We start from the raw sequence: 144,179 nt of genomic DNA on the forward strand, positions 1-144,179 counted from the left end.
GATTGAAGCAGTGGCCAAGGCCATGAAACGCTTCAGCAAAGACAGACACTGAAGCAGAACTGGTCTCTTCAGAAACAGGGAGAGAAAAGTAGTGAGTGGAAAGAGAGGATAAGAAAGCTCAAATATTAATGCCAAGCCCACCTCTCTTCACTGTGATACTGTGCTTCATTTTCAAAAACAGCGTCTCGCTCTCCCTCTCCCATGTTGCTTAAATAAAGTTTTCCATTACAAGAACTGGCACTTTTAGTTTTCCAGGTATCTATAATTTAGCAGTTTTGCCCTGTGGAGTTGGTTAAGCTACTTTAAAAGATTTGTGTGCCCCCTCCGGTCTCGTCTCTGGTACAACAAAGACTGGACCTGCCGAGCGCTGTTTACTTTGGTTTTGGATCAAGTGTTCTCCCGACTGCTCTGTGGTGGTGTGTTTAATTACAACAATTTGACCTTTGGGTGTTGCAGTCAGGTTTTAAATTGAGGAGGATTTAATTAATCTTTTGATTCAAACAGAAAATAAATACACAACTGACCAAAATCGCTCCTTTATTGATATAAAGTATATGTTTAACTGGATGAGATTGCTCTTGTTCTACATTAAATCAAATTCACATTGTACATGATGTTGATGGTAACTTTTAGCTAACATTCAGAGGTTAAATGCTCTCAGCTTTGGAAACCATTAACACAGCTTGTGTATGTAGAAGCTGTGAGGTTGTTTGGGCTCGTTTCAGCTGAATGACTGATCATATCCGCATTTTCTTCTCTGCCACGTTCCCTCCTATTTTCTATTCACAATGAACATGAATTTAAGAAAAAAAAGAAGAGCTTTGTTTCACAGTTGTCAGCTAACACTAGCACCAGTTAGCGATCTTGGTTATTAAGGTGCAGTTCACTGTTGGCTTCTAATTTTGGCCTCAGCCAAAAAATACCGTCCAGAAAAAAATTGAATGGTGGACTATTTTTAAGTGTTTTATCTGAAATCCCCATGTTGGTGTTGCTTCTACAGCATCATATGTTGCCATGAGGCTATCTTTGCAACTGACAAATAATGTTGTAATGTCACAACTTAGTAAAGGTGGAAAAAAGGTTGCTGAAGTGTTGCCAAAGAGTCTTGGCAACCAGGAAACATAAACAGGCATGAATCTGATTGAAGATTCTTTTCTCCATCTTTTGCATGTATCTCTGAATGCTGAACAAGACGAGACAATAACCACGTGTCGCACTAAGTGTCCGTGTCTCCAGTAAGGCATAACTTTAAGCATCATAGTTTAGAAAGGTGAATTATAAAAATTCACCTCTTTTAATAATTTCACAAAGGAGTAACTTGGCTGTAGAAACCAAAACCTTTATTTGTGCCATGCTGTAAACATGCCGTGTAATTTGTTATTTTAATACGAGCCTCTGTTGGGAAGGAACTGCAGCGAACTGCTTTTTCATGTTCAGCCCTGGTGGTTGGTTCTCTAACTGGATCAGTTATGCTTTCTGAGACAACCTACCTAACCCTAAGCACCAATCACAACACAGCACGAGTCCTGCTGTCTCCATCTGTTTTATCCTGTTTAAAATAAAGCAGGGTAACGACTGAAGAAAGAATAGAGTGCAGAAGACATGGTTAAAAAATACAATAAAATATGTATTCTGTACACAATCACCCTCACAGAGAGTAGTTGGCAGACTATCTAATATAGCTAGACACATAAGAACATTACATTTTTGCATCCAAAATATAATAACCATATTAGAGGTCATTTAGCAATGATGTGTAAGCAGTAACCAATCTAATATGACTTGCCAAACAGGCTTAAACCTGAGTTCATGGTCTCATTTTGTGAAAGGTTATGGACTGTAAGTAATCAGCATGCACAGAAAGCGAGCTCCAGATGCCCTGCCCTTGAGTAAGGACACAGGCACCTCAGTAGATCCTTTAAAGAACTGATGAAAGCCCTTGACCTTGTCATGTATTATTCATGTGCATTTAGTATGAGATATCAAAGGGCATTTCAAAAATTTAATGCCGTCTTAAAAAATAAAAAATAACAGCAAATTAGGTCAGAAAACACATCACTCAATGCAGCAGACATTTTGACGATTCCTCTGTGGCATTTCTTTAACTGGGTATCAGTGACTGATGTTAACGTTGACGCAGCTTGTGTAGACTTGACCAGATCAACGAATCTCAGCAGATACCTTAGCAACACAGGGATTATCTGGATTCCGGCATCACGGCATCTGTGTATGTGAGACATGAGTGTATTTTTTAATCTGTGCCCTCATTTATCTGTAAACCATACAACATAAATCCGTCTGAGAAAATCTCATTCCTCCTCACAGGACTCTCTGTTCAGTATACTATGCCACAGAGAATTTTATGAATAACAAAATATATGAAGCCAATACAGAGTAAACCACAGTGTGTGCTAGTTCATATGGCTCCCTTGAGATGGATGGGGCATTTAAAAAACAGAGATCAACTTTATGATTTCGGTTTGGCAGAAATATGACTCCAGAATACTTATATGCCAAGAGAAACACAAAGGAATAGGGGTGATCATCTGTAACATGATCTCAAAGCAGAAATGAGCAAAAACACATTATATGAACAAGGCCAGAAAAATAAGTCCCTGCAGGGAGCTTTAAAAGGCTGTGATATCGATTAGACTCTACAGTACAAATGTTTTGTACATAGTTAATGAACTGAGGGGGATCATTAAGTATAATCAACTGTGTGTTACACACACACACACACACACACACACACACACACACACACACACACACACACACACACACACACACACACACACAGCTGATCAAATGAACGTGTTACTTGGATACACAGCATGAGCGGGGCAGCAGAAACAACTGTAACCATTGTAACAATCTGTTTGAACAATTAAATCATTTCTCACGGCGATCAGACAGGTTTCTACATCTCACACGCCAACACTGAAGGCAATCAACTCGAACTCAGGTGGAGGATAATATCAGATAGGTTCAGTGAATGAGAGCAAAGTCGAATAAACAAGCTTTAAATATAAGACATTCATTAACTCTTAGCGGCAAAGGATAGCACAACAGTCACAAGATGTGTGAGATAATGAGGGACTCTTGGACTGTAGCACTAAAACCCTGCAGCAGGTGGATGAACTAGTACTGAAGTGTGGGATTGGCAGGTGACAGCAGTGATCAGTTTAACAAGGAAGCGAGTGGCTGCCCAGGTGAATTTAGGTGAAATGTGTGGTGTTGCATGCTGTCAGGAAATAGCTACACCTGAGTCAGCAAAGTGAGGGGATGGAGAGGCATGGCAGCAGTTAGTTCAGGTCAGTCATCTAATTGGTGACACGAGGTCATCTGGGATTCAGAAGTTTCAATAGTCGTGCTTAAGTTAAGAGCTTTTGTGTTCAGTTAAATAAAAATCCACTTATGTGTTGCAGTTACTAAAGGTAAGCTTGTCCTGAATAGGATTTGAAAGCAGGAGATAAAATATATAGCCAAGTCTGCTTCATCCAGCTGATGAAGTAGCTCCATGAAGTAGTGAGTATTGCTAGTTACAATGTATGGCAAAAAGGGCTTTTTAAGGTAGAAACAGCTCACCTGCCATAAGGAGGTTTGTGGAGTCTCAGAGCTGAAACCCAGAGCCAGGGCGGTGACTGCTCTTTCATCGTTAATCTCTTTTGTTTATTCTCTGGTGAGACATCATAATGGTCCTGGTGAATGCCAGCCTTTCGTTATCATCTGTTTAATGTCACCTAAATGGATCTTTAACCAGTTTACCGCTGTAGGAAAAGGAGACCATGAATGGCTTCTGACCATATAAATGCTGTCCAATCTAATTTTCGTTTCTGAATCAGTGGAAAACCATGCATGTGAACGTTTTTTTTATGAACTGAAGATTTCCAAAAATTTTCCATTTGTTCAATTCTACTGTACATTTCTCACAAGCTGTTAAGAGAAGCAGCATGTTAAGATGAACCAGAACAGTGTAAAAATTGAACTTTAGCTGTTTATTAGTAGTTCAAATCCTGGACCACTATTTATGGACTTTTGAGCTGCTGTGATGCAAAAATTATATCATCTGTAACTGCTTTTCTATATATTGCTGCGACTGAATGGACTGATTTTAAAAGCAGCCATAAAGCTCAGGAACTTACCAAAAAACTTACTATGCAAAAATTTCATATGTTTGACTGTTTCAGTTCTCTATATTGCTAAGTTTTTGCACAACTTTACAGTACCTGCAGTTTTTTTCCTCTTTTTACAGTGGATTACAGTGAAATTTACCTTGAAAGTTATAACAATAACAATACTGCATACCAAATCTACAGTACTCCAGATTGTATATGATTTCAGATCACAATGTTTGTTTGTGACTGTTCTTATCTAGATTAAAGATTAAATGGATTCAGTGTCAGAGTTTTGGGCTGAACATTTATTAACAAATGATTTTGTGTTTAACCTGAATTGAAAAATCACCTTTTTAAGGCAATACATCACACTAACATCAGGTGTAATTAATGTGCAGCAACCTAAATACTCAGTGATTCAAATCAGTCTTTAGTGTGATGCAACGGCTCTTGCAGCTGGTATTTGATTGCCCAACGTGGTAATACATATGTGAACTAATAAATAAATGATATCTTAAATTGGCTGCAAAGGTTTTTAGTTTTTCCCAGTTGTGATCTCAGCATTTTATTTAACAAGCAGAGATTTTTTTTTTTTTTTTTTTTAAAAGGTGCCTCTCAGCGCTGTGGCCAGCTGATCTAACGTTTCTGAATGTTTAATGATTTCATATATCATTAAAGTTAGCACCAAGCCTGGGGTTGCAGCTGCAGTTTGTGTGTGTTGGGTTGTGTCATTCAGAATCAGTTCTTGTGCATGAATATGCTAATAGAGGAGAAGGTGCCACTGGCTGTTTCACAGTCTTGTAACACCTCAGCTTTACTAGCACTGAGTCTGTCAGCAGTTTGTGCCCTGCCAGCACTGACAGTTATTCGTTTGAGGCCACGAGTGTCCTTAATGCATTTCGGCAGATCTTTGTTGTGACTCTTAAACTTTACTCTCTCCATTTCTATGTGATGAAACACGGGAAACTGCAATAGCCACCAGAAAAGGCATCTGTCAAGTTAAGAAACTTCCAGGGTAATTCTTCTCAAAGACAGTTGTATCCAAGTAAATCCTGAGATGTTAGAGAAAGAAAAAATTTTTCACACCATTTGCATTCTGCAGGTTTTTAAAATCCCAAAGCCAGCAGTCCTTATATGACCCTGTTGTCCCGGTATCTTTTCCATTCACCCACGGTCAAGCTGTTTTGTTTTTGTAAGCCTTTATTTGACAGTCGTAGTAAATAGATGCAGGAAGCAGTCTTACAAGCATAAGAGCCAGCTGCACTGGGGGACTCCCTGCAAAGGGCATGCACGCATGGGTTGTGTACTCTAACCACTCAGCTATCAGGTTACCCCAGTCCAACACTCTTAAAAAGGAGGTCTCGATCCCTGAGGACCCTCACCTTATTGTCACAAGTATTAGTGTCTTCAGAATTACGTAGACTGAGCCATGCGTAAAACATTTGAGTTGTTTGCTTTTCAAAGGCTCGGGTTAAAAGGATTTAGGGAAAATGAGCAGAAAATGCTCACTGGGTGATTTTTCAAAAGCAGTCTCATCTGTTTACCTCCAGTTCTCCATTCCACTGACAGCTAAAACTTCATGCTTGGCCTCACTGCGGTAAATAAGTGCGTCATGTGTCTCTAAGTCTACGTGAGTGACTTTATCTCCAAACAAATGTTCCCTTGAGTGAAAAACTCTAAAAGGCATTAGTTCCCACACTGAAATTTGTTGCCATAGGAACCAACATGGAGGGTGCTGGATGATGGAGGGTGCATATAACGTTGAATAAGAAATGCATTTGAAGCACTTAATCAAGACTGCTACATGCACTGTGAGGGTCAAAAAGCAATCAAAGTAAATATCACGTGAAAACACTGAAAGAAAAAAACCTGAACCTGGAGTCACATGTGTATTTGGATGCATGGAGGTGTGACTGAAGGTTGGTATATGAATGCAGAGTAAAGTGATAGGCTGTTGGGATGATGGACAGGAAGGCTAGATGGATGGGTCTGTGATGGATGAAAGCAGAGATAGAGGGTGGACTGGTAAACTGATGGATAAATACAATACAATCAGCATTGACTGCAGCATCAGTGTAAGTGTAAATAATAAAGGACACAATATTAGTTCCCTCAGCAATTTAAAAGTACAGCAACTTAATGAAACTTCAAATGAGCAATTTACAGTTTGAACGTGTAGGTAAGAGTGCACTGCATTGATGAATACCTTGATAATTTAATCATGATGATTCAAATGACAGATTAAAATGGTCCCTAATCATTTTTCTTCTCATGTTAATAATGCATTTGCACATTTCACTGGGATTTCACCCTCTCCTCGGTAGGGAATCTCTTTTTATTGCCTGGTGGTTTCTAGCACACAAGGAAGAATAATGCATTCCACATTGCTGTAATTATTTCCTGCGGCACCAATAGCCCTCTATTTGTGTAAACACACACACACACCTACACACACACACACACACACACACACACACACACACACACACCTACACACACACACACACACACACACACACACACACACACACACACACACACACACACACACACACACTTTCTTCACGTGCAATAGAGCTCTTGAAAAAGCAAGCGGCCATGGAGTGCGAGGATTTATCTTATTAATAAAATATCACGCTTCCTCTCAGACCTTGGATGGCATGAAAGTAACTTGAAGTGGCAAGCCCTTTGAAATTAATTTTCAGTTTCTTTTTTAGGGACTACAAATAGCATTGCTGTTCTGTGAAGAAGTGACAGTGTCTTCGAGTAAAACAATTTGCACAAATCTCACCCATCCTTCTGTCTGACTCAACTATTACAGATAGTGTTATTTTCATTCCCAGGGTTGTCATATTCTAATTGAGAGGCCAAAGAGAATATTGGTTTTTGAAGTGCCTACGATTCTGCTGAGGAATGATTGTTATTCATGGAGATTTTTCACAGCTTGAGGCAGTTAAGTTAAGAAAACCATGTCTTTCTCACAGTGTTTACTTCATGTTCTGGTTATTTCAAAAAGCTTCAGATGACCTGCGTGCATAACTCTCCATTACATATCAGCCTCTCCACATATCAGTCAAAGATTTGATTGAGAGGCGGTGAACAGGAAGAATGCTGCAGCGAGACACGCAGGCGTACATGCAATGTGAATGCAACGCAGTTAAGTGATGCAAAAGTAACCTGCCAGGTCATTTTTCCTCCAGTAGGCGGAGCGGATGTCAGCCTTAAGGTTGGTCCTTTATACCAACAAATCCCCATGGGTTGTTGGTGGTGGGGTTTGTTTTATGGAGACTGGCCAACACATTTTCTGTACGCACAGCTGCGAGGCAGATGCAGTGAAGAGCCATTACAGAGCATGCATACTTCCTGCACACAAACAAATAATGCAGAATTGCATTGGATCTTTGTTTATATGAATAAGGTTATAAACTTGTCTCAGTGTATTACAACACAAGCTGCAGCTTCCACACTGACCACATAAATTGAATCAACGTCTCTAAAACTAAATGGAAACATTATTACCTTTTTAAAGACAATAATGCTGCCTTGAGAGGTGCAAGATGTGCACGCTTACATCTGTGACATCCAATAAACTGAACAGTAAGTCAAGTGGTAACTTTCTATGAGATCTCAGTTGCTGTTGTGAAAAACTCAGTGGTTTCTAGAAGATGCATTAAAGCCGTGGCAGAATAACCCCTGCAATTCTGCTGTCAGTAGCTGATTGCTATCAGGTCAGCAGAAACCTAAACTATTTACAAGCCAAATCATTAGGTTTCTCCAGATTTTTCTGCAGAGTCTCACAGACATTATGTATCTAAAAAGTAGTAGTTAAAACAGTTTCATGACAGTTTGGCATAATTAAGCCACTAAACAAAGGTTGACAGGGCTGTCACAGGAAGTCATAGTATTGCCTGACAAATAGACCAAACAGACAAACAAAAAAAAAAACAGCTTGACCAAGACAACCACCTGATTTCATCACAACTGTCAATTTAATATGCAGCCGTGCCTGCCCTTGCAAACTGATGGACAGCAGTGAAATACAAGTACAGCTTTTTTTTCTTTGCAAAAACAGAGTCAGCAGTAAATTATGCATTACGTAAGCTATAGACAATAAGACAAACACTGAGGCACGAATAGGAATAAATTGATGAAACAAGATGAAATGCTTCTGCTGTCTAATCAACAGCATCTAGAATATTTTTGCATACTATTCCCCAGAGCGTATCATAGGCTGATTAGTGGCATCCAAACTGTTACGCGAGGACCAGTCGGTCCCAACACAATTTCTGTGTGTGGAACGGTGATGAGTGACGAGCAGTCGGAATTCAATCAGACAGCCTTTAATATTCAAATTGTGCATAGTGAATACTGGAGTGTTTTGATGTACCCTGCTATAGAATTAGGCTTGATTATTAAATCTTTCTATTACAACACTGGATCCTGACAGCCTCCAAAATCACTGAGCTGACATCAAAGAAGCCGAAGCCGGAGCACAACATCTTCTCCCACAGAGAGCTGAAACTACATGTTTGACCCAGTTTTCTTTAACTCATCAGGACCTGCTTTTCCAAAGTCTCTTTTCAAAGGAACATCGCAGCAAAATGGGCTGTGACTTAAAAGGCCCATCCAGAAGCGATAAATGCACAAGAGGCCACACCAAGTCCTTTGATATAGGATCGACCACTCCTCTTAAACAGATTAGATTCTGAGTTTTGTCATTAACCCACACATTTTTTCCCACCTCTCCTTCCATTTCCCTTTATTTTTTCTCTCGTCTGTGTAGTTGCTCCCTAACTGACGCATCTCTCCCATTTCTCTATTTAATTATATTATTTCCCTTTCAGTGATTCTCTACCAGTTTCCCCAGTGTTGCCTTTGTATGCCGAACTGAGGGAGTGTTCAGTGCTGCTGAGGTGAATGAGAACAAGAGCCTGATTTCAAAGGTAACTGCTGACTTGGGTTTTGAAAGCTGTAATTATTCAGGTCTCACTTTATTCTTCTCGCTTCCTCTGAATACGAGCTGAGTTAATTCTATAGTGGGAGCCTTGTTTATGCAGTAATAAGCATACCAAGCCATTCCACATTGTATTCTGCTAATTATCACCCTTGTAGACTAATTAGAAATTTGTATTGAACAGCTAATAAAATGTAAAGCATCAATATTTAATGTGGAAGCTGTGATCAAGCAGGGATGCTACTGTACAAGCTGCTGTCAAAGAGCTTCTCTATTACTGTTATCAAGCAACAAAAGGAGCACATATTGAGAAAAGGAAGCGGGGGAGTCTTCATTATTATCAAGAACTCCTTCAGTATCTCCACACCCACAAGCAGAAAAATAAGACTCATCAGAAATGTTTTTTCTTTTTCAAGAGCAGCATTAATTGCTACCAAAGTCTGTGGTGAAAAAAATTTGCACCTAACAGCAAACCCCACTCACCAACACTTAAGGCAACAGGATGTGGGTTCTTTACTTTTTCTTTTCTATGTATGTCTGCAAATGGAGCCGCTTATAATTCTGTGATGTTGCGCAGGCTGCTGGAATTTCTTTTTTTATTACTGCAAAACCATCTGTGGGAGGAGCTGAAAAGCTTTCACCCAAGTCAAGCACTGATCATGGAGCTGGGCGGGGATGTTAAGTGAATATTAAAAATGTCAACATGCCACTTGAATTACATTTCTAACCTTGAAATTTTGAGAGAGATTCAGAGAGGGGCACTCACTGCTGCCGCCTCTTTCATGTGGGGCGAAGAGCTGTGGGAAACACAGCAGAGAATTTGATAACCTCAGTATTTTCTGCACTGTAATCTTATTTGGGGCTGGTGTTGGATGACTGTGAGATCCTCTCCCCACAGAGCTGCATTACGGAGCCTGTAGTTTGGGTTTGGCATTTTTCTTTTTTTTTTGCTTAAGTAAAACTCCTGTTCACATTTTAGTAGACTTACAAACACACACACACACACACACACACACACACACACACACACACACACACACACACACACACACACACACACACACACACACACACACAGCCTACATTAAGAAATAAAATGACACAGGGGAATCCCCTATTAGGGTCAAACTAAAGGAGCATGACCAGAAATATATTTCAAAAATATACTTATGAAGCAATCTACATGAAGAGAATATGAGGACTGGGACCACCCTCCTGTCTCCATGGTAAATTTGAAGTAAGATTAACTGAGCTCAGCATAAAGACAGAAACAGATAATCTGTCTCAGTTTGGATATTTATTTCAGCACACTTCCATATAATACACTATAAGTACAGCGTACTTACTTGTGTAGTTCATGCACTGTTCATAGCAGTGTTGTCCCTAGTCAAAAAAGGCAGGATGTGCATTTACCAGAAGTGATCAACACAAGATTTAACCACGACATTTGCACTATCTGATGCATTTTGTTGAGCCTCTGGCCACACACATTACTGAATTCTTCTGCAGTGAGAATGATAACATGCATAAACATCAAACAATAAAATACCACACAGCTCCGTTATCACTCCTGCACTGATAACATATCCTCTTCCTGCTGGCTTGTGGCCACTCCCCTTTTCCAGTTCATAACAGATTGTAAAATTCAGACCTAAAACGTCTTGATGCATTCTCAATCATCCAGGGAAGTAAATCTCCAAAAGTTGATTCTGTTCATCTGGACGTAGTGTTTTGTGGGAGAAACGTTTCGTCACTCATCCAAGTGACTTCTTCAGTCTCAGCTGACTGCAGGTTTCCCCAATCTTATAAACAGTACATTTGCATAATGACAGAAACCAGCCCACTGAAGGAACAATGGGCTGGGAGGTCAGTTCCTTAATCATAATTATGCAAATTCCCATGACCATTGATCAACAATCACTGACCAAAACCCACTGATCAAAGACCACTGATCAATTGCCATGAGTACCATTCACAGAGAGTTGGGGAATGGCTGCAATCACAGCATTGTAAGATGGCGAAAGATGTACCCTTAGGCCCCCTCCTCGATTCAGAGATGGTCTTTCCCTCTTCACGTAAATGGCCTCCTTGACTCCGCGCTCAAACCAGCGTTCTTCCCTGTCCAGGATGTGTACATCCTCATCATTGAAAGAGTGTCCACTGACCTGTAGGTGTAAATAGACTGCAGAGTCCTGGCCTGACGAGGTAGCTCTTCTGTGTTGTGCCATCCGCTTCACCAGAGGTTGTTTGGTTTCCCCGATGTATAAATCCTGGCAGTCCTCCTGGCACTTAACAGCGTACACTATGTTACTCTGTTTGTGTCGGGGGACCCGATCCTTGGGGTGGACCAGTTTTTGGCGCAGCGTGTTTTGGGGTTTAAAAGCCACAGAGAACCGGTGTTTAGAAAAAATGCGTCTCAACTGTTCCGATACTCCTGACACATATGGGATCACTACAGGTTTTCGCTTGGGCTGCGGTTGTCCTTCTCTCCTGGATCGGCTGGAGCTTTCTTTAGGTGTCTTTCCAGCTTTGACAAAAGTCCAGCTGGGATAACCACATTTACTCAGGGCCTTCTTGATGTGCTGTTCTTCTGTCTCCCTGGCCGCTGTGTCAGTGGGGATGGTGTTCGCTCTGTGTTGTAGCGTCCTGATGACACCCAGTTTGTGCTCCAGTGGATGATGAGAGTCAAACCTTAGATACTGATCCGTATGTGTAGGTTTACGGTACACGTCAGCTTTTAGATGTCCCCCATTACTGATGGAAATTTCACAGTCTAAGAAGGCTAACCTGCCACTTTTCATATCCTCCCTGGTGAATTTGATGTGTCAGTCCACCGCGTTAATGTAAGGTTTGGGGAAACCTGCAGTCAGCTGAGACTGAAGAAGTCACTTGGATGAGTGACGAAACGTTTCTCCCACAAAACGCTACGTCCAGATGAACAGATTCAACTAAGTGTTCTGCATGTGAGACTTTGGAAGTGACACCAGGTTTGTGTAAACCAGTCAAACAACACGGTTCCATCTTTTTTTTTTTCTATTTAAACTAATATCACACAAATTACTGTTCTCATCCATAATGACCAGCTAATTCAAACAAACACAGTGGAGGCTGTTGGAAAACATAGTAGAGTTTGGAGTTACAAATGATGATTATGGAAAATATGTAGTACCACTGAGTGACGAAACGTTTCTCCCACAAAACGCTACGTCCAGATGAACAGATTCAACTTTTGGAGATTCAGACCTAAAGTACCAGCACCTATAATGCTTACTATTAAATGCACTTGTTTTTTTAACTAAGCAAAAAAGCAATGATGTTGTCAAGTCATCCTTAGATTATTGAAAATATGAAATATTATGTATCAGTTGTTGAGCTTTGGAGGTGCTTTATGGCATCTTTTGTCATATTATAACTAATATAAGTGTTCAGCTAAACCAACTGGCTACAGCGTTTGCAGACGTACAGCGTCTGCAAAAGCGTGAACTCTCAAAATATCTGTATTTACATGTAAACAAGGCCATTCTCTTGTTCAGTGGATACAGTAAATACTGCCATTTTTTCAAAGCCACAGGCTTCCAAAGATACACAAAAGGTGCCCTTTGACGTCAGTCTCTGGATGGTTGAGGGGATATTGGATTACCAGAGAAAACAAACTGTTTGAAATAATGATAAAGTCAATGGTATGTGAAGGGATGTTTGTAGAGTGTACCAGTGGATGACTGATTGGTGCCCTCCTGCTCCCAAAGTTCAGCCAAATCTGGTTTTGAAAAAAATAAAACAAAAAAAACTGTGATGAGAGATAACTCTTGTAGTGGCTAAAGCTCCCCTTATGCGGGATTGTCAGCGGTTAGTTTAAAAGGCTTTTTGGGAGTTTTTAGGTGAGGTGAGTCATGTCGGGCGCTTCTGATTTGCATAAAGAACTTAATGCAAAAGAGGAGAGGCCAACTTGACTGCTTACACAGAGAAGCACTTAAAAGGGAAGTGCTTAAATTACAGATCGTGTGGCCCAATAACAGATGTACGGTGGGATGCGGGTCCTGTAATATATAAGATAAAGTGCTGTAAATACAAGATAATTAAGCAGGAGACCATGGTTTTTGTGCCCTTTACAAGATTCATTTTGCACTTACTGGTTTTCACTCACTGTGACTGTGACTCACTGAGCACCCAGAGTATGCCGAAAGGTCCAGGGCAAACATCTGCATGTGAGACTTTGGAAGTGACACCAGGTTTGTGTAAACCAGTCAAACAACACGGTTCCATCTTTTTTTTTTTCTATTTAAACTAATATCACACAAATTACTGTTCTCATCCATAATGACCAGCTAATTCAAACAAACACAGTGGAGGCTGTTGGAAAACATAGTAGAGTTTGGAGTTACAAATGATGATTATGGAAAATATGTAGTACCACTGTGTCTCTTACCATCTTTGTTTATGACTACATATGCATAAATACCCAAATCATACCCAAATCATGACCCTCGCTTACACAGAACATGCTATCCATCACAGGGCATACATTATCAAGCCGCTCCTCTCGAAACACATGATCATCTTCCTTACATTTGCATGCCTGGACACGCAGCAACTGTTTATTAACAACTGTAAACCAGCACAATTATGAAAACGTGATCCCATACTAGAAACATGGTTGCAGCACCATCATAATTCGGGGGCCTTGATGGGGACTTGCCGCGATCGAGTGGAGGATGAAATTCCCACTTTTATTAAGACATCTCACGCAATAACGCAGGCGTGGCTCTTGCAACAGCCTGAAGCTTAGTGGAAGTTGAGTGATAGACCAGGATAATAACACTAAACATCAAAGTAATAAAATAAACTTTTGCATTGCCCAGTCAGACCTCTGAGTTCAGCCCAATCCTGCCGTATGACCTCAAGAGACACATTCAGAGCAGACACCCCAACATTATAGCTGAGGCAAAGAGTTCTGTCAGGAGGAATGGTACAAAATGGACCAATTAATGCAGAGGAGGTAGCTGCAAATGATGTCATTTTAAAGCAGACTCTTCAATATTTTGCCATTAAAAAGTTACAGTGCACAATCTCCGTAAAACTATTCTGCTGGTGTGCATGAAAGAGAATGAAATTTGGTGAAATGTGTTCTCTGCCTTGTTCTTGCTGTGCTATTAAAATAAAAAAAGGTCAGCATGTGACAGCAGCACCCACATAGCAGTTTCCCGTTATGTAATATAGATATTTGCAGTAGTTAAGAAACATTAATATTGGTGTTAAGTAGAAAATTAAACATAAATGAAGGAAGCTTACATTTTGCAGGCCATCACTAGGCAATCTACACCCACACTCTAACATTTAAGTAGACCTTTATTGGTTTACACACCAAACTACTTTGGATTGCAAAATGCCAGCGTATTTATAATGCATTGTGTACTGTTGAGTGATCACTACGAGTGATGACACTGAGGCCATGTCCTTGTGAGTGATTCAGCTAGTTTGGCTGTTTGAGTGACGTGCAGCTGCATACATTGCCTTTACAATGAGTATTTTTGAGGGTTATCTAATGTTTTTAAAATGCACGTCTTTCTCCCAAAAACTACAATTTAAATAAACAATAAATATATAATTAACATGAATTTTTGTAGCTATTATTTTTCATCAAAACATTCCATGTTTCATCGAATGAGGGCTTCTGTTTGATATCGCACAGCAAACTGCCATGTGAGCTGCTGAGATTTTTCATTTTCACCTTGTCAGCTCATTCTTCAAGTGTGAGTGGTGGTAAATTTCCTGGGCACATTCTGGGTCAGAAGCAGATGAGCTGCTGTGGAGTAGGCTGAATGGTGTGGAGCACCCAGCTGGCAGCTCTGAGAGGAGCTCTTACACCAAATTATAGTGCCCACAAAGTTGTTTTTCTTGAGTGTAAACAGGAAATCAAAACATATTAAAGCACTTCAATTCACAGTATATGATTATCTACAGGGGCTGAGCCATAGTGAGGCTGCTGTAGTTAGTGGTCAGGACTTAAAGCCAGCTTAACTCTATTTTTGTAACACGTAACCTAAAATCTGGATCACATGGATAATGTACAATTTAATAACAGCAAAATCTATTTCCTCTGCAATCAGATGTGCAGTATTTATTCCCACTAAATCATTGTTTTAATGCTATAAAGTATATTATTCAGGAAGTAATAAATGCTGTGGAACACTTCGTTCTCTGGTGCACAATAGTTTGCGATAATAACTTTAATTATATCATATTTATATTCATTTTAAAGAGCAATCAAGCTGATATGTTTGCATGGAAACTAAGAGCATCTATGGAACAGATTTTTTCAGGGAAAAATAATGAGATGCATGTGACTGTTCACTTCTCGCATATATTGTTTTCAGTGAAAGTCTTCTGATCAGCAGTAGCCCAGGCTCTCTATCTTGTTGTCTGCATTGTAACACAACATTTTTATTACTAATTTCAAGTCTTCCACTTTGCCTCAGTCCATTTTAAATGTGTTTTGGCCCAGAGATGACAGTGGCATTTCTGGATCATGGCTTCCTCTTTGCATGACAGAGCTGTAATCTGCATTTGTGGATGGCACAGTGAACTGTTGTCATAGACAATGATTTCTGAAAGTGTTCCCAACCCTTGATTTCCATGACAGAATCAAGCCTGTTTTTAATGCAGTGCCGCCTGAGGGCCTGAATATCACATGCATCCAATACTGATTTTCGGTCTTCGGTCACAATTTGCAGATTAATTTTTTTTTGTAGATTGGTTAACCTCTGCTCACCTTTACTTCTGAGAAACTCTGCCTCTCTAAGATGCTCTTTTCATACATACATACATGTATCTGAGCTGTTGCCAATGAACTCAATTAGATGCAAAATGGTCCTCCAGCTGTCTCTTTTTAATACCGCTTACTTTTCCAGCCTTTCCCAAGTTTCTGGTGATGTGTTTCTTTCATCAAATTCAATCTGAGTTAATATTTTATAACGAAATTGCAAAATGTCTCAGTTTAAACATCTAATCTGTTTTCTATGTTCTATAGTGAATAAAATTTGGGCTTCTGAGATGTGAAAATCATTACATTCTGTTTTTAATTCATATTTTACACAGCATCCCATCCCATGTTCTTAGAATTGGAATCAGCAGTTAAGATTTATTGACTTTTATGTCCCATACTGGTGAGGCACACTTCACTTCAATGGTCACACAACCCCAGGTGGCAAAATCTGCAAAATGTTTACTGAAGCATTTCCTCATTTACAACTGCGTGGATGCCGCAGTGAGGGTAACTGAACTGTTAGTATTTCCGGGTTGCTGAAAGTAATCCAGTAAAAGACTAGATAGCGGGAGATGCCATAAAAAGTTGAAGTGTTTCAGCACGTCATTTCGGTGAAGACGGGGTCAGTGAACATGATCAGACAGCATTTAAGGGTCTATGTATGTCATGTTAAGTGTGGGAGAAAAAGTCTGGAATGAGGGTGTCTCTTGAACTTGCTTTGCTCCTGCTTACCAGGGTTTGTCATAGCCATAACACTATTGATTGATAAGTAGCTGAAGATAATAGTACTGTGGGGTATGACCTTGATAACGAGACTTATTTCAAAGTGTAAACGTTCAGAATCTTGAATGTCAGCCATTTCCACCCAAGCGAATTAGTTCATGCCATTTGCTCTATAATGATTGATTTCCTCAACATTGCCACCACACATATGCTCATTAAAATGTCCCTAGTGAGTCGCAAGCCAATCGCTGCAACTGGGCCATACAGGTGCTTCCTTCGTTGCTTATATTGGCTGACCTCTGCACATCATGCTGACAGTTTTCACCATGCTGCTTCTCACAGATTGGAATCGTCTCCAGTGAAATCCTGCTGACTGTTGGTCCCCCTGTCATGTCTGTCTCTCAGTGTGGATCCTGGAGAGTAGTAACCCCCCCCCCCCCCACTTTGCCTTTTGTTTTTTCTGTGAATTTCAGCTGAAACAAGTACAGCAAGTGTCCCCACTGACACAGCGGCCAGGGAAGCAGAAGAACAGCACATCAAGAAGGCCCTGAGTAAATGTGGTTATCCCAGCTGGACTTTTGTCAAAGCTGGAAAGACACCTAAAGAAAGCTCCAGCCGATCCAGGAGAGAAGGACAACCGCTGCCCAAGCGAATACCTGTAGTGATCCCATATGTGTCAGGAGTATCGGAATAGTTGAGACGCATTTTTTCTAAACACCAGGTCTCTGTGGCTTTTAAACCCCAAAACAGGCTGCGCCAAAAACTGGTCCACCCCAAGGATCGGGTCCCCCGACACAAACAGAGTAACATAGTGTACGCTGTTAAGTGCCAGGAGGATTGCCAGGATTTATACATCGGAGAAACCAAACAACCTCTGGCGAAGCGGATGGCACAACACAGAAGAGCTACCTCGTCAGGCCAGGACTCTGCAGTCTATTTACACCTACAGGCCAGTGGACACTCTTTCAATGATGAGGATGTACACATCCTGGACAGGGAAGAATGCTAGTTTGAGCGTGGAGTCAAGGAGGCCATTTACGTGAAAAGGGAAAGACCATCTCTGAATCGAGAAGGGGGCCTGAGGGTACATCTTTCGCCATCTTACAATGCTGTGATTGCAGCCATTCCCCAACTCTCTGTGAATGGTACTCATGGCAATTGATCAGTGGTCTTTGATCAGTGGGTTTTGGTCAGTGATTGTTGATCAATGGTCATGAGAATTTGCATAATTATGATTAAGGAACTGACCTCCCAGCCCATTGTTCCTTCAGTGGGCTGGTTTCTGTCATTATGCAAATGTACTGTTTATAAGATTGGGGAAACCTGCAGTCAGCTGAGACTGAAGAAGTCACTTGGATGAGTGACGAAACGTTTCTCCCACAAAATGCTACGTCCAGATGAACAGATTCAACTTTTGGAGAAGTACAGCAAGTGTTTGCAGTTCTCCATCTGTGACACCTGCATATCCAAACTACACAGTCATTTGTGCCTGTCGTGGTCAGTACTCACACTGCTACCTGGTGCTGACCTTTGAACCTTGGGAAGGTAACACAAGATGCTTGTAGTTTTATGCAGTTCTTGGCTTCTCTAAGTTCTTTATGTCGCTGGAAGAAACAGGGCAGGTTATTGTGCCATGGGGATCCTTTTCCTGCTTCAGATTCTGAAGGAGGATATATCCATTTTCAGAAACCACTTATAAAGCTGCAAAGGGTTTTTTAAAAGGATGATCAATAGATCTAAATCAGTCACAAGGTTTCCAATTTTAAATCCCATTAGTTTTTCAGATGGGCTTGCCTCAAGCTGAGAGTGCAGGCCTTTGAAGTCTACAGCATAAAGATATATTTAGAATGACCTGAATATTTCTTTTTATTACAGATATATTCCTATCTGATGTGTTTTTAGTATGTGGCTGGAGGAGTAAAACCAAATAAGTGGCTTACTACTGTGTGCCTCCCTCCAGTAATACTGCAGTTTCAACAGCCTTTGTTACATGGCAGTTTCACTCCTTCACGCCTTATCAGAACAATGGGCGAGTGACCAAGGTCTATTAGTTTTCCAAAGGGCGTGGGAGAAATGCATGCACGGCGTTACAGAGAGTTCAAATCACCCTTCGCTCTACTTCTTTCGGACGGTCCTGCAGAAGGCTAGCACCATTTCATTTCTCCGTGGATAACGAAGCAGTCGCACGCACCGAAGGGAAAAAAGATTAATGAAACCAAGAAAGCAGCTCTCAATGTCACATGAAAGGCGAGAAAAACCGCACGGCTATTTTCAGTAAGAGCATTTCTGTTTTCACTGAAAGCGCCACGAGCGAGAGAGAAAGAAAGGCAGAGGTGAACGGAAATTACGCCGCGTCGGAGCTGCAACGGTGCGAGCCTTTCTGTAGCAGGTAGTTTCTCATTGGATGTGTGTTATTTTTTTTTTAACTGCTAGATTAAAGTGACAAAAGCTGGGTGATGAACACGAGGCGCCCTCTCGGATAAATCGCAAAGCATGGCAAGGATGCTCCTCTCAGAAGAAGCAGGTGTATTCCGCCAAGTGAAGGCGCAGGACGCAGAACGGCAGCGACGCACAGCCGCCTCTGGACCGTAATCACCTGCTCCAAAGGAAAACACCCCATTCTAAGACACTGTGGCTCTTAACCTGCGTATCATCGTCATAACAACTAGATTTTCTCTCAACTTAAATCTCGTTGGCTAACCAGAAGGATGAGAGTGCCGTGACACAGTGGGACGCATTTGGAAAATTCTGTACTGACAGGAAGAAAAAGTCAAGGATTGTTCTGTTGGCTTTTTTTTTTAAATTTATTTTTATTTTAAAGCTCACTCTTATTAAGGACAAAATTATCTGCAAGGATGGCCGGGACACTCTTCTCAGTGGACTCAGTCTACATAGGAATGGAGGTGGTAATTGCTGTGGCGTCTGTAATCGGGAATGTGATGGTGGTCTGGGCGGTGAAGATTAATAAATCGTTGCGAGATACCACGTTTTGTTTTATTGTCTCCCTGGCTCTGGCGGATATTGCAGTGGGAGCACTCGTCATCCCTTTGGCCATTACTATCAACATCGGACTCCAAACTCACTTTTACAGCTGCCTGCTTGTGGCGTGCACGGTGCTGGTGCTGACGCAAAGTTCGATCCTGGCCCTCTTGGCTATTGCAATTGACCGCTATCTCAGGGTCAAAATCCCGACCAGGTAACGACCTTTTTGCAACCCAAAGGATAAAATTAAGGACGGGATTGAGTCATGCGTTATTTGTGGAATGTCGGGAAGTGATGCGAATGAAAATGGCATAGATTTGTTGGCGGTGCTCACCAGAAATGATAGCAGAAGTCAGCACAGTTCCAGTGCTGTTTCATTGATTTCTGTATGGGTCTCGTTTCACTATACAGGAAGCTGCCAGTCTGCCAGTTTTTTTATATGCATATATATCCGCCTCCCCATGACAGCTTAACAGAGCAAGGCCAATCTACTAACTACTTTAGTTAGTCTTTCTGTCATCAGGATCTCTAATGTGCTGAAGAGGTGCACAGAAGTGCACAGAAGTGGTCAGCTTTGCTTCTCCCGCTTTGTATGTGGTGTACACATCATGCCATGCTGGGGTGAAGTAAAAGCACAAGCAGCGGTGTTGAAAAGCTAAAAGGACAAGCCCAGAGGGAAAGAGAAATTAATTATGTGAGAATATTGTCTATGAAAGCCTCAGACCCTTGTCCCCTGTTAAATCCCATTAAGTCTTCCAGGCTTACAGTAATATTCTGTCATCAGTTTTAACTTTTGACTTTTACATGTAAAGTTTGTCTGTCACTGCAGCATCTGGGTGTCCTTGCTCGGGTTATGCAAGTAGAAATTTTCTCAGGAATTGTCACTTGTTTCCAACACACATTACAGAGACTATATTTAACAATATGCAAATACAGTATTGTAACATTTTCATAAATTACATAATCTGCTGCATGCTCTACCACGCTCCCTGTTTTTAGATCAGAACCTGATCTTTTCCAATCTCTTTCAGGCTCAGTTTTTCAATTATTTATTTATTTATTTTTTCTGCACTTCTGACACAGACCTCACTTAAGGTCTGTGTCCCTAATCAATACTCATCCTACACATGGCACCTGCTACATTTGGGCTAAATTGAAGAATCTTGTTTTGCCTCAGGCTACACTTCAGCAAAGGTCAGCCTGTGGTAATATGAGTGTTTTCTTTACAGCCAAAACATCCTACGTGTTAAACATCAACCATTAGTGATCTGAAAATGACTAATCACTGGCTTACCATGATGAGCTGTATCAGATAACTACTTTCATCCCTGCCTCGGGGCAAGTATCAGGTTGTGGTCCCTGAAATTTTTTACTTACAAGACAAGACAGCCGTGATAAGATCTTTAAGCCTCTGTCTTTTTTTTTTTTAACCTCCCTCTGCCTCTGGCTACTTCTTCATAAAGCTTCTTAAATAATGAGAAAGCCTAGCCTGCAACATCTTTAATATCCAGTATGTAATAGCAGCTTTCTTTCTTTCTTTTCTTTAAAAAAAAACAACAATTTCTGGTTTTAAGAAATTCATTAAAAAGGCCAAGTATCAAAGATAAGAATTTCAGAAACATATTTTAAAAGGTAATATGTGCTGCAAGGACCTTTTCACAAAGTGTCTTGGGGGTTGTGTTTGTGAAGATGTGAATCACATCTTCTGTCAGCCCAAGGACACTGACAATATGAAAAATGAAGTACAAAGAATGAAAGCGTGCATGCCCTAACAATACTATGTGGGAAAGTGCTGACGTGTCGCTCTGCTGTTTACTCCTGTAGGTATAAGCGGGTGGTGACCCCTCGGCGAGCGGCACTGGCAGTCGTGATATGTTGGACGGTAGCGTTTATTGTGGGACTCACACCCATGTTAGGCTGGAACAACCTGAAGCGCTGCCAGGAGAACGGCTCCATCAGCTCTGACCTCATTACCACGTGCAAGTTTGAAAATGTCATCAGCATGGACTACATGGTCTATTTTAACTTTTTCGGCTGGGTGCTCCCACCTCTGCTGCTCATGCTGTTCATCTATGCAGAAATCTTCTACATGATCCACAAGCAGCTTAACAATAAGAAACTGAACACCAGTCACGCAGACCCCAACAGGTACTATGACAAAGAGCTGAATCTTGCTAAATCCCTTGCTCTTGTCCTCTTTCTCTTTGCTGTGAGTTGGCTCCCCCTCCACATCATCAACTGCATCACACTCTTTTGTCCTGAGCGTAACAAGCCCAAAGTCGTCCTCTACATTGCCATCCTGCTCACCCACGGCAACTCTGCGGTCAACCCAATTGTCTACGCTTTCCGCATTAAGAAGTTCCGCTTAGCCTTCCAGAAAATCTGGCAGCAGTACTTCTGCTGCAAGGACACATCGGCTCTGGAGACCCAGGCAAGTGACAGGAAAGAGATGCCAACGTTAGACCTACAGCAGGCAACACCGCCTCTTTCTCCTCAGACAGAAATCCCTAAACCTCAGCCTCTGTCTGAGCCGCAGCAAAACCAGAAGGCCGAATCACCTCAAAAACATAAAGGACAGTCATCCTTACTGGGGCAGAATGCAGCCTAAGCAAAGGATAGAGCTGACGCCTGGAGAAGTAATGATCAATGGGCAAAGCATATGCTCTCGCCTTGTCTAACGTGTAACATGCATTGTTACACAGGGCTACAATGCTTAGCGGAAGGGAGCCAGTTAAATCACTGGATGAGCAATTGTCTTCACTCAGGAGGAGTGTATATGCTAAAAGTTTGGTCAGAGAGAGGGAAAAAAAAGATTGCCATAAACTTGAAATAATGGAAGTCTTTTTCTGACAGTGACTGTTGGTTTATCTTAGTAACAAACTGAGAACACTGAGCTTTAACTGTTTTATTCAATTTGGTGGAACAGTTGGTGGAAACATTACAAGATGTGCAATATAAGTTATTGTGGTTGGTCAGTATGAGATAATCAGATATTACAACTTTCTTAAACGTTTATATATTCAATGGAGGCGGCAACTCTTACTACTCCATAACTGTGTGTAAGTTTAAAGTGACAGTGGCTAAAAATATATGAATGTAATAATGTAAATATGGGACTAAAAGCAGCACAGCTGTGAATGAGCATATCTTCTTCAGGGCCTTCACTGGGCAACAATGTGTAGTGTGTTATCATGGAAAGGTTTTTTGTAACCCCTTAACTCCTTTATGCAGGAGCTCAACACCCCCCCCCCCCCCCCCCCCCCCTTCCCGGTCATTCAGCAGTATCAATCTATAGCAGAAGGAGCGACGAATAGGGATAAAAAAGTAGCAGATGGACGCAACAAGAGCTTTTAGGTGTTGCATGCAAGAGACTTGAAGAAGGAAGACAGCAAGTCACCTGGGAAAAACCCAAGATGCACTTAAAGCTCCTCCTTGAGTGGATCTCTTCCTACCAACCTCTTTTATCTGGTAGTAAGAGTGGGGTTTCCCTTTTTACATTAATAACAACATTATCACATCTCAACACCAGAGTAGCAGCCATGGCCTTATTCATTATCTGAACTGGTGTGGGCTCCACTTTTAACTGACCCAGAAATGACAACCTGAAGATGGTGAGTATGTACTACTCTGTAAGATGAACTTTTTTCGCATTAGCCCAAACTGGGTCATGAGTAGCTTAGTAATGTAAGTATGGTAAATGCCACTGACTTAAAGACTGTGTGAGAATGTAAAGTAACTTTCTTTTGTCTCTGGAAAAGACTCAGAGGTGGGATAAGACACTGACATTCTCCTAAACTGGTGACAATCTCTTCTGTAAGGTTAAGGCATTTCTATCACTGTCTTAAACATCTGACAGGCAGGAGCAGACAGTGAAGCTGTTTGATTGACTGAAAAGACAGGGTCAACAGAAACAGTAAAGCACTCTACCCATGTGAAATGCTTACAAAGTAGAGGCTGGGTGGGCTGTAAATACATACATTTAAGGGAAAAGTGGATGAATAAATGTTTAAAGATGTGTCTTTTTTTAGTTAATGCAATTTACAACCTGGGTTTACAGCTCTGATTAGCACTGAATAGTGAAATATACATATTTGTCTTATGATTTTATGTTTTTTAATAAAATGTATAATTCCTAGTCCGAATGTTACTACTGAGCACAGTGCCTATGTGCTCTATGATATATGGTTATAAAGTTAAAAGCATTTTCAGCAGTAAATATGATTTTTTAAAAACTTAAATTGAACGTGGTTATGTTTTTTTTTTTATAAATTAAAGAGGAAACAATCATAAAGAATGCCATCATCAGTCATAGAACATCCATGCAGTGCACATCAGTAAAAACATCAAAATTCAGTCATGGTAAAAAAGAAAGTACATTTATAGGGTTTTACATAACAGGACATAATAAATCACCATCTAGTCCTAAGAAAATACAACCTGAGGTGAGCAACAACCCAAACATATTGCACCCTCTTCTTATTTATTTAAGAAAAATAAATCAAAAATGCAGAAGCAGTGCCTCAAAAATGAAATATAATTCAGCACACCCTTAGCTGCTCCTTAGACTCTAAATTCCACTGGAGGCAGTAAGTGCTGCTAATAAAATGCACTTGAGGAAGTGATCATCACCATGTGTGAGTACCTCTATGAAAGCAGAAGGTTTGGCAGTGTGCAGATCTGGGGCATTCAGGTGTGATACAATGCCAAGGAGGAAAGCAATAATCTCAGAGAAGCAATTGTTGATGCCCATCAATATGGGAAAGGTTTGTCATCAGTTTCCACCGACCAAGATTATTCACATGAGGAAAAGATTCAAAAGATATCCCCCCCACCCCCCCACCACCACCAAAAATAAATAAATAAATAAATAAATAAATAGAATAAAAAAAGATGCAGAAACCCCCCCAAAACCAAGAGCTACACCTCAGAATCTGCAGGCATGTAAGATGTTAAAGCTCTGTAACAGTGTATAGGACACAGATGAGGCCTGTATGGAGATGTTTCTCCATAATGCACAGCACCATGTTTGGTGAAAACTGACCACAGCATATTAGCAGTGCATAACAGCATGTTTTGTAGCCACAGGACCCAGGCACCTTGAAGTAAAAAAAACAAGGAACTTCTCTGTAAGTCAAAGTATTCTAGAGCCAAATGTGACACTGAAAGCTAAAGTTAGTCTGAAAATTGGGCCATTATACAGAATAAACATGCAAGCAAACCAGAAGATCTCCATCAGAATGGTTGAAAAAGAAAAGAGACGTCAGACCTCAGTCTGATTGAAATGCTGCAGTCACGCCTCACAATGATGTGAGAGACTGATGAATTCAAACAGAAGATGTAGCACTTGAACTTACTTCTCTAGGTGATTTAATAAGCTGGGTGTACTTAGTTTTCCATACATTGCTTATGTATTTTTGCTCAGTTTTTTAGTTGTGAAGTAATACAGAAACAACCAGCAGTGACTTTAAACCAGAGATAAAATGTATCAACCTTTGATTCGATCATTCTCAATGTGCTTTGGTTGAGACTGGATGTGTATGATGTCAAAAACATTTTGGTTGTAAACTTTGGTCAACTCTGTTTTTTTTACGTAAATGTAGTTCTTTTACTCAAATAAAGGGTTGTTTCACAGAGTGATTGTAATTGAGAAATATGCTGAATCCCAGGCCACTCATTTAATCAGTTACACAAATCAGAGTACAGCAGTGGGTCAAACACAGTACTGTATCTGCTGAGCGATATGTGAAAATGGTACACTGGCAGGTCATTTTTGAGTCTTTTGCTTTTTGTTTCAGTTTTCCGGAAGCCAACCTTCCTGGTTAGGTTCAGTCTCACGTCTTTCAAAAACACACCATTAATTCAGGGCTGGTAGTCTTAAAATAATTCCTCAGGAGTCACTGAAGACCATACCAGAGCTAAGGACAGGGAATATTGCACCAGGTGTTCAGGAACATTTAATTATATGGTGAAATTGATCTTTGGATGTGTTAATAAGTATCTGTTTTCAGTTTTGTGTTTACATTTTATTTCTGCTACTCTCAAGTGGCTGAAAGCACCAGTAAATGCATTTTTAAAAGAACTGGACTAGTAGGTCTTACACCTATGTTTCTTCCTTATATAAAGTCATGTTAACTAAGGATGCACTTTGTTAGGAGTTTTCCTGTAAATTCAACTCAGATTGGAATAAATGACACTCAGACAGGTTTTACAAATTAACGTGCACGGGAGAGAACTGGACAGGCGCTGTTCCTTCGCTTGACCTCAGTTGCTCTCGTCCGCTCTCCCGTAACACTGCTCTTTTATTGTGGTTACATGAATATGCATAGGGTCATTAACATATGACATCTTATAGGTATACATGTGAACAAAGAATACCTTGTGTGTGTGTGTGTGTGTGGTCATAAAATGACTTCCTAACCCTGCTGGCCTGGAAGTCCAGCAGTTCATCTAAACAAAATGCACTTAGAGTAAAACAGACATAGATACGTTTATCCTACCATAAAACAATAAGACAAGGTGCGACCTCTCCCATGCTCCCAGGATGTGGGTGTGAAAGTCAGGGAGCTCTGGAATGCACACAAAGCTTGCACAACGTAACTTCTCTAATGAAAAGAGCAAACACATCTATAAAACCTTAAACAAAATGTACTTCTAAACATAAACATAATAAAATCTTTCAACATTCCCTCCTGTTGTTTGATCTTTTCTCCTATATATATATATATATAGCAGCTCACTAACACTGTATCAGTCTATGGCCACTTGTAAAACAGTTTTAGCCAGGACATCATTAATTAGTGGGTTTTGTGAGTATGTTATATCCAAATGTCTATCTCATTATCATCTTCTTCATTCTGTGGCAGGGTGATGTAAGCATTAATTGAAGCAGTTACCATTTTTGACACCATGTTCTTCAAACAAGGTATGACGCATGAAGTAAAAAGACACAATAAGAATAGTAGAACACCAACTATAACAAGTCCTTTAAACAGCAGGGATTTCCAAGAGCCGTTTAACAACCACGTGAGCCAGTCTTCTGTGTTTGTGACGTAGTCTTGTTGTTGTGCATCCCTGAGTTGTCTAAGTATGTTTAGAGCATCAGTCATATTGGATGAGTGTACATTATCTGGAATGTATGTGCAGCATGTGTTGTTAAAGAGTATACAGAGTCCTCCTTTTTGGCAGTTATACTAGAAAAGTACCCAGTTATGGATACCTCACGTCTGACAGTGTCAATGCAAACATTTTTATACTCAGCGTATGTCAATCACTCTAAATTACTGTAACACGCACAGGTCAACAAATGTATTAGAAATTATCCAATTTCTCATTGATCTCATTCAATGGTAACTGCATCCTACAAGTGAACAAATGAATTGTTAATGGTCAAAAGAGAAATTAACAATTTCAAAAACACTCCAGCTTGTTGGTGCTCCTCTACAAGGCATGTAAAACACCCGTCTCTCTACAGGGTGGTTTTGTAGCGCGTCATAAATGTGTCTTCCAGTTGTTTCCATCACTGTCCATAGGACCAGAGTCCAAATGTATGTAGAATAAACATTCAAACATACCAGTTGAGTTTGTTGTTTGTCAACGTGGATCTCAGCTATCTTGAAAGCTGCAGACCTCTTCAGCACTCTAGTTTCATGGCCTCTGCCAACCCCCATCACCTCACTTCAGGCCTCCTTGTCCTGTGGGGGATATTTATGACTCCTCCATTGTCCATCCTCTGCAGGAGAAACCTCTGTAGAAAGGGTGCTGGATCCAGTTATCTTACTGCTGTTATGATCCCAGCAGTCTTCAGTGTGCCATCGTATGCACAGTACAGTGACACAGCATTAGGTGATGTTCATAGGAAACTGCTGTCATCACCACCATAGCTTCTGGTTCCGTGCTGTTCACAGAATCATGATGCCATCCTTGAAATCCGCCTGCGCTGTCGATTGGAGCTTGGCACGCTCCCCTCATCCTTCAGGTGCCCGTCTGTCGTCCACAATCTCCTCTGTTGGCCTCTGGAAAGACCCCCTTGGCACAGCTCTCATTCCAACGCAGCTTCGTGGTCCTTGCTGTGGCTCCAAAGTCTGATCTCATGATGGGCCCCAAACAGCTCGACCTTTGACCTCAACCACTGCCTTGGCTGTCAGCTATGCCTGGAATGGGTTCGCTTCTCACTGGGCCTCAGAAGATTTCTCAAGAGATTCCTTTCAGCAATACCCTGGACTGCTGCACCTGTATTTCCTTGCTAGGAGGAAAAAACTTCTATCTGGAAAGCATGTCAATCATCATCAAACCACATTCTTTAGTTCAGTGAACTCCATCTATGGACCATCAAAGCCTCATCTGAACATGGATGCACCAATTGCATAGGTTTAATACCTGTAAATGAACTGTTAATCACACAAAAATCACTGCAAAAATCATAAAAACATAGTTTAGAAAACATAAAAAAGATAGTTTCATGTAACTCTGTAATTCTGGACCCCTCCTCTTGACGCATGGACACTCCCATGAGTCAACTCATCAAACCTAGATTCCTGTCTGAAATAAAAAGTTAGCGAGATCATGTCCCAGGCAACATCAGGGTGTCTCCCCCTCTGGAGCAGCACCACCCCGGACCTATAACCCTGCAATAAAAGATGTTAGTGTGTTTTGCATATTAGGTTTGCTTAAAACCCCGCTCCGCCAGGAGCCTGCATACACACCTTCATGGCCTGGAAAACAAGATCTAGAAGTAAAATCAACCTTCACACTTATAAACAATTGTATAATACGAGTATGAAAGCATTCAGCGTCAAGAGGACAAGTATCATGTGCAGGTTTTCTCAAATCAGTAAACTGCAATTATTGGCATAATTTGCCTCAGACATGGATCAGCCCATGTACTCAGTTAACATTAATGTAATCGGTGACTTCCCTTAAGCAAAGTCACTCCACTTAGCTATCACTAGGAGCTCAGTAGTGGCCAGCTAATGAGCCCCATACTAAACTATTCCATAAACACTGTATCTCTCATTTGCTTTCTCATGTTACTTGTCCGTCTCTGCTGAATCTGCTACATGCACCCTTAGAAAAACAAACATTAGCAACACACATGGACAATCCTGGAGGTCAGGCACAAATTGACAGGGTCCAGAGGTGCTGTAAAAAGACCATAAAGTTAGCCATCCATATCTGTGGAAACAAGTGACACTAGTTTCGACACAGGAAATGTTTCACATGTTATTCACATCGTCAAAATAACCTTCACATTTCCCCAACAACACAGTGTAACAGCATCACCAACTCATAACCTGTAAACACAGTTTTCTTCACACATAAACCCAGAAATCCTGTAGTAGGAAAACATCAACCAGCTTTCCTGGTATAAACCACATGATCAAATCACATGAAGAACTGTAATGCTGTAGAAATGTTAGCGCTGCGCAGGTGTATACACACTTTCTCACAGTTACCTCTGTGAGCAACACAAGGTAGTGAATAACACCCCTGGTAGATGCAAACACAGAAAATGGCATTTAAAAGGCTAAATCGTCATGCAACCTCGGATGGTGCTATCATCTTCCTGCTCCTTATAAGAACAAAACACACACATAGATTTATCTGCACCTTTGTCAGGTGGGGGTTAACTTTGCACAGTCGTGTTACATCAGTAAAATCTTGTCAGCTTTTGTCAGCTGTTGTCAATCAGTCAGTTTTATTTCTCTTACTCATTTGTCATTCACTCATCCATGCATTCATTCATTCTTTGCTAAAAGTGGAACCCATCGACGCATTCAGTTTCCACACATAGCAAAATGACGTCATTGTAAAAAGAAAAAAAGAAATTTTCAAAAGAAGAATTTAGACTGGATTATCTCGCTGAATCCCTTTTGACAGGGACTTTCATTTTAATTATCCCAGATAAGTGACTTTCTCCTGAGCCCATTTCAATATTTTGGAGAAAGTCAACGGTATGCAACGGTTTTCTCGACATGTCGTATAGCGCTTTTGTTCCAATCATGCAGATCTGCTCAAACAGAGATTATCAAACAAAACTTTCAGTGCACTGTGAAAGTATCAAAAATAAAAAGGCCTTGTTAAGTCATGACACACGCTCCTCATCTCAGGAGGGTAAATCATACCATTAGCATGATTTATCAAACCATCATACTAATTGGCAGGCTCAACTTCACAACAAAAGAAAAATCATCAGCTAAATAAACTTCAAACCAACCATCAGCCACACAACACACAACATAAGCCTAATGTCTTATCAGCTATGAATTTAATCTGTACTTTTTTACTCATTTAGGCCAAAGATCTCATTTAGTTTTTTTTTTTTGTTTTTTTTTGTTTTTTTTCGTCATCATAAAACATGTGACATGTCATCAGATATTTCACAAAAGAAGTTCGTTCTTATGTATTCAGAGTTAGGTATCTGGGTGCAGGATTCACTCACACATCACAACAGGAAACTCAGTGTTTTAGAGTCTCCACACTAATAAACTCCAACACATCCCATTCACTCGTGCTAGAATTCAATCACCTTTCCTTAATCTAAGAACGATCAACTAATTTGCATATCAGCTATTAACCCACTAAGATGACAGGACAACAGAAATGCATGTTCAAAATATTATCACAAAAATAGAATTTCCCTCATACAGTAAATTACTTGTGCTGCATCAATCAGGCAGAAAGCATCTCCCAATTTACTATATTAACAACTAAATTTATTGTCCGATCACTGGTTGGTCAAACCAGAATCTTTTTTCCCACAAAAATTAAACTGTTGTCCTGCAACCTAGAGAGTTAACTGTCAGCATTGGATAAATTCAGCATTTAATAACAAGTCTCTGTTAAATTTACACTATTTTAGCACTGATGAGAGATAACAAGCTGATTTTCATTGCATATGTGTTTATGTTATTAGGCAGGTTTAATCAATGTGTCTGGAGCTGCATCTCCAGCAGGACATGTTCTTAAAGCTGCCTTTCCTACACACTTCTCTGCTATTAATTGATCATTTTTAACCAATGTGCTATGAGTCCACTGGTCTTTGCATCACACGAGGTTACTTGGACAAGATGATAAACAGACTCACATGCTCAAGATGCTGTCTAACCTTCATGAGCTCTCTTGTGTTTGTGTTAGTAGGGTTAATGCATATTCTGCTTGTGTGTGTGATTTTGTATATGTTTCTTTTTGCAGTGGTTCAGATTCCTTCACAATTTTCCTACTTAAGCAGTCAGTATTATTTTGCCCAGATTTGCTAGCCCAAAATTTTGATTTCCCACATTAAACAACAGCATTCCTCTGTGTTCTCACCTACTGCTCTCACTCTGTTGTCCTCTCCCACTTCAACAGTCCAATAGCCGGCAGTTCTTCTTCAGCTTTGTCCTGTGTTCCACTGTCTCTTCTTGCCATTTTCTCCAAAGGTGGCAAATGTCAAACTCCAACAGTCTCCTCAGTTCTCCTCAAACGTTCTTTTCACAAGCACAGTGAAGTTGCAGCTTGTTGGAAACACAGTGCCATTCATCAATCAGTCAGGATGATGGGTTTGCTTTTCTTCTCTGATGCTGTTTGTCCACACTGCTGCTGCTTGCTGGGTCTCTTTGCTCAGGACTTTGCTGTCTCTTTATCTGCCATGTTATTGCTCTTTGGAACTTCATTCCTTGTCTTCAGGGAGGAGTGAGAGCTCGTTTGTGAGGTTGAGGGACACATGGAGCTGTAAATAAGTTAGCCAGAAACCTGGCCTGAATGTTTCCAATGATCTTAAACTATAACTTTATTCCGACCGCTGCATGTGGAAAATTGGTCCAGGTCTGTTTTAATCTGAAAGTGACAAATCTAAGACATTTTCATTATTATCATCACTGCTTAACCAACACACAGAACTCTCTCTCTGTCTTTTGAACTCGTCTTCCTTAAAAGCAGAAATTAGATTGTAGTTGTTTCTTGGCTGATAGACACAAAACCCTTTTTCTATAATCATTTTTCATCTATAATGTAGATTCTGTCTCTTTTTTTTTTCTTTTTTTTATCTACATGCACTAATTTGTCCGGCGCCTGGACATTTTTTCTCTAACCACTGCTCGTCAGCAGTGAGTTTTGAAGCTTCGTTACCCATTTTAATCCTTTACAACTACACAGCTGCGGCACCTTCTCTGGCACGAGAATCGAGAGAGGTAGTTGACACGGCCTTCTACTTTCAAGCTATTCTTGAAAACGGTGTCATCTTTACGTGATAAAACGACCTTTTCTCTCTTCACCAGTACTTGGGTGACCAACAGTAAACAAATTAATGGAATAGTTCAGCCTCCTTATTGTGCTGTAAAATCAACTTATTCCATTAACACAAAAAATAAAACAAAAAATACCTTTATGCGCGCGCTAACTTTACCCACTACGGGGGAGCTACCAGTCCCAGACGAGCTCTATTTTTATTTTAATTTTTATTTTTTTTACCCACTACGGGGGAGCTACCAGTCCCAGACGAGCTCTATTTTATTTTTAAAATGCTTTACGCAACGTGTCTCAGAGTGTCAATATTCACCTGGTTGCTGATTCACTGCCGGTCTCTCAGGTCCGCCTCATCGACCCCCACCGTCGTGTACCACTTGTAATAACGCCAGCCAGAACCCGAATTCACGTCTCTGGTCTTTTATACTGTACCTAGACAGTAGCTGTCGACAGACTTCAGCGCGGGCTTCTCACGACGTCAGGACTCGATGAGGTTTTCCCGTAGGAGCACACAAAACGTTATGTCCTAAATCCGGCTCGAAGGACCAAATAAATGTTAGGAGTTTTCCTGTAAATTCAACTCAGATTGGAATAAATGACACTCAGACAGGTTTTACAAATTAACGTGCACGGGAGAGAACTGGACAGGCGCTGTTCCTTCGCTTGACCTCAGTTGCTCTCGTCCGCTCTCCCGTAACACTGCTCTTTTATTGTGGTTACATGAATATGCATAGGGTCATTAACATATGACATCTTATAGGTATACATGTGAACAAAGAATACCTTGTGTGTGTGTGTGTGTGTGGTCATAAAATGACTTCCTAACCCTGCTGGCCTGGAAGTCCAGCAGTTCATCTAAACAAAATGCACTTAGAGTAAAACAGACATAGATACGTTTATCCTACCATAAAACAATAAGACAAGGTGCGACCTCTCCCATGCTCCCAGGATGTGGGTGTGAAAGTCAGGGAGCTCTGGAATGCACACAAAGCTTGCACAACGTAACTTCTCTAATGAAAAGAGCAAACACATCTATAAAACCTTAAACAAAATGTACTTCTAAACATAAACATAATAAAATCTTTCAACACACTTGTACTATTAAAAGATCATAAACAAGTTCTTTTCTGTCTGTTCAGTCCTCTGGATCATTTGTCATCCTCTGACATGTAATTTTTTCCACAACAATCAGCACTCGAATCGGTGGATATCTCAGCTTCTTATGGGTACCTTGCTGCGACTTATCAGCGCTGTCAGAGTTCTCATTAATTTTGCAGAATAATGCCGTGAGTGGCTTTAAGATAACAGTTGACAGTTGTCACCATTCACACAGCATTTCTTCTCTCTTCTTTCTTCTCAGTCTGTGAGTTTCATTGATATTAAAAGACTTGTGAGGTTCTGAAAAAGACCAGGCAGCGCAAATAAGGACTACTCACACTGTGTCTGCAAGGGTTTATTCTTGAAAGCTGTCAACAGAAGTAACTTCACTCGCTTCTTTCTGATATGACATGTGTATAATCTCTACAGTGGATGTTGTGTGCGCAATTTTATATGACATGATGTTAAACAGAAAGCTTTTATAAATCAATAAAAGGTTCAATATAATGATTCATAATAGTTTGCTCTGTGGCCCTGTTCCTATCATATTGGCTCCAATGAAAAGATTAAATATTAAGTGAAAGGAGACTTCAGATAAGAATGCCAGAGACTGCAGGAGGAAAGGAATACTGGAGCTGTGTATTTCTATTAGAGCAGTGACCTTTCCCTGCAGTGACATACTGTCCTTGGACTGATGTTAGTGTTAACCACAAGGCCTGAGAAAGAAGAGAGAGACTTGTCTTCACACGGTTCATCATTCATAAGAAAGACTGATACTTAGAGCATAGCTATCATTGACTTTATGAAACCACAAGTGTTATAATACATTTTCACAGTTGTTACAGTACTCAAATTAATAGAGTACAGAGTACTCAAATTAATATAGTACAGAGTACCATAATAACAAGTGTGCTTTGACTCTTCTGGTGAAACATGTATACACGCACAGTGCTGTGCAAAAATCTTGGGCCACCACTCAAGGGCTTTTTTCTACAATTCTCATTCACTCAATCACACACACAATCATACTGTGTTGACATCTATGCCTAAGTGTTTTTTTTAATCTAACATTCACATGCAAACACGCACACACACACACACACACACACACACACACACACACACACACACACACACACACACACACACACAAAACACTCTTTTGCAAACAGAAAGCCTGGAGAACTATTTGCTCTTGAGCAATAGTTCTCCAGGCTTTCTCAAGGTCTCTCCCAGTATTTGTTTGGACATTGGCTGTGTATTCACTCATTTCCAGCCCAGTCTGACAATTTCAGGGAAATTTGTTTGTTTTTTTATTTGTTAAGTCACTTAACACTGACCTACTATGAATCGCTCAAGCATAAAAAAATGGTGATGCTGTACAGTATGTCCTAAAAATATTTAGGTAAGTGAACAAGTGGTGGAAAAACTCTAAAGAACTATCTGCAGCAGAAGAACACTATCTGAAAGTCATATCCTTAAAATCAGGGAAAACTGGTCTTAGGGAGTGATTAATCCAAGTTTGATTTTGGTTCAAATGACCATCAGTATGCTTGGACGAGTTCAGAGAGAGATAGAACAGTGAGTGTCTAAAACTATCCAACCTAATATCACGGCAAAATATGTAATAGACACCAAAGCATGAAAAGGGCACACATGCAGAAGTTGCAATAAGCTGCAGTAACAGCAAAGGGAAATATTTTATTTTAAACCAAAATTAAAATAATCTTGGGAAAGTGTTTAAACAGCCATCATTACACATTAGTTGCATTGCTTAAATGTTTCTGATGATTAAGGACCCTTGAATATATTTAGGGCCCGAGCACTAAAAGTGCGAAGGCCCTATTGTATCTGCTCTGTTTATTATTATTATTATTATTATTATTATTATTATTATTATTATTATTATTATTATTTTTCATTGAAATGAATTGCCTTTTTGAGGGCTTTAACATGCTCAAAAACTCATGAAATTTTGCACACATGTCAGGTCTGGTGAAAAATTTTGTATTTTAATGGTTACACATATGAGCAGTGGGAAATGGCTCTGTAGCGCCACCTATGCGTTGTTAAATGCAGCCCTACGAACACATCTTTTGAGCTACATGTATGAAATTTGGCTCACATGTGTATCATGCCAAGACGAACAAAAAAGTTATTGGGACCATTGACGCAAACCCAACAGGAAGTCCGCCATTTTGGATTGAACGTGACATTTTGGCTCTAATTTTGCCATTTCCATGCCTCGAACTTTTTCGAACTCCTCCTTGGGATTTGAATGTATAAGCTTCATATTTGGTCTGTGTCAACTACACACCTGGGCGATGTTAAATTGCGGAGCTTTTGAGTTTTCACAATACCGTGAGGCCGTGGCGCCATGGCGAATTTCGATGACTTGCCATGAAAATCTTATTGTCACTCATTCTGTCATACATGGTCCGACGTGGACCAAAGAGCACACATATGATAAGGCTCCACCCCTGAACATATTTCAACTGCCATATTTGACACCAGGGACAGCGCCACCTAGTGGCAACAGGAAATGTCATGTTTTACACTTTGGTGTACAGTATTGTGATGGGTGACATTTGCACCCTCAAATTTTTCCAGGAAAGCCTTAAGGAGTTGGTCTTGGGTTACAGTGAAAACTGTGACTTTTCGTCAGAGGGTGTGACCCCAGCAGCATGGCGAACATTGATGTCTCGCCATGAAGAAACAAATTAGTATAACTCAATCAAATCCAGTCTGATCAGAACCAGACTTTATAGGCATGATAACAGACCCGCCCTGAACAGATTGACGTGCCCATTGTCAAGAATACGAAGAGCGCCACCTAGTGGCAACAGGAAATGTCATGTCTTTCATTTTGTTGTACTGACTTTTACAGGTTCATCGTGGCCACTTCAAAAGCGGTGAATATCACCATCAGTCCCTCATGATGCTTCAGTGAGAAAATTGTGACTTTAAACTGAACGGCGCACCCTGGTGGCAACGCAGTTCACCATGAACAATGAAGTGCCTTTTGAGGGGCTTGGAAAGTTTAAAATGTCTTGAAATTTGGCGCACACCTCCAATGTGATGAGCGCTTTCTTGTTATTTTACCATTTTCATTGAATAGCCCAAAATGGCTCCACAGCGCCCCCTACAAAATTTCAAAACAACAGCCCCTGCTCTGTGTTTTATCTATGAGTCTGAAACCTGGTAGGCTTATGGAAGATATCAAGATGTACAAAAAAGTCTCTTGGAGCAATATCCCAAATCCAACAGGAAGTCAGCCATTTTGAAATTAATGTGTAATTTTGGCGACAATTTCGCTACTTTTCAGGCACCGTTCTTTGACGAACTCCTCCAAGGGATTTCATCATATTGACCCAATCTCCAGTGTGTTGAATCTAAAGACCTTTGTGATGTTAAATTGCGAAGCTTTTTACGTTCAGGGAAACGGGGTGGTCATGGCGGCACGTGGAGTTTCAATCCCTCGCCAAAAGCAGTAATCTGCTGTCACTCCAAAACAAAATGTCCAATCTCTCCCAAAGATGGCAGGTGTGATGAGACTCGAGCTCGGAAATGTTTATTATGCCATTTGTCAGTAATGGTTAGAGCGCCACCTAGTGGGATGACTATAATAATAGTTGAATGACATAAAATTTAAGCTGGTGGATAAATGCATGAATTCCATCAATGTGACATCAGATCTGAAGCGCTGGTTTTTAGATGTTGGGCTTGGCTCGACATGCTGGGGCGCGAGGGCCCTCATATCGCTGCTTGCAGCTTTAATTTATAGGTTGTTTTTTTTTTTGCTCACTATCAACTTCTTGGCTGTAAATATATTATTTCTCCCTGTTGGTAATCGTCTGGGTTGAGCCATCTTTAAAACATGGTGGAGCCTCTGTCTCTGATGGTTCCTGGTTTAATGACCCAGTGTTTTGAGTTTTTTGGGTTCATTTTTGGGTTTATGAAGTCATTTAGGCTCTAGTTCTATATTGTTTCATCCTTTGAGTATAGCTTCCCAGCACCTCTGAGTTTTGTTCTGTTCCTTGGTTTGTGTCACCTTTTTGTGTTCAGTCTGTCCTGGTCTTGTCTCTGTGTTTGCTTCCTAGCATCACTGTATGAAGTCTGTTTTGTCCTGTGTGTTTCCCTTTCTGTCTTTGTGTCAAATCTGCATTTCTGTTCCCGTGTTCTGTTATTTTATTTTGTGTTCTGTCTTATTTTGGTAGTCTTTCATCCTGTGTGCGTTTTGCTTCCCTTGATTCAGTAGTTGGATTCTGTTCAGCTCTGTTCCCAAGGCGTCTTTGCTTTGCCCTTACCTCATGTGTATGTTTTGAGTTCTCGGTTTGATTTTGTTCTTTGTGGCTCTGTCCCTCATTCTACTTTGCTGTGTGTTTCCCTGCTTCTTGTTCCTGTTTCCTCCAATAAGTGTATCCCCTGGTTTGTATTTTGTCTGGATCACAGTTGACTAGTTTAGTTCAGCCAGAATAAAGGTTTGGTTTCTGTTCAACTTCTGTTCGAAACCTGCCTGCCACATCACTTCACATGACACTGTCACAGTTTGGAGCAGCATTTCTGCCAATGTGGCTGTTGATTTTGTCAAAACTGATTGAATTGTGAACGCAGAAAAGTACTAAAGCCACACTGTCATACAGTAAAAGAATACTTGGACAGAGAAGACAGTGTTTCACGATCAGTCGTGGATTGACCTCCCCAGACCTCAACATTATTGAAGCAGTGTGGGATCACCTAAAGGAAGCTAACATCCAAACGTGAGTTTGAATATCCTTAAGGAAGCCTGGAAAACTATTCCTCAAAGATACGTTACATTATATACTATTGTAAGGTCTGTGCCTTAAAAAGTGAAGCAACTGGTTGATTTGACACTATATAAATAAAATTGAATTGAACTGAAAGAGCTTGTCTAAGAGAGTTCAGGCTGTGTAGAAGAATAAATTCTTTTGTTCTGTATTTTTATTCATGTTTGCACAATGCTGAACCTATTTCCCATTGTCTCAGAAAAATACAAGGTGTGGCTCAAGACTTTTGCACAATACTGTATGTGGATCAATATTTCTTCTGGGTGGTCTGTTCCAGCTGTGTTTTCAGTCAATAAATTGAGCTGAACCTCTAACCAACATGGCTATTCCACTTCTCCCTTAAACTCCAGCAAAAGAGGATGAAGTGATTGCATATTCGCTCCTGTAAGAAACATTTTCATTAAAAATGGAGGAGAGGTTTGATCTACCTGGGATCTCATCAGGCATCATAAATAAGCAAGTGTCTTTTGCCCCCAGTGCTGCTGCACAACAAGAAACACATCACCTCACCAAAACACTTATACATGATAGCAACATCTGTCTCAGGGAGCAGCTGAAACAGACCCCTGAAAAATGAAATGAGGATAACACCAACAAAGACAAACAGTTCTGTAAAGTCATGCCAGCACTCTACTATGTGTTATACAGTAAAGCACAGAATGATGCTCGTGTCTATTGTTGACTTTGTTATGCATGTGCGACTTCACAGAGAAGCAATCAGTCATAAAAACAAGGCCACCAATACCGCCTCTGCTGCAAGAACATCTGTGTCAGACTCCTCTGCGTTGTGATGCAGCAGTTTGGGAACATCAATTCCTGGTTGGCACTGCAGCTAATGAGAGGCTGCATTCACATCAATGAACATAAATGAGCAGATGAAAAAAAAAACACACCAAAAAAGCAAAATGTGTGGATGAAAATTTGCAGCAGATGGAAAATTTGCATTCAGTATCAGCCGAACATTGCCTATTAAGATGTAATGATATGCAGCATATTACTGGCAGTATGTCACAGAGCAATTACAGCACAGTGATTAAGTGGCATCCTGTTTAGCTGCAAAATAAACATAAAGGTGTTTTAACAGAAAACCAGGGCAATCTCAGAGCATTAATGAAACGACTTCGATAAATCGGTGCAAGGAAATCGATGCAGTTAAACAAGCTACTTTCCAGTAACAATCAATTATTCACCAAAAAAGGCCTACAAAATTAGAACAGCATCAATATTTTATCTCCTTTTGTTATGTTTTTTTTTAACGAAAGAAGAAAAAGCTAATCTCTGCACCAGGATGTTGACAAAACAGCCTTGAAGCAGGCTGTAAAATGTAGGGAGGGCATTGCCTGCTGTGTGAACCCAGACTAAAGAGAAGATGCACTAAATCATCCACTGGATTGATTTAAAATTATATTTTTATGGAGCAGGTTGAGGAAATGATGATTGTCTGCTTTGTTAGCTCTTCTTTGGGTAAATAAGAGATCAATGGATAGTATGGCTGTTAAAGCTTAGTGGTGCATTTTCTTTCTGACACTAATTCCCTATACCAGAGTGCTGTCCTTTGTCCTCACTGACTGCCCTTATGACAGAGTGCCACCTACTGGTGAAGATGCACTTAGTACTAAGTTTATTAAAATGTGGTGGTGCCAAGAGAAGCTGCTACTGATTTGGCTGACTTCCGGCTTCCTCATTAAGCATCTCCTGCAGGTTCTGAAGGACAGATCAGTGTTTTTTTTTAATCTAAAACAGTTTTGATGACAGCTCCAAAGACCTGCTTGGCTCCATTACAGGAAATAATTATAAAAAAAGGGTGGGAGGGGGGGCACGGGGAAAAGAAAACACAGCACTGCTACACATAATGACATGGTAAACTGTGCTGCTTATATGATGCAGATTTCTCTGCTATGAAAGAACATGCGTTTTTTTAACTTGGCAATGTTCTTTGTACAATTCAGCAAGGTTAAAAAAAAAAACTAAATCAAGATTTTGCACAATTTTAAGGCAGGATATCATCTCTCTTTTTGATCACAAACAAGATTTTTGTTTTCCTTTGGTTTCTGAGCACGAACCAGCTGTTTGAAGTTCTTGACTATCTGACCTTGATCCTACAGTATGTTCCAGAAAATCTTCCCACATCCACAGAAGCTCACCCACACACCGTCACTAGACCTAAAATTCTGTCCCCATTGTAAAGAGACAATATGTTTTTTATTGCTCCACTTCTCAGGCAACTTTAAACAAGTTCGTGATGGTAAAATGTTATGCTGAATGCAGCGCTGTCCACTTCAGTGACACAGGAAGAGTCATGAGCAGATGTATAACCACAACCAGGCAGGGTTCGAGTTGTTTACTGCAGTGCCGGAAAATGACACATATTGTGTGCAAATCTAGGTTTTTGCCCCGAAGGAAAATGCTGCATTTATCTTACTCTGTGTGAGTTCAAACCCCTGCAGCCCCACGTATGGTAACAGTAAGCGCAAACACCAGCAAACACACATCAGAGGGAGGGATAATTGCCTGCCTCGACAAGTCTAAAGTAAAATGTGCAGAGGCAGTTGAAGTGCTGTCTGACTCACTTCCCACCTGCTATCAGCTGCTTTTTTCTCAGGACTTTTTTTTTTTAATGAGGACAGGGAAATTCCCGACTCTTTTCCCATTTTTCTGAAATTGTGGTTTTTAAAAACCTGCTGAATAGATTTTACCGTGCTCAGCTTTGCATTCTGGGAGTGTAATGGTTAACTGTTTTTCCTTCCCTGTTCCTTGTGGCAGATTTGAAAAAAACAACTCTTTATAAGAGTTACGAAGGCGTTGCTCCATATGCAGTTAAACAATCCAAAATAATATTTAGGGCAATCAGAGCTCCCACCATAGCCCATGGTGTCACTCCTTGTGGCTGTGCTTTGGTTGGCACCCGCCCATAAAAGGCCACTGCTTATGACTGGGAGTAATTAGCTTTTAATGGTGGTGGTGGTGAAAGATGGCTGTCCTTAAAGTCAACATTACTCCGCCTGCCTTAACTTGTTCTGCGGTGGCAGCAGACACTGTCTGCCCCCACCAGTGGCTCTCAGCCAAACCCCTCTGTTGCTTTTAAGTGATATTATATAATGACAGTACTTCATACAAATTGCCTGCAGCATTATTTAAAATGATATCTCCCTGGGGTCGTATGGTGGCCTAGGGGTTAAGGTGTGAATGTCTACCACAACATACCCAGTTCACTTCCTGCTGTGGCCCTTTTCTCCTTTTCTGACTCCCAGTTTCATGTTTTAATCTAAAAGAAACATGAAGTAAAAGTATACATCTCTCTTCGTGACTTCTTTCATGATAGTTGAACAAAGCTACATGTTCTCAAAGACTTGAGCTGATTCTGCAAGTATTTACAAAGCATCAGTTTACATGTACTCATGTTGGTCTGAGATTTCTCTGTCACATCCTGTTTCATTAATCAGTGCCAGTGTGTCCCAATCCTGTAGAGTACCTGAGACGCAGAGGAAGGCTATGACTGTAGCAGTCATCATGGACTCTGTGCCAGGGAAATAACACAATAATTGGACCATGAACATGGCAAATTTGAACTGCATTGATCAGGTTTGCACTGCACCGTGTTTCAAAACTTATTTCCCCATGTCTGGGCTGAGTGTAGTCATCATCTCCTGTCATCATCAGAAGTCTGAAGAAAGATTCAGGATTAACTCAACCATAGTCTGCAATACATTACCCTATACAGTTTGGAGAAGTTAAAGAAGGAGTAGTTGAAGAAGAAGAACTTCAGTGTTTTGTGTTGTTTGTTTTAGAGTAAACATGATAATGGATGAATTGCTACTGTTTGGATTGTCAGCCTCACTATTATTGTTTTTTCAGCATATAAAATCCCTGATGTTGAAGATAGTAATAAGTATATTTTAATTGTATCCATTTTTCCCATCTCCTAATTTTTACAACATTTTATTAGATTTTTACAATAAAGCATGATATGAAAAAATATTGTGCCAATAAACAAGAAATACTCCCAAACGTGACTAATGGCCTGCATTCTGATTGTCATTGACGAAGTAGAATAATTACTCCTGTCTACTGATCCAGGGAGACATGAGTCAAACTTCCAGCCTTTTGTGCTCCTACACTCGTATTCATATGACTCTATTCAACTTTATGGCAACTGTGTAAAGTCTGTTCATGGAAATATTTCTGTCAAGTGTTTCACGCTGACTTATGACTCATTATAGACAAGCTGTTATATGAGTGACCCTTGAGGGCTTGGAGGGCACAACATGGTTTCCGCCCCTGGCATTGACTTGTTTTCATCAGTTTTTGTTTTGGTTGTGTCATTTGTTATGTGTGCTGTGCTACAATGATCTTAGTGTGACAGTTTCACCCACAAGCATGCATAGTATCTGGACAAATTATGAAGTGCTAAAGATATTCAGAGACAATACATTAGACATACAGGTTAAAACTGTTTTAATTTCACTGCTACTGTAGTAATAAACTGAAGAACATGGAGCGATCAAAAATAAAAGAAAGAAATACAGAGCCTGTCTTGGAAAACCAAAATAAACTTGCGTAAAAACAAAACCATTCCCAGAATAGCTGCAAGACTCAGCAGACTCAGCACAGGCGGTGTAAAGTACCTGGACGTGGTGACGGGGTTACATTTCCTCCACATCAAACCAAGTAATGCTCCTGATTGTTGCACAATCTCTGAATCCCACCACAATGTCAGCAAGCCAGTCGTCATAAAATACAACACAGCTGAAAAACGAAGCTAGCCAAGGAACCACATCAACTGTTGCAGACAGGAAGTGAACTGCCTGCTAGTAACATACCATAAGACATAAACAATTTGCTTTAACAAGGCAGTTTTAAAGTAAACAGGGCATGTTAACAATTAAGGGCAAAGTTGCAAAACTGCAAACATTGAATCCAGGCTGGCTGAAAAAATGAGGGTATAAATTACACTTTGGTGAAACACTCACACAGTTTTCTCCTCAAGCTGCTGCTGACCTTAAACTGCCACCGTTCAAAACATTTCTTGGCTATAAAATGGTGTTTTTATAGTATCTGCATGTGTGTGTGTTTTTTAGCAACCCCAGGGAAAATACACAGAGGCCACAAATGATGACTTTTTTGGTATTACATAAGTTAGTCATTTGCACAGTAAACCTAATCCAAAAAATCTAACCCACTTTAGCTTTGAGGGTCTAGCAACTCCACTCTGATATTATCCAGTTCAGTGCTGACGCAGTCGGCCACCTCATATGGTCACATGGTGTGTGCCAACAGACTGAGCTGTGAATGAGGGCGAATTTTGGAATGATGCCATGCAAAAATGTGTATTTTTCAAGGTTCTCGGCCAGACGTCTTTTTGGGAGCACAGTGGTGAAACCAAATGAAATGTGGCATTTGTTAAAATGCATGGAGCCATGTTCATTAAACCTTTGACGCCATGTGAAATCAGAGGCAGATGTTTTGAAACGAGATCTGGGAATCCTCTCCTGAGCTACAAATAAGCAGAAATAACCTTTAGATCATGTTAAATGAAGAAAAAAGGGAGGAAAGGGCATTACATTAAAGAGAGATTTACGTCAGCTGTTGCGTTGAGGCTGAATAGAACTGCTTTATTCTGCACTAAACAAAATCAGACCCAAAGATATAGCAAAATATCAGCGCATGCAGTGTGCTACAATGTAGCTGGCAAGATGAGACATTTTAGACGGGTACATTTTTCAGTTAATTTGCAATAACATGGTTTAGGTTTGTTAGTAGGAGTCAGTAAAGGCAACAAATGTCATAAAATTTGGAACACTGACATTTTTCATTCTTCTTAAATCAAATTGAGCATAATGTTAGTTCAAGAAGGCCAAAGAATTCAAGCTCACATACAGTCCCGGTAGATCAACTGCCAGCACATATAAGCTAATGGCTAATGGCTCAGCTGATACATTTCTACACATTCAACTTGCAAATGTTCCATATAATGTGCCTACAGTTGCTGACCACCTGCAAGCCACTTTGAAACCCAGCTTCCATCTCCTTTGTGACTAACTTAATATATCTGTTTTAACACTGTACTGGAGTCCTCCCTTTTTTTCATGTATGTACTTGGACGGTAGGGATGTGTGTCCAAGAAAAGAGCCATACTGCCAAATATAAGTGGCAGTATATTTATTTATTTACTTATTGCTATTGTGGTCCAGACAGCATTGTTAAAATATTTACAAGTATGAACTCTTTACACAACAATGTAAAATATACACATTAAAAACAGAGTACATCCCCTTTCAGTTCTGAGGTTTTACATATCAGGACATAATATAAAAATTGGTTCTGTGCAGGTACTAAAATTATTTAAATACTGAGATGAACAATAATGAATGGCATACTGTCTTGTGCCATATCATTATTTATTTAACAATAACCAAAACAAATGCAGAAACTGCACCATGTGACTCAATAGCTTGTAGAACCAGCTTTGCAGCAAAAGCAACTTTTCAGCTTGAAGTGATTGTTTTCAGTGATGTAAGAGGATTTATCAGTCTCTCACATCATTGTGGGGGAATTTTGGCTCTTTTTTCTTTCCAGCATTGCTTCAGTTCACTGAGATTTGTGGGCATCTGGTAACTGGCTCTCTTAAGGTCTTGCCACACCATTCTAGTCAGGTTGAAATCTAGACTTTGAGTGGGTCGTTTTAACACCTTGATTCTTTTCTTTGTCAGCCACACTGTTTTAGATTAGCTGGTGTGATTGGGACCATTGTCCTGTTGCATGACCCCGTGTGGGCCGACAGATGGTCTCATATTTGACTCTAGAATACTTTTTGTTTGTCATGAACTTAAACATTTAACATGCTAACTAAAGGCTGTAGAGTGTGAGATGTAGCTTCTGAGTTTCTCTGAGTGTTGCACTGTCTGACCTTGGGTTGATTTTGGTGGGATGTATGGAAGACTTAAATGCTTTCCACTTTTCACACGATGGACATTAATGGGAAATTGTCTTAAAACTCTTCTCACATTGATAGGCAGCAGCAGTTGCTTCTCAAAGATTTTTGCTGATGTCTTCCCTCTTTGGCTGCTATTTCTTAATTCCTATGAAAGCAGTACTTAGTTTCCACACACTGTTTCTGCATTTTAGCCTAATTTTTGTTTAAAACATTTTTCTCATGAGGTTGTATTTAATCATTCTAATGATTCTCATGATACTTAACCTTAGAAGTCAAAAAGTGTGCACTTTCTTTTTCATGTGACTTTAATGGCACAGGTAAATGACCTGGAAGTTTTACTGATATGTGAAAGATGTGGACCATTACTGCTGCTGTTCAAGGGAAAAACAAAGCGAATTGCAGACGTAGAATTAAAAATATGTTCTTAATGAGAAGATGACATCATTTCTGGTGTACGTCAACAATACATTACCAAATGGCAAACAAAGGATGTATGTGTCAAAATGTATGAAGCATCAACCACACCAGGAAACCATGAATTCAGAGATGCGGAATTACATCTTCCTCAATAAACCACAGGTCCAAAATGTCAACCCTCCTCTTCAGTAATACTGTATGCACACCATTTCCTTTACCAAAAAAGGTAACCCAACAGCTTTAAGTCAGAGGATGTGCATACAGTTCTTCGCATTTCCAAGTTTAAAACTCAGTCTAGTTCTATTTACAGCCAACTGATCTTATAGTCACTCACTTTACTTAGTAAAACATTATTCTCAAGTTCTTGGACAAGACATACCCTCTCTGCTTTTTACACAAGACATTTTGACTGTGCAAAATGAGTTGTTTATTTTCCTGCATCTGTGAAGGTACTAAGTAAACATGTTTGCACAGTAGAAAGGATGTGTTCACTGACAAAAAGCCCCATATCTGCAGTCTTGACCATTCATGTGGGAATGAGTGAGTCATGGCATGCTGGCTGAGACACATCCTCTCCCACCTTGATATCCACATCTCCCAAAATATCAACATTTCATGGTTCAGCATTCACACAGCAGTACACATAGTTGGCACTCTCTAAAGATTAAAGATTAAAAAACAAGTTTTCCTTAAGTCATATCTGTGTTTTGGTGTTTTTCAGTGATGTCTCAAATTGTTATGAAATCAATGCGTGCATGAGAACTAGAAAAGCAAGGTCCTCTTTATGGGAAAAATACAAAAACATTTGACGCAGTGCTTCTTGCCAAATAGGACATGTTAGTGATTGCTAATGAATTGAGTCATTCTGGGGATAAAGCAATTGAAGATGTTGCACCAGCAGTTGTGCATGGCAATGATGAAGCAGGTAGTTCCCAAAATTCTGAACCGCAAAAAAGCAAAACCAAAAAAGCATGTAAACTGCAAAGGAAGCAAATGTGAGTGTGTGCTGATTTCATTGTTACCATTTATGATGATACATACTAATGCTTAATGCAGCAAATACAAGAAATCGTTAGGTTACTGCCTTAACAAAGCAACATTTTCTTTCCAAGTTTTCAATGCGATCCTGCGTCTGGCTTGACCTAGTTTGATGTTTCCTTTGGTTTCAAAACTTAATAAAAAGAGGAAACAAGTTGTATTTATGAAAAAAGTGGAACCAGACATCTTTTTATATCAATAATTTGAGCAGAAATAACAGAAGTGTCTAGCTGAGTCCCATGATGACACGATGAGTGTGTTATGCTTTAAAAATACAAATTAAAAAAAAAAAAAAAACTTCACTGTTCATATTTAACCTTTTGTTTATTCTTTTTTAATGGTGTTAATCTCTTTTGTTATTTCCTGAATGGTTTTGTACAAATTGTTATGGTGTTTTTTGAATGGCTGAAAACACATAAAACTTTCAAAGTACTTCATCATTTCCTAATTATTTTTGTAGGTATCTGGCATCATACATTATTTTCTTTTTTTTTTCTTTTTTTTTTTAAATCAAAACACGAAACAAGCATTGCTGTTTACCAAAATTGGTCTTATCAGCCATTGCCAGGTAGTCAGTCAGTAACACTCATTTTCAGTCTGACAAATCTCCCCAAAACTGCATTAGGTCAGTCACTCATTAGCTGTTATATGTAAAGCTAAAAGTAGATATTTGGAAATTCCCCATGTTCATTCAACTAATGCAGTTTGCCAAGATGTATGTAGGAGGGTTGAGGTTTTTGTGTGGGAGGGGAATAAGGTCAGGTGACTAAGAGTTTTTTTGATGTATAAATACAAGGATCCCTAACCCTTAACCAGCAGCACATCACAGCAAGAGCCTCCAGTCAAAACGAAGAAGGGAGCCAAAGCTGCAGCAAAATCCAACATCAGAGGAGAATCATTCTGACTTTTTTTTAGTTTGTTTCTTTTGGTGTGAGTCCTTGCTGACTGCAAACTCTTACTAAATATTTTTGTTATATTTTGCGCCAGCCTACAGTAGATCTCACCATGAGATGCTGTACTTTACTTGTGTGTTTACTTTTGGGCATAAGCACACAAAACGGATGGAGCCTTCCCCTGAAGTCTGTCTTTGTCACCTTTCCAGGAGACATTCCCAAAAACTTGACTGATTCAGAGCTGGCAGAAGTAAGTATGAGGGCTATTTTATTCAGACAGAATAAAATTGAAGAAGTAGGATATTTAACCAAGCTATGCAGAAAGACAGTGTAAATACAGATAAAGTTCATTTCTGCAGAAGGATTGTAACAGTAACACAGTAATGTTGGTTTGTCGTGTTCTCCTTCCAGAAATACCTAAAGAACTTCGGCTACATGAATTCTGTGGAACGCAGTGGCTTCCAGTCTATGGTGTCCACCGCCAAGGCTCTGAAGAGGATGCAGAGGCAGCTGGGGCTGGAGGAGACTGGGGTGCTGGATAAAGAAACCCTGGATGCTATGAAAAAACCTCGCTGCGGAGTTCCTGATGTGGCCAACTATCAAACCTTTGAAGGAGACCTCAAGTGGGACCACAACGATGTTACTTACAGGTGAGCAAGAAAAAAAAAGTCACTGAGTTGACTATGTAAGGGGCTGTGCAATGAAGTTCTGACTGTGTATGTTATTTTATCTCCTCCACAGGATCCTTAACTATTCCCCAGACATGGATAGCGCTATCATTGACGATGCTTTTGCCAGAGCGTTTAAGGTGTGGAGTGATGTGACCCCTCTGACTTTTACCCGTCTCTATGACGGCACGGCTGACATCATGATATCGTTTGGGAAAAAGGGTAATGTGCTTTACGATGGTCGTTTGATTTGTTTTACGCGCGCTGACGCAACATAGTTGCATAGAAAACCAAACATTAATGTGAAGTGCACATTTCTATTCAGACCACGGAGACCCCTACCCATTTGATGGTAAGGATGGCCTTCTAGCCCATGCCTACCCCCCTGGTGAGGGTATTCAGGGAGACGCCCACTTCGATGATGATGAGTTCTGGACCCTGGGGAAAGGAGCAGGTAATCAGAAACACCGGCAACAAGCATTTGTCTCCCCCTAGTGTTCACTTTGATTGTAATTAAATGTCCGGTCTCTTCTGTCTATATAGTTGTGAAGACTCACTTTGGAAATGCGAATGGCGCCACGTGCCACTTTCCCTTCAGTTTTGAGGGCAAATCTTACTCCACCTGCACCACAGAGGGCCGCACAGACAATCTGCCATGGTGTTCCACCACAGCTGACTACGACAAGGACAAGAAATATGGCTTCTGCCCAAGTGAACGTAAGCTTGACACTGTATTCTCCAAGGCAAATCCCATGTCACAGGTCACCCAGATAAGCGGATTTGCTTTTGTGACATACTGACTTCTATTCTCTTTTCATCCTAACAGTTCTATACACTTTTGATGGAAATGCTGGTGGAGCTCCATGTGTTTTCCCTTTCATCTTTCTGGGGGAGGAGTATGACAGCTGTACCACAGAGGGCCGCAGTGATGGTTACCGCTGGTGTGCCACCACAGGCAACTTTGACCAGGATAAGAAATATGGATTCTGTCCCAGTCGTGGTGAGGGAACACATAAACCACAAAACATAAATGCAGTGCAGTGCTGCCACAGTGCCTTGTTATTTTTGTTTAACTGCTGCTGTTATGTCTCTGTTTATCCAGATATAGCTGTAATTGGTGGAAATTCTGAGGGAGATCCCTGCCACTTCCCCTTTGTGTTCCTGGGTAAGGAGTATCACTCATGCACAAGCGAGGGACGAGGAGATGGCAAGCTGTGGTGCAGCACCACTGACAGCTATGATGATGACCAGAAATGGGGCTTCTGTCCTGACCAGGGTGAGCAACAAACACAAGGCTGAAAAAAAGAGGAGGTTAAAATGAATCATTAGTCATTAATAATATTTAATATATTTGTTACAGGTTATAGTCTGTTCCTGGTGGCTGCCCACGAATTTGGACATGCTCTTGGCCTGGATCACTCCAACATTAGAGAAGCTCTCATGTACCCCATGTACAGCTATGCTGAAGACTTCTCCTTGCATAGCGATGACATTGCCGGCATTCAGTTTCTCTATGGTAAGCGTTTCCTCTTAGCATGCGGCATTAAAGTGTTAATGTACCTAACTTCACAGTAATTTCTCTCATGAAACTATATATTTTTTCAGGAAGTAGACCTGGCACTGACCCCACCCCACCTAACCCCAACCCCCCTACCGCTGAGCCCACTGAGCCCACTGATCCCACTGAACCCACCACCACCACTACTGCAGTACCTGTGGATCCAACCAAAGATGCCTGCAAGCAGGACACATTTGACACCATCACTGTGATTCAAGGAGAACTACATTTCTTCAAGGATGGGTGAGCAACTTACTCATCTTACTTTATCACATTCTTCTTTTCCAAACAAGTAAAAACAAGATTTCCAAGCACATGAAATGTTAACTTTTGTGTGTCAATTTTATAGACATTACTGGAAGATGTCCGGGAGCAGCAATGCAGAGCTCAAAGGGCCCTTTTCTATTTCTAACAAGTGGCCTGCTCTTCCAGCTGTCATCGACTCTGCCTTTGAGGACAGTCTGACCAAGAAATTGTACTTCTTCTCAGGTAATGAACCCTCATGAAATGTTTAACAGCCTGTATTAGCCAGCAGTGCTGACGGTCTAATAATGATCATTTTATTGTTTACAGGGAGCAGATTCTGGGTTTACACAGGACAGAATGTTCTGGGTCCCCGCAGCATTGAGAAACTAGGCCTGCCCAACAACATTCAGAAAGTGGAGGGAGCTCTGCAGAGGGGGAAAGGCAAAGTGCTGCTCTTCAGTGGGGAGAACTTCTGGAGGTAGGTTAAAACTCAGCCTTTACAATCCTGTATTTAACAGAAAACTGGTACTTTTTGCCATTTTAACGACATTTTATTGACATTTTCTCTCTTTGTTTTGTTTGATCTAAACAGGCTGGATGTGAAGGCCCAGACAATCGACAAGGGCTATCCAAAGTTTACCGATGTTGTCTTTGGTGGTGTCCCCAATGATGCTCATGATGTATTCCAGTACCAAGGTAAATAAACTACAAAATGTAAATTTTCTCTTAAGTTTAAGGGGGAAAAAAAACCCAAAACATCAGAAAAAACAGCAGTAGAGCACTTTAGGGTTTTTGCTTTAATTTTATTAACTTCATTATTTTCCTTATAGGTCACACTTACTTCTGCCGGGATCGCTTCTACTGGCGTATGAATTCCCGCAGACAGGTGGACCGTGTTGGCTATGTCAAATATGACCTGCTCAAGTGCTCATCAGACACCCGCTACTGAATACACACATACTGAGCTGGGAATTGTAATGTGGTAGTACCCATTTCTCCCAGCTGCTGTCTGGCAGAATGTGACACAGTGTTTTTGTGTAGCACCCTGCTGTGCTGATTTACGTGCTTTCTGGGATGTGAATAATTGTCTTTCAGTCATACTGGTTAGAAAAAACATGTAGAGCCGGCCTAAAAATGTGCCAAAGTCCCAGTACACTAGAGCAAATTGCAATGTTTGGCACTGCCTTCCCTCAGTCTGATTGTCTGTGAACTGATGGTTATGGTGGCCTATAACAGAAACTTAATTATTCTTAACAGCGCTCTGGCTCGGACCCCGGAGCTGCAAAATAATTACCATGTCTGACAGGCTCAGACTATTAACAGTATTAGATTATTTTGATATTTATAGCAATATCTAACATTAATATTATTTTTGTCTCAAACTTATTTGTTTTGTACGATTATTGTGTGTGTTTTTCTGAAAATGGCTTCAGAGCCAATTACTTGCACTGGAAGACAAGGTACGTCTCCTACACATAAATTATTTAAGAGGTTTAATACATTTTGTAGGGATGCACCAAATATTTTCTTCACTGATACTGATACGATCAAAATTTGAAGTTTGCCAATAGCCGATGTTTTTGTTTTGATTGTTTTGGTTTATTATTTATTCACCCTTTGTGCAAAGAAAACAAAGAACTGCTATTGTTAAAAATAACAGTTCATTACTTTATCTTTGAATATTAATCTGTTTAACCATCAAAATTGATGCGATACAAGAGATATCATGGACTAGTATCAGTGATTGCCATCTTGTTTGTGATAGGCCAGTGGAAGTCAATGAGGCCGATATCAATCGATATTAATATGTTGATGTATCCCTAAATGTTTCTATCAAAGTCTTGCCTATCAATGCAATAAACTTTCTGTGAAAACAATCTAACCCTGTGAGCAGTATTAATCATTCACTAAAAACACACTGAAATGCTTTGAAGACAATTCAAGACAGCTAAAACATACACGGTGAAAAGTGTACACACTTGTGTTAAAATGCCAGAAAAAATAAGAGCACAATAAATCATTTCAAAACCTTTCTTACCTTTAATGTGACATATAAACCAAACAATTCAATTTAAAAAACAAACAAATATGTTACAGGAAATAATATTTTTTAAAAAACTAAACGATACAATAAGCTTATTTGCATAAGTGTAGACACCCTTCAAGTAATGCTTTGTTGAAGCACCTTTTGATTCAATCACAGCATTCAGTCGTCTTGAGTAAACACGCCCCCCCATCAATTTAAGAGACTCCTTCCGATTAACCCCAATTAAAGTTCAGCTGCCCTGGGAAGATTTTCTTGGCATTTACTCAGTTGTAAGCAAAGTCATGTTTTGTAAAGAGCTTACAAAGCATCAAAGGGATCTCACTGGTGAAAACTATCAGTTACTACAAAAATAAAAATACAAAAATAAGGCGGAGAAAATATGGGACAACATTGACATTGCAAAGAACTGAATGTCCCCCCTAAAAATTAATTCAAAGATGAAAACTGGTCAGGGAGAATTTCAAGAGACCAACAGTAACACTGAAGAAGCTGCAAAAGTAGAAGTATTGACAGAAGTGGTCAATACTTGGTTTGGAGCATATCTGGTTTATGAATATGAAATTTTCCTAGAAGCAGCAAAAATTGAATGCAGTATGTTAAGTTTTTGCCCACATCTTTATCTTCAAAACAAAGGTAATTATTATTTCCTCAGTTTTTGTCCAATATATTGCTGTACATCATTCCAAAACATTTTGACACACACACACACACACACACACACACACACACACACACACACACACAACAGGAATAATTAATATCGAGGGTCAGTGTTTGTCCTTTATAGGAATATTACTTTTTAGTGACACTGACATCACCAATCAGTATTGGTAATTTATTCCATATGACTGGTTGGAGAGACATTATGCTTGCATACAGGATTCCACACTAGAAGAGCTTGTTTATGAAAACTAGAACATTTCACAGGTAGCTTCTCGATTTTGTAATCACATTTAAGCAAAAATGTAACCCCACCCATCAAACATGTTAAAACATGTTTTAGAAATGTGTTCAAAATCATATCTTTGACACTGAGAAAGTTGGTTAACCATTTCGCTTTAAATTAATTAGTTTGCATTTTGAAACTTAAAGGTTTAGTGTGCACGCATATTACTCCGCACCCAATTACGTAATACGTCTTCCTCTTAAAAACAATAGTCCACTCAGTGAGTAAAAACATAGTAATATCTAACGAATATTTGCAACAACCAAAAACGATCAAGTGATTATTAGAAATAAAATGTTGAGGTTAATAAAAAAAATGTTAAGACTGGTTAAAACAAAAAGCTCCGTTTTCAATAAAAACAATAAATAAGATCCGGTTGCACTGACAGGAAGCGGGGAGATACTCATGGTGCCCGACTAGAATGAAGCAACAATTATCGGTTAGTAACTTCTGTTCGAATTAGCGCCTCCACACCAAAGGATACCCTACTACTCGAAAATATACGGTAAGAAAAAAGAGCTGCGATTCTCCTGCCGAAGATGGAAATTGTTTTTATTTTCTTCAGGGAGAGAATTTGGGCGGTCTGCCGCAGCGGAGGCCCTCGAGGTCCCCAGTAGAGCTTTCAGAATGCCTGAATGGAAAAGTGGGTTAGTTGGTATAAAATGGCGACGCGGAGCAGGCAGGATGAAGGGCAGCTAGGCCCGTTTAAAAAGGCTAACGCATGCTACTTTGCACGACGTAACACCCGATATGGCGTCTTAGGAGCAGCATTTAGGTTATAACTCTGTACTGTGCTGCTCAAACACAAGTTATCTGATTTTAAGTGTCGGTTGTTAGCCCCACAAAAGCCCGACGTTAAGCGAACAGCAGTACTGGTTAGCTATATGGAAGCTAACCAGTTAGCTGTTTTGGTCGTGAGCAAGTTTATAAAAAACTTTGTTCCTGGGTTTTCAACAAATTATTATAGTGTGAAAATCACGAGCGTTTCTTCCCATGAATCAAGATACCTATGAGATTTACTAAAAATTAAGAATAGTGCCCCCGAGTCAAAAGATACGATGTTAACAGAAGCAAAAGGCTTTGAGGTAAATGCTCAGAAACAAACTCACTTGCACGTAATCCCTTTTAGTTAAACTGTGTAACAATATCAAGCACTGCAGTGGTTGCGGGGCGGAAAGCTACTACAGTACACATTATCTGAACATAGTCTGCTATAACAAATGAAGTCATATTTAACTCTAACCAGTAAAGAAGTATAAAGTTTATGAAAACTGACAATCTATCGGAACTACACCTAAGTAAACTATTAGTGTGCACTGCTCAGTTTGGTCTTTCCAACTAAATGCAAACTATAGAGTTCAATCTGACCTTGGAAACAGAGAAGTGACCACAGGAGTTGGGCAGTATACAAGTTATGATCCACTGCAACAGCCTTATTCAGCAAATACACTCTTACTTAAATACAGTTGATAAAGTTAGACAATTTATTTTTTTCAGCCCCTAATGTCCGCAGGTCTTACTGGTTTTAAAGTTATGAAATACGTTGCTGTTTAACTCCATATAACACATTAGAGTGTCTAAATTTTAAAAAGAAATAGTGATCTTCCTTCCTACTTAAACTATGTGCAAGTTGCATATATCTATATATACAGCACTTGTATGCATATTCAAGGTATGTTTAAGAGATGACACCTTAGATTTACAGTAGAGTAGTATAGTAGTGTAGATTTATTTTGTTTGGAAAATAGAAATAGGTGGAGTGGTTTGGTTCATTTTTTTTTTGTTTCATTCTTGTGGTTAGTTATGGATTTGGAGGAGAATGAGGTGGAGAGCAGCAGTGATGCAGGTCCCTCAGGGATGGAGGAGCCATCTGAAAGTGGCATGGGAATGGAGTCATCAGAGGCGATGTCTGCAGACAGCAGTGATGCTGCTGCTTCTCATGCACAGGCCCCAGAGTCTGACTGCCATGTTGGACAGAGCTCGGAGGGACTTGTGGTAAGTTAAAAATACAGTGTGGTTAAACAAAACAAAACAAAATAAAACAAAAAAACAACAGCGATGAATGTAGCTTTTTAATCTATAAGTTTCCAGATGTCATCCTTTCTTTCCCTCACTCTTAAGGTGTTCATCCCAGAAACAAGCTCTAGCACAGATGTCAGAGTTTCATCAGTCCATCTTCCAGACTCCTCTTCAGTGGCCCAGTCCACCAGTGTGTCCAGTGTCTCCACGGTGACTCAGTCGGTGCTTGTGTCTGAGTCAGCTCAAGTGCTGGTCCACTCGAGTGCTGTCTCTGAAGGGGCTATGATGGTTTCTGACTCAACTGCTTCTACCTCATCAGATCTGGGGTCTGCCATTGACAAGATCATAGAATCCACCATCGGCCCCGATATCATGAATGGTATATGTTTTTAATGACTCTTCGTTTTCCATCATGTCCTGACAAGAGAACTATGAACTTGTCTTAAATTGAAAACTTTATGACATGAGATTTTATATCTTTTTCTTTTAGGTTGTATAGCTGTGACCAGTGCAGAAGATGGGGGTGCAGAAACAACCCAGTATCTAATACTACAAGGTCCAGATGACGGTAAGTGGGGTGTTCCTGCTAACTTATCATCTTTCAATTGGCCATAATAATTTAAAATAATAATTCTGATAAATGAGTCTTATATGTTTTATATTTGTTTACAGTGCTTGTAAATGTCATGTATGTATGAATTTAATGCTTTAATTTTATCTTCATCCACTAGCAAAATAATTTTTACATTAGAAATGTGTTTATATTTTAAAGCAATATACATTTATATTGTTATACTTAAAATCTATTTAGGCTGATGACAACAAAGTTAAAGTTCAGGAATATTTTTTTAATCATTTCCTTGTTTATTGGTGCAGGTGCTCCTATGGTAGCTCAGATGTCATCTTCTGCCCTGTCCAATCGTATAGCAATAGAAGCTCTTGCCGAAGGTCCCACATCCACCTGTCTTGACCAGAGAGACCTGCAAGGCAATGTTGAGCCTGACCAGCCCGATGATCAGCCTGGACATTCAGGTTACTTAGAAGACAGCAGCAGCCAGCCTGACCAGCCACAGCACTCCCACCCCTCCCAGTACATGGACTGCAGTGCAGATGGTCCAGACCAGACAGAGGAATCTTCATCTTCCTATGTGGAGTGTTCAGGTGAGGAACCTGACCAGACACGCTCCCGTTCAGGCTTCCCTGACTATAGTGGGAATAACAGTGACCAGGATCTGCCTGGTTATGTGGGGTGCAGTGGAGCTGACTCAAATCCTACCAGCCGAAGTCACTATGTGGTGGAGTGCAGTGCTGGGTATCCTGGGCGTGCAGTGGATGAGGGGGAACGGCCACATCATTCACGCAGTTACATTGACAGTAGTGCAGACCACCGGACTCAGACAAGTCGTCAGTATGCGGCTGAGTATGGTGGGGAATGTGTTGTAGCTGCAGATTCTGAGCAGCCAGGTTGTTCTCGTTACCAAGCAGAAGACGATGATGAAGATGATGATCAGAACCAGGATCCAGATCAGCCACAGCACTCTCAACAGCAGCCCCAGCACTCCTGTTATATGGAGAGCAGCAATGGCCCAGAGGCTTCTCTCTATACTGACGACAGTTCCTCTTCAGACCATCCTCTGGCAGACACCGCAGGTTCAGGTGGACTTCCAGAGGCACTGGAAGGCAGCGAGAGCCAGCCGGGCCCATTCATCAGCAGCAGTGGGACCTATACCTCTAATGCAGAACCTGAGCTGGCCCAGCACTGCTCACCCAGCAAAGAGGAGCCCCAAGGCTCTCAGGATGAAGCTGGGCTGGGCAGGGACATGGAGACATCAACTGTAGCAGAAGGCTCTGGAGAACGACCACCAAACCTGGCTGAGTTAGAGGAAATGATGGAGGTAGTGATCGTGCAGCAGTTCAAGTGTAAAATGTGTCCATACAAGAGTGCCTCCAAAGATACTCTCATCAACCACATGAGAGACAAACACTTCAAACCTGCAGGTAAGCTAGCAGAATAATAGCCATGACATTGTTATCTCACCAAGCTTGGTAGTATATAGATAAAATGTCTTTTCTTTTTTTTTCTTTTTTACAATTTTAGGGGAAATGCCAAAGAAGCGTAAACGTGGACGACCTCCTAAAAGTGAGACCTTAGCCCGTAAAAAGGCAGAGAGGGAGGAGGCAGCAAAGATGAAGGCCGCAGAGTCCCAGCAAGCAGCAGCAGCAGAAGAAGAGGAGGATGACATTGTGGATGATGGTGCTATTGATGATCCTGAAAGTTAGTCAAAAAGACATAGATGTAATATGCAAATTTCTGTCTTTGAATAGATTATAACATTAATACTTTTCTTGTTAATGAGCATTTACTCAATCACATAGCTCTCACTGTCATTTCCACTTATCCCTCACACTGATTAAAAATAATCTGTCTCCAGAGGACAGCGACTACAACCCAGTTGATGAAGATTCCAAAGGAAGACCACCTGCCGTTCTGAAAAAGTCAGCAACTCCCACTTCCTCCTCCTCTTCCTCTCAAGGGCGTCCCCGACGTAAAGCTGGCCGTCCAAGGAAGTACTCAGTTGTAGATGAAGGCTACAGCAGCAAAGGTGAGTTTTCAGCCTATCACTGCGACCCTAGAGAGCCTACATGCAAAACTTTAGGCAAATATATTCTCCTTTTTCCACTTTTGTTGCAGAAGCAGAAAGTATTGCTAAGAAGCCTAGGGTTTGTTCGGATGCTAATGAGTCTGAAGAGGCAAGCTCTTCAGGCCTAGACAATAGTGCACCCACGGTGACTGATGGAGATGCACCTGAGGCAGCAATTAGCCAGTCAGACTCTGAGAACAAAGATCCTTCATCCAACCAACGGACTGAGGAGGAGTACTTCCCAAGAAAACGTGGCAGACCATCCCGGCGCTTCCTTCGCAAGAAATATAAGAAGTATATGAATCGGAAGTAAGTCTTTTTAACATTTTATTATAAATTCCATTAAAATATTTTAGAATGCACTAATTTCTTCTTTCTCTTTATCTCCCAGTCGGCACTATAAATCTCTCAAACCACTCCTGAGACCTCACAACTGCTACATCTGTGGGTCACGTTTCCTCACTCTAGAAGACCTGCGCTTCCACATCGACTCACATGAAGGCAATGATCCGGAGCTCTTCAAGTGCCTGCAGTGCAACTATCGCTGCAAGCGCTGGTCCTCGCTCAAGGTCAGTTGCAATAAAACAGATCACAACACACTCAGGTTAACCTCAGTTTATTTGCACGTTTCCACAGTTTCCTAAAACACTTTTTTTTTCTTTTTTTTTACAGGAGCACATGTTCAACCACGAGGGCACCAAGCCATTCAAATGTGAGGAGTGTGATTACACAAGCGTGTACAAGAAAGATGTTATTCGGCATTCGGCAGTCCACAACAAAGAGCGGTATGAACATCTCACCTGTGGTCAAACTCAGTTATTCCTGAAAAAGAACATGTTCATAAAGTTTTCAGATGTTGATGATATAACTGATTATTTCTCTTTCCTCTTGCAGGAAAAGGAAGACAGAGTCGGTAAGAATTTATATTTGAATGCCATCTACAATACTTATTGGCATACATGTGGTTTAAGAATAATTATACAAAATAATCTGACAAAATTTCAGTTTCTGTTGTTGCTGGTTGCTACTTACTGTAAGAGGTCAGCATTGTGATTTTTAGTCTGATTATTGCAGGTGCCGAAGGCGTCGGAGTTCCCCTGCCCTGTGTGTCACAGGGTGTATCCCATGCAAAAGAGACTTACTCAGCACTTAAAAACCCACAGCTCAGAGAAACCACACATGTGCGATAAGGTCAGAAAGAGGATTATGCAGTTCAAGAACTATTCTTTTCATATTCTTATCATTTTAAATTAAATATGGCAACACAAACAAACAAAAAACAGGGTAATCTCACTATCTCACAGAGGTGTGTCACCAGTACTAATGAATATTCTCTCCTGCTTTCTTCTTCCACTAGGAAGTTCGCTTACTTTCTTGTTTAAGATGCCTTTCTGTCTTTGCAGTGTGGAAAATCCTTCAAGAAGCGTTACACTTTCAAAATGCACCTCCTAACCCACATCCAGAGTCTTGAGGACAACAAGTCAGTACTCAGACTTCTATTCCTCGTCTTTTACTCTGTCATCTACCAGTCAGTCTTCTTTTAAAAACAAGGCTATCACAATAGTTAATAGTTTTTGGTAGAATAAATAATTTAGGTGTTGGTGTGATATCATAACTAATGCCCCTCTGGTGTTAATGTGACAGGTTCAAATGTGAGTTTTGTGACTACAATTGTGACAACAAGAAGCTGCTGCTCAACCATCAGCTGTCCCACACCAACGACAGGCCTTTTAAGTGCGACTACTGTAAATACTCTACTTCCAAAGAGGAGTTTCTCGTCTCCCATCTGGCGATCAAACACACAGGTCAGTGCAGCAGAAAGACAATAACGCTATATTTAAACAGCTTGAGTTTAAATTCACCTATTTAATTCACTTATTGATGTTGTGTGTTTTTAAATTTCTCCAGGCGAGAAGCCTTTCTCCTGTGATATGTGTCACTTCATGACTAAGCACAGGAAGAACCTGCGCCTTCATGTGCAGTGTCGCCACGCAGAGGCATTTGAAGAGTGGTCTTTGGCTCACCCTGAAGAGCCTGTAAAGACACGGCGCAGACCTTTCTTCACCCTGCAGCAAATAGAAGAGCTGAAACAGCAACATGAAGACACACAGAGCTTGCAGAACACTATTGTAAGTTTGATTTGTTGTTATCTTGTGTTACTTTTATGCCAATGGGGGGTGAGAAGGGAAAAGAACATGAAAATAACAAAATAATGAGATTGTATGTTTTTTTTTTTAATTTGTAAATGTCCATATGCATGAAAATTCAGCAATTTGCAAAATTTAGAAATATTATTTACTCTTAAAGAATAACCATAGTTTTTGTTTTATTTTTTCTTTCTGTCTTTCTTTCTTGTTTTTTAACATGATCTTATTAGGTCACTGTGGATTCTGCAACACTGCAAGCCATGCAGGGCATGGAAAACGCCTCAGTGTCCCAGGACGCTTTGGGAAACACCACGATTATCTATGAACAAGGTCAGTAAGGATTTCTCTGAAAACATATTAAATATTTATGGTGTTATATATAACCTGAATGACAAGCTCTGAACTTTTCTCCATGTGCTTCTCCTCAGCTGAATCCAGCGACCTATCTGCTCAGAATGCCCTGGACCTACTACTGAATATGAGCAATGCACGGGAGCTGGTTGGGAACTCCTTACAGGTCAGCTCATCAAAATTTCAGAACGGTTACATGAAAGATAGCATTGTATTCTATAAAATAAACGAACAAAAAAATAATAACGGTAAAATATATCTTGATTGTTTTTCTCAGGTAGCAGTGCTGAAGTCAGATGGAAAAGCTTTGGAGAAGGGAACATGGAGCACGGTGACAGCAGCGTCCGGTCAGGCCCAAAAGATCTTGACCTTCCATGTTTCTGAGAATGGTGAGACAGTGCTACAAGAGGCCTACGAGGCTGCCACCTCTGAAACAGGAGAGCTTACCCACATCGCCATTGAAGGCTATGAGGGGGGAGGGGACTTCAGTGTGGTGGAGCAGGCAGCTGAAGAAATCCGTAGTCCTGGATATAGGTAACGTAGCACACACAGTTCGATTTGTAGCTTATGTTCAAATATTTCATAAGCAAGAGATTACTTTCATATTAAGGACATTTTGGTGTCTCAGCAGTTTCTAATCTTATTAAACTGCTTTCTTTTCAGTAATGTGGAGTCTAGCCCTTCTCAAGCTTTAGAGGTTTCTGGGTCAGAGAGCTTGAAAAGTGACAAGTATTATCTTACATCAGCTCTGGCTGATGGTGTATTGCAACAAGTGGAGGTAACTAGCAACTGTAGTTTATACCATAAACAGATTTACTATCTCTGTCTTCCACTCCTTGACTGTGTTGTCTGTTCTCCGTTAGCTGAGCAGCGAAGCTCCAGGTTCTCCCTCTGCAGTGGGCTCTCCCAGTCTCACTACGAAGAGGTTTTCCTGTCGAATCTGCATGGAGTCTTTCCATGGACGCTCGGACATGGAGAACCACAAGAGGGCGCACGTGGATGCCAATACTTTTAAGTGTCCTGACTGTGACTTCACCTCCACCTCCTGGCCTGAGGTCAAGGTGAGCCCTTCCAAACCCCAGATTTATCAGTGAAAAGTTGGCAAACGTTAGCTAGATTTTTCCACTGGAGGCAGTGATGACAATTAAAATTGATGAACAGCTTCATATTAATATAAATGGGGGGAAAAAACAATAATTGAGAGGTATACACCCCCATATTCATTTAGTTTGACATTTATACTCTAAGCCATTTTAATGACATTTGAAAAACATCTCTCTCCCTCTAACTTTTGCTCCTTTGAATTGTGATTAATGTTCTGTTTTGTTTTAGACCCACATGGAACAGCACTCCTACCTGCGTCCTCACAAGTGTCCAAACTGCAGCTTTGCCTCCAAGAACAAGAAAGACCTACGCAGACACATGATGACGCACACCAATGAGAAACCATTTTCTTGCAAACTTTGTGGACAAAGGTGGGAGCATCTAACACATCTGTATTCATTAGGCATTAGAGGTACAGAACAGCTATTAATGTGAGTGTTTTTTGTTTTTTTACTCAGGTTTAACCGCAATGGCCATCTGAAGTTTCACATGGAGCGTCTTCACAATCAGGATAATCCTGCTCGCAAAAGTCGAACTACTGCGTCTCAGCAAACCATAATAGTTAACAGCGATGAGGAGGCATTAGCCACACTACAGTGTAAGAAACACAGGATCATACAAGCCAAGACTTACAGTTTGTGCTTAAAAGTAATAATAACAGTAAATGTAAAGGTGTCAGTGGTCAAAAGTCCATAAACAGAGGCCTCAGTGTAAAACAGATAAAAAATGAACACAAAGTTAATATATTTTGATGTGTGTATGTGTGTGTACATCAGCCCTGCAGGGACATCAGGCAGTGATCACTCCCGAGCGGCTGCAGGCTCTAGGACAGGAGCACATCATTGTAGCTCAGGAACAAGCACTGTCAGACCAGGTAACAGCTCTCACACAGTACAGCCTATGTGTATGTAATGTACTCTCCAAAATGGATTGATTTTGCACGTGTAACTAGTAAACATTTTATAAATAAGAACCCTTAAATGTGCATTAATCAGGAGGAAGGTGCATACATCCAGCAGATAACCACCATAGACGGTCAGACGGTCCAGCATCTGATGACGGGAGACAACCAGGTGACTGAGGTGAGTTCCATTTTAATCATTCTACCGCTGTGCATGTAAAATGCGTATGCATTAAAATTTTAAGAAACGTGATTTTAAAGAATTTTAATGTATATTTTTTGCTTAAACTTATTAAAGTAAAAAGGCAATAACTAGAAAAAACGTGTTTGTATGGCCACCCTTGCTTTTGACTCATGGGTGTCAGTTTATCTCACTTGGTTGAGGTTCAGGGTTTAATTTTGACCCAGGGCCCTTTGCCTTGTGTCTTCCTCCATTATCTCTCCCCACTTACCTGTCTGAAAAGCTTTGTTGTCCTATAAAATAAAGGCAAAAAAATAATGTTTGTAAAAAAAGAAGGTCTGATTCTGGCTCCATGCATCAAGATAAATTTGGGGCCTCAGAGGTGGTTTATAGTCTTGTGTGTGATAGAACACAATAATCATGAAAGTGCCTAAGGGTTCTTTGTGGTATTGTATAAATCAGTATCAATGTTAGATTTAATCTCACCTTATTTGTCCCATGTCCACTTTCAGGTCCAGTATATCATCTCACAGGATGGAGTTCAACACTTACTTCCTCAAGAGTATGTAGTAGTAGCTGATGGCAACCACATACAGGCAAGTGTTTAACTGCCTAAACGGTGCATATATATGCAGTATTTAATAGTGAGAATATCTGTCTCATTTGTAACTGGTTCTGTGACTGGCCCTCAGATGCCAGACGGACAGATAATCCAGTACGAACATGACAGAACCATTGTTCAGGAGCAACAGGTGAGACAGGTTTAAGATCTAAAACATGCTGAAAGGACCTCTGTGTAGGATGGAGTGGGAGCTGTTTGGAGAAATTCAATAAAGTATTCATGATCTTGTTATCAGCGTGTAATCATCTGTACATCCAAATTTAGAAGCTTTTGTATTTTTAAATTGAAGTGATGGGAAGGTATCTAACTGGTTACATTGAGCAACTTCACAACTAGTGCAACTGAATCAAACACAATCATATACATGGGATTCTCTATTAAGTTAAGTCAAACTTTATAGACAAATGAAATATCATTATGTCCAAACATAACTCAAATTTTAAAACAAATATAAAAGAGATTATTTAGTCATTTTGGTTTGTGAGCTTAAACTGTTTTGTGTGTATTGTATATGAGTGTAAACTTGTATATAGTTAAACATGTATATTATCTGATTACATGCCAAACTCTGAACATTGATTTGCAAATTGGGCGGGAACAAATAAGTGTAAACTTCATCCTACTCCTTTTCAAGCATAATAATTGTGTGGGATGCAGAGATATTCATTAACTTGATGTCTTTATCTTGGTTTTTTTTGTGTGTTTACAAGGTTTTTGTTCTTGTAACTCAGTTATTTTCACGTTTGAAATAAACTATTCTGTTCTATTTGTAGATTGCTGTAAGTCACGACGGTCAGATCCAGTACCTACCTGTCAGCTCTGATCAACAAATCGTGAATGCTGAAGATCTGGAGGCTGCTGCCCACTCTGCTGTCACAGGTTGGCTCTTATGAGAGTGCTCAGTTGATGTTCAGTACCAAGTTTTTGGATTTTATGAATTTCTTATAATTTTGCCCCAAATATATGATAAGGTTTCTTCAGGAAAGCCAGAGCATTTTAGATGTAGGCACGTCAGTTTTTATAATTTAAGTAATTCCTTAAATGCAGACATTTTTGAAAGTGATAAACAAACATCATCAGTAGGTTTAAAACTTGCCAAAATATCATTTATTTCTAATATTAGCTTCAGTATAAATAAAGCTGAAAAGTATGAACTCTGATCTTTGTTCCTGCAGCCGTAGCAGACGCAGCCATGACACAGACCCAGACAGTCTACACTGAGGCTACACCTGAGCAACTGGAAGAGCTGCAGCAACAGGGCATCCACTATGATGTCATTACTTTCTCCAATGAATAGAGATGCAAGTGCGCCAAGAGGAGGACCAATACAAACCACTATGAGCTAACCAGTGACCTCAACTTATTTATGCATCTAGCTGGCAGTGAAGTGGAAAAAAAGGCCTTATCTCCTGCCCAGCATCACCTGCTTGGGGCGGCTGCATCAGTCAAGATGAACAGCTTCTTGTAAATTTCAATTATTGTATGCAGTGCTTCTAATTTATTCATAGGTACTGAGCATTCACGAGTTAATTTAAGGAACGTTGGGCTCTTCTTTAATTATTCAAACCGAATTGTGTATATGTGCCTCAACAGCTCCCATTTGCAAGACAATGTTATTAAAAATGATAAAATGGCTTATTTCATGTTATTGAAAGTGTCCTAATGAACATTTTAGTTTTTGAATGGAATGAAATGAAAAGGCACGCTTTATTTTTGATGTGTAATAAGATAAGTTAATTAATAGAATGCCACAATATTGTGTTTACATAATATTATGTACATACATTTTGCATTTGTCTTCTGTTGTGCAATGGAAGACATGTTTTGATTTGATGAGTATAAAGTGTTTAATATGTTCAAAGCTGACACCAAATAAATCACTTTATACATGTATGTAATCCTTAATGTGTCTGCTCGTAATTATTTCATCTTGTCCGTATCTGCTTTAACATATCCTATCTATATAAATGCAATCGTCGGCCACGCTATTAGGTACACCTTGCTAGTACAGGGTTGGATCCCTTTACTGCTTTTATTCTTCATAGCATGGATTCAACAAGGTGCTGGAAAAATTTCTGAGATTTTCTCCTTGTTGACAGGATAGCATCGCATGGTTGTTGCACATCTGTGGTGTAAATCTGTTCCACCACATTCCAAAGGTGCTCTGTTGGATTGGGATCTGGTGACTGTAGAGGTCATCTGAGTGCAGTGAACATGTTGTCATGTTCAAGACCCCTGGGCATGATTTGAGCTTTGTGACAAGTCATGTAAGCTTCTTCCTGAGTGTATGTAATATGTTGTATAACAATGCTAACTTATCACATTGGACATATCTATATTGAAAACACCTCCTGTAGCTTAATGCTGGCCCCATCCTTGAACTGCATGAAAATCATATGTTTACACATTGATTTAAATTTCTGGATATTTGGACATTGCTCGTCCTTAGCCGCTAATCCACTCCACAATTTAACCCCGCACACAGACACACAAAAACTTTTCCTAGTAGTTCTCACCACATGCATCTCTCTGGTTGAAAATATTTTGAAATTTCACTGGCAATAGATTATTTCTAGCTCTAAGCATTATCTGTGCTGTATTGTAATTAAACAAGTCATGAAGTTTTAATCATTTTGACTGTAAAAATTTTAAATTTGTATGATGAAGATACTCATGTTTGTGTATAATACAAACTGCCCTTTTCTGTAATTTCTGAAAAGAGAATTTAGTGAATTTTTTAATTATTTCCCCATACCTCTATACAATAAGTTAAATGAGGAAGAATTAGAGAACAATTAAGCATACAGAGACAGTTATGATCTAGAACCTGTTTAATTTTGTTTATGATTGAGATGCTTTGGGACGCTTTGTTTGTGCATGCCTGATATGAGGTTTCCAACTGATATAAGTATCAATCCTAAGAATTGAGTCACCTTTACTATTTCAATTTTTCATTTTCTACCTGTATTTGCCTGTCATTATTCACTTTATAGTTATCAAATATCATTGCTTTTGTTTGACTAACATTTAGTGAGAATTTATTACTATTGATGCCTGTCTTAACTGATTATTTACATTATATCTATATATATCTATATATATCTATATATATATATATATATATATATCTATATATATATATATCTATATATATATATATATATATATATCTATATATATCTATATATATCTATATATATATATATATATATATATATATATATATATATATATATATATATATATATATATATATATATATATATATACATATAGTGTGTGTGTGTGTGTGTGTGTGTGTGTGTGTGTGTGTGTGTGTGTGTGTGTGTGTGTGTTAAATAGACTGGGGTACAATACTGACCTTTAAGGGACTCCACAAGCAATTTCCATGTACCAAGATGTAAATTCTCCCATCTTCCCAAACTGTTGTCTTTTAGTTGGAGATTATGTATTGGAATTTCAGGAGCAGGAACACGCCCCTTCCAGTTGTCATCTATAAAGGTTCCCCCAGTTCTACAAGCTGTTCATTCTTGTTTACGTGCCCCACCCTCCCTCCCTCCTTTTTCTCAATTCTTCAACTTCTTCATTTCTATTTAGTGCGTGGGGATCTGCCGGGCATGGGAGCCATCGCTAGTCCCTTTAGAGCAGGGCTCTAGACTAACTTTTTGACATGGGCGCACCGGTACGCCTAACTTAAAAAATTTAGGCGTACCGGCACAAAAGTTAGGCGCACTCAAATTTTTCAACCGCTTCGCTTAACACCGCAGTTTTACATGTGCACCTTCTTTGGGGGGAAGTCCATACAGACAATATTCATTTCTAAATTATTAACTAACAATGTTGTGCATAAAGTGCTTTGTCAATATTGTAGAAAATGTTAAACTTAATCATCATCTTGGCCTCCTCTGACGACCTGTTTGCTGTTGCATGCTGCTGAAAGGCAGTGGGGAGAGGGGACACTTGGGCAGTGCATTTATTGCAGCATGAAGTGTGTTTTCTGGATACACTGCTGCTTTTTCAGCATTCAAAGATTGATGGCACTGTGTCAGAGCTGGCTATGAATTTCAGACGGATCAGGCCTTAACTTAACACAAAAGTTATCAATAGTTCTTTTCATCTTTTCTTATTACCCACAGCTACATCCACTTCTGTCGGGCCTAGGCTGCTCACTAGGGCTGGGTATCATCACTGATTTCTATAATCCATTCGATTCCGGTTCTCAAAGTCCTGATTCGATTCAGTTTAGCCTCAGACAGTCAGAAATGTTATAATTCTGATCATTTATCAGTACTGATACATGTGAGACTTCATCGGAATTGTGAACATCACAGCAGATGCCTTTGTGTCAAAGTAACTGAGAATAAAACACAGAAAAACATGAAGGAGACTTTCCTGGTCTGGCTTTTTATAGCAGATAACCTTAAAAATATTCTGCAATATTCTGCAATTTTGCATAATTTTAAGAAGTTTAAATTTCTTCAGTATTGAACAGCAGAAATTAGGCTTTCTTGTCGGACATCATTTACATGAAAAAAGAAAAAGACAGCGCTGTAAACAACGGTAGACTGGTGGGTAATAAGCGAATGAATAATCCAGAAAACAGAGATTTGAGACGGGAAACTGTTCTTGAAGTACACACAGGGAGCTGTGTAGGAAGTGTAATTTTTATCGTGATGGAAGCAAAACAGCAAAAGTCAGAGGGAATTCATGACGACATTGATCAAATGTGAAGCGCAGTTTGCTGCTTCTTTTTGGCTCGGCGAATTTTGGTTGGAGAGACAAAACCTGCAGCTCAGAATCAGCGCAAAAAGACGTAAACACAGCGCGGACCAGACGCATCAGAATCGCTAAGCTCCGACAGCGTGTCCGTCTGCGGGCCGTCCGGTGAGAAAGCCGAGAAAGACAAAGCTGATTCTGATGCGTCGGGTCGCTCTGTGTTTACGTCTTTGTGTGGAATCCGTTAATGAATTGATATCGCCTTATTAAAGCTACTCACCTCCCTCTTCTACCTGCACTTTCCACTGGACCACGGCCAATCAGAGAGGTCCCGCCCCTGACTATCTCTGATTGGTTTAGTCCACGATAGGGGCATAATGTGTGTCTGTTGTTGACCACATGGAGAGTTGCAGAGATTTTTTTTTGTTACCCAAACAGGTGCGACCAAATGATTTTTTTAGTCGCACCACGGAAAAATTTGGTCGCATTTGCGACCAAATTGGTCGCACTCTAGAGCCCTGCTATAGCCTCCAAACACGCTAAACGTCACTAATGTCTCACATATGAAAACTCGCTCTCTCTTTCTTTCGCTCGCCCGCTTTCCGTCGCGGGTGTCACTCCTAAAAACTTCCCCTTCTCCCTAAACAACCAAATGTCACATGTTGCCATATCATTTTTTTGATTGGCTGACATAGTAAACTCTAACACCAATAGGGAAGGGGTGTTTTTTCTTTTTTCACTCGCAAAGGGAGAGTGTATGCTAGCGCTGTCCGTAGAAAACGCCGTTTTTACCGTTCTTCCCGCTGTAAACACCACTGTTTTGTTCAGAAAAAAACATCGCATGTATTTTTTATTATAACTCTGGTTTTACGTGGCCCATCGACACAATTCAAAAACTGGTATGTAGTTTGAAGTCCGCACTTTCGACCCAAGTTGAAATGGAGACTCTGACGTGCTGCATCTTGTAGCTGTGTCGTCTTAAATTGGTCATGTGATTTTGACGCGCCGGCGCGTCCAGCGACCCCAGAGGGTTAAGAAATATTCAGACAATATCAGACATTTGTTCAACTTTGGCATAGCAGTGACTGGACAGCCTTCATTTTATTCAGCCTTACTCAGTGCTTGTAAGTACAAGCAGGTAACTGCGCTCAGTGCTGGTTCAGTATGAGCTTCTGCAGGGTTAATTAGTCAAAAGCACGTCAGCTTATTAAAAACGGCTGCTAGCTAGTACTGCTGGAACGTATTTAGGCTAACACGAGCTTAAATAAGCGGAGCTACGTGCAGTGATGCTGGCGTTAGTCATGTTAGCATATTAACAGGTGATGATCACGCTGGGTCCACAGGTTGTACACTCGGAGATTAGAGCTCCGTTTCGCTGCAGTGTCCCTCCGTATACTTTATATATATGTGTGTTGTGCATTTTAAGAGGGTAAATAACGAGGCTAAATGTCCTTTCGCTTGCAGATACTATATTTTACACCAACACGCTGTGTATGTAAGAATTTATTATCGGTTTGTAGTGATGCGCGAATCATGAACGAATCGTTCAATACTCGAGAATCACTTTACTGACTCATGAATCATGATTCACAAGCCCAACTGACTCACTGACTCATCCCTGTTGCTGTTAGCAGCAATATATCTAGCTTATAATTAAAATTGTGGAGAAAAACACAACATCCAGTATCTTAACAAAAACATTTCTGCTCTGAACTGGAAGAAAAAACCCTGAGTAGAAGCTCACATCAAGACAATAGCTCCTCGGTTCACAGTAGCATCGCTCTGCTAACATGCTAACAGCACATTTGAGCTACTCACCCCCTCCTTTCCTGTGCTGAATCGTAGAGCCAGCGAGTCACTCAGGACTCGCTAACCCCCTCCCTCCTGTGCTGAATCATAGAGCCAGCGAGTCACTCAGGACTCGCTCACCGAGTCACTCAGGACTCGCTCACCCCCTCCCTCCTGTGCTGAATCATAGAGCGAGCGAGTCACTCAGGACTCGCTAACCCCCTCCCTCCTGTGCTGAATCATAGAGCGAACGAATCACTCACTCACTCACCCCCTCCCTCCGGGCTCACAGCTTCTTCTTCTTGGTTGGCAACCGCCCCCTGGCTCACGGCTCAGTGGACATTTAGATGAGAAAATATATACTTGACACATTTAAGGAAAATACTAATAAAATAAAAATAAACAAGATAAATGTTCCCTTTAGACATTTTTTTGCTCTTTTTTGCTTTATAAAATTGTTGTTTTCTTTTAGAATCACTCATCTTAGCAGTAGGATTTACATGAAAAGAGAAAAGAAATTAAGTTTGAGTGAAAATGTACATTTTTTGCACTCTCTGGTCAACTGACTCAGTGAATCAAATGACTCAAAAAACCCGATTCACTTTGGTGAGTGACTCATTAAAACTCGATTCAGTAAAAAGAATCAAATTTACCATCACTATCGGTTTGAGTCGGGCCGCCTGTGCGTGGTTCAAAATACAGACAGTGCGCATGCGTGTGACGCGAAGAAGCGAACGCTTTGAACGCCTGACTGTGACGTAGCGAACGCTTTGATGTGCCAGTGACGTTACAGTCAAGCGAGCCCTTATGTAGGACTCACAATCTACTACTTAGCGTTAAGTAAATGAGATGTACAGACCGCGATCTTCACACTCTAGAAACTTAGATTTTCAAAGTCCTTCAAATAATATTACTGAAACAGAAACGTCCACAATGGCTGAATTTCAGACTAAAGGCTCTATCCCCATTACTCCCGAGCATATTTTACCTGCTATAACCAAATGTTTTGACCAGTTCTCCCAGGTACAATGGGGAATGATTGAACAGGGAATCTGGGACTCTGATCTCCAAGCAGCACTGGCTGATATGATAACCGAAATCATTCAGATAGTTTCTACCGGCATCCTGAAATCTGCACTTCCCACATTTCAGGAGTTAATGACAGACGAATTGTCCCAAACATATATTAGTATACCTGTGGCAAAAATAACTCCGTCGCTGGGAGACTCTCTTTCAACCAGCATTGGCATCGCTCTTAACATCCCCCATGAAAACTGTCAGTCCAGAGGCTGACAAAACTGATTGAATCGGAGATCTCAGAAAAGGTCAACTCAGCTGTGACTCTACTCTTAAACAACCCGGATTTACGGTCAGATCCTGCTGTTTATGTCAGTGGAAAAATGACAACCACAAAAAACCTTCGACGCATGGTCTCTCACGCAGCCTCGTGTCTGGAAAAATGTGCAGGTAAGCTAAGCAGCCAGTGCATGTCAAAGGGCAGCACAGCTAGTTCCCCTAGCCCGTCTAATTCAAGAGCAGAGAGTACTGAATCAAAGATCTCTGAGAAGGCAATGGTTGTTGAGGAGGTGAGCAGTGCTCTCACCAAATGGAGCACAGACGCAGGAATCACAGAGGACAATAAGGATGAAAATGACATGACGCCTGTAGAGAAAAAAGAAAGTGAAACTGGAGAGATGGCGGAAAGTCGTTCCAGCACCCCAGCTGAAGTGATCGCAGCTGATGTTGTCAATGCAATACTTGACACTCTGAATTATTTGAATGCCAAAGATGACACAGAAATAGAGAAGTGCACAGATGCTGAGACAGCTGAAAGTCTCCAGCATCCCGGCACGCCAGCAGAAATAGCTGCAGCTGATATTGTAAACACAATAATTGATAATCTGCAGTCTTCTGATGGTGAAGATGTCACATCTAGTGAGAAATGTGACTCACGCAAACCTGCTTTTAATGTGCAGTTAATGATCCAAAAGGTGAAAAACTTTTTCACCTCATGCATCCCATCCAGAAAAAGCAAAGACCAAAAGCTGCACAAAGACCGCTTCTGCGCTGTTGCCAAAAAGCAGTTTTACAAAATGATCAGAGAGGTAAAACACCTGGTGAAGAGAAACAAAAGGTTCTTCATCTGTCTCCACGAACCGGTCAAGTCTCCTGATGATCAGAGAGCAGATTGTATGGACAGCTACAGTTCTTTTCATAGCTATGTAAACACACCAGTGATGGATACCATGTTTAAAAGTTCTTCCCCAGTTGATTTTAACATCATCAAACCTATTCTTGAACAAGTGTTTAATAAATTAAACGGGCCAGAACATTTTAACCGTATCTGGAACCCCCTGGAAAAGATAAAGGAAATTGAGATGTTTTCCAGGGAGTTGACAGATAAAGTGTATGACCATCTCCAGTCAACTGAAAGATATGTACTCCCTGTGATGCTATCTGGAAGAGGTCTTTCAGACTCTGTGATCTCTAGGTGTGCAGAGCCAACAGATGAGTTACCCTTTTCGCCCGAGGTCCTCTATGTGACCGTAGAAGACTCAGTGCAAAAGTTTTTGCAAAACACTCTTCTGTGGTTAGAGAATGATGCTTTGGATCAAACTGTCCAAAGTGACAACATTTCTGGTGCCGTGGGAGACATCCAGGATGTGATTTTAAGAGCACTGACTCCAACAGAGCAAAAAGAAAATGACAGACTGTCTGAACCAGAATCATGTCCAGATTGTCCTCCCAAAAATGAAACAGTCTCCTGTGTGAGTGTACTAGAGCAGGGCCCACTCCCAGAAAACAGCCCTGAGCCTGAACCAATCACTGACGCTGGGCTTACAGAAGCTCAAAGTCAGCCATCAACCTCTAAAAACTTACAGGAGGAGTCTGAGAAAATTGTCAGAGACTTCAGTAACTGTCTGTTAGATAAGCTCCTCGAGAAATGCAGTTTCGACACAAAGACTCTGAATATAGAAAAATACGAAGCCATCACCAGGCATCTTACAGATCTGCTTCTAGATAAGGTCAGAATCCCAGAATATCTGAGTGCTCTTAAAAATAACAAACAGCGGATTCTAAAGAAAATGAGTAAAGCCCTTATAAAGGAGCTTGACTCTGCAGATCAGTTTGTACATTCGGCTCTTACACCAGATGATTACACTTTTGATGAACTTTTTCTGGGTCTCCTGGAAATGATTATTGAGGTTGTACTCAATCCCCCATTGAAGTCTAAAATTACTAGGTTCTTTCGAGCAGTGGGAAAAGTTTTAACGAAGCCGTTTAGGAGCTGCTTTAAGGGCAGCAGTGATGACTAAAAGACCAGCTTGACTTTTCCCCCCACTACTATGCTTCTTTAAAGATCTCGAAGCATTTAATAATTTATTCAAAAACAATGTAATTGGCCAACAGAAGTATACTTCATCTTGTCTCCCTATATTGTCTCTCCATCACCCCCAACTGGTCGCAGCAGATGGCCGCCCCTTCTTGAGCCTGGTTCTGCTGGAGGTTTCTCCTTATAAAAGGGAGTTTTTCCTCTCCACTGTCGCCTAGTGCTTGCTCAAAGGGGATCTTTTGATTGTTGGGTTTTTTCCTGCTAATACTGTAGGGTTTTCACCTTACATTATAAAGCACCTTGGGGAGACTCTTGTTTTGCCGTGATGCTATATAATCTTAAATTTAACTGAATTTTAAAATCATCTATTATAGCATCAAAGTAAAACAAAATGACATTTTAAAAAAACCTGACATAAAAAATAGATTTACCATCAAATAAAAATCCTAATCTCAAACATATTCTGATTTTTCTTGTGTTTTATTGTGTTGTCAAGTATGAAAAAACAATGTTGCATTTGTGCACTCTGGTCATGAGTACTGGTATTGTATTAGAGCAGAATTTAGAGTAGAATTTGATAAAGGTGGTTTGGGTATGAGATGAACACAATTCATGAAACCATTAAATGTTGTTATTATAGACACTAAGTGAATATCTGTGGTAAGTTTAACAGTTTTAGGCACATTTCTGCACATAGAATGATCCAGAATGGAAAGTCTAAAGCAAAAAGCCTGAGTGAGGTGGACATTCTCATCATGGTCTCCAAGGCCTCCTTTATGACTTGCCATTTTCTGTCCCTCTCCTCCTTCTTGCTGTTTCCTGGGTCCTCACCCTCCAAACTCCATATACCTGGAGGTTAAGGAAGACCTTCAGTTGATTCCGGATCACTGAAATAACTGTATTTGTGAAGCTGCCTCTGTTTGCTTGTATGTTTGCTCTGTTTTAATCTTTGAGTTTAACTAACCTGTTTTCTCTTCTGTGCAGAAGTCTAAAAGAAATCTGAGAGACTTCTGAGAGAGAGAGAGCGAGCGAGAGAGAGAGAGAGAGGGAATCCTGTGGAGAAAAGGAATTGTAAACCCAGGCGATTTCACTAACTGGAAACTTTTTGCCTCGATCTTTGTGAAACACTGTTGTAAACAAACCTGCAACTTCACAGAACTTCAGGTTTCTGTTTCCTCATCAATTTAAGAAACATCTTGCGGATTAAAAGAGATATATAACTGAATGTCATCTGCAGAGCAGTAAACATTCTCAGAGCTTCTCCGTGGACAGATCCCCAGTCTTCCCCAAGAGTTGAAGATGATTTTCACTGGGAGCAACCAGGATGAACAGGATTAGAAATGAGTACATCAGAGAGACAGCTCAGCGGTTTGGAGACCAAGTTAGAGATGCAAGCCTGAGATGCTCTGGACATGTGCAGAAGAGGGAAAATTGATATAGTGGACAAAGAATGCCAAATATGAGCGTGTCAGGTATGGAGGAAAAGAGAAATATAACAGGGAAGATTCATGGATATAGTGAAGGACATGAAAGACAGTTGTTTGACACATGAGGCAGCTAGGGATGGGAAAGATGCAGGCAGATGATCCACTGTGGTGACCACCTTAAGTAAGCAATGGAAAGAAGATGACTCATGTATGAGAACTGACTTTAACATCATAAGTTCATGTTGTTCTAGTTCTCAAATGTGTGGATTTGCTGCTGTGCAATCTGCACTTTTTCTAATACTTTGAGGTCTTAATTCTTTGCTTTGATCATTGGGAAACTTTAACAGGTGTAAAAGCAGTCTACTTACCCCTTGTATGTCCCATCAGCTGGAATTCACATATATTTAGAGAAGGATGACCAAAATTGTCAGACTTCAATTACTCTTTAAGGAATGAAAAATAATAACAAAAATAATAAAAAAACACTTGAGAGGTTTAATTTGTTTATTTTTATTTGTTTTTCACCTGTTGTACATGTAGTGGAAAATGATTCTTTGCAAAAACTGACAATGCTGAAAAAGCCTGGAGGTTGTGTTCTTTTGCAGGAAAAAATTAATGCTTTCTGAATTAGGGTTATGATCAAATTGTAATGCTTTTTAAATCTTGCTTGAGTCAATACCTACTAGACTGCAGTACTCTAAACCTTCATTCATGTAATTTAAAGTACCACATGGGTTGACACACTGAACAAAACATTGATTTGAGGAGAAATGTACAGCTTTCACACACATACGATGCCACCTGACATAACTCTCACATTATTTAATTTTTTAAATTGCCTTTTAAAGTATTAACCTAAAACAACAAAAGGAACGGGAGGCAAATGTATATACAATGAAGTGTCAATTCCATGTGCATGTAGCAGAAATACAGCTGATCTGTAAACCTGGACCTGCATTTTAGCTGAGCCATATGTTCCAGTAATAGTTGAGGTCTTTCTTGAATGCAAGGTAAATTTGGGGTGGTATGCATGCACAAATTAACTGATCCGCTGTACAAGAACCACTAAAAGATCCCGCCACATATCATTTTGGGGTGCAATAAGACACCACATGCACGTCTTTGTACCAGGTCTCTTGATTCTACAAATGCTATGTGATCTGCTCTGTGATCTTTGAGAGTGACATCATAATTAAATGGCTACAACCCTGCTTCTTAAACAAACTGACACAATGTGCTTTAAGTGACGCAAATTCTAGAAAAGCTAATGTGGAATGCTTAAAATCACTTTTTTCAAGCCTGTTTTAAAACAGCTTTTTTAAAGCTAATACTCCAATACAATAGTAATACTGGGAAAATGTCGGTTGCTGTGATCGTATGCCTGTCCATACCTGCTGTGAAAACATCCATTCTACACTCATCATAATGTAAGTAAGCAGGGGGCTTCTTTCGTTCTAAATTGTTTAGTTAGTAGGGAAGTTACGTCTGTGTCAAGGCCTTTGTCCTTCTTCAGAATGTCATTTAACCAAATACAACTGAAGCCCCCTTTCTCTTAAACAACGTTACTCCCTCGTTATGTGATTCAAGCTTTTGAAAACACATTATAGAATTCCAGGCAGTGTTTTACGTGATCTGGGTCTAAAGTCATTCCAAGGAGAATGCAAGCACATTATGGAGCCCCTAAAAATGTTAAAATTATCAGCATTTTGTGAGCATGTGACATCTTCGCAAAACAATCGCAGAGTGGATGGGTAGTTTCATAAACACACACACACACACACACACACACACACACACACACACACTGGACCTCATACTTGTATTCTGCAATTGTTACATGATTACGTTCACATTCTCACTGATATATCACAGCAGGGCTGTTGTAGAGTGAATGACCAGCAGATGTCAGTATTTCCAAATGAGCTGTTGAATGGGGCTTTGTGTGATCTGTGTTTTGGCGAAGCAATTGGCTGCAAAGATTCGACATATTCACAGGGTTTTATCATAGCATCACTAGTACTGTAGTTAGTGTAATGACACCCGATTACAGAAAATGCAAGGTGAATGAATGTGAAACATATAGTCACATCAGACTACCGCAAAACAAATGCAAAAACAAAACAAACAAAAAAAAGATCACGTGAATGTTTCCACGATCAAAAGAAGAAAAGCTTGTTCAGTGATCACTCGGGAGATCCGGGAGTGCTTTACTACTATTGTTTAGTTGTTTAGTTGGTAAATCAAACTTTGTTTCATTTTTTCTCTCTAGGAGTTTATTCATCTCATATACCTGTTTTTAAGAAACTCTCATGTAGCTTTGGGTTTATGTCCAGGCTCAGTGGGCTTTATAAAATATCCCTTTCTTGTATTTTAAGTGATTTCATGTTTGTATGCCAGCTTTACTCACAGGAGTGTTCCAAGATTAATTTATCAAACCAACAAATTGTGCAAAAAATTGTATAAATAGTTTTGTGTATTAGAATGAATACATATCATACTGATACAATGCTTAAAACATTTATTAGACCAGCAGTCATTAATAACAGGAAAGCACAAATATTGTTTTTAAATCTGGCAAAAACTTGTTTAAAACTAAAAGTCAAAGTCATGGAACTGATCATCTTTTTATACCCATATTTTGGCCTGCACACTGGACCAGTCTGAGAATTCAGAAATTAATCAGACATAACATTCAATCACTAAAACTATTTTTTTCTAAAGCAAATTAAATAACTTCTTTAATATTTTTTCCTCTTTTTTTGGCAAATAGTAAATGTGAAAATTTGTGGATAACAAAAAATATTACATTGTATGAGGAGCTTATGGATGCTAGTAGATGAAATAGGTACTGTACACTTTTTTTTTTGCTTTGAATAAAATCTTATTAGAGTTTCTACCAAATTTGAAAATGTCCACAGTGTGTCAGAGAATAGAACTGAACTGAGATTTTTTGTTTAAAGTAAAAGAAGGAAAAGCATCATCCTCTTTCCTTGTAAACGTGCAGCTCAAGAACAAATTAGGCTGCAGCATTGTCCCCTGTAGTGATAGCACTAATCTAATGCATTTGAAAAACAATCATAATATCACAAGATTTAGCATCTCTTTTTTCTAATTCATAAAGAGGTTAATGGTTGTGTGTCTCTGTCATGGTTAGTCTATACCATAAATGAACTGCTCTGAAATTCATTTGTAACTGCACCAAGACCACCGTCTCAAAAAGCCCTTTTACATTAGTAACTAATCAGATCGACTCGCCACAGTTTGCCACAGTTTTCAGGGTTTTCCATTAGGTCACATTACCTGGTACTTAGTACTAAATGGTGCCTGCTTGGCCGGGCATCGAAGTGATCTGAGCAGGTACTAAAATGTGATGTAGTCAGACTGCATGCCACCAACTGATATATATATATATATATATATATATATATATATATATATATATATATATATATGTATATGTATATATATATATATATGGCTAGACCCCATGCTAAGCAAGCCTAACACAGACATGAGCGAGACAGATAAATATGAAGGCATGCCGACTCGGACATCGCCCGGATCAACAAGGTCTGCATCAGGTTTTGAGGAACCAGGGCACCCTGACGAGAAGTGGGCTACTGGAACAAGAAGGCATCGGTAAGCAAGAGACAAAAACAGGGCGTTGTTGGAATGCTACTGCGCAAGTGACCCTGGCAGAAGGGGTTACATCAATAGGATGAGAGACCTATGGATTCTTCGATACCCAACATCCACAAAGACGGCGAAACAACTACTAGCTCAGTGTTCCAACTAGAGATGGCACGATACCACTTTTTTATGTCCGATACCGATACCGATATCATAAATTTGGATATCTGCCGATACCGATATGAATCCGATATAGTGTGTTTTTTAATCAATAAAACTGTTTTTTAATATATTGCTGCATTTTGTATAAGTTTATACTCAAGTTTAAATAAACAACAACACTAAAGCTATTCTGTTATACCTGTATGTAAAAAATACACTGCACCCAAAATATTTCATAGTTCAGCAACACTGATCAATCTAATAAACTTAAACCTACTCCATCCTCCCTATTCTGGTATTTTAAAGAGTACTTAGCAGAAATATTAAGCAAACTAACAAATAGGGTTGCAAACTCCCAGCAAAAAAAAAAAAAAGGGAACCACCCCCCACCCTCCACCTCATGATGCCTAATCGATGTAATCAACTTTTATTTGATGCAGTGTGAAAAAAATGCACAGAATTAAATTATTTTTCAAGAATAATTAAATAGATTCAATATCTTTCTTCAACAGAATTGCAAACTGCACAGATGGTATCTTCCCAAAGGAAAAAGTACTATAGCTTAATAGGGTATATTAGACTTAATAGTTACTATATACAGTAATGGACTTCTATACATTTTACATCAGATTAAAACTTTGGGTGTAAGATTCAGATAATTATTTATTAAAAGCTAGACATTTTAAATGAGAATAAGAAAGATAAGTATGTCTTTGTGCCCCCTTTTCCCTGTTCATGCCCTATCGGCCCCCCTGGCTAAACTTTGCTAGATCCGCCCCTGCACAGTTACCAGCCGTCAGCTGCGTAGAAAAGGATCCTGGTCTAGAAAGTAATATTAAATAAATTCTAACAACAGCTTATCAAGCTTAAACGTGCTGCTGTTGTTCAGCCGCTGGTTTCTTCTTTCTGGTGCAAAGTGGGCCAAAAACAAAGAAGAGAGACAGAGTCGCGACAGAAAAGCCGATCAGCTGATCATTAAGCAGTTTCATGAAGTAGCGGCAGGAGAGGGAGTGAGAGAGAGAGGCAGTCGCTAAATATATCGGTTGTTAAGCTTAACGTGGGAATGCTTTACGAACATTCAGAGATGAACTTACACACTTGCTTTACTTCTCTCTGGGATAACTTCCTCGGAGATGAAATGCTGGTTTGCTAGCGAGGCTACAAATACACACAGCCGCTCTATCACGTGGCGCATACTGCTCCGACGTGCTACGGTTATGAGCCGAGTTACTCCATGTGGCAAGTTTTGTGAGGTGTTTTTTGATATTTAATGGATCGGATTACATTTTTTATTTCTCGCCGATATCCGATCCAGTAATTTAGGTCAGTATCGGACCGATACCGATACGTAATATCGGATCAGTCCATCTCTAGTTCCAACATTCGAAAGAAGGGACTGCTCTCACAGCTAGAGATTGACGTGGTACAAGTTAAATGCTACGGCAAGGGGGAGCCAGGACGCCAGGTCAGGGGGGAGATATCATGCACCCCCACCCAAGATTGGGTACCAAGCCACAAGTGCGATAGGAGAAGGATAGTTGAGTGCGAGAGGATCATATAGGATCATGGCCAAGCTTGAAACCTGGATCTCCCGTAGCCGGTTACCAAGACTACGTGAAGTACCCTCAGGAGGTCTGTTAGATGACGTTACGATACCTACAGACGATACCTACAGCCACCATTACCGAGACTAACAAGCTGATCTACAATACAGTGATCAGTGAGATGCTTGGCTACAAGTTGAACAGCCACAAGGGGCAGTACCCTCCATGGAGAAGGAGGCTAGAGGCTAAGATCAAGGTAGCACGGAGGGAGGTTAGCCAACTATCGGAGTTGCAGAAAGGTGCGATGAAGAAGGTGCCTAAGAAGTACAGGAAACTGTCCATACCTGAGGCCTTGGAAACTGCCAAGCAACGACTCACAGCCTTGGCCAGCCGCTTGAAGAGGTACACCAGAGAGATCGAAGGCAGGAGAATAAACCAGGTGTTCTCCAAGGTAACGGTGGTCCCAGTGGTAATCGGAGCACTTGGTGCAGTGACTCCCAAGCTAGGCTAGTGGCTCCAGCAGATCCTGGGAACAACATCGGAGATCTCTGTCCAGAAGAGCGCAGTCCTAGGAACAGCTAAGATACCCTCAAGCTCCCAGGCCTCTGGTACAGGACCCGAGCTTGAAGGATTGACCGCCCGCAGGGGCGAGCGGGGAATAATATATATATATATATACTTCAGTTAACAGAAGTCCGATGTGGTTTTCTTCTGCTGTAAAGAGTCTGATTCAAGGTTCGATGTCTTGTGCATTCAGAGATGCTTTTCTTCATATCTTGGTTGTAACACGTGGTTATTGGCGTTACTGTTGCTTTCTTTTCACCTTGAAGCAGTCTGGCCTTCTTCCTCTGACCTTTGATATCAGCAACACATTTTCTTCTGAAGAACCTCCGTTTACTGGATATTTTCTCTTACAGATGACTGTGTGGGAAATGCCAGTGGATCAGTGCTTTCTGAAATACTGAAACCAAAACCAACAACCACGCCACATTCAAAGTAAATGCTTGGTTTAAACTTCAGCAAGTATCCTTAAATTTCGACTGTACCATCCAAATGTCTCAGCAGAAATCGAAATATGTTTTCTCAATACTCTGTTTTCCAGCTTTGGTAAATATTTGTTTTAATGACCTCACAAAGTCACTGATAAGCATAGTTGTAGTTTATGACAGTATAACGTGTTAATGGAAATCACAGTACGTGGTAAAAATTTTTTAATAGTATTGGAGGCTGAATCACACGCGCACACACATACACACACACACACACACACACACACACACACACACACACACACGATGTAATAAACACAAATGTTGCATCAGAAGTGAACCAGTTCGGTTAGTCTCCTTGTGTCTTTGTCTGTGCAGTAAAATAAAATAAAGCTACCAACATATGTTTCATGTAGTTGGTTTTATTTTAATATTGTAATCATATAAAAAAGCAATGGTACATTTTGTGTTTTGCATGTCTCCCATTATAATTATAATCCAGATTTTAGTCATGCAACTTAATGAGCTGCTAAAGCGATCACATTCTTGTGTAAATGCAAAAACTATGAGACAAATGTTCGCTGTTGGATATGAGGTGAAAGCATTTTCATATTTCTTTTCCAGTGATATACCTTGACTCTCCGTGTGTCCATTTCCAATATGCAGACACATAACACAGTCAAAAAAAGAATCAGCCACAGAATTGTTGTGCCACAGACGTGTCCAGCAACTGTTCCCAAAGCCTCGTGAGGAGCACGTCTTTGTGCCTTCCAGCTGTTGCACAGACAACTTCCTCTTCTTTCCTCTTTAGGAGGAGCCTTCAATTCTGCAGCAAGAGTTCAAAACTAAAACTGTCCCAAAGTGCTGAGAATTAGCGAGCATCACAATGAAGATGAAGTTTTCCATTGTTTTTATTCTTTTAATAGGTATGAAAAAAAAGGCTATTCCACTTTTTCCAGTGTTTGAGAAGTTGTATTGACAACTGTTTGTTTTCCAGATATCTGTCTTCTAAAAGGCCAGGAGAGGATTAAAGAGTTCGAGCACATTTTCCTGAGACTCTCCTTTCCTTCATTTTACAACAGCTACAACAAGGCTTGCTGTAAACTGTATCCGGGAGGCTGCTACAGGCTGATGGACAGTTCAGGATATACCTGTGAACTTTTGAAAGGAAGAGTGACCAAAATTGAAAAAGATGGCTGGATTGAATTTAGAATATCAAATGTGCAATTTGTAGATGGAGGCTTTTACAGGTGTGTCGTGCTGGGAACCCCAAATCACATCTACAGGGACTATTATGTAGAAGTGTCTGGTGAGTATTCTTATAAACCTTTTGACAGGATGCTCTAAATGCATTTCATGCAACAGCTGTCGTTACTGTCATTGTTTATTAGCTGTATTTAAGCATGATTTTTATTTGACTTTGTTATTTCTGAAATTTGCAGAAGTTTCAGATCACTTCAGCCATTCACAGCCTCCAATCACAGGGACCACCAAAGCCCCCGGTACATCCACAGCACTTCCAGAGTCCACTAGACCTGCTTTAGCAGAGGACCACAGTGACAGCAACAGGTGGTCACTCCGCACATTGCATTTTTGTTGCTGCTCACTGGTCAAATTGTTCCTGTGTCTGAAACATGAATAGTTTTTTCATTTTTGTGCTCTGCTCCTCTTCAGAGTCTCCTGGAGTTTTAGTTTGCCGCTGGCTGTCATTGTGGCAATTACAGTGATGATGTTCATCAGTTCAGTGATTGGTGTTGTTTGCTGCAGAGTCAGGACAAAATCCAAACCGCTAGGTAAGCACTTTCCTGAAAACTGCTGTCGCAAAGCTCAGACTGTCTGCCAAAGTTTATGATAAAATATATTCTTTTTTTCCTCTTATAAAATGAGTAAATGATGTGAAGTTCTGTTGTTTTTCTTTGTAGACAAATATGGAGAAACTCACTGTGACTCACTGAACCAAGAAGCTTCGGTATGTGCTAAAGAGGGAACATGCAGTCGTTGTGACTCACTATCATGTTAAATGGGAGACATGTTTATGCTTTAAACTTCCTCTAAAACACTGTCTCTTGGCAAAATGTGTCTCTACTAGGAAACGAGTGGCATAGTCTACACAGTGGTGGATTTCAGGGCTCTGCAGAAGCCCGAAGAAGTGTATGCAAATGTGAGGATGCACAAAGCACCAACAGGAGCTGCTGACGAAGAGCATGCTGGGATGGTGGAATACTCCATACTGGCATTCCAACCGTGAATTTGAGTTACAGATTTTAATGTCTGATCCACTTTAATTCTTTTGTCAATGTTTTGTTGGAAAGTTTTTATGTATATGTCAGTTAACTGTGTAAATACTAAAAGATGTTTAACGATCAAGCAGAGACTGATTACTTCTACTTTGTTTTGATTCTTTTGTATCCCAAAACTTGAATGGACTGTAAAATCTGATATCTGATAATGTTTATAATAATGAGCTATAAATGGAGAAATATTGACAGTATAAGGAATGAAATTAAAACAGTTAACTCTGTCTCTGCAGTTAATGTGTGCTTTGTCTGTGTTTGAGACTTCCCCATTCTCATGTTCACAGGTTAAGATAGCAGCAGAGTTGTGAAATCGTGTCATCAGGTTATCATCTGTTCTATCAATGTTTGTCCTTATCAGCTTCTTCGATGTCAGTGGCAACCTGCCCTTTTTTCTTCTGAGAGCTGTTCGGTCATTTTTTTCTTAGCCTCTTGTCCTTACCATAAAAAAGTGAAAACTTTTAGATCCTTTGTAAAAGGTCGAGTGTATAAATGAACACACTGGACTGATTCTTGTTCCTGTGACATTTCAGCACAACACAGAAACACTTTATTCTACTGATGTGCGATAATAGTAGATAGCCATGCAAGTCCAGTTGACACAGACACATACATACACACACACACACAGAGAGAGAAATGCTATGCGTTGCTATAATCTGTTTAATGTAAAGGCAGCTACAACATGTTCACATGCACGTTTTCCACAAACTCCTGTTTGCATAAACTCTCCCATGCCATTAAAATACATGCTTGGAGTATTTATGAGATTACTGATTTCATTACGCTGACTTGGCCAGACCAATGTTCTGGGACTGGGCATTAAAGACGGCATAGTATTCCCGGATGAAAACATCTCCCAAGATCCAGAGCTGCGTGGTGCCACCCTGACCAAAGCCAGTCATACAACCAGAGGAGCTCTGTGGACAGGGGAGAAAGAAAAGATATATTTCTTCAAATCTTCATTATTGTATTGTTTTATTTGGTGCTGTGGTTGGCAGGATGGTCTTACTGACCTGAGAAACATAGGCAGATGCAGGGACTGTGAAGGCGTTTCCATTGAGAGTGAAGGTGACATCGGGCATGCTCGGGATGTTCTGGCAGTTCACTATAGCCTGTCAGCAGAACAAAGTCAGAGGCCATGAGGCAGAAGAAAATCTGTTTATTGGTATTTTACAGTTTTCCAACTGAAGCAACTATCCGAATCCCACTTAATTATTTTTATTTCAAAGTTCTGACGTCAGAGTCTTAAATGTCTGTTTACTCTGGGTTCAGAAAAAGGGGAAAATTTGTGTCATGATGGTATGACTCACATCTCCTGACTGGTCGGTTGAGGCTCCAACCCAGCTATTCAGATTGTTGATGTCAGTGGTTGGACCAACAATCTGGGAGGTGCCAGTGTCGATGATGGCCTGGCACCCGCCAGAGCAGGCTACAGTCTGCCCGTTGATGGTAACACTGTGAAGAGGAAAGTTGAATTACAGTCAAGCCAAGAAGTTTTATAACCTTGTGATTTTTTGTGTCTGATATGAAGCAATAAGCAAAGATGTTGGTACCTGTCCATGTTGATCTGCCAGTAGGTGGCAGAAGACAGAGGGATCCAGGTGATTGTTCCAGTGTAGTGGGTGCTGTCAGTACCACCAAAGACCACCTCACTGCCCTGTTCACTATTGCTAAGATGTTACACACACACACACACACACACACACACACACACACACACACACACACACACACACACACACACACACACACACACACACAGAGAGAGAGAGAGAGAGAGACATATCATAAATTCACAAAATATACTCAAAAAAAAAAAAAAACCCATAAAAGATTTTCCAGCCAACTGAATTCCATTTTATTTCAGTACCCGCTCAGGTAGACTGAGAAAATGGGCTCTGACACCAGCCCCTGAGTGATCATGTTGTTAAAAACTGGTACAACATTGTCAGAGGCGATGCTCTGGAAGGCCAGTCCTAAGATCCCATCAGCCTCCATGTAAGTCATGAAAGAAGCCTCTGTCTCACTCAATCCAAACACCTGCTTGGCCACAGAGATGCCGCCCACCTGGACATGCAAAACAGCTGTCACTCACAGTTCAGCAAACCACAGAGAGATGCCCATCTGAAGTCTAAATAGACTATGATTTTTGTTCCACAGGTTTTGGTTACCTGAACAGTGTCGCTGCCCAGTAACCCAGTCATGCTGCCAGTCCCGTACTGGATGGACAGAGACTCGTCATCTGACTGGAAGGTGGATGACTGTGATGGGTTGAATTGGTTGTGGTTCTCTGCAGAGGAATGCATTTTTAAGTTTTGCAATTTTATACAACTTGGATGTCTAGCATTTCAGTGATGGCAATGAGTGTTGTTCTGTTGGTAAAGTTACAACTAGAACAAGCTAGAAAGAATGTAAACCAAAGTAAACCAATTCATTATGTGGAGAATCAGAGTTGCAAGTGCAAATACTGCAGAAATCTCAGGTCACTGTGATAATCAAACTGTGCTGCTCTGTTATTATTGCTAAATGACTTCTACTAATGCTTGAAGGATTCCAGTGTTGCTAGTGGTCAAGTTCATCTAGGCTTGTATATTAATTTCGCCTCACGAGTTAAGAGCATATTTTCTGTTGGAAAAAAATTACATTGTGGATAAAATTCATGAATGAAAAAGAGCCTAAAATGAAAAAAGGATATTTTTGAACAGTATCTAATAGCGGAAGTACACATTTCTGTATGTTCAAACCATACTGGCCAGGTTGAACCATGTTGTCTGAGCTTCGGTAGTCATCATAGTGGCACTCACCACAGGCTGAACTGTTGCAATACACTGAAGGGACCCACAAGTTGGAGGAACCGGTGTCAAAAATGACAGAGAAGGACTGAGGAGGGGTTCCAATGGAGATGGTACCATAGTAAGACAACTAGAGGGACAGATAAAGAAGGCACATGTACACAGATGCAGATACAGATTTAAAAAGACTATTTTGAAAAGGTAAAGTAGCGTATTTCAATGACATGTAGTGTTTTCAACGACATGAACAAAATCTAAAGCTTTTTACTAATCTGGGCTTACGTCAGCGTCATTGGTCATGGACTCAGTGCCACTGCTGTAGAACTTGGCTGCTGGGTTGTATGGGTGCTTCCTCCTGTACTCCTCCCACAACCCTTTCTCTTTGAGGGTTTGCCTGGCAGATTTTCCCTTAATCAGGGGCATCCTACATGTAACAACGTGAGCAGAAAATCATGCAATGAGCAAGGCCGGCCTGAATTTTACAGCTGGAAAAATGTCTGTGAAATATTTAGGTGAGCAGGAGGACCTTTAGATTTCCTCGTAGGAACATGGAGAGTTTCACAATTTTTATGTACTTAATGTCAAATACATAAAACAAATAGAGAAACAACCAACCAAGTCAGACTTACTTATGGAGACATTCAGCGAAGGCCACGAGGGCAGCCAAAACGACGAGCCACTTCATCATGTCGCTGTCTTTACAGGTAGACTCAGATGAGTGAACGTCCAGTTGCTGAGGCCAGCCCTTATATACAACTAATCAAGGTTGTTTATCCGAAATGCCCTTTCCTATAAGCTGATATGAAAGATGGTGATAAGAAGCATATGATTTGGAAAACAGACTCTTATCTGGGAGCAAATATCCCATTAAGCTTGTGAACACTGAAAGTGTTTAGGAAGATTGTAAAAAAAAATGTTTTGTATCAACTTAAAAGTTGTAACTCTAAAAGTCAAACTTGAATTTACAGGGTATCTATTGAAAATGACAACTAACTTCCAAAGGATTGACTTTATTATTCGTCACATCATTTAAATACACTGTAAGTGTTAAACAGGTACACCAATGTGTTGGTGTGCAGATCAGGAGATATGATGTCCAGACCTTCTATTTAATACCAATATGTAAACTTTCCTCAAGGTTTCCAAAGATGTGAGCTTGAAACACTTGGAAAGGTTTATCTGATAACAATAAAACAAAGGTAGGACAAGCAAAGATGTAATTATGTGAAAGTGTGAGCCGTAAATTACAGAAGCTTGTTTCCACCACTGTATTTATTTGCTTATTTTGCCATCCATAAGTCAAAATTTCTCATTATTATCTCAAAATTTTGACTTAATAAACTGAAATTAGGGTTAGGTTTATGATTTAAACAAACTCTTTTTCCCAAATTTCATAAGCTCGCTGAAAAACAATAGCTGTTTTTCTGTACTACGCTGCAGTAACATTTAACAAATTGGTAGCATAAAGTATTGACACCCATTAGAAGTAGCAATTATAGTACTCCAATCAAAACATACTCAATTACAGTTAGCAAAATGTAATCCTACATTAAACAAATGACCTAAGTGGCTAGTATTTGAATTTATTCTGGTTTATTATTATTTGCTGTGCATTTATGTGTAAGTGGTGTTTTATGCTGTAGCTAAGGTTGCAGCTCTTTATATACTGTAACGCTGGGCTGTATTTGATGAGCATTATAAATGTTTTCTACATGATAACTCGGCCTAAAAAGTAAGTAGTTACTGCAGATGTCAAATAAATATAAGTAAAAAGGACAATATTTTACACAGTGGAGTATAAATATAAAGGACAAGTAGAGTAAGTAAAGGGCAGCACAAGTACCTCACAGCTGCAGGGTAATACCGGAGTACAGGTACTCCCAGTTCATAGCATCTCTGGTGATCTACGTATACTATTTTTTCCCTTAATGTTTTCCTGTTGTTAATTTTTTATTATTTAAAGCTTTTGAAGTCCACGTGCCAGGTCATGATTTCACACTGGACACGGAACATTTCAATTTAAGACAGAAGAAAAAAAGAACTACTAACGATTTAACATGAGGGAATTTCACCTTGACTCACGTATGCACTAATCAAAAATATTATACAAGGTCAGTTTGCTTGTGAAAGTATTTGCACTAAGATTCTGTTTATGACCGTTATCACACCGTGATTAAAACCAGTTGACATTTCCATTCCATATGGAACACAATGTTTTATGTAACAATATTAACTGAGCCATCTATAAAGCACAACTTTCTGTATATGTTTATTGACAGTAATACACGTCTCATGATAAATTAATATAAAATGAGCATGAAAGAAACAGCAGATGTGCTAACTTTCACAAATAACTCTCGGGGTAACATTTGGCTTGTTAAATTAAAGCTGTCTCATGTTTATTGTAGATCTTGTTGGTTACACTTCCCTGTTTCTTTTTATGTGCTTGTTGTGTGCATCAGTAGAACCCATACATTTTAGTGCATAGAGTACACAAATGAAAAATAAAGTCACTGAAGAAGATTTTGATCCGCAGGCCGTTCGGATTTCCACTCTGTTTTCTGTTGTGCTTGCATCATTCTGGGTGTTCACTCGTCCGTTAAAAGTCCATGTTTTTGAAGTCCTCAGTACACCTGTACTTGCTGTCAGCATACCTGGTGCACACCAAGTGGGGGAGACAGGGGCAGGTGTGATGTTGCCTTTTCCCTGGATAGGGTACCTGGAAGCGTGAAAAAGGGGAAAAGGAAAGTGGCTTTGGGGTAATCTGACAGCTTAAATCCTTTATGAGCTGACAACTGGAACTGCAGGCCCTAAAGCTTCTCTTAATCGGTCTGAGTTTCAGAGATGGATGTGGTGTTAGTAGAAGTAATCGTCGCCTGTTCCAGATAATCAAAGAGATATATGGCTCAGATGTGCTGAGTAGAATCAATACCCCCTGCACTTATCAGCAGCTTTTCTAAGGCTTCAGCCAGCTTGACAGCACTTGATACAATCAGAATTTCTTAAAACAGGAAAGAAGGATAAAAGTGTATGTGCCTATGTGCGTGTATGTGTGTGTAACACTGGAAGATTATTATAACTGACGTCACATTTACCCCCACCTTGTGGCTAAAGGGGTGGCACTCATCCCCTTCCACACCTCTTGGGACACACATCCTCAGACCCCTCAGCCATAGACTGACAGCACAGCAAAGGCCAAAACCACACTGCACATCTCTCTCACAAGCCTGCAGGAAAGATAGAAAGACAAGGTGGCAGAGGTCTAGACAAAATGTAATAAAAGCAATTCTATTGTTGCCAGTAAATCTGTTTCATCTTCATATATGGTAATGATATAGAGTTGATCTTTTCATATATATAATTTTTAGTTATTGTAATAGAGATACCCTCCCATGTTTGGACAGTGAAATCCATTTGATTTATTCCCTGTCATCTCCCTAACCCATTTACAAATGAATAGCATTCAGGGGGCTGAGATAATTTCCTCTGATTTTTCCAGTTAACTTCAAACGGGGGAGGATATGATCTGTCATTAGTCATTTATAATGAAATTTAACAATATTATCCAGAGAAGTGATGTGTTCAGTTTTCATCCACACACAAAAATATAAGTTAAAATAATTTAAAAGAAAAAAAAAAGAAAACACACACACACACATATATATAGATATATATATTGTATAATGCAGAACAAAAAAAGGATTTTGTGATGATGAAAATATAATGATAGAAACAGACATTTTAAATATTTTTATTGAATTTTTAAAAAAAAATTATTTCAATATACTAGTGCCCCATTCGTGGAATGGGGCACTGAACTGAAGCAACAGTTACAGTTATAATAGACACAATGTAAAATGCACTTTCAGTATGACAACACACAGATTGATGAGTTGATTAAAATATTGCTCTAGTCTGATAAATCAAAAACCTTAACATTGAGTTGCTCCATTAGAAATTTCCATCTTACCCCTGTGATAACAGCTCCTCTGCACCAGCTCCCAACAGACAACAGGAGGAAGGACAGCAGCACCTCCCTGAAACCCATGACAGCAACAGGAGAACTGGACTCTCTCAGCACCCCCAGCACCACACAACAACTGTGAACTGTCTCTGTGGCACACCAAGCTGGTTCCCCGACTCTTCAGCCACTCCTCAACGTTTACACAACTCCTTAGAGAAGGCAGCCTCCCTTTCTCCTTCTCTTTATCCACCTGTGACCCCCCCACCCAACACTCTCCCCTCCCTCTCTTCTTTCCTCCCTCCTCATGCCAGAAAAATCCCCCTTACACCCCTTCTGTCTGTCCACTCAGAAGCTCTGTCATCTCACCTATCCAGATGATGGCTTATGAAGACTCACTTTAGGGTTCGACTACATCGTCTCTGGACCGGGGCTGTAAGAGTTTCCACCAAGCTAACAAAAACAAAAGAACCAATTCAGTAGTTGATGAAATTTATACAAACTAAAATAAATGTGACATGTCTGTGGAAGAAAGGGCACAAGTCCTGAGCTATTTGTCAATCAGAAGTGATCAAGACAAAACAAATAAAAATCAAAGCCATCTAATGAGTTTACTGACATTACCACATTACTGACTTGTGGGTTGGTCTTCTGGTAAAACAGAAACGAGAACGCGATATTTCTTATTTATCACATTACTGTATGGTGTGTGTCATGATGCTATGTGTTTTAAAGAGGTTTAAATGAATGATTAAAACCTCGCACCACTCCTCGCTGAGACGTCGAAGCTACAGTGCCACTAAAGCGATATGAGAATAGGAATAATGAGTCTTAATGTCTCTGAATTATGGTAGTCAGGATCGCAATGATACAGCGACTCTGAGTCAGGTCTCTATTTCAGATCCAGCTCATTTGCAGATTTACTGCAGCTCTAACGTATAGGTCACGAATAACTGGATTTATACCAACCTCTGGTTGTACAAGATTAAAGATTTCCTGTGTGTGTGTGTGTGTGTGTGTGTGTGTGTGTGTGTGTGTGTGTGTGTGTGTGTGTGTGTGTGTGTGTGTGTGTGTGTGTGTGTGTGTGTGTGTGCGTGCAGGCCTGTTCTGCTATCTTTGGAGGACAAATTTTAATTTGAAATTAGGGAAAAGACTTAGATTTAGGATTTCATTGAGAATTCAGTAAGGTTAGGGTGACTGGCTTTGCTGTGACGGCTAAGGTTACGGCAATAGGCTTATGGATTTAGTATTTTATTGGCTGTCCTCATGAAGATAGCAGGAGTTACTGTGTGTATGTGATGTGTACGTGATACATAAGCATGCATGTATGGCATAAAAAGCAGGCTGAAAATTGTTCCTTATGCGCAGACTTATACTTTTACATGCGTCTGTGAGTACGTGACTGCTTGGACAGTGATGAGCAGCTGGTTGTCAAAGAAAACAGGCAGGCTGTGATTTAAGTTGCGAAAAGAGAAATATGAGCGAGAGAAGACGAGAGCCAAAGACAGAAAAAAATTAGAGGGAAGGAGGGAGGGGGAGAGCACCCCTTGGGTTACTCAGCAGGACATTACCCTGCTGCTGCACAGGTGATGGATTCCTCCAATGCAGTGGCCATATAATTACATTCACCCATTTTTGCCCTGTCAGCAGGAGCACTGAAGCCAAGCCATCCTGGGACAGGCAGTAGAAATCATGTGGAGGTGTGCCCAGAGGCCTCACACTAACTTCTAAAGAAATTACATTAACAAAATCTGCCATCAAGAGGGTACAAGAAACAAGATTTCTGTTTTAAACCCAAAGTATTATTGCTATATTTTACATGCAATAAAAGCCATTGTTACTGTCCTTGTATTTATTATGCTGAGTCATTCTGTTATGTTACATGGATGTTGGAGAAGATTGTGTTTGAAGGGGTGATTTTGCTTCTCAGTACCGAGGAGCGCCTTTGACACTGGAGTTGTTTTAGGCAACCTCAGCTTATTTGTGGGTGTCGAGTGACTGCTCCATAGGAATACATTGGGAAGTGGATAATCAATAAATATATTCAGAAGAAAAACTAAACTAATCTGATTTTATATTTATACACCTCTGAGTACCAAAATCAATTTCTAGTGGAGGTGGGTATGAAGAGAGTAACAGATCAATGATGAAATATAGAGCAGCAAGGTTTCATTACATAACCTATCTAGTGTAGAAAATTACTTCAGTGAATGAGGACCTCGGCACACGGAAGACTGTACTGAATATTATACTCATGAATCAAACACTTTTCGCAGAGTGGGGAATATGAAATCTCACCATGATATAAATGTCATGGTCCTGTGTTTTGTCCATTGTTTGTTTTTTGTTCAGTGTTTGGGTTTTGAATTCTTCCTTTTTATATTTGAGTCTGGAAATTTTTTTTTAACTGTAATTCTCGAGGTTTTTTTTGTTTGTTTGTTTATTCATGTTATGCAAATTATTATTATTATTATTATTTTAAGTTCTGGCTCCTGTTTAGTTTTCATGGTGTTTTGGATGCCTTTTAAGATGGGTAACAAACCTACTGCTTGTTTTGGATCCATGATCTTTATTTAGCTTCAGTTCCTGGTTTGAGTTATTTCTCATGCGTTAAGTTCCTTCTGTGCTTGCCTCTGTTATTCCCTTCATCTTATCTTTCTGTGTCCTCCAGTGTTCCCTTCTCCAGTGTTCCCTTCATTTTTAATATGAGCTTTCCTGTCTCTGTGTTTGGATTGTTTCCTGCTTTAGTGTGATTTATTTCTCTCTGATTTCCTGTTTTTGAATCTTATTTTCTGTCTGTTGAATTGTCTTGATTACTTTCATCTTTGTCATGTTGGTGTTTTGTTCCCTGTGCATGTGCTTTTGTTGTCTTCAGGTCTCCTTGTATTCTTTGTACTCTGTGCTTTTGGACTTATTATCAGCTTTCTATTGACTCCTCTGTGTTGTGTCCTGCATTCTGGCTTCATTGCACACGAAACTGTGACATACACTCACTGGCCACTTCATTAAATATGCAAGTTTGATGACTCTTTATTCAGGCATGTAGACAGTTGAGATGACATTTTGAAATTCAAACTGAGTATCAGAATGGAGAACAAAGGTGATTAACGTGACTTTGTAGCATAGTTTTTGGTGCCAGAAGAGCTGTTCTGAGTTTTACAGAAACTACTGACCTACGGGGATTTTCCTGCACAATTAAGTCTATAGGGTGTAAATAAGGAAGTTACAAAAATGTATTAGCAAATATCGATCTATCTAGTCACAAACTCTGTGCTTTATATGAACGTAAGAACGGCCTATATATTATGAATTAGATAATATGGAAGTTAACCCCAAGGCGAATGCAAGCAGGCAATAGATTTTAAACTGGGGAGTGGGAATCATCATTTTAAATGTCAGAAATAAATTTGTATTTGTAATTGATTTTTTAAATCCATTTAGTGATGTCTCTTTTATAAATTGCATTTTTCAAAAAGATTTTGAAAAAATAGTTTTTAAATTTGGCATTAAAAAATGTTTTTTTAATTAAGTTTTTATTTGTTAGTTTAATGCCATTTGATTTTAAATATTTATTAAATTAATGGATTTATAGTTCATTTAGAAATATTTATTTATGATTAGTCCTTTTATTTTCGATTGAATTATCAAATAATTATTGACTTTATTAGTGCCTGAATATCCAATAAATGAATGAATGAGGGAATGTATTTTAATGTATCATTCATCATTAAATCACGAAACGCTTTATTTCAATGCGCATGACTCACTTGGTCCTACATACTGTTGTATATTTCCGCGCTGGGCATATTTTGGTCCTCATATGGACCCTTAGTTCATGTGACAGTCAGCTGACTCTACCCGGAAACATTGAGGTAGCAGATAACAACAAAAATACAGCTTCATTGAGCAAACTTCGATTTAAGTTATTCCCGATTGATAACAATGGAGTCGACCCTCGAACAGCATCTCGATGATACGTAAGTTAAAACCACTCTAGCACTGAGTATATGTTTTACGTTTTTGTGACCTTTAAAGCGACTTTCGCTCCTCTGTGTGTTTGTTTGTGGCAGCATGAAGAATCCAGCAGTGGTTGGTGTGCTCTGCACGGATCAACAAGGACACAACCTGGGCTGTAAGTGAGGAAATCTCAAACTAGTTCACTTTAAACTGGCCTTTTACTTGTCAAAGTGCACTGGTGTCACTGCTCAGATGCTCAAAGTTATGGGTTATTTAGCCATAAGTCATTACGCTTTGGATGGGAGAGAGGGTACCGAGTGGTGTTGTTTTCACGAAAACATTAAGTTCTTATTAATTAATACAGGGATACAAATAAGCATTTAAAGTAATACATAAGACAATATAAAACAGATTCAAGAGCAACAGAAGAATTCAAATAAACAAAGTAAAAATACAAGTATTAATTTAAAAAAAATCCACTTTAAGCTCCTTCATAATAAAAAGGTTGTGGGCATTTCTTTGGAAATGTGGGGGGGGGGGGGGGGGGGTTTGTTTTTTTTTACCTGCAATCTGTTAATTGTTGAAGCTCAACGGCCATACTAAAATTTCTACCTAAAGCATTAATCATAATGGGTTAGTGGCATTTGTCACTGCATGAAACAGAAACACACACTTACATCATTATGAAGGGAAAAAATATTCAAAAAGAATAGAAGCTTCTCAACTTAAAATTGTAGTAAAACTATATTGTATACTGATCTGAGTATTGGCATTGTACATACTGTATTTGTAGTCAAATGTAATCATTAGTTTAAGAATAATAAGTTATAAGTTGTTTTTAAACCATCCACTACTAATACATTATTCTAATACAATAATAAAATACAATAATTAAAAAACTTTAACCATGTTGATGGAGAATTAATTTTCATTCTGCATATAAGTCAAGTGAAAATGAAAGACAATTAATTATGAAAGCTGAAATTTGGGGAATTTGGTGGTCTGCAGTATTGAGGTGTGTGTTAACACACAATGCCACAATCTTCCCATGAGTGGATGTCCCATGGTAAATGTGTTAAATCTTAAACATCATGAACAAGATGGCTGCAGTGTGCTCCACCGAGTCCCGTGAAAACGTTCTTTTTTTACATGACTGAGAGTCATGCACAGCCTGCTCCTATGCTTGCTCTATCAAGGATTAATAAATGTTTTAGTGAGCCCTTGATTAACTTTGATGTAGTTCCTGTAAAAATCATCCAAACATGAGTACAAATGTTTCAGACAGTATTTTTTCAAATGTACAGCGGTCCCTCGTTTATCATGGGGGTTACATTCTAAAAATAACACGCGATAGGTGAAATCCGCGAAGTAGCCAACTTTATTTTTTATAATTATTATAGATGATCTCCAGTATTATAGAATGAAACCAAAGGCACCCGCGGTTGCCCTTGATGGTGCAAAACGTTTCGTTGACATTGTTGTGTTTGTTGGGGAGAAAACGTACAAACATACAGTACAGCACTTCTGAGTCACACTGCTAGCGATTGAAGATTTATGTAAATTTGACAAGCTGAACACATTCTGTACTGTACAGGAGACACGGCATGGAGGAGATTGATTGACAGTGGTCTACAGCCAATCAGGACGCAGAACACAACGCACTGTAAAAATAAATAAATAAATAAAATAAAAAGCATGCAAAATTGCACAAAAAAAATCTGCGAAGCCGCAAAAGGTGAACCGCGTTATAGCGAGGGACCACTGTAAATGTAAAAGTTTTACTAGGTTTCCTCTGATATAAAAAATTGCTGCTCTTTAATAACAAATTGTGTATCGTGTATGTTTCATTCAAAAACATAATTAGCATATTGATAGTGGTATAACTCAGCTGGAAGGGTTCTCACTTACACCAGATTATGTGCTGCTTTATCAGCATTTGTGGATATTATTACATTTCACCATCAGACTTTCATATCATTGAAATACAAGTAGACTCTCTACTCACAGGCTCACTTTTCACTGTGATGGAATGTCCACTGTGTGATAGTTGTGTGTATTTGAAGTATATGCTTCAAAACAAACAAAAAAACTTCATTAAAATATTATGAATAAAATCTTACTGGCCAAACAATTTTGCTGTCTGACTCTCTGACAGCTTTCTGTATTTATTTGACTTCTTCCTACGATTTAGTTGAGTAGATTCACAGCACTCTCATGTCTGCGTAGTAAATATGAACCTAGAGCCAGCAGCCACTTAACTTAGCATACAGACTGTCTGTCCTAACGTAACAGAATCTACAGACAAATCCAACTAATTATCCACATAATGCTGTAAAATGTTCATTTTTGTTCATCTTACAAAAACTGAAGTGCAGAAACAGCAAATTGTGTTTTCCAGGGTTTTGTGTGTCTTGATCTGACTTCTTGACCAGGTGCAGAAACTTCCTGGATTGTTGCTAAGAGTAAGCCTGGAAACGCAGTGAAGTTAGTGTGCTTGTCCGAAACCGTGGATTTGTTCCTTCAGGTGTAGCCTGGTTTTCCTTATCAACAAAGAAATGTGTTAAAATCAAAAAATGTTGGTTTGGCTCCTCAGCTAGAAGCTAGACAACATGAGTTTGTTAGATGCACGATCACCTTAAAGGGAAATTAATCAACACTGGTTTGAGTGTTTTTTCTAAAAAAAAAAGTCTTTTATTTCCAGGCCGCGGGTCCCTGTCTGATGAACATGGCGGTGTTGTGTCCGTTTTGGCCAAACAAGCTGCAGCTCTCACAAAAGACCCAACAGACACTCCAACCGTATGCCTGGAGTCCGAGTCGGGGTGAGCACTGACACAACTTTTGTCTTTTTGGTTTTTGCTTGACTGACTTTCATCTCTCCTTTTTTTCTCCATCTCAGTGAATTCAAGCATGTCTGTGCTTGCACTGATTAATATGCAGGGAGATGAGTACCTCCAAAAAACATCTGAAAACAAGCCAAAATCAAATGATTAATTTCTCTAACTGATCACAGGCTTGACAAAAAGACTTTATTTTTGCAGCTCTGCTGCCCCCTTCTGGTGCACCATTAACATCAGCTCTCAAAATACTTGAGACCATAAAGGAGAAGTTATTAAAAAGAAAATTAAGACTTTAAAGTGATAGGATAGAGACAATGGATGAGCCTGTTTTTTGTTGTTATTGTTTTTTGACTGTTTCCTCTTTAAAGGCGGATATTTATTTTGTTCTGATTATTTCTAGAGTTTGATCATTTGTAACCACTTGATAAGAACAAATTTGTGGTTTTGTGATGAAATCTAGGAAGTGGTGCTTTCTTTCTGTGCTAGTTTACCTCGTTTACTGAAATTCGTGGTAATGATGACGACAAAAATTTTTTTTTGAGTAATAATCATTGATTGATTGCTCATACTGATCATCATATTAGCAGTGTACGACTGACAGGTTGAAAAAGATTTATCAGTCAAAGGTGAAAACATGTCATAGAGAAAAACAGAGCATTTCCTGAACTTTGTCACCTTTGACTAATCCCTGTTTGTCAGTACAGTTTTCGTTTATCAGCTCAGAGTTTCTACATTTTTTTTATCTTTATTTGTTCTTTAGAAACATTCTGGTGAGGAGTCACGGGACCATCACAGTAGCAGTTCATAAGATTGCATCTTGAAGACAACCGACTCGCTGAGGATTTTGTTTTCTCTCTTTTTGTAAAGAAGTGTATGCACAAGTGTGCACATTAAGTTTATTCACGCAATCCAAAAACTGATTTGCTGTTTCTGTATATTCAGACTCCATATTTCAATAAGAAGATGCTTGTTCTTTAAATTGAATGGTAAACACTGATCTGAAAGTAATACTGTTACTTTGATATCATTTCCAAAACCAGCTCCGTGCTTTGTTATATCAACGCTCTCTGTTCCTGTGTCTTTTTGATTTGAAGGCTGTCGTGCAGAGAATAACAACCCCTAATAAAACTTTAACTTGACTTTGAGATTGCCTAATGTGTGTTAAGTATTCATTGTTTTCTCCTTTGATCAGTCTTACATGGTTGAGCCATTTTCTTTGGAAGCTGGATGATATTCGCTGCAGAGGTGAGAAAAAACTGGTTTCAGAGTTTGCAATCATTAAACGGAGCTGCTATAAAGCCCCAGTCGTTTTGAGAGTAGGTGCAGGTGGGAACAGGTATCATCCGGGTGCTCTCCTCTCTGTAAGAACTTTCACTGATTTTGTAATATTGCTTGCAGATGGCCTATTTTTAGATATAGTTCCCGCCTATCCTGCTTTCTATAGCACATGGTCTCCTATCCACATACTAGACTGTGTAATGTGAGTAAAGTCTGCCTCGCTCTAAGGTTCTGACCGCAGAGGGGTTTTTTTTTTCCTTCCTAGTCTAGCTTTCAGATTGGGGCTCATTGGTGCTACAGTCACGTGGTTCTCCTCCGCGAAGGCTTTGCCCTCTGCAGCTCCTCGGCACAGAGAGCGATGCTGAGGCTGAGATGTGAGATGCAGCTCAGAGGGTCCCGCGCATAGAGGCAAAGTTATGGCACGATCATCCCCGGAGAAAAACGTCCCGCAGCAGTCTCTCTGTGCCGAGAAGTCCCTCAATGGTGACGCGCACGTCTTTCATGGGCGCAGAAGCTCTGAGCGAGAAAACCCCAAATTACGCGTCAAAACAAACTAGTTCAAAGCGGGACAGAAGCAAGTCGACGGCAGGGGGAAATCAAAGGTACGAGCAGCTTCTTCTTTAACTGCAAACACGTTTCAACTTTTTCTTATTCCTCAGATGAGTAAACGAAATGTTCGGATTAAATTTTAACCGGGTTTTTCTTTTATTGGTAAAGATCTATGTTCTCCCACACACAAAGCTCAGACACGGACAGAAATATAACTGTCCAAAAACAGACCGGTATCCTCGTTGACCCATGAAAGTTATTTTGGGGTTAAGAGAGTTTCACCTAGATTGCGTCAGTCCAGGTTCGGGCCTCTTTTTTTGGTCTGGTGGATAAGAGATATAATCTCGTGTCAGTGCCATCCCATGTCTGCCTGAATTTTCACATCTGTTTGAGCGACCCTTCTCTTCACTTCGCAGCGGTGCTGAGTTGAAGTGAGGGGCGCAATGCAACCGGCCTGCGAAGTGAAGATAAGGACTGGCTTGCAGCTACACAAGGTAAGACCACCCTGTTTTCTCCCCACTATAATACGACTGCAAGTCAAAGGCTTGCTCCATAATCTCACTATTCCTGATGTAGAAGCAAGACTGCTGGAAGATATGGGTTATTTTGATTGATGAGACCAAAAGTCATAAAGACAGTGTCACCAAGCAATAATAAACGAAGTATAATTAAATTAACTTTTTTGTGAGTTTTAGCAAAGTAGTAGTTTATGTAATCTCCTAGGAGATGTAAACTCCCATTTAATCTCCCAGGAGAAAAAAAAGTTCAGCTATCAATGCATAATCCACACAAAAGTATGTCACTGGCAGTGAACAGGCCTAATTACTAATACTTGTGCTTTGTTAACACTTTATGTTGACTGGAGTACTCCAAATAAAACATGTTATGATGAAATGGTTGACTTTTATTCCTCTGATGATCACCTGGAGACTATAAATAGGACTTTGCATCTCCGGTCCAGGGGCAATTCCAGTGTGGTTCCAAAGCCCTGTGTGCATATGAAAAGTGGCACAGGTGACCACAACTATGTCTCACCACTGTTTTTTATTTTCACAGGTTTTGCATGCAAGGGCATGCCTTTTACTTTTAAGTGGAATTATAAACAAGCAAGTCTCAGGTCCCAAGCTGCACACGAGGTGATAAATCCATAAGAAGAAACTTAATGCGAGATAATTAATAGGGAACAAGGTTAAAGGTTGATCTAGCATGTTTTTAAATAATCTGAGTTGTCTTTCTTACTAATGCAGTTATAGAACACTTTTGGACCGGATGACTGGTTCTTTTTTCTTTTTTCTTTTCTCTGACGTTAACAGAGCACGGTAGATGGCAAGTAGACTAGCAATACACATAAGTACACAGCATGCAATTTCTTTACAGTTGCATGAGAAAAAAGCACCCATTAACTGTATTAAGACTAAGACACACCCAGTAGTTTTCCTGAACAATGCAGATCACTAGTTTTCCTGTTCTCTTAGTTACTGATGGTGACTGTAGCTAGGATCATTGGAGTGAAAGATCAGATGCTGAGGCTCACTAATGCAGGTTTTGACATTATGCTGTGCGCAAAGATCACTAATTTAGTCATTCATTCATTTAATCTTGAGTCTATAGCATCATTAATCTAGTAAATACCTCATACATACTTAAAACTCTGCAAATAAATAATTCTTGACTTTTTATGTGACCTCTGCCTGGAAAATGCATCTTTTCCAGCCTGAGGAAACACAAAAAATGAACAATCAAATCTATGCAGTGTGTGTTGGATAAGCCTGTTAATGACAGAAGTGAAACTGTGAAACTTAAAGTGCAGGACACGGAAAGTCAAATCAGGTATGTTACTTATCAACTAAAAGCAAAACTTCTGCTCTTGCCACACCTCTGTGTGCCACACCTCTGTGTGGCAAGAGGACAGAATCTTGGTCGGATAGGACGCCCGTCATAACAGACACATTCAGAGGATGTTCTTACTGAGGTTAGCGCTGTGTTCGTGTTACCTATTTTCCATCAAATAGGTCGCAAGCGAAGAAGGCAAACATCTGTGTAAAAGCAATGTATTGATGAGTGCATCTTTTGAATTGGTCAAATGCACTCTATCTTTGCTACAAACAGCATTTCCAGTGAGGGTGCAGTGGACTTTTGACTTTGGGCTTTACAGTGTTGGCCTGTAAAGCTAAAAAGTCCACTGCACCCCACTGCACAAAGCGTCCCTTTCCATTATGAAAATGTTTTCAATCCCCAACGAGAGCATGCTGTTCCCTGCCGAGTTAGAGGGACACGTCCTCCGTCAAACCGAACCCACCTATGCCCTATTCACTCCACCTCTAAAGAACTGCCCCAAAATTCATTGGGTTCTTATTTGCTTATGTCCCCTCTCCCCTTTATCCCCACCCCCTTCCCCCCACCCCAAACCCCCCCTCCAGTTTCATGAAATTGGATGCAGGGGTGGTTGCATAATGCTGCAAGCAAAGAAATGGCAGCCCAGCTTTTCTCATTGGCTGAAACAACTTTTAAATTACCCATTTTTTCATATGTATGGTTAGTCTACAATGTTACTAAAGCATGTAATGCTGTATTAGTGACACTACAAAGACTGCCATCTATTTTTCTATTTTTGTGATAGTGCAAACAGCCCTGCTAGTCTGGATACTGTTTTAGTGACTTCACCTTAAACAAATATGGGTATGAACCTGCTGCAAGCCCCTTGTGACTGCTTGGAATAGGTTGTGATTCTGCCATGGACATGCCAGTTTATAATTACTTTGATAACTGTGTTGTCTTACTGTGAGCATTTTACGCTTATAGACCTGGTTTAAAGACTTAATGTATATAATTAGATGCGTTTTTCTTATTATGAACAGGCCCCGAATTAATGTAAGCTTACGTTAGTCTGATGTATACAGTTATACAGTATCCAACCAGCTACATTTATGGATTGTACCTGCCAGCAAATGATTCTTGTCCTGTTTTTTTCCTTTTACATATAGCTTTTTGTGCATATAATGAAGACTGTCCTACTTTTTTATATGGATTGGCTGCTGTCTAGAATCACTTAAAATGATACCACAAAGGAAAAGGAATGCGCGTGACTACTTGATGCCACCTAGTAAAATAGCTATTAAAGTTATACTGTATACATTACTGTATGGACCCTCAGTAATTTTCCTACCTGCCCCAGTTGCTATAGAAGTTGAATAGCCCTGCTGTCAGTCAGCACTGATAACGGATATCTCGATTGTGCCCCTGTTTTCTGTAAACAGGTCCTTAGAGAACTGTACAACCGAAGGTTTGAACATACGTCATACATACATAGGTTGCATCCTCATGGGTTTTGGGTAAGCCTAATGGAAAAATGATGAAAAAAGATCAATTTCATTAGTCAATGCTAAAATAAATACAGGTTGACCTTTTTTGATCAAGTATCGCTGTTTATTAGGGGCCACAATTAATGGAATTTGAGCAAGGTAATTACCCAGCCAAGGGTGGAAGAAGGCAAAGTCACACAGGTAGGGGACGAGGAGTAGGTGTCAGGCAGGCACCCACTATAAAGAGGGGCACAGAGATCACGTGGGTCTTTCTTTGTGCACAGAGACACCTGACACAGCAGCTGAGGCCAGCCATGGGTGGGAATTTGAATCGGTAGGCTCTCAATTTAAAATATTTTTAAAAGCATGGCATTAATATTGAAACTGTAGAACCATTCATTAATTATTTAAGCGCATAACTTTAAATTATAAAAGTGTTAAAAATGTGGTTAAAAAGTGTGTTTGGTGAAGGAACTTTAGAACCTTGGTCAAGAATGAAAAGTTTAAGTTTTTTGAGAAACAGGTTTTTAGTTTTTTGATATATTATCAAAACAATTCCTCTCGTCTCTGACAGAAGAGAGGAAAGTGCTCCAGTTCAGCAAGTTTTAAATGAAGGCACTATTAAAGAAGCCAGCTGTTGTTTTTCCCACACTTGATGTGCCTTTAACTGATTAATAAATGGTAGTTTATGTGTAGTTATAAGTAACATACCTCCTCCTTTTAAGAAATTTGCCCTTTTTAACATGAATTCTGCGCTAACCTGCTTTTCATTTATACTATACCCTCTTTCATTATGGCCTACATATGGAGCTCGGTGCTACCCAGTTCAATAGAAACATCCTGTGATTTTTTTTTGTCAAAATCTTTATTTTTTAGAGTACTTTTTGGATTCAGTTTATTTTGGATCTTGTGGTCAAATGAAACCCATTTTACAGGCTCTATCTGACAGTAGTAATGCAGCACAGGGAGATCATTTCACCAATTTCAAATCTATAAATATTACAGTGATAGAGTGTGTTCTCAAACTACCCTGTTTTTCAGACTCCTACCCAATCGAATGTTTTGCCATATCTGAGTAAAGTGTGTTACTATTTTGGAAGTGTGATCTTTGTTTGACCCACTTTTTGTACAATTGCTGCACCGTGAAGCTGATTTTCTTGTATTAGCCCTAAGCCTTTAGACACAGCCCACTTAAGCAAGAAAGTTATTATTCGCTGTTTAGCCTGTAGTTATTCACCACAGGCTACACCTGCCTTGCAGGGGTTTTTTTAAGAGTTAGCTCTAGTCTTAAATAGCTTTATATGTCTCTTTCAGTTATAGTTTTTGTCAAAATGCTGACATGCATGACTTTAAAAGGACCACGTAAACTCCGTTTCACAATTTGACTGCATGTTTCCATGTATTCAAATTGGTGCACATTGACTCTCACAACTCTGAATGCTCACGCAAAATTCTTAAAAACCTGTTAAACAAGATAGGCTGTCTGGTTTGTTTTTTTTAAGCACATCTGTTTCTTACAGGGAACTCCTCTGTAGGCGTTTACACTTTCCTCAAAGTCATAGTTTAGAATTCAACAGCACAGGAACACATGGATAACTTGATTTAGACTTTTTTGTAGCTCGGGATGAGAAAGGTAAGACACTTCTCTGGTTGAAATAGACACATTTATTTTTTTTTTACGTTGTTCTACATTTATGACTACATCTTGATGGGTCTTCTTTACGACTGATGAACAATAATGCAACTAGTTTGTTTGTATTCTAATGTAATGGATTTCCCTACAGGCTCTGTGGTTTTATTAATCTTTCTTCTTTCTAAATGGTGCCTCATCGACAGGTGCTAGAACATATGCTTCAACACAATGATTTCTTCTGTTTTTATTTCACTTATATTTGTAGGTTATGAAGCTGATCTTGGTGCAGCTGTAGTTCCAAGTGCCCTTAAATCATTCTGAGGGTGGTACTCAGAAACTAGGACTTCTGAGATTTCTCTTCACCTACAGTGCCTTCAGGGATTCTACATACAAAATATAACAGGTAAGCTCTACTAAAGGAAGATTTTTGACCACTGTAATTCCTTTTCATCTGAATAAGAAATCGATTTAAACATCTCAAAATATAATTCGAATTAAATAGTCATTCACAGCAGGTGAAAAGAGAACTGTTACTCTGCAGGATGGTGGAACAATAATGGAATAACAATTCTATTCTGTCTCCATTTCAGTTATTATGCATATATAATTAGTGGAGCTTTGATTTTTTTTTCTTTTTTGTATAACGTTGATGCTTTTTGAATATTCTTTTTCTGCAACCTCTGAATATAAGACCTCACTGAAGACATCTGATATCTGCAAAGGTTTCCTTGATCTCTTTAGTGCCATGTGTTTCTAGAACTAGTGTGTGTGTGTGTGTGTGTGTGTGTGTGTGTGTGTGGTGCAGTATTGGGGTCACAGAAAATACTATTAAGAGGAAACAAAACTTTCAGTTAGAGTCTGACATAATTTCTAGAGACAAACAGTCTTTGAGTTTTCTGTGCACGAGTGGACAAGACAAGAACTTGTATGAGTTGGGAGTTTGAAAACCACGGTGCCTGTTTTTTTGGTAAAAAAAACAAAACAGAAAAAACCTGCCATCGTTACTTCAGCTCAAGCTGGAAGAAATTCATACTGTTATGCTATAGGAACCTCCTGATTCGAACCCTCCAGCTGCTAAAGTTTCATATTACTCTTAGCACGTGGTTCTAAAACCATGAGCCGGGCCCCATAAGTGGGGTGCAGAGCTACATCAATTGGGACACAAATAACCAGGTGAAAGATTTTGTGGGTGTTATTCTAACGCTATTTTTAACACTAATAATTGATTTTTTTTTAAAAGTGTGTTAATGGAGCACATTTTTTTTGTTAGTTTTTTAAATTTGACACAAAATCTTTGGGAAACTCTACCTTAAGCAGAAAACTCAAGCCTTTGTGGGCAAGAAGTTCCAACCAGAACAGAATAAAGCTGCATGTACGATTCTAAAATAATGAAACATATCACATTTTAAGATGTGTACTTAATTAATCTGTTTCTCACCTCTCCTTCAAACTGTACTTGGCTTTCCTCGGGTTTGGATCCAGTAGCTGCCAAACCAGGCTGCTTTTATAATCAAGATCCCGAAGTAATGTGCCAACTGCAGTACAAAGGAGGGGCACATTTGGGAAAGTGCTGGGTGATGTGTTCATTTTAAACAGTCTGAGATTATGTTCATTAATATGCTTTTTGTTAAACACTGTTTACCTATTTACAGTTTTCTTTTGGATAACAGATGAAACACAGTTATGAAATATTTCCTGGAGTGAACTTGAGGATACATAGAGACGAGTTTAGCTTCTTATAAGGATCAGACAATGGTGTCAAACAGTGACTGTACTTCAGGGGCCGCCCTGAAACGGGATTGTTTTCTCTTTTGTTATATTTAGTTGGCAATTTGTCATATTTAACTTCATAAGTTATTTTCTTTTTTTCTCTAGTTTGGGTTATTTTTCTTAGCCTGAGTTTATCTGCAGGTTTTGACAAACTGACATGCAGGCTGCACTAGTCCACTTCTGTAAAGAAAAAGGAGAAATAAAAAGAAACTTCAGTATGCTGAAGAGTTAAAAGACCTTTTATTTTTGCCGTCATTTCTAAGCAAAACCTCAGAGTAGCCCAAGGTATTAATAGAGAAAAAAATGTCAATACTCAAAATCAAGTGCTGTCTAGATTGCAAATTGGAAATGCAAACTCTTGAATGTGATTGCCTTTTTTGCATTTTCATCTCAAATAAGGTTAGTCCAGTCACCAGTGATTGCCGCTGTTCTATTCACAGTATAAAAAAATTCAGTCCAATTCATAAACCAGAAATATTATCCCACAGATCGGGTTGCCATAGATACTGCATAGTGGAGAAAATAAACTGTTGAAATGAGTTAATTGAGCACAAAAGGGGGTTAAGTGTCTCCTCTGTACTCAAAAACATTTGTCTTTAAAATCAGGTGAATTAAAGTTGACACATTCTTCCATTAGATCCCTGAAAACCTCATACCTCTTACTCAGAAGTTCATCCTGGTAGGAAAGGAAATAAGCACGTTATTTTCTTTATTCAATTAGCTCTCCCTTCAGAATGAACAAAAAATGTCTCTCTAGTGAGCACTAAAAAGGAGACTGGTCTAATAGGTGTACTATCATGGTTGGATAACTTGCATAAAGGCCTTTGGATATTTTTAATATTCTATACTTAAGAGTTTGAATTATCTCACCGGTTTAGACCCCTGTTTAGGCTAATTGTAGCCAGCTAAACCTAAAGCAGAGTGCTTGAGTGTGTTCAAGACACGGTGACTTAACATTAATGTTGGATCTTTGGATTTTGATTTTATAGCTCCAGTTTGCTCTCAGGTTAGGGAGAGGCTTGCACGCTGAGTTAGCATGAAAACTTTGTTATTGAATCACAACAACAATAGCTGGCTGATAATAAGTGGGTTTATTTTGAATAGTACAAAGCCAGGCTAGGTGTGTCTGCCTGGTTTAACCTTAAAAGGTGCTCCAGGACTCAACTCATGTTTTTAAGCTCTAGCAGGTCTATAGAGCTGTTACTCTGTGAAAGGTTTCACAAACAAGGTCATATTATGCAATGTGGAGGTTACATGCAAATATTTATGGTGATTTGCCAGCTAGGAAGCGGGAGACTGTAATTCAGTATATATGGATGTGCTGAATTGTTAGATGGATGTCACAAATACTGGATTTGCCATACTTAAAAAATATAATTGCAAGTGTTTCATGGGAAGGTGCACAAGTTTGCTCAGTGTGGATGTCATGTAAAGTCTTGCACTCCGTGGGTGGAGTTGCAAAATATTTGTTCTCATTGTGTTTTGGCAGGCAGTAATTTCATTGATAGCAGTATGAAGGAAATGTAGGTTAAGAACAGGTTTTGGAGAACATTACACACACAGTAACCTCACTAAAATGCAGTATTAGACCAGATGCACATATGAAGTCTTGCAAAGAGAAGGTTTGCATGAAAGGTCTGCGGTAACACAGTGTGAACACCACACTACAAAGTGCTGGACTCCAGTCCCCTGTCGCTCAAACCCTGAGACTCGGCACATTCACAAACATGCGCTCAAGCACTCTCTAAGGACAACTTGTTAACCGCACATAGGGGGAAATACTTTTCTTGCACTACACTGGCCCAATTCATTCCCATTTAATCCGCTCTGTGTGCTCTCTCTCTCTAGTTTGGTGCTGGCTTTTTATACATTTCTAAGTCAGACTGAGTTAGCAATGCTGGCTACAAAAGACTAGTGATAAACAGGTGGTTAGGACTGCTCTCTGACAGCAACAGTCTCGAATAACTGCCTTTATGTCAGTAGTAACCGATAGTTATAGATAATGAATGAAGTTACTGCTGTTGTGCCATTTGTTTAAATGCAGCAAAGGTTTAAAGTTGTCGTGATGCTCATATGGTTCAACTGATTTTGGGTCGCTCTTTGAAGCAGTTGGTTAAGTAAACCAAGCGGGGAACAGCTGTGAACACCAAACACAACTTCACCTACTGTTAACTTTTAAAAATAAGTCAAACATGGATTTTGTTCATAACATTATTAATGTCATACGCCTCTTTACCATATAAACTTGTGTGCTCTGTAGCTTTTATCCAGCAATGCAGTGTTAAAGGACAGGTTTACAGATGAGGTCAGACAGAAGTCTACATGGGCTAAGACACAACATCGTGTTTTGTAGTGAGAGTAGGGAACAGGTGGAAGAGAGTGTTGAGAAGTGGAGGTATGCAATGGCGAGAAGAGGATTGAAGGTCAGTAGAAGCAAAACAGAATAGCTGTGTGTGACTGAGAGAGAAGGGTGTAACAGGAAAACTGCAAGGAGTAGGGGTAGTGAGGGTAGATACCTTTAGATACCTGGGTTCAACCATTCAAAACAATAGACAGTTCAGAAGAGAGCACAGGCAGGGTAGAGTGGCTGGAGACTAATATCAAGATTTTTAACAGAAGTGACTAGAATGGACAGGGTAAAGTATGTCAGAGGGACAGCTCAGGTCAAGCAGGTTGGAGACAAAGGTAGAGAAGCAAGGCTGAAATGGTTTGGACATGTGTCAAGCAGGGATAGTGGATATACCAGTCAAAGGATGTTGGAAATGGAGCCTGATTAAAGAAGATCACAAAGAAGATTGGTGGATACTTGACTCCCACAATAAAAAGTTTGGAAACTTGAAATACGAGTGTTAGGTCCCCTTTGACTCAACTGCTCCATCCATCTATCCATCCATTTTCTTAAGCCAATGCAGTTTAGGATTACGGGTCACCTGCTACATGACAAAACTTGATGAAACATCTGTGTCAATACAATATAATTCATATTAGAATTCATCATATTGTAGTTATCATAGAAACATCAGTGACTTGGTTACTCACTAGCAAACGAATCATCTGAACAGCTTTAAAAAAAAAAGTAAGGTTATTGGAGAGTCAGCTGCATGTGCTGTGCCCTATCTGTCTGTAGTCACCACTCAACATCAGCTCTTTACTGCAGTGGGAGAAATGCTCATTAACAATGTATGGGATGCATCGGGCAACAGTGGCAGTGTTGAGGAGCAATGACTTTGGCTTCTGTCCAGCCGGTGCAGCTGCCTTGTTAGCCTGAGCCAAAAACCATCTGTGGTCAGTATGGAATCACTTTAGAGTTGCATTGTTTAGACTTTAGGATAGCTCTGTTCAAATATTGTCTTTACATTGCACACTGGAATCCTGCCTTCACATCCTCTTTTTCAGAGCTAAGTGAAAGACAGTTCAGCCCTGTGTTAGACTGTCCAGTACCCCTGGCACAGGATAGGCAGTTACAGGTAATACTTTGGTAAACTTGGAGTTTGCCCCGTGTTTTTTTTTTTGGCAGATTTCTTTTTTACAGCTCTGCTCATTTCTTGAGGTACCATCTTCTTATACACATATTGTCTCTTTCTGCAGAATTTGCGATTAATATTTAAAGTCACAATCCTTTATTCTGCAGATACAGAAGAACCGAATGGCTTACTTATTTATTAAACCTTCATTGACAGCGTATATATCTCTGGTCACAAATACGAGGCTGTCTTATGTAACTGACTGTCAAACACCGAGCAGGGACACGTTAGTATTTTATTGGGATAATTTACGATCATGTATTCTGCTAAAATCACAATGGACAGGGGGCTTTATAGTGTAAAACTTGCAACGGTTGCTGAGATATAATAACAGTTATGTTAATGAATGAATATTGATTTATTGTAACACACAGTTATTATGATAACTTTCATAGGGCTTGTCTGAAGATGAGGTAAATTGTGATTTAACCCTTCAGTAAGATCCTAAATGCATGTCTTTGCCAACTTATGAGGTAGTTGTTTGGCACCTCGCTGCACGTTTCCATTGGCTGTGATGATCCAAAGCTTTTAAAAATGAACACGCCATATGATACATTTGGTGAGGTCTAAAAGGTCTTCGTGTAAAGCAGGGGTCCCCAATCCCAGTCCACAAGGGCCGGTGTCCCTGCAGGTTTTAGATCTCACCCTGGGTCAGCACATCTGAATCACATGATTAGTTCATTACCAGGCCTCTGGAGAACTTCAAGACATGTTGAGAAGGTAATTTATCCATTTAAATCAGCTGTGATGGATCAAGGACACATCTAAAACCTGCAGGGACACCGGCCCTCGTGGACTGGGATTGGGGACCCCTGGTGTAAAGGATAGCTTTGCCGATTATTGTAAGGACTGCAAAAAATAAAGGAGCTTTTGAACAAACATGTAAACCTTTTCAAAAAATCCAATGTGCTTGAGAATGGCATCATGGAGTGCTTTGAATCCAGGCTGATCCAAGGGATCACTGTAACTGTTGTTTGAAAATTGGGCATATCGTTCAGAAGTTAGGCGCAAATCCAACTTCAGCCCATTAGTGGTGCTAGAGTGCCCAAGGCCCAGACATGAAACTTTGTAAAAACAATCAAGGGACTGGCCCCAGTCAGCTCCAGCTGCTACCATGTTCTTCAGTGGCAGAAGAAAAAATGAAGAAAACATTGTTAGGGTACCTAAGCGCTTTTATTGTTTGGCTGCTAAATAACAGGTGTGGCTGTCAAAGCTATGGGTGGATCTATGGGTGGAGATGGCAACTGTAAAGATAAGAAGTTTATCAGTCAAGGAGTTTCAGTTATCAGTCACAGTTTCTCTACACCGGTAAAACAACAGTTATAGGTAAAACAGGATGTTAAGGATAAACCATAACTACGAAGCTAAAATGCACATCCTTCTGTGTCTTGGATCTCAACACAGAACTTTAAACGAGTTTCTAAACTTACAGCTGAGTTTGTTTACTGCCGTCTGCATTGGTGTTGAGATGCATTAATCTGTGCTGCTGCCGCCGTTTGCCCTTGTGTTTTATTGCTGACCCTGGCACAGCCTGCATTCAGCTGCTGACTCAGTTTGTCATTATTCCTTATTGTGAGAAAGTTTTCATTTGGTTTATTTAAACTTAACTCTATCTAGCTGTTACCTTTTCACCTAAAATCACTTCTGCCATTTTTTGCCTCCATGGATGAATTTTTTTGTCTTGTATTTTCGAATAAGGGTGATTTTATATATATATATGTATGCTAATACAAGTCAGCGTATTTGAAAACGTTTTCCAGCAAGGGCCCGAAGTAATTCAAGGTCACATGTTGCCCGTTGGGAGTCAAACTGCAGTGAAGCTGGCTCACAAACGAGCAAGTCATTTTTGAATCTGTTAACAACAGAGGCATGGGTTCATTTGAAATAAGCCAAAGTCTTACAGCTTAAGTCTTAACTTGTTTAGTTACACATAGACCACACAGACACACACACATGCAATGGGTGTAGCACAATACGTTAAAAATCATTTCATTATTAAAGCACTCAGTAATCCATTATTATTCTCTTTCACTTCTTCTGGTATCAGCCAGTGAGGACATCACTACTAGTATAAGTTCATTTTATTTTAAGATATGCTCTGGAGGAGAGATTTAGCTTTAAATTTATTCCTAATCCCACAAACTCTTGTGCGTATTCTTGGATTCATAGATCTGTTTGGAATGCTTTTGTTCCGCTATACTGGATTCTAATAAAAAACATTGCTCCCTAACAGTTGTCTTCCTAAATTTGCTGTTGAAAAGTGCAGACCATCAACAGGTCATGTGCATACTGCACACGCAGCAGCATTTTTACATGCAGGAGACAGTTGCAGAACATGATACATAGCATTATTCCATATGACTGGTAATGGTCAGAATCACTATGGGATAATAGTAAATGAAAAACTTTTTTTTTTTATCAATGCTGCATTTCTGTTTTACATTTCTGCTTAATTAACAGGTTATCATGTGCATCACTGTGAATTCAAACAGGGAAGAAAAGTCAGTTCTGTTTAAGCTACAAGCCAAAAACGAACAGTTTGAGCAAGTTGCGTATACTTTTTAGAACATCTGACATCTCATTGGAGGGCCACTTTAGTGTCCAAGTAGTACCAAAAAACAAAAAACAACAACCAAGCAAACAAGAAAACACCCACAAATATTTCTGAAAATGTAGTGTTGTGTTTGTTTGTTTTTTAATTTCAAATATTGTATAACAAGACAAAATTGCAAATATAAATGCAAATCTTTTTCTCACTCTTAAATGAAGCCTTTCATTGAACTACCAAATAAATAAATTGGCCAGACACGTGGCAGCACCTCTGCTTTAATTTTGTTCATATTTAACAAAATAAAAATGCAGACATAAGTGTACACATCAGGTTTTGACTGTTAGTGACAAATGTTTTTTTTTTTAACAAATAACTCTCTCACTGAGCTAACGTAGCCAATCCCTCCACATGTTTGTACTCTCTGCTCATATTGCCTTTATATTCATATTAAATCATTTTTTGCTTTTTAAAGAACTTATTTTAACAGTGCACTCAACAGCAAACAAATCCTCCCCAACAAAAAAGCCAAATTGCATTATCTTTTTTCAGGTCAATATACGGGCCGCAAGTAGGGGTGATGTGGTCCACAAGTGGCCCCCGGGCCAAGTTTGAGACCCCTGCTTTAGAATGTGTAGTTTAAAATTGTTGAAATGTTGCTTTGCAGCTGTAGGTTTACTTTGCTGCAGGTTTAAGACAACTATTTCTCTTTTAGCTGCCCAACCCAACGAACCATTTTTTTTATTACATAAAGACAAAGACAAGAAATCATCTACTGCTAGTTCTAACAGGGAGTTAGAAGATGCTACAGTTAATAATCAACACTTACACATTACACATTAAACATTGGTAGAGATAATATCTCAGCAGGGTTAGCATTATCTCCAGTCCAATAGCTGAATAGGGTGCAAAAGAGATGTTACCAGGTCTAGTAGTACTGAGATCACCCCACTTCACAGCTCAATGAAATGAAAAAGTAACAGAGCATTACTCTTGAATATATATCTGTCTGTGTGGGTTCTCTCTGTGTACTCCCGTTTCCTCCCACAGTCCAAAGACATGCAGTTAGTGGGGTTATGTTAAATGGTAATTCTAAATGTGAAATTGCCCATAAGTGTCAATGTGAGTATGAATGGTTGTCTGTCTCTCTATGTTAGCCCTGAGACAGACTGGTGACCTGTCCTGGTTGTACCACGCCTCTCACCCTATGGTACCTGGGATGGGCTCCAGCCCTCCCATGACGCTGAATTGGATAAGCAGAAGGAAATGGATGGATGTTTTATGTCAGTATCATATATAATATCAGACTTTACTTTTATTGATTCAAAATGAATTAACATTTTGGCTTGTGGGTTTCTGTAAAGTTAAATCAAAAAGCAGAAAGTCACAGTTTTATTTAGAACATTGTTGTTTTTTATTTTTTCAAGTCTGTTTGTCTTTACTTGAAAAAACTCTGAAAGGCTTCTTGGTCTTATGCTGAAAATAACTTCTGATATGATATCCTTTTTCTGCAGCTTTGAGGTGATTGATTTTATCTTTCTTCTCCAAGTGAAACCAGGGCCATAATGAACCTGTTCAGGAAGGATGCCATGACCTCGAAGAAGGACAAAGAGAAAGAGATCCAGTATGAGGACCCTCCAGATGGAGGCTGGGGCTGGATGGTCGTGCTACATTGCTTCCTGGTATGCGTACCTCTGTTCTCTATAATCTCCTTTTTTTCCCACTGAACCATTTATTTATATATAATTAACTGGAAAGTTTCTCTCAGAGAAAATATATCTGTCATTATCTGTATATTTTCATTTGTGTCTGTGCAGGTAAATGTCCTCGTTATGGGCACCCTAAAGAGCTTTGGGATCTTCTTTGTGGCGTTCCAAGATGAGTTTGGTGGCTCAGCAGAAAGTATCAGCTGGATCGGTTCCATCATGTCGAGTCTGCGTCTGTCTGGAGGTTCAAACTGAAAAAAAAATCTTTTCCTTCTATTGCATCACCTCTTTAACTCGTCATTTTCCACAGTTTGGAAATTATTTTCTTGTGACTTACCGTCTCTCCTTCACAAAATGTACTTAATAGCCTTTTCTGGTCTGTATGTCTGCATTTAGCTTTTTGCCGTTGTGTTTCTTCTCCTCTCACTTCTGTAGCGCCCATCGCCTCTGTGGCATGTGCCAAGGTGGGAGCAAGAGTGACCTCGATCACCGGTGCAGTGCTGGTTAGCGGAGGCTTCCTGTTGAGTATATTCGCCAACAGCGTGGTATTCCTCTACATCAGCATGGGAGTGATAGTTGGTGAGTTTAACTAATTGCTAAACAGTAAAGTACCTTAATGTTGCTGTTTCCACACGAACTGTAGTAACCAGACACGACTTCTGTGTCGTGTTATTAATTCGGAAAACCAACGTGTGTGTCCCTGTGACTGACGCAATGTCGGATAATAACCTTGTTTGCTCCTCTCAGGAATGGGGTTTGCACTACTGTATCAGGCCTTCTCAGTGGTCACAGCACTGTACTTCCGAAAAAGGTTAGCAACGGCATATGCTATTGGACGCTCTGGGATGGGTTTGACCTTTGCTCTCGCTCCCTTCACTCAGCTGCTTCTGGACCGGTATGCTTGGCAAGGTAAGAAGGAGAAATTTTGTGCCTAAGTGTAGAAATACAGGCCATGAAGTGATCTAAAAGTGATACTTTAGATCCTAAACTCTCACTGTCATGTTTAGGAGCCATGTTGATTCTCGGTGGTCTCATGCTGAATCTGGTGGCCTCTGGCATGCTGCTGCGACCCATCAATGTAAAGCCACCTGTTTCAAACCCTACCTCCTCTGCCATCCAAAAGAGTCCTGCTGTTTCTCTCAAGAGCTCCTCAGAGAAGGAGTACTCCAAGAACTGTTTGAATGGGTCCACTCACGTTTCCAATGGCGTCTCCAAATCAGACTCTCTTCAATCCCCCCCTCCCTCTCATAGGGACACCGTGAACGTGGGGGGGCAATGTACTCAGGGACTCCAGGACCAGTCAGTGAACCCTGAACTGACCAGACTGGTCCTGAATGGAGTAAATGGCCATGAGCCCCATCATGACCTGGGTCAGTGTAAACCCACAACTCCAGATTGCTCAGCGGAGCTCAATGGCAGTATGAATGGGTCCACGATTGTTGGATTTTCCTCACATGCAAGCTCGCCAAGTGAGGTGACTGTCACAAAAGCCAAAGTACTGGATTTCTCTTTGCTGAAGGACCCTTTCTTTTGCATATACACTTGGTCTTTGGTCTTCAGTCAGCTTGCCTACTTTATTCCCTATTTCCACCTGTCTGCCCGGGCCAGAACCCTGGACATTGATGCCATGGATGCTTCCTTTATCATCTCTGTCGCAGGTAAGGTTTATGTTGGCTAATAGATCCTCTGTGTTACTATAATCAGCGTTTACTGAGTAGTGTGATAGTTTGGAAAATAGAACTCTCTTTTTTTTTTGGTCTGTGCTGTAAATAATTAGCTAAAGCAATACAGCTTATGGCCTTCATGTGGTCTGCAGTCATGGTGAGAAGTTTGGGCAGTGGGACAAATTTTGTTTTTATACACTTTTCTGCTTCCTTTTTTTTTGCTTCCTTACATGTTTCTGTGATGTAAGAATAAGAATAACTTTATTTATCCCGAGGGAAATTCTTTTGTCATGTACATGCTCAAAGCAGCAGGAGAGACAGAGGAACAGATGAATAAGATATAAGATATAAGAATAGTAGTGTACAGTAATATACAGTAGGATAGTGCAAGACATGTAGTGAAGAACAATTACAACGATTTGATAAGTTTCAAAAACATTTATTTGAAAATACATTTTTAAAAATATTTTAGCAATAGTATATAATATAAAATTAATATAAAATTAAATTAAATTATTATGAAAACACAATTTAAATAAATACAAGCTATCTAAAGTCATCTATAAAGTTTATCAAAAGCTACAAATATTATAGGGTTTCTGGGGTCCAAGCCTTTTTTAACATCACTGTTGAATTAAAGGTTGAAGATATAAAAGCAGACAGTCACTTGCAGATTACAAGATCACATCTGTAATCTACAGCCAGTGGCCCCCTTTTTAAAGAAGAGTCATCAATATCAAGCTTGTTTCCAACTTAATGATAAATATTTATGTGTAACTTTTTACCAAAAATGACTGTTTATAATCCACTTAACTCTTGTGCCAATGAAAGAAACATTTGCAAGCGTCAGTTAATTTGCAACACTGTTGCACTGTTGCGACTTCTAACTCGTTTAAGCTGGATCAGTGTGGAATCTTATTGTCTGGTTGTCTTCTGCAAACAACTGGCAGTATTTCAGGGCTTCCAGAGTGTAGTTACAATATCTAGGCTACGCTGGCCATGTTTCAAAAGCATTTAAAACAAAACAAATAAAATTGCTGATAGTTTTTAGGTGGCTTTTCGGATAAGGTTTCCCTTCTGTTGTTATCCACATGGATTTTAACGTACATGTGACCAGTGCCAGCTCAGATTCTGCAGTACTAGAGTGCTCAGACATCCTTAAGTTTATGACAAGAAGAGTCGAAGTATTTTCACAGATGTGACAAATTTAGAATTAAACAGCTATGTCTTATAAAAAATAACCTTTAGTAGTGACCTTGAAGTATAAAGATGAAGTTCCAGGGGTTTTTTTCAGACTGAGTCTGAGGAGTGATGCAAAAAAAGTGTTCAGTCAACCTCTAGCCATTAATTATTTGTGAGCTGCTCAGACTCTGCAGTCTTATGTAATGGATGTTCTTACATAAAAGCTGAACTTTGGTCTACTGGCCAGGGTGGGTGGGTTCAGCAGTGTGCCACTGATGAGGCCACTCCATATGAACAGAGAACAGCATTAACCTTATGCACACCATGCATGTAATTCTGTAGATTTATGAATAACTGAAAAGCTCCATGTGTGATTGTTTTTAAACACTTTGTTTTATAATCTGTCCACTGATAATCAATAACTGTTACCCAATAGAGACTGTATTAATATTAATGAAAGGCATACTTTAGCTATAAATAATGACACATAGGTACATCTATTATTGATTAGTGTAGTAGTGATAAGGGGTTTGAGAGGAAAAGGGGTATCAATAAATCAAACTTCTTTTATATCACAGCTCTTATGTGATAACAAAACAAAAGTGCCTTTGTTTGTTTGAATTAAAGCAAAACTTTTTGTGTACAGTTTTTTTATTAGTGTCAAAGTCATGCATTTTGAGCTTTCAGAAAAAAAGCCCATCTTTTTTGTTTTAAAACTGCCTGTAGCCAGTCTGTGTCAGCATTAGGGGTGGGAGAAAGGATCTCAGAATTAAATCACAGGACATCTAGAAAATGTGATGCTTGCAGCTCGCAGGCATCACATTAAATGTAAATTTTCCATCCTTAATCAGTGAGCTGCTGTCACTGATAACCTAATTCGAAGTGTGACTATACTATAACAATAATGCAACAGCAGCATATAGCACAATAACAGTGACTCAGCTTTAATGAAATATCAGTGTTGTGTTTTTCCTGGATATTTTAAGTAAAAGTATAAATAATAACTGCTGAGCACATAGTTTAACAATAACTAAAGTGATGTAGCTTTGTGACTCATAAGGAGCTGCATAATATTATCACAGAACATTTTCTATCTAAAAGTTTTTTATCTTGGCTCAAACTTTTTCACCATCTGCTTAAAGCCCTGCTCTTCCACCATGTAACCACATCTGTAATTTCCATCTACCGTTTGCTCTTCGTGTCATATGGAGTGCAGCTAGCAAGTGGTCCAGTGACACTCACTAGTGCTGAGCGATATTGCAAATTTTGGTATTGATCCAGTACCAAGTAAATACAGGGTCAGTATTGCCAATATCGACACCGATCCTGATACTTTTAACCTATAAAGGCAGCTTATGTATGGGCTAGCAGTGTGTCTGATAGCAGTACTATTACTGGTACCAATACTGTCAATATCTGCATTAATCTGCCCACCTCTTACACTCAGCAGAGTCATTTGTTTACATCAAAGTCACGTATTAGCACAGTTAGCTGCTAGCCTCTCCTACTTTTCATGAAACTAATTTGTTTTTTAGTGGGAACAATTTTCTTGCACATTTTTCTTGCACATTGCTTTGTTGGGGGTTATTGCAGTAGCTCCTTTTTAGGTACTAAATCATCACTGGAGCCTGAGACACTCTATATATCTTTTAAATCATATCAAAATTGATACCGTGGTCATTGTGGATTAAATGATGTGGCACAATTCTAGTCAGCATTGGTATGAAAGAGCAAAAAGGTCCAGACATTTGTCATAGTGCATACTTGAGTTCTAATTTTTAATTAAAAAAAATTTAACACTGTTATTTGCATACTCAACTTAGAGGACAGAAACAAAGTATTGATCCTATCTTTCTGGTATCAGTTCAGTACCAATACTAGCATTGGTATCTATAGTATGGAGTCATTTGCTTAGACGTGAGTAGCACATAATCAGCTGCTAGCATCTCATACTCTGTAGCCTGCTTTTTTGTCTCAAGTGGTGAAACAAGTTTGTTGTTTCCACATTTAGCAAGAACAATTTTCTTGCATACTTTACAGATGACTGTGCTTTGTTGGTGGTTGTTGAAATAGCTCCTTTTTAGGTAGAAATTTGTCACTGGAGCCTGAGCCGCTCTTGCTCTCAGACATGCCCAGGCTTGTCTCAATAATGCGTACACTAAGGAACGTAAACACGTGGCGTTACTATAGTATTGTTCTCCTCATATAACTTTTAAATCTTGTCGCAATTTATATGGTGATCATTGTGGACGATATGATGTGGCACAGTCCGAGGCAGTATTTGTATGGAACAGCAGCATTTGAACTGGAGCCAGATTCATAAAATTACAGAATATATGAAGATTAACTGTCTGTTGTAAAGTTTCTTAAAGCTGTAAAGCCAGAGCATAATAGTCTGTGGGTTTACTCAGAAGAGCTTCCAGAAAGCAGCAAGACAGGTTCTTTTTTGTCAGCCACGTTTTTTCTGTCACTTTCTCTGCTCATGTGCTGTAATGGTGGAGAAAGCGAGACAAAGTTAAAGAGATGGGGTGCTGCTCACACCACAAAGCCACCATCCCAATGTCCCGCTGTCCCTCTTTCTCTGACCCAGTGCTTGTCATTGAGGCCCATTAACTTGGCTTGGTTAGAGAGGCCACTATCGTCCGGGTCAGTCTTTTCGTCAACCCTCAGTCACCAGCACTGGAACAAACCGGAGTCGCTAAGCAACAGCTAATGGAGTAAAGTTGTTGGCGTGTTGACAAGTGGGGCTCCCAGTTTTTTGTTGTTGTTGTTGTTTTGTTTGGGTTTTTTTTATTTTGGAGCCCAGTCCTGAAGTAGCTCATACTTTGCAGAGGAGCTCTGAGGCAGCAGAGTGTACAAAAGAAGAGGCGAGAGGAGCCAGCAGCAGTTTCATAGAAACTGGGAAAACCAACATGCCCCCCCCCCTCCCCCCCTCATGATCTGTTAATTCTCAGAGGCATTCACAAATGTCTGTACCTGGTAGTACTACTAACAGAACTGGTCAAAACCAGTGTACCACATGAACTTGGCGTAAGGTGCTACTTGGTGAAGCCTAATTTAAATAGCAATGTGCTGAGTTTGAACAAGGACAGCTGCAGAGCTGAATCGACCTGCTGAGGCTAAAACACACAAACAAACTCACAACTTGTCAGTATGCAAGCAGGAGACACTGCAGGGTATGTCTTGGATCACAAGAGGAGGACACATAAACAGTGAACAGCTGCCTCATGTCAATTTTCTAACCTCCGTGGAGAATGCTGTCATATAAGGAAAGCACAGATGTTCGATGATGAGGCATTTTATAGTCTATTCTTTCACTAATTTACTGTTGTTACTTAATATCTGCATGTTAATTAATGTAGATTAATGTAACATTTATTCAAATTTGCTATGAAGAGCGACACTGTAAAACATAAAGTGGGAATTTAGAGTACGTAAGCTCATATTCAGCAGGATTTTTATATCATGCATTGAAGTTGAGAGTTGCCTGCAGCCTGTGGAGTTGTGCTGCAGAGGCTGTGCAAAGGATGGATAATTCTGAATCCGTACCGCACCAGTTTGTTTCATTGATTAATTGCTCAGCACTGCCTGCTTGTAGCTATTCCTGCGACGCTCAATACACCACTGCAGTTTCCACATCACCTATCGCATTCCAGTTGACCTCAGCAGAGAGCGGTCCATATCTGCCCAGTCATCATACCCAAGTAGAGCAAACAATCAGTCAGATGAGAAGAAATGCTTAATAGGTAGTTTGCTTATTGTTACTGGTGTAATGCAGATGTTAACAGGTCGGTGTGTTGCCACCCACTGTGCCGGTTACACAGTATTCTTGTGTCAAGAGAACAGGAGCAACAGGGAGGTTGGATAAGTGACCTATTTTATTTAGTTCAAAGTTTCCTTCTCCTCACAGTCTTTCTTTACCCTTTCCTTACACATCTACACAGACACCCTTCACATTGAGAAATGTACTCACAGTTCCTCCTGGCGTTGTTTTCATTAAGCACGTAATAACTGCATCAACCTGTAACCATAATCCTAATTCTCAACACCAGAGTTAGCCTCGAACTAAGTTCTAAAGTAGTAGTTGATGGATTTAAATTTGAAATGTGAGATCTCAATTTCATGTTAATCCATCTAGTAGTTGTCAAGGTATTTTACTAAAAACACAACAACCTTATTGTGGGAATAGAAGAAAAATCAGGAGATACAGGTCATTTATTTATCTGAAAAAGTGTTGATAATGACCAATCATTAAATGGCTCAAAAACCTAAAACAAAGCAGATTTTGTGCTCTGTATCTTAGCTCCATGTCAACCATCTACACTTGGTTAACCCAGTGTGTTATTCCTGCTGTTGATGCACACATCTAGTGAAGTGTCAGTGTAACAGACTCGAGGATCATCTAGTTCTGCCTGGGCTCCTTTCTTTTGAAAGCTGAGCTTGTAGATGATTTAACACTAAAATGTTTCATAGATGTCGAAACAAACACACTTGAGGAATGCAGTCCAACATGAAGCTGCTTCTTATAGCGTTAATACTGAAATTGCAATGGAATGTTGCATCATTTTTATGCAGCTGTTATGCATGTAAGTAACCGCTAGTGGAATATTTTATCCCTTTACTCCAGTGATATTTATACAGATAGTTGTTTTCATGTCTTTGTGCACTAGCCTGTATATAAAACTGGTGATCATTTAGTTTGTGGACTGTTACAATCCTGGTTTTTGGTCATCATCTTTTTGGGTTTTTTGTGGGATTTTTTAGTGTCTTTGTTTTAAACTGGACATAATCATTTTAGAGAAGAATATAGAGCTAGGAAGTTCCATCAGCTTACAGTCCTGCAAAACTAGCTAGATTAGTACTTCACCTTGATATAAAACGAATTGAAAGCTTATTTAATTAGCAAGACAGGGAGTAATGCACTAACAAAAAAACTTTAAAAGTTTTTTCAGAACATTGGAAAAAAAAACAAACCATTATTTACCTGCCAAGTGGCCACACCCGTATGTATGCAAGATTTGCATACTAGTTAAATGTGTAAATTGGCAGGAATTTTAATAAGGGTGCCTTGAGACTGAGTTGCTTTTAAAACTGTCTTCAACTGGATCTTTGTGGACCAGAGAAACTTCAATTCAATTCAATTCAATTCAATTTTATTTATATAGCGCCAAATCACAACAACAGTCAACTCAAGGCGCGGTGAACTTCTGTTTCCTTTATTTTACAACCACAACATTCTAAAATGTGAATCGTTTTATTCATTGTTAACACTCTCTTCTCCTAATCCCACTTAAAGAGAAACTGCTGTAATGAATTCATCAGTATAAATGCACAGATCAAAAAGGGCCCTACACACATTTATATCAAAATTTAAAGTCATATAAATATATATCTTTCTCATCCACTTGTCTGTCCACCTTCGCCTGTTACAGGTATCACAGAGACCATCGCCCAGTTGGCCTCGGGCTGGGTGACAGACAGGAATCTTTTCCACAAGTACCATTTCCACAAAGCCTACCTGATCCTGTGTGGCTTGGTCAACCTGCTTTCCCCACTGGCAACTTCTTACATGCTGCTGATGGTCTATGCAGTCTTTTTTGCCATCTTCTGTGGTGGCTACATGGCTCTGTTGCTGCCTGTTTTGGTAAGGGGGATGCCTGCATTTCTTTGGAAACAAATAACCTCAATTATTTGTTCCACATGGTTTCAACACTTTATAAGTTTTTTGTAAATATATACAGTGTATATAATAAAATGACATATATAAATACATAATTCAAAAGACCATTCCTGGAATAGACGTGTCATTTAATATATGTTTAAGATGAAAAGGTTCAGTTGGTGCATGTGCAAATAATCAATTCTAATCTAGTGTCCTTTAGTCAGTGAACAACAGGTCAGTCTGCAAGGCTGTACAGGTATACCATTTAAACACTAATGTCAGCATGCTGATATGACCACGGTGATAACAGCAATGCTAACAAGCATATGTTTTTAATTCTTGAGTATGAACAGAGCAAAATTCTCCAAAATACTCCAAAAATACTGGAAATGACAGAACCAGAAAACTAAAATGTTAGTCAACCTCGATGAATAAGTCACGAGGTTTAGACAATGTTTCATCCATGCAATAGGATTAAAATTGTTGCTTTGTTACACCATGCAGGAAAAGATTGCTCAGTGTTTTTCTTTTTGAAGAAAATGCATGAAAACTAATAATGGTGGTTAAACACTATATATTCAGTGGTATCTTTGGAATGAAACGCAGGGTGCTCTCTTAGTGTAGTTTTACTTTTTACCAAACTTGCCGCTATCACCCTCACTATACTGTTAGTCTGTAGTTCATTCACCTTGCAAAGTCAACAATATCAGATTTGTCTGGCAGTTTAAGGGCCATGTAAAGGTGAACTGGCTTAGTAATAAGATTATATCCCACATGGAAAGAAAAACTTTGAAGCAGGTGGTATGAGATGTTTCCTAACTGCTATTATGGGTGGATCAACACATTAAGTCAGTGGGTATCCAGTGTCCTATAGTTATATCACCCCTCAAAACAAAAGCATGAGGACACACGTTTGACCTCACTTGCCAATGGTATGGTCTCAAAGGTCAGGACATATCTATGGGCTGAAGGGATGACGTCCGATTCTTCTTCTTTTTAAGAAAATCTGACTGGAAGAACCAACAGACAGTGACAAACAGATAAAACCAGCCTGCTGATGTAAATTACTTATTTTCCAGGCAAAGGTTTTCTAAGAAAGGAAGATCATAGCAGTAATCTGTAATTTATTGATTTATGAACTAAGAGTCTCTCCAACATAAAGTGCTTATGTGAAGAATGCTGTCACTAGCAAACTGAGTGGTTTATCAGTGCAGCGGCGGGGACTATACAACAACTAAATGCAGCTAAAGCTTTTTTTTTTAAGATCAATAATGTTTGAGGAGCAGAATCATGCTGGGTTATTACAGATATAAAGGCACAATGCAGGTTTATCTTTGTACATCTACAGTAGAGTGCAAAAGTCTTCAAACGGCATTTATTTCTGTGTCTTGAGCAAGTTTTCCATTCTTTTTGAAGGTCTTTCAAAGTTTTTCGTGGACATTGGCTGATTTTTAACTCATTTTCAGTCCATTTTGATCTTTTTTTATTTCTTTTAGTAGCAAAAAAGAAAACGAAAACAAAATTATCTACAGCAGATAAACAGTATCTGATAGTCATGTCCTTAAGAAATAAGAAAAAAAAACGGGAAAGACCTGACACACAGCCTGAGAGATGCATCTAGCTCTTGAGTTAATCATCTTCTGTTCACTGAGGCCTCATCAGGAATGATCTCTGTGGCATGGTGCCTATCAAGAAGCCATTCTTAAGGAAGTGAAAGAGGGAGGAAAGGCTGAAATATGACTAAATACGCAAGAACTGTACTGAAAATCAATGTCATGAGTGATCAATCCAAATTTGAAATTTCTGGTGCAGATCATCACCAGTTTGAGGTCAGGAGAGAGGTACAACAGTAAAACATGGTGGAGGCTCTGTCGGCAAAAGTATATCTCGATAGAAAAACATACAGTCAGAGTTTGAACTCCCAGATCTCAACATTATTAAAGTAGTGTGGGATCATCTTGTCAAATAACAGAACCAAAGGCATCCAAAATCCAAAGAGGAGCTTTGAATATCCTTTAGGAAGCCTGGAGAACTATTCCTGAAGAATACTAAAGAAATTACAAGAAAGCTTATCCAAGCGTATTCAGGCTGTGCTGAAGAAAAAAATGTGGTCTTACCAAATATTGAATTTCAAACTTGTTAGAACTGTACAAATTGGTTTTGCCTTATGTACTGTATTTGCATTTATGTTTTATGTTTTTTCATATAAAGAAAAGATGGGGGCTCAAGACTTTTGCACAGCACTGAAGGTCATGTTTGCTGTACATGAAAAGGAAATTAGGGACTGCAGAAATAAAAGTGAAGCATGAACTGGCTTTTCTATCGTTATCGGGCTAAATATTTCCAGTTTCTCGCTTTATTTAAAATTGTTGTGCTCTCAAAATGTTTGTTGGAAAACCTGTAGTAATGTTCATGGTTTGTAGTGCTGCAGAATGGACTGTTTAAAATGCAAATAGATGGCAGTGACAAGTGCTTCGTGTGTTGTTTTGGCCCGCAGGTAGATCTCGTGGGGTCGGAGAAGCTCAATAACTCCATGGGCTTCTCAATGTTCTTTGTCGGCCTGGGCTGCCTCACAGGGCCTCCTTTGGCAGGTGAGTGATTCACATCATGGAAAACATTCAAGCATGTGCTATCTCACTTTTCCAAAGGTACATAATGAGAAACCCATGCCGTAACGCGTAACCATATGTACTACATCTGTATGTGATGTGATGATAGCAAAGATGTTACTTTTGTGTTTGCGTGTGTCTGTGTGCTATTTCTGACAGGGAGTGAGTGAATGTGTGTGTATGTGTATGTATATATATATATATATATATATATATATATATACATACATGTGTGTGTGTGTGTGTGTGTGTGTTTGGGGGTGGGGGGAGGGGGGAGGGGGACAGTATGGGTTGACAGACCTTATTATGCACATGTATTTTTGTATGTGTGTGTGTACATATTTTCCTGGGGCCCTGAATTCCTTGTGGTGCTTCCCAAATGTGTGTCAGCCTGTCTGGGTGTGTGCATTCACTGTGGAGTGTGAAAACTGAAACACAGGAGAAAAACAACCTACAGTCAGAGCTCGCCTGGAAACATCGAGACAAACTGCAATTTCAGTTTAAGGAAATGTATACAAAGGTTACTGGGTCAGATTGCATTCTTAATGTCAAACCCTTAGAATAACAGTGATGTATCCATGGTAGGTTTGAGAGAGCGGTTTTTAATCTGCTTTGTAAACGGTATTATTGTTACACTGATTTTGCAGCGTAAGATTGTTGCAGAAGTACCAGTAACATCTGCCTGTGTGCTCAACTGGCAGGCTGTCTCCTTAAATATACAAAATGCTGAATCATAATACAGATATAGTGCCCTAGATTTTTTCGTCTTCATATGTGTGAGCTACTTCTAGGAAAAATAAATGTATCTGGTAACATTTGGCCCATGTTAAAGTGAGAGGCCTTGAACCCACTCACACTGTGTTGAGCAATCCCCACAGAGGAGCTTATGGATTTCGGGAGTTTTAAACGTGAGTAATGGCCCCCTTTAGGGCCGTATGGAAATAGCATGTGGCTCTGTTTACTATCCTTTCTGTTTAAACGTTTGGCAAGCCACGGCCCCTGCCTCGGGCTGTAGGGCATTATAAAAAAATGTTTTCATTTTCAAATATTGCAGTCAGGATAAACGCTCAAACTTCAGATGGCTGTGTAATGTGGTTACACCTGCCTTTCTGCTCCGTCTCATCTGCATTCGCATGCTTGTATCAACACGGCTTGTGTAAAGGGAATAAATAGAAATACAGGAATGAAGAAAGTAACAGTTGAGTTGCTTTGTAGTTTATCGTGAAGTCATGACCCTGTTTTTAAAAAAGTTGGTATGCCTGCTTAGATTGTAAATAGAAAGTGAAACAATCACAAGGACATCATACACTGAAAATGATAGCCTTTTTTTGAGGGGGAGGGGGGGCAGAAGAAGAAAACATAATGACTGTATTCACAGATGAACACACAGGCTCTTAATGCATCCTTGTGATCTTTGTGCTTTCTAGGGTTCTTATATGATTACACTCAGACCTACGACTGTTCCTTCTACCTGGCGGGGCTCTGCTATCTACTCTCCTCCCTCTCCCTGTTCATGGAGCCGCTGGCTCAGCGCTGGAAGGCCAAGAGGAAACTGTCCCAGGCCAAAAGAGCAGAAAGCAGCTGTAAGACCAATGGCTGCTTCACCCCTGACCGCCTGCAGAACGGCGCTGTGTAGGAATTAACTCCAGGGTTCAATCTGGAACCAACGCGCTCACGATGACAGGCCTGCCCACTGTTCACCTTGGACTCCAGCTTGAAGTCGGGACCTTGTCTGTTCATTTCAGCGGGAGCATAACGCGGGCTGCACAGCAACACGATGTTTAAGAACTTACAGTAGTCGGGATGTTGATGAAGAAAAAAATGACTTTTCTGAACCTTCAAAAGCCAAAATGTTAGTGCTCTTCAAAATACTTTATCCCCCGGTGTTCTGATGAGAGGCACACCAATTCAAAACTGGAGAAAATCCTTGCGTACAACACCTGCCACAATTTATTATACGCACATATGCAAGCATAACTTATTGAGAGAGAAACATAAAACTGCACTGACTCCGCAGAAATGTTTTGTTGCTTATTACACTGCTCGGAAAGAAGCTATGCAGTTGAACTCGAAATCCTGTCTTCTGTTGAGTTTCCTTTCTTTTCTTTTTTTTGTAATATCCATGGAAGCACGCATCCATGATAAAGTACTTTTCACCTGATGTCTTTGGGAAGCTTTTACCTGTATCTGGTAAACATTACTCACTGATATGCACTTTGGGCCAGCTTGTGATTATGCTGCATGACATTCTCTCAAGATAGCCGAGATACCGAGCAGCCGTATTATTTCAGCCTGCACCTTTGAAACAATGCATAATCTGTGATACGAAGCCAAAAAGCCTGCATTGCTTCTGCAGTTTAACTGAGAAAATGTATCTCTTTGCTAAGTTGATTATTGTAGGCGTGTGTTTTACTGGTGTACTCACTTTGAGACTCGCAGTGGCATTCTTGCATTTTTCCAAACACTTTTTTTTTTTTTTTTTTGTCCGTTGAGTATTTTAGCATCTTTTTATGATGACACAAAATTCAGTCTTGTTGACCTTCTTCTCAGATGTTTGAGCATCATGCTTTCAGGTTTTTTCCCCCCACAGAAATTGTTCTGCTGTGCCTGTCACCTCTGGATTTTTTTTTTTTTTACCACATTCATACTCATTTTCAGTTGTGCCCAGATGCTAATGGTGGCATTAGCTCAGTTTTTCATACCTTTCATGGCTTTCCTGGAGTCACATGAGTAGTTTTATGCTTTTTAGAGCCCAGGAGTTTTCATGGGTGTGCATTGTGCCGTGGGAGGGTCTTCGGCCAGCTTGAGCATTTAAGGGCTGCAGGACGTTTGCATGAAACGCAAGCTGCTTGTGGGGCGTTCACTTACCCCAGCTCTTTCACTGTTGTCATGCAAAGTAGCCCTTTTAAAGCTTTTACACATCAGCTCCTTTTAGCAGTAAATGCATCTGCTGAAATATTTGTCCCTTATTTTTAACTGACATTTAGGCTGCTTTCAGCACTGCAGGCTGACACTTTAACTGATTCTACTCAAATGTCTATTGAACTATTTTAACCGACATTCAGCTGCTGTCATTACTCACCTAACACTTTCACACCGTACTCTTCAGCTATCTTTAGTGCCTCAATTTTTTTTTTTACCGCTTTAATCACTCACTATTTGCTTATAACTTTCTTATGTAACACTGCAAATTATTATTCAGTTGCTTTCTCCTGTGAAGTAACTTGTTTTACTGGTCAGTAAACTGAGAATTCAGCTGCAACACTTTGATTTCGCCTAACCTCCTTTCGGTGCTTCAAATACAGTTCAGACTTACTTCATCTTTTTTGATCACATAGGATATTTTAATCTGTTACACAGTGATTGCAGCTGCAATTTTCTGCACTATTTTCTTCAGATTTTTTAAAAATGTATTAAATTAGAACCTTAGTTGTTTCCTTATATAACTATAAACTACCTTTCTCCTTTTCTAGGTCACTGATAATGACAAACATTCAGATGTCAGTTACGTTATCTTTAACTTGTCAGCACACGCTCATGAGCTGTTCTATGCAAATGCACAGTGAGAGAGATTTTCCTTTGGTAAATGCGCACACAAACACGTTTCCTTCTCTGCAACTATTACCAGCTCCCGAAAGCCTGTTGTTCAGTTAAGGTTTCAGTGTTTTCTTTGTCGCAGTTAGACTGAGGAGCGATGGAGCCGACAAGCTCCCCTGAACAGCAGGATTTTTTTCTTCTGTTTTGTTTGTTATTTTGTCATCCTTGTACGTCCTTGTATGTCTCTGACCAACTGTGTTGATGGTGTAATGTTGACCATGTAAATGCACAGTGCCACAAGTGGACTGTTTAAAAGTGTTGCCCAGTCTTTACAGTGCCTGCAGGCAGCCAGTGAATGGCAATGCAACTTCTAATGATATTGTATTTGTACATGGGAGTCTTACATCTTTTTATTTTTTAATTGTAGAGAGGGTTTTGTTTTGTTCTTTGTTAATTTGTTTTCAATGGATTCCTTGTTTTTCACCACTGTTTGCCTTACAAGGTAATGTATCTTTTACTAACTTCCTCTGATATCAGCCAAAGATGACATTAGAAAAAACCTACAACTTGAAGCTTATTGCTGGTTAAAAATGTAGGTATTTTAAACCACTATGACCACCCACTATTCAGTTATTTTTAATGTCTTAATTGAATCGTGTGCTTTGTTTTGCTGCCCTCTCGTGGCTGAATGAGGCTTTTGCTCAAAGAATGCTGTCTCAATTAGTACCAAATTATTCCCCCTCAACTCGTTTTCACAATACTGAGCGAGGTTCTTTGTATTGTTTCTATAACAGCAGTCATGCACAAAGGCTCTTTTGGCTCACGAGTTGCATTCACCATCAGTATGCTTTTGTGATTTAGTTCCACTGACTATTTTGTACTATAATGCATCTATTATGAAAAGTATTTGATGCTTTAAAGGTAGATTTGGGTTAGGGATCATTTTACTTGCTAGTTATCTGGATATGTTAAGAAGCTGTACGCTTAAACAATATCTTTAAGTAATTTGACACAAACCATGTGCTGTTTGATGACATTTGATCGGATGCTTTTGTTGCAGCAAACACATTATTCGGTGAGGTACTTTTTTAAATTCCTGACCCTCACTCCTGGATTTTTTTAACTGATTGACTTTAGGAGATATGGTTAACCAATCATAGATTTCTGGTTCTAAGCCAGTAGAGTTCATTTTTAAGCGTTGTAACAGTGTGCAGGTCAGCTGTAATAAACTGATGTGTACCTCAGTCTGTTATTGTGTGATTCAGATGACAAACTAACACCAGGCCAAGAAACACAAGTTTTAACAAATAAACTTGTTTTATTGACACATTATTAAGATGTGCTAAATAACAATTACACTCATTTTCCTAAATACCAGATATTCATTTACAGCTGTCACAGATTTCATGCTACAGCTACTCACAACATACGGGGTACTTACTGCAGATGACACCTGATGGTGTGTCAAGTATCCTGGGAACAAAGAGCTGTCCAGCTGAACCCTGAGAGGAAAAAAAAATACAAACATGGTTTCACTCATAAAGGTGTAAAATGATTGCAAACTTTAATGCTTTAAAGTGTGTCAGGTAAGTAATACTAGAAACACTTATCAAGAAATAGGAAATCTTACCAGCATAAAATGCTAATATACAAATTGGTGCTTAATACTACAACGAACTACACTGCAGTCAGCATGGATACTACAAGTAAGTATGAATATGTGGTTTTTGTGGCCATAACAGCAAATCAGATCATCTTTTAACAATAATGTGTTAACAAGGATATCATATCATACCTCGGTCTTAGAGATTTATTTCACAGTGTTATACTTCGCTTCAGATTATTTGCAAAAATACTTATGTACAAAAAGGGTGTTTGCAAACACTGATTGCACAAAATCATGTAAGTAGTGACACTATAGCCAGAGTCAGTATATTTGGATGATATGCAGTGCTTAACAGATTTTTGACTGCACATGATAAAAAATGAGAAAACACAAATATTTTAGAAATCTGTCTAAAATTAAAAAAAAAAAATTATATGTCTTGTTTGTTTTTGTTAACAAACTGAATTCACGTTTTTATGTCCAAATTTGAGAAGTCAGAAATTAATCAAGTATAACTTCAACCACTAAAACTAATTTTTCTTAATCAAAAGTTAAAAAAAAAATAAAAATCCAGTGCTTCATTTTTTTAATTCATGGATAAAAATAACAGGTACATTTTAGCTATTAAAAATATTTTGTGCATACTGCTGGATTAACCATTACAGAAACATTTAAAAAAAAATATTATGTTAATTACCAAAACTGTTAATTTAGTTGTGGCATGAACCTTGGTGGTCTAATAAGGTGCATCGGTTTCAGCAAATAATCTTTGAAATGTGTGAATCTGCAGAATTCCTTATCTCAAAAAGTTAAAAACTTTATACAGCTGTGATTTAAATAATCTTTCTAATTTTGTAGATTTTTCTATAATTGGGAACATTTAAAAAAAATAATAAAAACAACAGAAGAAAACATTACCAGCTATGATCTTGCTGCTGACCTGTAAGATACATTAGTGTACAGTAATACCTAATAACATTACTGCAAACAGTGTCCTATTTGACAATATCTGAGCTCACTGTTTCTGTTTCTATTTACACAGCCTCAAAAAACTGAAGTTCTGACCACAGATTGGACTGTTTATTTTTATTAGCTTCAGCTGCTCTATGTTGGATTTAGAGGATCTGGGACTAGACCTCTGCAATCAATCAATGAATTAATTCTGCTTGTTTTTATTAACTGGAGACTATAATCTATTAAAGGTTTCTGCATGCATAATCAATAATATTATCTGTGACAGAAAGTACTCTTAAAAGGAACTACAGTGATTTGAAACAGTTTTGGAAGAAGTATTTAACAACAAGTATTATAATATACAGATTATAATTACTCATTCACTAGTGTCTGCATCTCTTTAATGTTTCTACTGGTAAAGGTGGGGCTTACATTTAGTTATTTTATATTCCTATACATCAATAAAGTGTTGTTTCATTTTAACTTGTAATTTAGTAAGAGTAATTAAGATCTGCACAAGAAACAGCAACTACAAGTTACAAATGCAGTCGAGTGAAAAAAATGGTCTCTAAATCTAGTATGAGTATATGGATACATACTCAAAGCACCTCAAATTTCATACTAAAGTATTTGTTCAGTAAATGCATTCATTTATCACCAATGCTTAAAGCCATCTTTTGCCACACAATAAAAGAATGAGATCCTTATAACTGAATTTATACCAGTAACTTCACAGAGCACAATATTACTGTTGCCTTTAGTGCCTGACAATCAGTGACATGATTGATCTTTGAAAGAATGATATTGATCTGAAAGCTGCAGAAACAATACCCAGGATTTTGTACGTGATCTAGAGGTGTGGCAGTTGCAGTAGCCTAACAAGCAAAAGTTTCCACATAATTTGTTAAATTTTAATTTGCAGTTGTTGATCATTTGGGACAGTTTATCTTTTTATTTAGCTTAATCTTAAAACTGGCGACGGTCAACGCAGCACTGTATTCTCATTCTGTCCTACATGCCCTTTGGGATTCATGCCAATTGTCATTAAAGAAAAATAACCCCAGTAATGAAAACCAGCGTACTGCTGTCCATTTGTTATTGGAAAACGTGAGGTGTTGACACTCAATACTCACCATTGCTGCCAAAGCCAACGATACAGACCTGGCAGGCAGCACTCAGTCACCTTACTCACCATCGTGCTGTCTCTGTACAGCAGTTTTAGTGATAGCAGCTCTGTATGGTGTCAGGTAGATGGTGAGAGAGGAAAGCAGGTGCTCCGTGGTCCTCAAGATGGCAATGTTTCTCTAGTGAAGCAAGGGCTCATCCTCAGCACAGAACACAGCATTTGCTTTCACACTAACATGACTATAACAGGTTGTTGGGGGAAATGGAAGCTTTCTTTCCTCTTTTTTTGTGTACAGCGGTCTTAAACTTATAAAAGGGAATTGTCAAAATAAACAAGTCTCCTAGACGAATTTGGGGAAGTGGTGAGGTGCATCGTAGACTCCTTCCAGCGATGCAAAAAAAGGGTAAAGGATTAGGCCTGCTTGTGTTTCAGCTCCATGCAGCAGCAGCAGACCTCGGGTGATGACGGCATACGACTTCAGAAAAGCAAACGAGCTTCCTCACTCGTCTCCTCGGAGAGGGTTCAATCAGAGGAGAACACAAACAATATTCCTAGCTGAGGTTTGGCCCAATCCTCTTCCCTGATACAAACATTTAGTCAAATCAACTCATATAACTGGGCAAAGTGTAATAAAGACAATCAGCCCAGTGGTTCAGCCTGGCCTCTGCAGTGAGAGTGACAGCATGAACTGTAGATGCTATGGAAATTTCAGAGCGGCGTCGCCCACAATCTCCCGAGTGGAGTGTGCGACGGAGGTGATGAGCTTCCCTCGCCTCGTATTCAGACCCAGGAACACTGCACATGAAACCTTTAGAGTAACGACCACAGGAGACAACAGGATACTGGCACGTGCCGTCACTGCAAACTGGACTCTGGCTCCTCGATCCTGATCGGTCATTCGCATGCCAACAGGAACAGTTGAGGACATAAGCAGGAAACGTGAGGGAGGAAGTAATTTAGGCAACTTAGGAGGTCAGAACTGGCCTGCAAGTAAGCAGCAATCCTCACTTGAAATGGGGGTCTCTCTTCACTGGTGCTAAAACTGCAAATCGTCTCCCCTCTCGTGTGCAGAAACAAAATTTCAAGTGACAACTCCTTTTTCGAAACACAATAAGGTACGGGCAGCTCGTTTCTTCAATTCACTTCCATCGAAGAAACATGTTTCCCTTCAAATGAACAATTTATTGATAATCGGTCACATTAAGTGCCCAAATGCACTTGCAGGTATGTGAACAGCTTCGCATGGGCTCTACGGATTTTCCTTCCCCATGACATCAAAGTGTACATTGCTCAATTTTTCCACTTTAAACAGAAGTCATCACAGGTGCAGATGGGCTACACAACTTAAAAGCTGCCTCATCAGTGAGGACTCACAACCACCAGGGTGCCTTCTCTGCAGAGGTTTTCAGCTCTGTGCTCGTCTCCTCAAGAGTCCAAAGTCGCAGTGGGTGTGATGTTCACATATACAACAATTTTCTTTTTTCCCTCCCCCCACATATGTTTTCAATACATATTAAACCAAATTCAGCAAATTATAGTGCATGGCAGGTTACTACTACATGGCAAAACTACAATGGCAAAACAAAACAGGGTAGGCCTTGGGGAAAAAAATAAATAAATGTTGGCAAGCATGAGTGAAATACTGTCAAATTTAGACTGCTAAAATAAAATCAACATTAACTGTTAAGATACCTCTAAAACTATAAAATTGCACAGACCTACTTACTGTACAAATATTAGGTTTGTACTGGCATATTTAATATTATTATTATTATTGAAGGACCTACTGGTTTTAGGTAAATAAATGAAGCAGTCTGTCAAATTAACACAAAATCCTCTAAGCTTTTTATCCATTACTATTATACTTTTTCATAGTTCACATTTTCACAACCATTTCTAAAGACAGGGATGCACAAAATAAAATATTTTGTGAAAAAAAAAATGTTAGTAGCTGTTTTTTTGTTTTGTTTTTTTAAACTACGCTATGTGTAATGGGCTGTTCCCTTGAAAATAAATTCTGTTAGTATTCAGCATTCCATACAGAGTTGACATGACCATGTAGCTTTACCAGTGGACACACACTGAGTTCATTGTCTATCCTGCAATTTTGGCGTTCCAATTCAGAGGAGTACAAGACAAATACACCTAAACCCAAACAACAAACCTGAACATAATCTGTACTTTTGTTCCAAACTGAATTTCTAATGCAGTTAAACTGAGCTGTATCAGCTGTATCTAGGAAAGTTGAATCTGCTGACCTTCACAATGTTTTCCAGTTTTCAAAATCCACAGCGACAGACAAGCGTGAGCATCGTAACACTTAAAATGCATTGCACAACTCTTCCTCAGTGAACCACACTCCATTTGCCTGACTTTTTGTTAAGGATGAAAATATATGAGAGATGGGACAACGCTGTAATGTGGTGGGTGAGAGAAAAATTGTGCAACATGTTTTGACCTTGAAATGTAACCAGAGATAGTTCACCAACTCTCTAACACAAAAAAAGAAAAGAAAAACAATTCAAATCACGTTTGTCTCCCTTCATCAAAAAGTGGTAATAGTAGACATATTATTGCACTGTAATTCAAAGCTTTGGAAAAAAATTGTATTTTCTGAAAGCCTGGTGCAAATATCAGGACACAATAACAGCACCTGTTTGTCTAATGCATTACATTATAATAGAAACATGTCTTTTTAAGCTTTTTCCGCTACTGTTAGCGCCCTGTGGAAGGTGAGGTTTCAACACTGAGAGTTTGTGGTTCGATTTTAAATGGAGCTGTTATTGTGTCCCCTTCTTAAACTTCTAACTCTCCTGCTTTTTCTTTTTTCCTTTTTTCTGTTGCAGACCTGGATGGCTAACATTTTAAATCTGCAAATGAACTACAAAGAAAAATATAGTCTGCATGACTTCTCTGTTCATAAATTAAGCTTACTAAACTTTAACCGCTTTACAGAATTTTGGCTAAATTACTGCAGATTTATGATTGTGACTGACACCTCTGAAAAGTAACTTCAGAAACACACATACTTTTAGCTTTGCAGGGGGGCACTGTTTGTCCTTTAAGTGGTTTACATGGTAACATAACACTCAATAACCATACTAGTGTACTCCATGATGCAGAACACACAGCATGCAATAGTTACTGACATACAGCAGATTTTTTTTTTTTTTTTAATTCCATTTGAATTTAGTGTATTTTGTTTCTTTAAGATGCTCCGCGGACCACAATCATGACTAGATAGTCCTCTTCACTTTTTGCCAGAGCTTTGGCAGAGGAATCCAGGAACTGCTGGGAGAAATCACAGGGAGGGAAAGCATGAAGAACCCCTGTGTTGTCTTTATCTCTGCTTCCTCCCACAGGCAGGCTGATGACTCCAGCTGCTTGTTTTTGGTTGAGGTAGGACACCAGGTTGCGAAGCGGCCGCTGAGTTGAAGCTGCAGGGTCGGATGAAGATGTATCCTCTGTGGTGCCGGGAACCGCCAACAGGATTGCGTAGCCGCCCGGACCTGCCACCTTGATGCGCCGAGACACCTCGTCGAGCTTGGGCTGGTCCAGCCGGAGTCGCTGCGTGATCTTTAGCTCGCTCACGCGCCTTCCTGTAGCGCTGTCGACAAGCAGGTCGCTGGCGACGTTGTGGTCTCCCTCCAACAGGTGCATGTTGGCTGGAAAGTTGCTGTTCTTCAACAATAGCATACCATGCCACGCCAAACTGAGTTTGGTGCCATCCGGCTTGGATGGCTGGCCTCCCTTTGAGCTGCTCTCAGAACGTTCTCTCTTGGCTGGTCCTTTGCCACCATCGATTGCCTTGCGCTTGCGCTCTCCAACTGCTGAAATAATGTTGCTTGAAAGTCCCTTATCAGACAGACTCTGGCTTTTGGGCCTTCGGTCTGACACACTTCTTTCAAGGCTGCTGTGGCGTTCTCTCGCAGGAGAGGCTCTCTCGCCCCGCAGGGGGCGTTCTGAGTCACTAAAGCGCCCCCCATCTCTGCTGCTGCCTCCAGGACTGCCATCTGGAGAAGCACGTCTGCGTCTTACTGTCCTCTCAGTGCTGTCAGGGGAGTGGTCCACGTGGCGTCCGTCCTCCAATATGCGCCGCTTTCGCGCAGGCTCTCGCGCAGGCTCTCGCCCCTGCAGCTCTCTTTCCAAAGACCAGGGCTCACGAGTTCGCCTCTCACGGTCCAAATGCTCCAGAGGCTCAAAAGGTGAGGCACGTACTCGCTCGCGAATAGCAGGATTGGGCCAGTCAGTTCCAGGAAACAGCTCTCTCTCCCTGAAGTGAAGCGGCGGTGGAGTTCGTTCCCTGACCCTCAGTGGTTCAGGTGTGGCACGGTGGACAAATGACTCAGCCACCATGTCAAATGGTGGTATTGGGAGAGGCTGCAGGAACTGCTGCTGGTAACGATGTTCAGTGTCTGCAAAGTCCACTCTAAGTCTTCTCTCTGGACCTCCCAGTGGGAAGCCTCTCATGTGTGTGCATGCTGCTTGTGCAGCATCTAAACTTTCATACTGAATATAGGCCCATGTGTCCCCTTTTCTGTAGTCAATGGTCCTTATAGTGCCAAAGCGATCAAACTCTCTTGCCAAGGCAGCTAAGGGAACCCAAGGTCCAAGACCACCCACCCACAGGCGCGTGGTTGGTGTTGCTTTCCCATAGCCTATTTTTATGGGATTGCGGCCCACTATTTTACCAGACATGCTAAGCTTAGCACGATGAGCCATGTCAAGATTCTCAAATTTCAGAAATCCATATGTGCTGGTTTGCCCCCGTGTTGGTCTCTTAATGTCCACTTCTGTTATGACTCCAAACCTGTCAAAGGCCCTCCTGAGGTCTGCTTCTGTGACAGTTATATCCAGATTGCCTAAAAACAACGTCCTATTAGCTCTTTGGTCATCTTCTGGAGAAATAAAATCCTCTTCTCGGAAAGCTGCCCGTTCTGCAATGAAGGCTGGGCGTGCTCTGGCTTCAAACAGAGCGAACTCCCTATCCCGCTCCAGTTCTCTCGGCAAAGGTGGGGGTGGGGGTGGAGGAAGCCGTCCCAAGGCTAGCTGCTGCAGCCGGTAGTCTCTATATCCCAGCCCGGTGGGCGAGAGGGGTCTCTGCAAATGTCTGTGGCTTTGAGCCGCACCGTACACGTCTCTCTCCACCGGAGACCGACTTCTCCTCCGGTTGATGTAGACCGCCTCGATTTTCAGCGGCCGGTCGTACAGCACCAGCCGTCCCCTGGCGTGCTTAGCCGCTCTGGCGTCCTCCGGCTTCCTAAAATTTACGAAGGCTATCCGCTCGTCGTTGCTACGACTTATCTTGACGCTCACATCCCCAAATTTTTTAAATTCGTGAAAGAGTCCGTCCTCGATGTCCTCGTCGCTAAGCTGAGTGCCGAGGTCGCTGATTTTGAGCGTTTTGTACTCACTCTCTGTGCTGGGTGGCTGCAACCGCGGCTCACCCCGAGAGGTGGTCCTTGGTGAGGCTAAATCCAGCGTCAGGCTCAGGTTGTGGTTTTTGCCCACGGAGCTCGCTGCAGCGGCGGCGGCAGCTGCAGACTGACAACTGTGATTATTTCCAGTCCGGCTGTGACCGTCGAAATCTCGGTCTCTTTTTTCCCCGAGGAGACTCCGTCTTGTCGAGCCGCCGTCGCTTTTGGACGAACTGTTTCCATTATTACTCCCACTGGAAACGGACAGAGCCCCCATTTTCTTGCTGGTCGGATGGCATCCTCCCCTGTCTCGAATATCGTCCAGGGCCCGGGAGCGTTTTTTAATCGGCGACCGCTCTTTACCTTTCATTTCGGCCCACTCGGTGTCGACCGTCGGGACACTTGCTCTTTCTTGGTGCGATTTTCTCTGCAACTTAATGCAGAAATTTACTGAAGTGAAAAACGGGTTTATTCACTGACCCTGCGGCAAAACAACAACAGTCGCCATTTTGTAAAGATTAGCTCGAAGACCCACCCCTTCGTTCTGATTGGTTAGAAAGTGGGTGGGAAACTTTAAAGCGCATGTCAATCACCCAGCGGCAGGCACTATATTTTTTATATTTTCTTAATAAATTGAGTATAAAATAAAAAAAAAACAAATAAATAAGTTATCGAAATTGTTTGTGTTTGTTTAAATATAAACGTACACATTACTTTATTTGCATTTTGTATTCCTTTGAAATTTCAGAAAGGCTTTCACCTTATTAAGACACTTGCATTGTCATATTATTTTTTTATTTTGTTGAGCTGTATGCCATTCTACTTATTTAAATAAAAGTTAAATAAAAGTGGCCTATTTGTTAGGTCTAAATGGCTGCACCTTAAGGCTTAAGATAAATCTTATTGCTTATATCACAACGCCGGTTTCTGCTGTCCATTCACTGTTAACTGTAGCATAATACTGTGGGCAGGTTTTGTAAGAATATTATTCATTTCGTGTTTCCCGGGAGGTGAGACTTAATTATGGTGTGGAAGCGACCAGATAATCCTTTTATCTTCAATTAGATCCAATACCACAAGATGGCAGTATTGAACAGAAAGTGCAGCAGCCCACTCCCCTTGGCATTGAGTGGAAAGGGCCTTTCCTGGCAACTATATGAGCAAATCAAGCTGCTGATATTGACTAATATCTGCTACAGTGTAGGCCACATGTAGCAGTAGCTATTACAGCCTTTTCATGGAGACGATTAAAACACTTTATTTTTTAAGTTCAAAGCATCACACTACAACCTACTAATGTCTGCTCTTTAATGTCTCACAGTAGTTCACCATTTTTTACAAGTCATGCTTTGGCTCAAATCAAGCACTGCTGTTTGCACTTCTGCACAAACATTTTATATTCTGAATATTTGATTTTCTCGAATGAACTGCCAAAACATTTTTCCTAGCGATAAAATTTTGGAAGCAGCCTTGACAAACTGCTGAAACTGAGCCAGTCACACAGTGCACTACTTTGTTTACCTTAGTGGGATATGTTAAATAAAAGTAGCCTATCTGTTGTGTCTCAATAGCTGCACCTTGAAGCCAAGATAAATCTTGTTGAGATCAAAGCTCAGAGCAGTGGCCAGCAGTCAGCTTTACAGATTTTAATGAGCCTTAAATCATATTTATTTAGTCCAATAATGAGGCCGAGGGTATACTAGCTTCCAGGCTCTTGTGACAGTCTACAGCTAGCAACCCTGACATACTGAGTGATGATTAGCTCTAGCATTGTGCAGCGATGACTCATCATTTTTCATTTCTTTCTGAAAAAATCATAGAGGCTCTTTGGATCCTGATACATTGATTCAACACAGATCAAAGCCAATGCAACAGCATGATAACTTTAATGAGAGCTTGATGAAAACCTATGGCCCCCTATAGTGAAATGACATCACTGTATGTTCACTCTGAGACATTTTTGAAGTAGAATAAGCCAAACTATGATCATGAGCCCCTGAGTTAATCTATTACAGCTGTTCTGACTGTTTTAAGGAATAAAAATATCAAAATCAGTAAACCACCAAGCTTCCTCTTTTGTTTACGGGTGGATTTGATTAACCTGCTCGCACTGTAAAAATAAATATCAAAATTAAGCTCTGATCCACCATCTGCTATTTCTCTAGCTTTCCTAAACACGGCAATCTCCTCAATCCCTTATCCCTTCTGACAGGTCTTCTTATCTTCTCCTCTTAATCTGGGAATTAATCAGGGGGACTATGTGACTGCAGTGAGAGCTGCCGTCTCCCAGGGACTGGCTGGAATTTGAAGCTGTGGGTGTGGAAAGTGTTTCTGATGGCTTTCTGCATTCTTCTATTGGAACCACATGTTAGTGGCTCTCAGAAAACTCCGGCACAGACTTAGGGAAAGGCAGCTAATCCGCCCCTGCATCGCCGTCAAGGCGAAGCAGGCAAAGACAAAGGGGAGCCAATATATTCCCCTGAAAGCCATGCACACTCCCGGGGAGTGAGTTCAGCTTGGCGGGGCTTTGTCCCGCAGTGAAACTCTTTTTCTCAATTCACATTGAGTTCTCAGTCTCACAGATTGAAATGTTTGCCAGTTTGACATGAATGCACTGGCATTTAGTAATTCACACCATATGGCATGTACCGTGCAATTCAGTGTTTCCTTGACAATAACATAAATTGTTTGGGGAGATTTTTCTGAAAACGATTATTAGGACAGCATTCAGGATAATGTGAGTATATTTCTGTTATATTCTGCTTATACACATGGATGCAGAAGAAATTTGACCTTGACCTGGCCTCAGCATACAAAATATGCTGTGAGCCACAGTAATCGATTAAACACCTCACATGGTAGGACATGCATGACAAATACATAATCATCTGTGGTTATCTACTTTATTATCAGTAGTGAAGTGTGGTCACCAGGTTAGTTTTTCCATTATGAACCTGCCACTTTCCCCTGATGCATGGAGTGCAACTTGAAGTGAAGCCTAGCGGGCTGCACATTCACTCTGTACACTTTCCGCACAGCAGAAACCCTTTTTTTTTCTCCACAGCCTGTAAAGTATTTTTACCTCATAACCACATTCCCAGTTATATTTGCATCGCAAACGTGGCTATCGTTTTGCAAAAGAGTCAAGGCTAAAATAATTATAACTGAGATGGTTTTTGTTCATTTTGAAAAAAGAAAAAAAAAGAAAAGGAAAATCCGTCTTCTTCAAAATAGTTTGCTGCTGAATAACACAGTTAAATATACATGGAGCCCTTTATTACTCACGCACAACACAACAGACATTAAAAGGGATTAATATGATACATTTTTTACATGCTTAAATAATTCTCCTCTTTGGTCTCAGCACTGTGATACAAAATAAGAACTGGAAACAAGAACGTTCGTATTAATAAGTTGGGTTTCGTGCAAGATTCTCAAGTTGGCCTTATTGTTCGCAAAATGCCTGTTCCAACAGTTCTGAATAGCAACACGTCTCTAAGTTGATTTATATAAATGTTTGGAGGAAATATTCGAGTCAAATCCACAAATGTACATCTGGGATCGTGTATGGGTGACGACTGTAATATGCTGCGGCTCAGTCAGTGCATAATGGGGAGCTGGCATTATTATGGTCATGTTGGCCAGGAGAGGATGCTGCCTGGTTCTTTGGCTTTCATCCTCAGTGCCACCAGGCCTGTTGGCTTGTATTCGGTCTCTGGGCCCTCGATGGAAGGTGACCCGAGGCCTCCTGGGAAGCCGTGGAGAGAATAGAGACTGTTGATGCCTGGATGGTGAGGCGGGTGATGGTGATGGTGCGGGTGGCTGGAGGATGTGGGCATGCCCATGAAGCCCTGCAGATTACTGTGGGGGTGAGGGTACGGACTCATGCAGGATGAGGAGATAGAGTCAGCCCCTAGGACACAGCCTGCACCCGAACCACCGCCTCCTCCTGAAGCTGCCCCCGGCCACAGATTGCCCTGCATCTGGATAGGAAGAGATTTAGAATAATATCAGCAAAAGTTTTAATATTGTTCAGTCCTGTACAGTGAAAAAAAAGCAATCTCTCAGCAGGTTTTATGATGTTAAGTTTACTACTACAACATGCATGCCATGTGAGAGCTACATTGGCCTACCTGGTATGCGTCATGGCGAGGAAGAAGAGAAATGTCATATGTAGCAGCAAAATGGTTGCGAACCTCCTGGATCTTCCCATAGCGTTCTCGTTTCCTCCATTTGGCTCTGCGATTTTGGAACCAAACCTTTTAAAAATAAAATATATTATAACACAAAATAGTATAACAGTAAATTTCCAGAAGACAAATTTTTGTTAGGGCATTATACTTTCTTCTGATTACATTTAGAAAATAAAAAAGGTGTCAACTGTGATGGAGTTGCCCTGGCATACCTGAACCCGAGCCTCAGTGAGCTCCGTCCGCAGCGCCAGCTGCTCCCGGGCGTACACGTCGGGGTAGTGTGTCTTTTGAAACACTTTCTCCAGCTCCTCCAGTTGAAATGTGCTGAAGGTCGTGCGATTACGTCGCTTCTTGTTTTTGCCAGATAAGTCAATGGAGTCAGCGATAGAATCTCCTTGTAAACCACTGCCTGGCTCTTTGAGCTTGCCACAACAGTCTGTGCCAATCCCAGGATAGCCCATGGTTTTCGGAGTGCCTTTGTCCCGAACTGAAGCAAGGCAGGAAAACGCAAAGGAAAAGTTACACATCCACTAAAAAAAACATAAAATCATATACAAATTCTAACAGTTTTTTCTAAGTCCATCTGCATCAATATATACACTGTAATTTAATCATTTGAGACTATCATTGCCTGAAGATACAGCTTAAATGTATTTTTATGGAATGCCAAATTTGATTTAGATTGTATAATTGTTTAAGTACAAATCTTTACAAACATAATGAATGATCTGTTTTGTTTGTCTTGCTGCTGCTCATTTTGGCCTTTATGACCTGTTGGTCATAAAGAGTTGATTTTGTGTGCTTTCCTTTTTCTTTTCACATAGTTTATACAAAGTTGCTGAAAGGTTTGTCAGGCCCTCGTGCAAAGAAACAGAGATGAGCAATCCTTTTTTAACCAGCACAGCTCACCTGGAAATAGCTTTGGCCCACATGGGCACATTTTAAAACCAACACACTGCAGTTAAAATAAACACAAATTGTGTATCACATCAAAAGTTTTGTTTGTGATCTATGTGACTATTTTCTCAGTTTTATTCCCAAATTATACTAAAAACTGTGAGCCGCCAGAGAAAAGCTATATGCACAAGCAACACAAATTCAGATTTACTCCAATTAGCCAGACAAGCCATATTTAGGTAGAAAATACTCAAAAAGCTGGCTAAACTTTAACCTGCTGATTTAAATATGCAGAAAAAAGGGCATTTTCAGGGTCACCTACACTTGATAGGAACTTGTTGAAATATGTCACAAATATCTGAAGAGAGGAATTAAGTGTTCTATTCAGTGTTATTTATACAGCAGCAATACACAGCAACAGTCCCGTCCAGGCTCTTTACATTGCATGTAGAGAAAGTCTAAGAGAAACACAAATTTTTTATCTGTTAAAGCACATGATTGATTTGGACTAATTCTATATATTCTGCCATTTACATTCAGGAGTGAGGGAAAATCTCAAAGCGTTACTTTCCTTCCTGTTAACAGACCATGGAAAGGGCTTCTCCTGCAGTGTTTGGATGTTGTTGTCCAAGTTCATTATGTTTAACCCTGAGCTACGAAACAAAACCACTTTCCATCTTTCAGGAGGCACTCACTCACTCTGGGCAGCTGAAACACTACTTTGCTGTGCTCTTAATTCAATATGGGGCCCAACAGAGAACACTCTTTATTGCAACATTAATTTCCTCAAGTCCATTAGTTCCAACCTTACACCACATGCTGAAAATATACTCAACTGCAGGAAAAAAAAGGGGGCATTGAGCTTTTACCTTGTCAAGCACCCATATCCGCTATGACTATACTCAAGTGTAATTGGAGATCTATATGAAATGCAGGAAAAGGCAAAAAGGAGATAAGTTTAAAATGAAAAGGCAGGAATATCATGCTGTGAGCACGATGAGCTATTGTTTTGCGACTGTGGAAATTTAAATGGCATTTTTCCAGGCATCTTGCTGTGGATTTTAATGTTTTAAATTTGTCTTAAATTTGGACAAAATGTTACTCCGAGGTTTTAAAATATTCTGAATTTGTTCAGTTCTGAAAAAAGAATATTTATTAGCCGTGATTTGTGTAGTAAGTTATTAAGTTGCACAGTCAAAATATTAAGTTATTATAGCACATGGTATCTGTGGAGTATAAGAAGGTTAAACATGATTACAAAAAAATGAAAGTATGTGTGGCATATTTCTGAGGAGTAAAATAGGAATAATAAAAGAAATATTAAGCCTGTGCATGCAGTTTATCTAAAAAACTCAACTGTGGCAGCTACGCTACAGTCACAAACACAAACAAACAGACGTAAAGAAAATGAGTGTCAACGAAGATGAGTATAATAAATACAAAAGCAACGTGCAATCATTAAAACTGAATTTTTCTCTTTTCACCAAAAGAATTTACATCTTCCCAAAAAACAAATGAAAGAAAGAAAAGCAAAAAGAAAGGACTGCTTTTGCATTTCAGAATCGTTGGGTTGTTTCTATATAGTATTTTAAAATTTTAATCTTTTAGTGCCCGACGATAAAGCTTGTTGTGCACCGATGCCACAGATCGGCTAATCACCATGACTGAGTTAAAATCTGACCGTTCTAATTTTTTTCAACTTTTATAGTAGAATATAGCTGATTGCGAAAAACTAGAAAATATTGCAAACCAATGTAAAAAGGGGTTTTTTTGCGTTAAACTTTCCTCTCACTGCAGACGAAAAAGGAAGACGCGTCTGCTTTTGAAAGTTTAAAAGAGAAAACGTAAGAAGACACACACGCGCGCACGTGTTCTGCACGTACATGCGCTGGTTTACACACTCGCACCAATAAGCATTAAACTGCAAAATAAATCAAACTGATTCAATAGTTATGAGTGGAAATCTTGCGCATGTCTGTGCGCATGTGTGTGCGCACGAGATAAAGACAGAAAAGGAAAAGGGGAAGCATGCACACCTCATTTTCCTTGAGCAAGAATTAAAATAAAAGTTAATTTCGAAAGAAGCCGGCTGATATTATCGTGTTATCATAAGTAATTGTGCAAAAGAAAATTTAATGAACGTGTTCGCTGTCTTTGGCATTAACTTGAATGAAACTAATGTATATTATTCTGGACACTGATATAACAAGAAGCTTATCGGGGCTGATATCCTCTGCTGCTTTGCAGAATCATCAGCACCAATAAACAAAGTGAAAGACCACATAATTTCTTCAGGCTTCAGTTCAACATATACAGCGGTTGCTTTCCTTCCCAAGATGGACATTTGTGGGCGATCGTGTCTGACATTTGTGTAACTCCGTGCTTGCAAAACAAAGTCAGTTCTGTTTTGTGTGACCAAAAAGTCTGCAAAAGAAGGAGAAACTGAAAGCGTGAGCGTCTGCAAAAATATAGAGATACCAAGCTGAGTGCTGGCCTGAAAAGAAGAGTAGTAGTCTAATGACACACCCAACTTGCTGTTAGGCTGACCTTTAACCTCTGTAACTTTACATCAAGGACTGTTAAGTGAAAAAAGAAAACTTGGTGACATTTTTATTGCAACCACACTTTTCTTTGCATAAATGCACTTTTGTTTTATTTTTATTACTATATGAAAAGTACACAAAATGCAGCATACTAAAAATAATTTGTAAAAAGGATCCACTGAATTGAATAACTAGAAAAAAAAGTGTAAAATGATTCCCACATTTGATTTTCCCCATTTACTTAATTTTTTTTCAACCAGTTGCCAAGTGAATGATGGCGAGCATTTTCTTTAGAAAAACCTAAGTTACAAAAAATTTAATTAAATTTAAAAAGGGGGTGGGGCAAATCAAACGTAAAATACTTTTAATGATTCTTATTTGATCCAAAGCCCGCTATCAAGCTACTGCACTTTGTTTTTAGTTAAAATTGAGATAGTTAAGACGCGGCTAATTTCAGTAAATGTTCACTTTTAATTGTAGTAGAGGTAGGGATGTAATTGCTACTGCCACTTTCTGTCTTAACTCAAGAACTCTTTAACTCACCGTCCGTGTTGTTCTCATAAAACGACGGTTTGCCGCTTATTGCCACCCCTTTCTGTTCCTGGTTGATACTGTCCAAGAACTTGCTGTGTTTGGACGGTGAACCGGGCGGGTTCGCTGGAG

General features: G+C 39.8%; 8 protein-coding genes across 11 annotated transcripts in view; 4 read left to right on the forward strand and 4 right to left on the reverse strand.

Annotated features, from left to right (window-relative positions):
* Positions 1-18,722: 18,722 nt before the first annotated feature.
* Positions 18,723-22,798, forward strand: adora1b (adenosine A1 receptor b). The gene is made up of 2 exons (XM_063464046.1): positions 18,723-19,754; positions 21,365-22,798. Exons 1-2 carry the CDS (start codon positions 19,414-19,416, stop codon positions 22,146-22,148), a joined length of 1,125 nt encoding a protein of 374 aa, XP_063320116.1. The 5' UTR covers positions 18,723-19,413; the 3' UTR covers positions 22,149-22,798.
* A 24,093-nt stretch (positions 22,799-46,891) lies between these two features.
* Positions 46,892-82,220, forward strand: LOC134619265 (uncharacterized). The gene is given in 47 exon segments (XM_065469666.1): positions 46,892-47,200; positions 47,362-47,600; positions 47,692-47,840; positions 47,944-48,072; positions 48,162-48,335; positions 48,445-48,618; positions 48,721-48,894; positions 48,979-49,134; positions 49,224-49,419; positions 49,526-49,665; positions 49,750-49,900; positions 50,015-50,118; positions 50,253-50,308; positions 52,808-52,920; positions 52,981-53,021; positions 54,217-54,410; positions 54,537-54,813; positions 54,925-55,002; positions 55,311-56,432; positions 56,533-56,709; positions 56,867-57,037; positions 57,127-57,385; positions 57,468-57,645; positions 57,749-57,861; positions 57,971-57,989; positions 58,151-58,267; positions 58,480-58,556; positions 58,721-58,881; positions 58,985-59,205; positions 59,454-59,553; positions 59,652-59,740; positions 59,852-60,108; positions 60,238-60,352; positions 60,438-60,635; positions 60,907-61,049; positions 61,137-61,276; positions 61,455-61,552; positions 61,674-61,760; positions 62,273-62,356; positions 62,453-62,512; positions 63,156-63,261; positions 63,558-63,677; positions 80,970-81,281; positions 81,415-81,541; positions 81,647-81,765; positions 81,895-81,941; positions 82,062-82,220. Coding segments are annotated over 47 exon segments (7,659 nt in total). The 5' UTR covers positions 46,892-47,062.
* An 828-nt stretch (positions 82,221-83,048) lies between these two features.
* LOC134618374 (pepsin A-like) lies at positions 83,049-85,749 on the reverse strand. 2 transcript variants are annotated; one of them, XM_063463741.2, is made up of 9 exons: positions 85,691-85,749; positions 85,344-85,485; positions 85,074-85,191; positions 84,441-84,559; positions 84,140-84,336; positions 83,823-83,939; positions 83,580-83,724; positions 83,283-83,381; positions 83,049-83,186 (listed from the first exon to the last, which is right to left on the reverse strand). In XM_063463741.2, the coding sequence occupies exons 1-9, from the start codon at positions 85,747-85,749 to the stop codon at positions 83,049-83,051; spliced, it is 1,134 nt and encodes a 377-aa protein (XP_063319811.1). The 2 variants fall into 2 exon arrangements, with proteins under 2 accessions (XP_063319811.1, XP_063319810.1); XM_063463740.1 differs by having other exon boundaries at positions 83,283-83,374; positions 83,576-83,724; positions 85,691-85,746.
* Positions 85,750-87,660: 1,911 nt separating this feature from the next.
* prok1 (prokineticin 1) lies at positions 87,661-89,109 on the reverse strand. The gene is made up of 3 exons (XM_063465363.1): positions 89,032-89,109; positions 88,163-88,288; positions 87,661-87,780 (listed from the first exon to the last, which is right to left on the reverse strand). Exons 1-3 carry the CDS (start codon positions 89,107-89,109, stop codon positions 87,661-87,663), a joined length of 324 nt encoding a protein of 107 aa, XP_063321433.1.
* A 3,837-nt stretch (positions 89,110-92,946) lies between these two features.
* Positions 92,947-96,940, forward strand: lamtor5 (late endosomal/lysosomal adaptor, MAPK and MTOR activator 5). Its single transcript, XM_063465404.1, has 4 exons — positions 92,947-92,999; positions 93,093-93,154; positions 95,681-95,798; positions 96,577-96,940. The coding sequence occupies exons 1-4, from the start codon at positions 92,965-92,967 to the stop codon at positions 96,635-96,637; spliced, it is 276 nt and encodes a 91-aa protein (XP_063321474.1). The 5' UTR covers positions 92,947-92,964; the 3' UTR covers positions 96,638-96,940.
* A 520-nt stretch (positions 96,941-97,460) lies between these two features.
* On the forward strand, positions 97,461-128,067 carry slc16a4 (solute carrier family 16 member 4). 3 transcript variants are annotated; one of them, XM_063465403.1, is made up of 12 exons: positions 97,461-97,696; positions 98,060-98,137; positions 101,230-101,279; positions 102,844-102,981; positions 111,970-112,102; positions 112,238-112,370; positions 112,562-112,705; positions 112,874-113,035; positions 113,134-113,784; positions 120,405-120,616; positions 123,132-123,225; positions 124,671-128,067. In XM_063465403.1, exons 5-12 carry the CDS (start codon positions 111,986-111,988, stop codon positions 124,877-124,879), a joined length of 1,722 nt encoding a protein of 573 aa, XP_063321473.1. In that variant the 5' UTR covers positions 97,461-97,696; positions 98,060-98,137; positions 101,230-101,279; positions 102,844-102,981; positions 111,970-111,985; the 3' UTR covers positions 124,880-128,067. The 3 variants fall into 3 exon arrangements, with proteins under 3 accessions (XP_063321473.1, XP_063321472.1, XP_063321471.1); XM_063465402.1 differs by lacking the exon at positions 101,230-101,279; XM_063465401.1 differs by lacking the exons at positions 97,461-97,696; positions 98,060-98,137; positions 101,230-101,279; positions 102,844-102,981 and adding an exon at positions 111,586-111,703.
* Positions 128,068-133,647: 5,580 nt separating this feature from the next.
* On the reverse strand, positions 133,648-136,419 carry rbm15 (RNA binding motif protein 15). Its single transcript, XM_063465399.1, has one exon. The coding sequence runs from the start codon at positions 136,251-136,253 to the stop codon at positions 133,674-133,676; it is 2,580 nt and encodes an 859-aa protein (XP_063321469.1). The 5' UTR covers positions 136,254-136,419; the 3' UTR covers positions 133,648-133,673.
* A 2,411-nt stretch (positions 136,420-138,830) lies between these two features.
* Positions 138,831-144,179, reverse strand: part of alx3 (ALX homeobox 3) — a 5,626-nt gene continuing 277 nt past the window's right edge. Inside the window, exons 1-4 of the mRNA XM_063464425.1 lie at positions 144,060-144,179; positions 140,289-140,563; positions 140,017-140,142; positions 138,831-139,866 (exon numbers count right to left, since the gene is read on the reverse strand). The exon at positions 144,060-144,179 is cut by the window's right edge and continues 277 nt beyond it. Of these exons, the coding sequence (XP_063320495.1) occupies positions 139,516-139,866; positions 140,017-140,142; positions 140,289-140,563; positions 144,060-144,179 (872 nt within the window). The 3' untranslated portion in view covers positions 138,831-139,515. The remainder of the gene's footprint in view (positions 139,867-140,016; positions 140,143-140,288; positions 140,564-144,059) is intronic.

Source organism: Pelmatolapia mariae, linkage group LG20 (assembly GCF_036321145.2).
Source record: "Pelmatolapia mariae isolate MD_Pm_ZW linkage group LG20, Pm_UMD_F_2, whole genome shotgun sequence".
Taxonomy (NCBI): Eukaryota; Metazoa; Chordata; class Actinopteri; order Cichliformes; family Cichlidae; genus Pelmatolapia; species Pelmatolapia mariae.

Coding starts and splice junctions, on each gene's coding strand:
- rbm15 (XM_063465399.1), bottom strand. CDS start 136,253: ATGAAAGGTAAAGAGCGGTCGCCGATTAAAAAACGCTCCCGGGCCCTG.
- adora1b (XM_063464046.1), top strand. CDS start 19,414: ATGGCCGGGACACTCTTCTCAGTGGACTCAGTCTACATAGGAATGGAG. Junction 19,755..21,364: donor AGGGTCAAAATCCCGACCAG/GTAACGACCTTT, acceptor TTACTCCTGTAG/GTATAAGCGGGTGGTGACCC.
- LOC134618374 (XM_063463741.2), bottom strand. CDS start 85,749: ATGATGAAGTGGCTCGTCGTTTTGGCTGCCCTCGTGGCCTTCGCTGAA. Junction 83,725..83,822: donor TGGCAGATCAACATGGACAG/GTACCAACATCT, acceptor TCCTCTTCACAG/TGTTACCATCAACGGGCAGA. Junction 83,187..83,282: donor CATCTGCCTATGTTTCTCAG/GTCAGTAAGACC, acceptor CCCTGTCCACAG/AGCTCCTCTGGTTGTATGAC.
- lamtor5 (XM_063465404.1), top strand. CDS start 92,965: ATGGAGTCGACCCTCGAACAGCATCTCGATGATAC. Junction 93,155..95,680: donor ACAAGGACACAACCTGGGCT/GTAAGTGAGGAA, acceptor TTTTATTTCCAG/GCCGCGGGTCCCTGTCTGAT. Junction 95,799..96,576: donor TGCCTGGAGTCCGAGTCGGG/GTGAGCACTGAC, acceptor TTTGTTCTTTAG/AAACATTCTGGTGAGGAGTC.
- slc16a4 (XM_063465401.1), top strand. Junction 112,706..112,873: donor CAGCATGGGAGTGATAGTTG/GTGAGTTTAACT, acceptor TGCTCCTCTCAG/GAATGGGGTTTGCACTACTG. Junction 123,226..124,670: donor CACAGGGCCTCCTTTGGCAG/GTGAGTGATTCA, acceptor TGTGCTTTCTAG/GGTTCTTATATGATTACACT.
- prok1 (XM_063465363.1), bottom strand. CDS start 89,109: ATGGGTTTCAGGGAGGTGCTGCTGTCCTTCCTCCTGTTGTCTGTTGGG. Junction 88,289..89,031: donor GAGGAGCTGTTATCACAGGG/GTAAGATGGAAA, acceptor TCTTTCCTGCAG/GCTTGTGAGAGAGATGTGCA. Junction 87,781..88,162: donor GCCACCCCTTTAGCCACAAG/GTGGGGGTAAAT, acceptor TCACGCTTCCAG/GTACCCTATCCAGGGAAAAG.